Here is a 144,179-nt window from a genome sequence, read left to right as displayed (position 1 = left end):
ATTTGGCTCTAGTGACTTAAGACCATGGTTGTTGTATAGAAAGGGTCTTTTGACTACATTTCCTCTTCATTTTGTGGATTTATATACATGACTGCAGTTGATGTACTTGGAAAGGCGAATAGACCTGTGGAGGCACTCAATGTCTTAAATTCAATGCAGGTATTATACATTTATTTTTATTGCATATAGCATGCTTTTTGCTTGTGCACTACACCTTGCTAAGAGGAAAGAGAAAGCTTTGAGAGTAAATACAATTCTTTTATTTATTTTTGTTTTATTTCTCTCCAGCAACAAATGTCTACATATCTTGAGTAATTGGGAAGTAGGACCTTGAGTTGGAACCAGATATCATGGTTTACGATGCGGTGAGTAATACTTGATTGAATTCAATCTGCAAAAGATAATGGTCTATATTTGCTTCACTGGTGTATACCTGCATGATTGGATAGTTTCTATACTTATTACATGACATACTTTTGAAGATAGAAATTAAAAATTATAATCATTTTAGAAATGGTTAAATCTGTGAGCTGCAACTAAAGTATGACAGAATTCTTGAAATTGTCAGATGGTAATTTTATTTCATTGATTCTACACTTTCTAATGTGTAAGTGATTTTTTTTTTCTTTTTTTTTGGGATAAGTAATCGATTTTGTTGAATCATAATATAAAGGCATAGGCATAGCCAAAGTTTTTTTATTTTTTATTTTTTATTTTTTAATTTTATAGATAAAGTAAATGATAATATATTGAGGCATAGCCCAAGTTTATAGGGTGTATGGTAAAGTTATACCCACAATTAAATTCTAAAAGTGCAATGATCCATTTGATCTAAGAGAGTAGAAAAAGACAACCAGCTTTTGGTATTGTTGTAGGAAGTAGAGATTAGGTAGAGTTTTGAGATAAAGAGCTTTATCTGAAAAGACTTTTGGTATTGTTTGATTTGCTCTTCTTTTATTAGGGAGGAAAAGCTTTTATTTTTGGGGTGGGGATATCCTTGGTCAAGGTTAATATGACATATTTGCATTCTTTTTATTGCACGGATGTTTAAATTTGCCTATATGTATCTTTTCTCTTTTCTTGAGTTTAAAGATTCCTTGATTTTTGAAATTTCCAGTCTAAGGTGGTACTCTCTTCATACTCATGGATCAACCCCTTAGCATTGCCTAAACGAATTTCTTTAGTTATAAAATAGTTTTACCCAAATATCTCACTTATATGATTTATATGTCTCTCCATTACAGGTCCTAAACGCCTGTGTCCAGGAGAAAAAATGGAAGGAGCATTCTGGGTTTTGCAGCAATTAAAGCAACAAGGCCAAAAGCCCTCTTTTGCAACATATGGACTTATCATGGAGGTAATAGTTGCCATTAGTTGCTTTCTTGTGGTCCATTCTTTAACTATTTAAGTAACACTTTAATGGCATGGTACTTAATTTACTTATTTCTTGTGAAAATTGTTTTTTTAAATACGAAGATGATTGTGGTTTTTCAATTGATTTCCTGATATGCATGAATATGTATCCTTCTAGCATGCAATTTTTGCAGTTGCCATGTGGGATATTTTTTTTTCTTGTAGCGTTTAGTTATTATACAAAAGAAATGTGTGGAATTGCTTGCTGTTGGCCCAAAACTATATAAATGTTGTTGAGCTAGCTTTTCCATCCAAATTAAAGTGACCATTTTCACATCCTATACAATCCTATTTTACTTATATAGTTATGTGCTCCATTTGATATCTTATTTTGGAGCTCAAACATAATTTGACACCAGGATAGTTTGTAGACAGGCATTTGCCATTTGCCCAAAAAAAAAAAAAAAAAAAAAACTATAGTCGTGTTTTTAAAACACGGCTATAGCTGTCCCCTATAGCCGCTTTTTATAAACGCGGCTAGAGTATGTCCTATAGCCACGTTTCTAAAAATGCGGCGATTGGTCCTCGCCTATAGAACGGGTTTTAGGCCACAACTGAAAACGCGGCTATAAGGTTCAATCACAACCTGCACCAAAAACTGTGTCTTGGTTTGATGATAAATAACTATCATCAGGAGTGGATGCCATAGGTTGAGACTCTTTCAAAAAAAAAATAAAATCCACACAAAAATTCAAATAAATGTTTTGCTAGTTCATACCGACAATTTCCAAAATTAAATTATATTTAAGTGCCCCAGAAATGAAAAATTACAAGATTATGCCAATGTCAAATAAAATAAAAATATGTTAATTGCTAATGACAATTTCTTGGAAAACTACCAAAAAAATATTTGGATTGTTATTGTCAAACAAAATAACAATCTTCAATTTTCAAAATTTAAGTCTATTTAGGTGTCCTAGAAATGAAAATTTTCAACAGTTTAAAAAGCTAGTTGAGTCTTGACATGTTGAATGATCTCCTCCTCCTTGCGCAACAAGACCAATAGTTGCTGAAAGAACTCTAGCTTTTGGTTAGATTCTTTGTCATTTAACATCTTTGTAAAAATATTAATTTTATCCATTTGTGTTTCCATGCATTTGGATAAGTCTTTCAGCGATTCCCCAATACTCTTATCATCTAACACAGTTGAAGCAGAAGGAATTGAGCGGGTGTCAAGGGTTGGGAAAGAATTTTTCAATTCTTTTCGAATTCTTCTGTTTTTCCAAATGTCAACATCCAGGAAGCCCATCAAATTTTCCAAATAGTTGAGAGTTGAGAGATGTTAGTTTCCATCCCCTTAAATGTGGTGTCCCATGATTTTAACAATTTCATCTCTATTTTTTTTTTCCTTCGTTTTTTAGCCTTAGCCTTACTGGGTTGCCAGTCCACAAGAACATCCTCATTAACATCTCTGTAACTAGAACTTCCACCAGCCCCATTGTCATTAGCATCACGGTCTCTCGGAATCTGAAACATCAAAAAAATGTTATTTATTTATTTATTTTTCAAATAAACATAATTGAGTTCAAAAATAAAGTTCAAATGCAAAGGAAACTTAAAACTATAGATTTACCTGAATTAACTCAATGGATGGTTGTGACTGAGTACCCTCATTAGCCTGTCCATTGGCACTAGGACCCTCATTTATTTGAGTTGATTCTGTGAGTATTTGAGAAAGTCCATTGGCCCTAGGACCCTCATTTATCTGACTTGACTCGATTAGTATTTGAGAAAGTCGATTGGCATTACTAGGACCCTCATTTATCTGAGTTGACTTTCTGAGTATTTGAGAAAGTCCATTGGCACTTGGACCCTCTTTTATTTGTGTTGACTCAATGAGTATTTAAAAATGTTGAGATTGATGGTACTGTTGGTGTTGGTGGGGTTCCTCAATCTCAACATTTTTAAATACTCACTGAGTCAACACAAATAGTGGAAGTTCGAGTCCTCTTCAAGGCATAATAAGAATACTCAATCACTAAATGAGCAATTCAATAAGAGGCGCCTGGGTCCTAGTGCCAATGGACTTTCTCAAATACTCACAAAGTCAACTAAGATAAATGAGGGTCCTAGTAGTGCCAATGGACTTTTTCAAATACTCATCATGTTAACTTAGATAAATGAGGGTCCTAGTGCCAATGGACAGGCAAATGAGGGTACTTAATCACAACCATCCATTGAGTTAATTTAGGTAAATCTATAGTTTCAAGTTTCCTTTGCATTTGAACTTTATTTTTGAACTCAATTGTGTTTATTTGGGTGTTTCAAATTTTGAGAGACCGTGATGCTAATGACAATGGGGTTGGTGGGAGTTCTAGTGATAGAGATGTTAATGAGCAACCCAATAAGGCTAAGGCTAGGAAAAGAAAAGAAAAAAAACGAAAGTTATTTAGATATAAAATTGTTAAAATCATGGGATACCACATTTAAGGGGATGGAAACTAACTTCTCTCAGCTCTCAACTATTTGGAAAATTTGATGGGCTCCCTAGATATTGACATTTCGAAAAATAGACGAATTCGAGAAGAATTGAAAAATTCTTTCCCTGGTCTCGACATCCACTCAATTCCTTCTACTCCAACTGTGTTAGATGATAAGACTCTTGGAGACTCGTTGAAAGACTTATCCAAATGCGTGGAAACCCAAATGGATAAAGTTAATATTCTTACGAAGATGTTAAATGACAAGGAATCTAACCAAAAGCTGGAGTTGTTACTCCAACTATTGATCTTGTTGCGCAAGAAGGAGGAGATCATTCAACATGTCAAGACTCAACTAGCTTTTTTAAATTGTTGGAAATTTTCATTTTTAGGACATCTAAATAGACTTTAATTTGGTAAATTGTCAATTGTTATTTTGTTTGACAATGACAGTCCAGATATTTTTTAAGAAATTGTCGTTAGCAGTTAACAAATTTTTATTTTATTTGACATTGGCATAATAGTGTAGTTTTTATTTTTCGGCACTTAAATATAATTTAATTTTGGAAATTGTCGTTATGAACTAGCAAAATATTTATTTGAATTTTTTTGTGGCTTTTTTTTTTTAAAAGAGTTTTCAACTTATGACATCTGCTCTTAATGATAACTTTTTATTATCAAACTAAGACACCAGTCAGTTTTTGTTATAAGTGGTGATTGAACCCTATAGTCGCTTTTTACAAACATGGTTAGAATATGTCCTATAGCCGCGTTTCTAAAAATATGGCCATTGGTCCTAGCTTTTAGCCGCATTTGTAAAAACGCGGATATAGACCCCTCAGGCCAATAGTCACAGCTAAAAATGCGGCTATAGGCCGAATTGGGTTAGACACGTTTTTGGAAACTACTTATGGAAAATATATTTTCCTAAAAACTATTGTGTCATAACCTTAAATGTCCATTGGCACTAGGACCCTCATTTATTTGAGTTGACTCGATGAGCATTTGAGAAAGTCCATTGGCACTACTAAGACCCTCATTTCTCTAAGTTGACTCTGTGAGTATTTGAGAAAGTCCATTGACAATTGGAGTATTTGAAAAGGTTGAGATTGAGGAACCCCACCAGTACCATTAGTGTCAATATTCTGCATTTAACAACCAAAGAGAAGGTAGAAGAATTAGAAAATGTTATTTATGTATTTTTTGTTATTATTATTATTATTTTGATAAGTGAAACAGAATTTGACAAGCTAAATGAACCCCCACAAAACAAATTTTAGATTACATTGTAGAATAGGATTTAATTCCTTCTTGTGGTTTAAAGCATTCAAAATAGACCTCAAATTCTAATGATAAATGCTCATCTATTATTGAGACTTTGTTATTGATAAGAATTCATAGCTATACAAACCCACACACACATGATGATCATAAGGTCAAAATGTTATTAAAAAACTTTGTTGGTCCATTTTGTATAGTCCAAGCTCAAATAAGCTTCCTTGCTTTTTAAGAGCTTGTTGTGACAATGAGTTGAAATATGAAGTTAAAAAATTTTAGATGCAATGGAAACTTAAGCATAGATTTACTTGAGTGGAATCAGTGTGTACTGCTCTACTCCGCTTAGTAGCCCTATGAACCATACTATCAGTCTCAATATTCTGCCTTTAACAACTAAAAAGAAAGTAGTAGAATTAGAACTCATTATTATTATTATTATTTTTTGTTGGATGGAACTCATGTTACCTCTAATAAAGAGAAACCAAATTTGACAAATCCACAAAACAAGTATTAAACAACATGGTAGAACATGATTTAACTCTTGAGCTAAAACATTCAAAATAAAAATCTGAGTAAAAACCCTCACATATGAGGCTTGTGATAAAAAGTCATAGTTATACAAATACACATATAGGTGATCATAAGGTGATGCTCCATTTTGTTATAAATCAAGTTCAAATAGCACGTTTAATATTAAGTTCAAAATTTTAAATGCAAAGAAAACTCAAAAGTATAATAAAGTTAATATTCTTACGAAGATGTTAAATGACAAGGAATCTAACCAAAAGCTGGAGTTGTTTCAGCAACTATTGATCTTGTTGCGCAAGAAGGAGGAGATCATTCAACATGTCAAGACTCAACTAGCTTTTTTAAATTGTTGGAAATTTTCATTTCTAGGACATCTAAATAGACTTTAATTTGGTAAATTGTCAATTGTTATTTTGTTTGACAATGACAGTCCAGATATTTTTTTAGCAATTTTTTAAGAAATTGTCGTTAGCAGTTAACAAATTTTTATTTTATTTGACATTGGCATAATAGTGTAGTTTTTATTTTTCGGCACTTAAATATAATTTAATTTTGGAAATTGTCGTTATGAACTAGCAAAATATTTATTTGAATTTTTTTGTGACTTTTTTTTTTAAAAGAGTTTTCAACTTATGACATCTGTTCTTGATGATAACTTTTTATTATCAAACTAAGACACCAGGCAGTTTTTGTTATAAGTGGTGATTGAACCCTATAGTTGCTTTTTACAAACATGGTTAGAATATGTCCTATAGCCGCGTTTCTAAAAATATGGCCATTGGTCCTAGCTTTTAGCCGCATTTGTAAAAACGCGGCTATAGACCCCTCAGGCCAATAGTCACAGCTGAAAATGCGGCTATAGGCCGAATTGGGTTAGACACGTTTTTGAAAACTACTTATGGAAACTATATTTTCCTAAAAACTATTGTGTCATAACCTTAAATGTCCATTGGCACTAGGACCCTCATTTATTTGAGTTGACTTGATGAGCATTTGAGAAAGTCCATTGGCACTACTAAGACCCTCATTTCTCTAAGTTGACTCTGTGAGTATTTGAGAAAGTCCATTGACAATTGGAGTATTTGAAAAGGTTGAGATTGAGGAACCCCACCAGTACCATTAGTGTCAATATTCTGCATTTAACAACCAAAGAGAAGGTAGAAGAATTAGAAAATGTTATTTATGTATTTTTTGTTATTATTATTATTATTATTATTATTATTATTATTATTATTTTGATAAGTGAAACAGAATTTGACAAGCTAAATGAACCCCCACAAAACAAATTTTAGATTACATTGTAGAATAGGATTTAATTCCTTCTTGTGGTTTAAAGCATTCAAAATAGACCTCAAATTCTAATGATAAATGCTCATCTATTATTGAGACTTTGTTATTGATAAGAATTCATAGCTATACAAACCCACACACACATGATGATCATAAGGTCAAAATGTTATTAAGAAACTTTGTTGGTCCATTTTGTATAGTCCAAGCTCAAATAAGCTTCCTTGCTTTTTAAGAGCTTGTTGTGACAATGAGTTGAAATATAAAGTTAAAAAATTTTAGATGCAATGGAAACTTAAGCATAGATTTACTTGAGTGGAATCAGTGTGTACTGCTCTACTCCGCTTAGTAGCCCTATGAACCATACTATCAGTCTCAATATTCTGCCTTTAACAACTAAAAAGAAAGTAATAGAATTAGAACTCATTATTATTATTATTATTATTATTATTTTTTGTTGGATGGAACTCATGTTACCTCTAATAAAGAGAAACCAAATTTGACAAATTCACAAAACAAGTATTAAACAACATGGTAGAACATGATTTAACTCTTGAGCTAAAACATTCAAAATAAAAATCTGAGTAAAAACCCTCACATATGAGGCTTGTGATAAAAAGTCATAGTTATACAAATACACATATAGGTTATCATAAGGTGATGCTCCATTTTGTTATAAATCAAGTTCAAATAGCACGTTTAATATTAAGTTCAAAATTTTAAATGCAAAGAAAACTAAAAAGTATAGATTACCTCAGTGTGTGTTTGAGGTGAAGGTAATCGAATTTGCCTAGTAACCCTTCTATTATCAACTCCATCGGCTGATCTAAATAAGTCTAAAGTTTTATCATATTGCCACTCAGTGATATTGGATTCCCTAACCTTGCCTTCAACCTCATTCACTAGTTTTTTGAGACAATCCTCACTATTCTTGCGATTCTTGAAAAATGAATCACTTAGCAATTGTTCGGCCATGGGCTTGGTTTTAGGATTTGTTCTCAAGCAACTCATCACTATTCCACAGAATTCGTCGGACAATCTTTTCGGATTCGTAATATAATTCTCATACCCATATAGTAACCCAATCCTTTCTTTATTTTGTTCTAGCAAAGGCTTTGACTTAGGGAGGGAAGTTAGAGGAGGACCACCATGGAATGATTCTAATGCGCAAATTCCAAAATTCCATATATCATCCGCCTTAACTTTGTCGTTATTACATTCTGGTGGATCACGTTTTGGTGCAATCCAATATGGCATTGAGTCTTTGCCTTTTACGTACTTGGAACTTGAGTTTGAGGTACCAAAGTCAAAGATTTTAACTGATTCATTCGAGTCTATCAAAATATTAGATGGCTTCAAGTTTCCGTGAAATTTATCACGTTCATGAAGAGAGGACAAAGCCGTTAAGAGTTGTTTTCAAAGTAATGGCAATCTGTCGCTCGTTTAACCCATGAGGCAAATAAATATTTATTGATCTTAAAGGATACATGAATGGCAATACCACTCTAATACAATCATTAGATGATTATATCTATAGAAACATTTGGCGGTAAGGACGTTTTCGTGTGAGATTCTCCTTGCAGCATATAAAACACTCCTGAAATTTGAACCCGCTTTTTTTTTTTTTTTTGAAGATTCTTTTTCAAAAACTGCTATATTTTCTTCTTCTCTACCATGGCTGATTGAGAGGTCCGATACCTATCAACTTCTCATTCCTACGAATTGATGGGTAGAATTTCTAGCAATGCTAGTTCTACTGTTTACAAGTCCAAGTATTTGAACACTAAGGTGGCAATCAAAATAATTCATCTTGAAAAACGGGGCTCAGATTTTGAGTGTTTTACGTGCTACAAGGAAGATCTCACACGGAAACATCCTTATTGCCAAATGTTTCTATAGATATAATGATCTAATGATTTTTTTTGGGTGGTATTGTCATTCATGTATTCTTTAAGATCGATAAAATATTATTTGCTTTATGGGTCAAATGAGTGATAGATTGCCATTACTTTGAAACCAACTCTCACGGCATTGTCTTTTCTTCACGAACGTGATAAATTTCACGGAAACTTGAAGCCATCTAATATTTTGATAGACTCGAATGGATCAGTTAAAATCTCTGACTTTGGTACCTTGAACTCAAGTTCTAAGTACGTAAAAGGCAAAAACTCAGTGCCATATTGTATTGCACCAGAACGTGATCCACCAGAATGTAATAATGACAAAGCTAAAGCAGATGATATACGGAATTTTGAAATTTGTGAATTAGAATTATTCCATGGTGGTCCTCCTTTAACTTCATTCCTTAAGTTAGAGCCTTTGCTAGAACAAAATAAAGAAAGGATAGGGTTCCCAGATGGGTATGAGAATTATATTACGAATCTGAAAAGATTGTCCAACGAATTCTGTGAAATGGTGATGAGTTGCTTGAGAACAAATCCTAAAATCAAGCTCACAGCCGAACAATTGCTAAGTGAATCATTTTTCAAGAATCGCAGGAATAGCTCATTGTCTCAAAAAACTGGTGAATAAGGTTGAAGGCAAGGTTAGGGAATCCAATATTACTAAGTGGCAATATGATGAAACATTAGACTTATTTAGATCAGCTGATGGAGTTGATAATAGAAGGGTTACGAAGCAGATTTGAGTACCTTTGTCTCAAACACATTGAGGTAATCTATACTTTTGAGTTTTCTTTGCATTTAAAGTTTTGAACTTAATATTAAACGTGCTATTTGAACTTGATTTATAATACAATGGAGCATGACCTTATGATCACCTGTATGTGTATTTGTATAGCTATGACTTTTTATCACAAGTCTCAAATTATATGTGAGGGTTTTTACTCAGATTTATATTTTGAATGCTTCAGCTCAAGAGTTAAATCCTATTCTATCATGTTGTTTAATACTTCTTTTGTGGGTTTGTCAAATTTGGTTTCTCTTTATTAGAGGTAACATGAATTCCATCCAACAAAAAAGAAAAGAAAATAATAATGATGAGTTCTAATTCTGCTACTTTCTTTTTGGTTGTTAAATGCAGAATATTGAGATTGATAGTATGGTTCACAGGGCTACTAAGTGGAGTAGCAGCACACACTGATTCCACTCAGGTAAATCTATGCTTAAGTTTCCATTGCATCTAAAATTTTTGAACTTCATATATTTGAACTCATTGTCACAACAAGGCAAGAAAGTGTTATTTAAGTTTGGTCTATGACAAAATGGAGTAACGTACTAACATTTTGAGCTTATGACTGTGTGGGTTTGTATCGCTATGAATTTTTATCAGTGACGAAATCTCAATTATATGTAAGGGTATATAGTCAAATTTCGGTGTCTATTTTGAATGCTAATTTAGACCACAAGGAGTTAAATCATTTTCTACATTGTTATTTAATACTTGTTTTGTCATTTATTTAGTTTGTATAATTTGGTTTCACTCAGAACAAGTTCCGTTTATTTAAAAATAAGAAAATAATAATAACAATTTCTAATTTTGCTATGTTCTTTTTGGTTATTAAATGTAGAATATTGAGACTAACCCTACACCTGGTAGGGCTACCAAGCAGACTAGAGCAGGTCGTGGCAGACTCTCTCTATCCTCTTTTCTTTTTTTATTTCATTTTTTTATTTTTTAAATTACTAAACTCAGAGCATAAACTGAACCATTTCATATAATGATTTTGTTGTTGTTGTGTTAATTTTAGCTTGTGCAAATTGAATTTTGCTCTCTCACCATATTGCTAGCTATATATAGTTGAAAAGTGGTGATCAGTCAGGTTTTCTTGAATGTGCTGAAAATGTTAGAAGTTTGTGAGTAGTTATGTGGAAACTGAAAATTGTAAAGTCTCTTGACATTGTCATTATACTAGGAACCTAGGATCATATGCCGCCTTCACCGGGATAAAAAATTGACATATAAAAAAACAAATGTACATTGACATGTATGGACTTTGTATGCCGACATTTTTTTTTTCCAATTTGGATTTTATTTGGTAGAGGTCTGAGTATTTGAGTTAGAGGAATCAGCCACTCCAAAACAAATTGGGAATGAGGCTTATTTGGTGGTAGTTATGGAAAATTGGAGATCTTCCTGTTGCCAGAAGAAGTTTGATGATATATGTTAGGGGTCTATGAGTATATGTTACCGCCTAAGTCGTCATGGTTATGTTATGTGCTTGCAGGTGGGAAGAAAAGCTTCAGACTTCTCACTTGCTAGAGATGGTTTTAGGGAGAGTTGTTTAATTCTTAAACATGTGGATAGTGTCGCTAAAATTCATTTCAATGCATTCGATGCTCTAACTGGTTGGAAGCAGGATGCGTTATGTCCAGTTAAGGTCCCTGCAGCAGCAAATTAATTGGAAATTTAGAAGGTAAGCTAGGTTTCTGTATGTAATTTCTTTGTTGTGGACAACTGGGTCTATAAATTTTTTCAAGTATAAGTCTTGAAGGATTACTACTTTTGTGAACTGTTTTATCACCTACTTTATTAGTTTACATGTGGAACTGTTTTTTTAAACCTGGTGCATCATTTTAATGCGGGTGCTTCAGGCTTTTGTCATGTACATTTATATAGCCAGCTTTCTACAACAATATGTGGCTTTCTCAAGTGATTCATCAATGGAGGTAACTTATATACAGTATCCTAACCTCCCACTCAAGTGTCCTTTGTCCTTATTTCTTTTGTTTCTTCTTCCACATCTTCAATATGTGAGTGTGATTGATGATTGTCTGTCATTTGATCCTGTCCATTTACATACTAACACCAATTCTTGTTTTACTATATTTCACATGCATCAGCACAAGACAAGAAGTGGAGAGTAAATATAGGGTCCCATGTATAAGTGATGTAGTGCTTTTAATCTCAAAGTACATTGAGATACTGCCATGACTGCTTTCATATAGTTTGCATATAGCCTCAAGACTCTTGTGAAAGGTTGGCCTACATCTAAAATAGTAATGGTTTAACTACAGCTTTTGTCTATTTTGGTATTTTAGCTCCAGTGTGCATTCAGGTTTCTCATATCCCTCCAAATTTCTTAAGTACTTTTTTTATCAATAACAAAGTAAGTATATTATTAAACAAAAAGTCAAGGTCCAAATATACTGTAGTATACTACAGAACCGAATTTGTCAGATACTTTGGTGCAAACACATGCTCCAACAGAATACTAATCTTGTTCTCTCTTAACTTTACCCTTTGGTTTAATTTATATAAAAAACAAAAACTTTACTCTTTGGTCTCAGGTTGATGAGTATATCATTTATTGGGCTGAATATTCAAAAACCTGAGGAGAATTGAATACTAAAGCAGGCAAGAATTTAAGAGTGCGTGTTTTTTTTTTTCTAAACTTAGCCTATACAAAGTTTACACAGAAACTAGGAGAAAATAATGATAACTATCTCATTCCTTACCACATTAAATCTTTTGTCATAGGTTTGGCTTCAATTTTTTTTTTTTTTCTGCAATATGATAGGCAACAACAACAAAGCGTTATTCCCAAGTTTTGAGGTTAGCTATGGATCCTCATTTCCTCTCAAAAGTTTTTGCTTTTTTGCAATATGGTAGAAAACTTATTACTTCACTCATTTATCTTTTTTGTTTCTCAAACTTTGGTCTGATAGGTTATCATGGATGAATGCTATAGCTTGGTGTTACCACTCAAGGTATTCCCTGCTTTTAAGGATAGCTTAATTTCATGGTGAATGATTTTTGGACTTCTCGACTAGTAAGACTTCGTTGAACAAGGGTTGCTTGGAGAGTTCCGTCACTTAAAAAAGAAGGCATTTCTTTCATCTTTGGATTAATTTCTTCAGGTTGCTTAGCATACCATGGAGTTATATTAGAGATATGGCACCTGTGAAATATCACATGAATCTAACACCTTGTTGAAATTTTTTGTTTAGTGCTCTGTCTGATAGGTTCAGGCTTGCTGGTGTATTTGTATTGCTGTTGTAAAGTGTCATTCTTTTGTTGTCTTGAGTTGTAATTGTCTTAGTGCTCTGTCTGCCGCTTTAGACTTACTGTTGTATTTGAGTTGTAGGTTTTCGGCTTGGTTTCAAAGAAATTTCTGCATGATGATCCAAAAATAAAATAAAATCTAGCACCCTCTATTCTCAAGAACAGGAGTTCCTAACATTTCTAATGGCAATTAAATTGAATACTAGACAACAACAGCTATCAGACAGGAGAACAAATGATTTTATTCGAGTTCCAAAGTAAAATTATAAGGTCTTACACAAATTGGACCCCTTTTTCTTCAATTTTCATAAATATTTCCAATTATGTTATATAAGTAAATTCTTTTCTGGGCAGAAGTTGGCTTTCAAGGTGAAGGAAAGATTGTTCACCTAAATGAGAAAGATCGATGCTTTTGAACATGAACTTCCTTCTTTGTGGTCATGGGATGTTGGAATGGATACCAAGGCTTATTTGACTGAACTCACTGGAATTTTTCGCATTTCCTTTTTTTACCCTTTATTTGATCTTAAGACTTTTGATCTTTAATTTATGACTTTTGCATATTAATAAAAAACATGCGGCTTTCCCTTCATCATTTTCTTCTTTCTAATAAATTGCATCTTTGTATCTCAAATTGAGTTGATGAAATGATGTATTTGATTTGCTTCAACTATTGTTTAAATAGAGTAAAATTTGGCACAAGGTGATATTGAGGTAATAGTTCAGGGAGAATTAAATCTTGCAACCATGCTGCATGAATTCGCTAATTGTATAGGAATTTTTCTAGTTCAAATCCTCTAAATATGTAAGCACCTAACTTGCTGTTATATCTTTAATTCAAAATCATAATAATAATTATGACTCACAATTTTGTCTAGTAGCTAGGTCTTATTTGAAAACACTGGTCAATTTTTTAAATCATTTGATATATTCCAATAAAATGGGAATGTTCCTATATGTTTTTGAAACAGCAAACTTAACACTAATTTTCATATATTATAAAACTAGAGATCCAAAAATCTGTTAATTATTGTTGTTGCTATGACAGACCAAATAATATAGTTAGTAGTATTTTTTTGTGAAGCAATCCTTTCTACAGCGATATTAGCAACAAAACTTGATGCATCATTTTAATATTTGCGCTTCAAGCTTTGATCATGTACATTTATATTGACAGTTTATCACATCAATCCATAGCTTCCTTTATTGAACCATCCAAGGAGGCAACTCATACAATAGCCTAATTTCTATTTCTACAGTCCTTTTTGTTATTTCCCCCTTGTTTCTTCTTTCACCCCTTTAAGACCCGATTTACTTGTAGATTGTTTGTCATTCCGTATGAGTTCTTGTTGCCAGTTTATGTACTAATATCTATTCTTGATTTACTTATTAATATATATATATATATATTCTTGATTTGTTCCATTTCACGTGCTAATATGATGAGAAGTGTAGAGTAAATGATAGCCCATGCATAAGGTGATGTAGTGCTTCTAATTCCATACTTACATTGAGATACATGGATAATTGTTTTGACAAAGTGTGTAAATAACCTTGTTTCTTCTTTCACCTCTTTAAGACCTGATTTTACTTGTAGATTTTTTGTCATTCCAAATGACTTATTGCACTTCAAGATCTGACTCTTTGGAACTCTGAGGTGATTGATTTATTCATTGATTAGAATGAGATAAAATGGCAAGGACTTAGGACCCTTCTCTCTTTGCAATTCTATCACCTTCCAAAGTTGGTCTCTTTCCCAATGAGACTTCAATATGTCAACTCTCTACAAAATCTCAAATTAAGCTATTCTCGTAGTTTGATGGCTGTACCGGAGTGTATCTCTTCAATTACTTATGATTTTGCGTTGCCCCCAATTGAGATCATTACCTGAAGCAATAGGTGGCCTTACCCCTTTACAAACACTGGAATTTGAAAACTGTCCCATCTTATTGGAAAGATGCAAGAGGGAAACAAGTGAGGATTGGCCCAAAATTTCTCACATTCCCAATTTGAAAGGGAGTCTTTCTTGGCAAGAAGAAGAGCTAGGTATATAAAAAGTTACTATTTTACCCCAACCCTCCATTAAAAATCCAAAAACCCATATTATTTTTCTACGTTGTTCTCTCTCAACATTTCACTGTATTTCATTATGCTGCCTTGTGCTTTTTATTTTTTATTTTTATTTATTTATTTATTTTTTAATTTTAAATATGTGAGGGTATACCATTGTGGCTCTGTAAATTTCAAATCAGAAAGGTTGTGTATACTTTGCTTGGCTGAACTTGGAAATTGATGCTTAAGATATGCCTATATGAGTAACTCCATCTTAGACTTTATTAAGTTTTATGTCTCTCGATAAAAACAATGCTACATCCACAACATAGAGAAAGTTTAGCTACAAAATTGGTTGTAGTCTTAGGTTACAATCTTACTCAAGAAAATAAAATTACTATATATTTTGAAAATCTAACCGTTGTTCTTTACTCTCTTAATACACATGTCAAATTTTGTATTAATTGGATACTATTTATTATATAATTTATAAGCTTATATTTTATGCATAATTTTTAACTACAAAAATTTACAATTTAAAAAATTTATTGATAAAATAACTATTAATCTTTAATTTTCTAGAAATTTTGCAAGCATGGAGGTTATAAGAAAAATACGTAATTTAATGGTAGATTTGTCAAAATTTACCTCCAATAAAAAGATATTGAGTAAGGTTTATAGCTAAACTTTGTCTGCACAATATTTTCACAACAAACCATAGGTGGTAAGTTGTTATTGATTTTAATTTGAACACACAACTTAAATTACCTTTTTGTCCACATGTAACAACCAATGACAATCTTTAATTTAATATTTTTTGTGAAAGTGTTATGAAAATTTTGTGGACATATCATTTCTCTTTGGATAATGAATCAAAGGAACATATTGGACCCATATTTTTGTACGTAATCCTTTTTATATATATTTATTCTAGAGTAAATTTAAATTGTTTATTTTTACAATGGTTAGATTTACAATAACAGCCAAATCACATATATTTATATGAAATTTTCTTGTGTATTACACGGGTTACAAGCTAGTATATTATCAATCCTTTGGTCTATCTTTCCAGATCCAAGTTTCAATTTTTCTTTTTGGTTTTTTAGAAGTAAATTAAATTCGAACCCAAATTTTATTTAGTTTTCTTCTCCCGTTTTCTTGGCTAATCTGTTAAAATTTAAAATTTGCATTTGGCTTACAAGTCCAATGCAAGCAAGGCCCAATTCTCTTTGGCCTTGTCACACATATATTAATTGTAACACACACACACACATATATATATATATATAGATATTTTTTTTTAAAATTCAGTAGGGATGATGCTGAAGTGATATGTCGAATTCCATTAAGCCACAGACATATTATAGACTCGATGATATGGCTTCATAATAGGAGTGGAATGTACACACGGTAAAGTCAGGATATCATGTTGCAAGACAAATTCTTAGAACAGAAAATTGGTCTGAGTGCTCCACAGGCTCAAACATCAATGCACCATGAATTATTTCACTCTTGTTATTGCATGTGATAATAGATTCCAAAAAGCATAAAAATTTATATTTTAAACTTGGCATGCTTCCACAACTTAAAATCCATAACCCAACATTTTTTTTCCCCCAAACTAGCCTAAAAAAAGTTTATAGAAACTAGGAGAAAATAATGGTAACTATCTTGTTCCTTAAGTAATTAAATCTTTCGCTGTATTTTTGGCTTCAAATTTTTTTTTTTTTTTTTTCGCATCATGATGGGCAACACTGTATTTTTGGCTTCAAATTTTTTTTTTTTTTTTCGCATCATGATGGGCAACAACAACAATAAAGCGTTATTCCTAAATATTGAGGTAAGCTATGGCTCCTCATTTCCTCTCAAAAGGTTTTTTCCTTTTTTGCATTGTGGTAGAAAACTTATTATTCACTTTTTTATTTCTCAAACTTTGGTCTGATAGGTTATCATGGATGAAAGTTATAGCTTGGTGGTGTTCCACTCAAAGTATTCCCTGTTTTTCATGGTGAATGATTCTTGGACTTCTCTACAAGGGTTGCTTGGAGAGTTCCATTACTTAAGAAAGACGACATTCCTTTCATCTTTGGATTGATTTCTTAAGGTTGCTTAGCATACCATGGAATTATAATAGAAATGTGGCACCTGTGAAATATCACATGAATCTAGAACCTTGTTCGAATTTTTTGTTTAATGCTTTGTCTGATAGGTTCAGGCTTGCTGGTGTATTTTTATTTCTTCTGCTGGATCAGATTTGCTGCTGTATTTGTGTTGCTGGTTTTCAGCTTGGTTTCAATGAAATTTCTGCTTGATTATCCAAAAATAAAATAAAATAAAATCTAGCACTTTCTATTCTAAAGAACATGAGTTCCTAACTTGCCTAATGGCTTTTAAATTGAATACCGGACAACAACAGCTATTAGACATAAGAGAACAAATGATTTTATTTCCAATGATTTGAGTTCCAAAGCAAAATTATAATATCTCTACACAAACTCGACCCTTTTTCTTTTGAATCAACGTTTTGGCCTTTCTTTTGGGGAATGGTCTTGCTAACATACAAGATGCTAAGCAAATGCAGAAATAGCATTAATCTAGACCATACGTGTATGTGAATGCCACATGGTCCTGCGTTAAGTATTAGCGTTGCAGGAGATATGGGAAGCTTGACACTTAGAAAGCCTTTCCTTGATATACACATTGGATACAACTTCAATTCAAAATCTTAGGCCATTTTGTTTGGGGATTAACTATTACGTCAATCTCTCAAACTCAACACTTACATGTGAGCGCCAACAAGTCTTCCCCTCATGGCTCATGTTCAAGCATCTACCACATCTGACCGAACGGTCCTCTATATCATTCAGGACACTCTTGCCAATTGAACATACTAGCAATAACGCTCTGTTACCAACTATAAGAAATATTTTCGATATCATGTGATACTATTGAATCACAAGCGAGGACAATAATTAAAATAATTTTAATTATTGTCATATTTTTGACCCTCTATATTGTCCAGCATTCCTAGTTCAGAAATTCAGAGCTTTCTATGATCATATTATTGACCCTCTATATTGCCCTACCCTGTATGATCATATGTTTAAGAAAACAAGAAACATCATCCTTTCCTGCTATACGCCCAAAACCAAAGTCATTCACTAGGTCTTCGATTTGCTAACAACCTGGACTTCAATTTTGCTAACAACTCAAATTAGTAAATTTGATAATTGATGTAATGTTGGGCAAGTCTTTTAGCAAATCAAAGAAATTCCCCTGTTGTCCAGCCTAACAGATGAATAACTTTACTTTCTTTTTGCATGATTTATATATAGGGCAGGATTCTTAACTCAAATGCATAATTTTTCACAACACATGAATAATTTAAGAAATGGATCCGTTGACTATTTTAAGTTCCACACAGCGTTGAACCAGATATAGATACAGATACAGAACATATGGACTCCAATTAACTCAACAAAATCTGAAATATCAAATTTAGAAAAATTGAAAACAATAAAGAAGCCATTTCTTTTGAATTTGGTGAACACAAGGTTCTCAAATTTAACAAAGCTTTACTTGTTACATAATGTTTCTCAAATGCGCTAACAGTTTAATTATATCCAGTGAAGAACCTAGGAAACTTTCTGAATAACTTTCATAGTGCTATCAAAGTAACCCCATTCCCTCCAGAGTCCGGACTCTATTGGACAGCCCCAAAAGACAAAAACTTTCTAAGTCTAGTGTTGTTTAAATCCTAACTATGCAACCCTCTAACTCTAAGCCTAATCCAACCCCAATTCAGGAAAAGAAGCATTACCCACATAAATATCCTCATGTAAAATCCAACTGTCTAAAAGCAAAAGAAAAACTGACTGTACCCTTATAACACCCAAAGCGGAAAGCTATTAAATTACAACTTCAACAGCTTAAAAACCAATAATAATGATCAACTAAACATGCCCTTCATCCCTAGCACCAGAAAAAACTATAAAACCCAGATACAAATCGAATTCTACATAACTGGAAAGAAACGAAAAGGGGTCAGAAGGAACATACAAATACAGGAGATAAGCTAAACAGAACCCATCAACGAGAGCCCCTCAAACTTTAGCAGAAAAACCCTTGTTGGTTACCGAAAAAGAGAAACCGATGTTGTTTGTCAACTGTGTGAAATATATTATATAATTGAATCTAAGTAGACCAATAAATATGATACTACTATATTCCTTTTCTGTCATCTAAGCAATCTTGTTTATTTGTTCTCTTCTTCGTAATTAAGGGTCGTCAATGGGCTGGGTAGGGCCAGCTCGGCCCATTTTTACTTGGCCTATGGGCACAATGGGCTAAGCATAATGGGCTATTAACTAGTTAATGGGCCGAGTCGGGCTAGGCCGAAAGAGGAAATCTTAGCCCATGACCCTGCCCATGGGCAATGCCCATTTTGTCTTTAGCGAGTTGAGCTATTAGATTGGGCCTAATGAGTCACCCATGGGCTTGTGTTAGCATATTATTTTATTATTTTTATAAAGAAAGAATCAATTTTTTATAAGAAAATAATCAATCTATTTTTTTAAAGGAAAGAATTAAAGAATTTAATACTTAATTACAAATTTTTTTACAGTCAAATCTATTTAATTTTTTGTTTTGTCGATGAAAACCTATTTAATTTTTTGTTTATTAAGGCTTTAAATAGTTTTTTTTTTTTAATTTTTATCTTTAATAAAAAAATGTCAAATGGTTAATTCAAATTTGATAGACTACTAGAAAAATATATATTTAGTAAACTAAGTTTAGCACAATTACTTTAGATATCTTAGTGATTGAGGGAGTTCTCTTAAGAAATTCCTCTATGATATCTCAAGATCAATCCTTCATACACTTCCTATATATTTTTGTTATGAATTATGAGTTATTAGGCTGGGCTAATGGGTTAGGCCAACGGGCTAGGCTACTGGGCTAGCCCACCGGGTACCCATGGGCATAAAAACTAGCCCATGGCCTAACCTATTGGACTAGTGGGCTACCCATGGGTCTCAATAACAACGGGCCGGGCCGCCCATTAGCCCGGTAGGCCATTGAGTTTCTAGGTCGGGCTGTGGGCCATGGGCTATTTGATGACCCTTATTCATAATTTCTCTCTTTTTTTCTTCTTTCTGTTTTCTGTTTCTTTTTCCTTTGTTTGGGGAATGTGCGGTATCAATGTCACCGACTGTAAGAGTTTGAGTTATGGACTCAAAATAAGAAGTCCAAAGGACACTACTGTCCATGTTTGAACATTTTTTTGATGAAAATATCGGGGGTATGTTTGTCTTTTAGTAGAGGATGATTGATTAAGGAATGGGAGAGGGAGGTGCATTTGGGTGTGCCGTTATATATTCATAGAGAGAGAGAGAGAGAAAGAGAGAGAGAGAGAGAGAGAGAGAGAGAGAGATATATATATATATATATATTGTTGGAATCAAGTGTGGACTGGTAATGAATGAATATGAAAAGATTTTTGCAAAAATACTATTTTTATCCCTATATTTTGGAGTCAAAATTAATTTGATACCTATATTTTAGTAGCAATCAATTTAAAATATTTAAAGATCGTACATTTACCATCAGCTATAATTTTTGGTGCAGTAGATATGTGCTTAGCCCTAACAATTGGTATTGTAAGTGCTTGGTGATAACAAACCAATATTTGACTTAAAGCAAGCAGCTTTTAATTGACACATTGATTAGATCCTTCTATACCATATAGAAACAAACTAACAAAGTTGTGGCTGCGAACAGAAGCAATGTTGGTCCTTTGGTCTTTCTAGTATTGTTGATGAGTTTAGTTTCATTGGATTAACTTATTTTGCTTAAAAATAAAGATATTAAGTAAATAAATCGGAGAATAAACTCAGCACAGCACAATGACTACTCTCATGGATGATGCTTCATAAATAATAATACATATATATATTTTTTAATTAACTCTGCACTCCTATACAAACGGGATCAAATATGCAAACAATAGCTATTAACAAAGATAGAATGCCTTATAGTTTAATTAGTTGACACTCTTTAATGTTTCTAACAAACATATCCAGGATTCAAATTCTCACTCTCCCCAAACTATTAGATTATCAAAAAAATAAGGGTAGAATGTCATTGGGTATTAGCCTATTAGCAAGTTAAGTTGTTAATTTTATTTGTGATATAAATCTCTAATTATATTTTTTGTTCCAAAAGACAAAAGAGGGAGAATGGCTGTCTATACATATTATACATATAAGCAAAGCCAAATTTAGTGCACATATTCATCTTATTTAATATGATAAACTCACGTATAGAACACAAAATGATATGCAAATCTGTGTTAATCCCCTGTTGTCCAGCCTAACAGATGAATAACTTTACTTTCTTTTTGCATGATTTATATATAGGGCAGGATTCTTAACTCAAATGCATAATTTTTCACAACACATGAATAATTTAAGAAATGGATCCGTTGACTATTTTAAGTTCCACACAGCGTTGAACCAGATATAGATACAGATACAGAACATATGGACTCCAATTAACTCAACAAAATCTGAAATATCAAATTTAGAAAAATTGAAAACAATAAAGAAGCCATTTCTTTTGAATTTGGTGAACACAAGGTTCTCAAATTTAACAAGGCTTTACTTGTTACATAATGTTTCTCAAATGCGCTAACAGTTTAATTATATCCAGTGAAGAACCTAGGAAACTTTCTGAATAACTTTCATAGTGCTATCAAAGTAACCCCATTCCCTCCAGAGTCCAGACTCTATTGGACAGCCCCAAAAGACAAAAACTTTCTAAGTATAGTGTTGTTTAAACCCTAACTATGCAACCCTCTAACTTTAAGCCTAATCCAACCCCAATTCAGGAAAAGAAGCATTACCCACATAAATATCCTCATGTAAAATCCAACTGTCTAAAAGCAAAAGAAAAACTGACTGTACCCTTATAACACCCAAAGCGGAAAGCTATTAAATTTACAACTTCAACAGCTTAAAAACCAATAATAATCATCAACTAAACATGCCCTTCATCCCTAGCACCAGAAAAAAACTATAAAACCCAGATACAAATCGAATTCTACATAACTGGAAAGAAACGAAAAGGGGTCAGAAGGAACATACAAATACAAGAGATAAGCTAAACAGAACCCATCAATGAGAGCCCCTCAAACTTTAGCAGAAAAGCCCTTGTTGGTTACCGAAAAAGAGAAACCGATGTTGTTTGTCAACTGTGTGAATATATTATATAATTGAATCTAAGTAGACCAATAAATATGATACTACTATATTCCTTTTCTGTCATCTAAGCAATCTTGTTTATTTGTTCTCTTCTTAATAATTTCCCTCTTTTTTCTTCTTTCTGTTTTCTGTTTCTTTTTCCTTTGTTTGGGGAATGTGCGGTATCAATGTCACCGACTGTGAGAGTCTGAGTTATGGACTCAGAATAAGAAGTCCAAAGGACACTGCTGTCCATGTTTGAACATTTTTTTGATGAAAATATCGGGGGTATGTTTGTCTTTTAGTAGAGGATGATTGATTAAGGACTGGGAGAGGGAGGTGCATTTGGGTGTGCCGTTATATATTCATAGAGAGAGAGAGAGAGAGAGAGAGTGACATATATTGTTGGAATCAAGCGTGGACTGGTAATGAATGAATACGAAAAGATTTTTGCAAAAATACTATTTTTTATCCCTATATTTTGGAGTCACAATTAATTTGATACCTATATTTTAGTAGCAATCAATTTAAAATATTTAAAGATCGTACATTTACCATCAGCTATAATTTTTGGTGCAGTAGATATGTGCTTAGCCCTAACAATTGGTATTGTAAGTGCTTGGTCATAACAAACCAATATTTGACTTAAAGCAAGCAGCTTTTAATTGACACATTGATTAGATCCTTCTATACCATACAGAAACAAACTAACAAAGTTGTGGCTGCGAATAGAAGCAATGTTGGTCCTTTGGTCTTTCTAGTATTGTTGATGAGTTTAGTTTCATTGGATTAACTTATTTTGCTTAAAAATAAAGATATTAAGTAAATAAATCGGAGAATAAACTCAGCACAGCACAATGACTACTCTCATGGATGATGCTTCATAAATAATAATACATAATTTTTTTTAATTAACTCTGCACTCCTATACAAACGGGATCAAATATGCAAACAATAGCTATTAACAAAGATAGAATGCCTTATAGTTTAATTAGTTGACACTTTTTAATGTTTCTAACAAACATATCCAGGATTCAAATTCTCACTCTCCCCAAACTATTAGATTATCAAAAAAATAAGGGTAGAATGTCATTGGGTATTAGCCTATTAGCAAGTTAAGTTGTTAATTTTATTTGTGATATAAATCTCTAATTATATTTTTTGTTCCAAAAGACAAAAGAGGGAGAATGACTGTCTATACATATTATATATATAAGCAAAGCCAAATTTAGTGCACATATTCATCTTATTTAATATGATAAACTCACGTATAGAACACAAAATGATATGCAAATCTGTGTTAAAATGTGAAAACTGCAGAGTCAATTATCTTGGTTCTAACAAAACAAAAGGTGTGGAAAAATCAGGTGCAAACTCTTTCCACAAAGAAGAAAGTGGATAATCTGTGAAAAAGGCCATCTGATCATCCCATAAGCAATTCGGACATAGGCCTTACTTAACTTTAAAAAAGAAAGTTACAGGCCACACTCAAGCCCATCAAGAGAAGTTTTGGACTAAGCTTTTGCCCTTCCTGAACAACTCCAAGTGGGCCTTGTGATTTCGGACTTACCTACTCACTAGTCACTACATCAGCATCACTATTTGTAAAAAAAAAGCTTTTGTGTTTTGTAGCAATTTCCACGTAAAAAAACTGTATATAATTGCTGTGTGAACCCAAAAAGGTTTGAAAGATAGAAGTTAAAAACTACAGTGGTGCGTGCATCATGAGTATATGAAAGGTTGCTTTAATAATGGCGAAGAGTGGAAAGGAAACACTTGTTGTCCACACGGTTTTCTTTTCGGTCCTGAGGTCCAATGGGTGTTTTCCCTTCTTTGAACTATGCTTGTTTTATTCGCATCCTTGTACCCCACAACTACTTGTTCTTACTTTCATCGATCGAAGCACTCAAAAAGCAGGGTCTTTTCTTTTATTCCACCTGAATAGTCCATCCCACTATCACAGATTGTTCTAGTTTTACTCTTACCCTCCAGTTCTCAGTTCTCACAAAGATAGCATTCATTCAATTCTCACTAATTAAGAAAAATGGAATCATCGGGAAAGCGGGCAACCTAGCACTCCAAGAGATCGTGCTCATCTGGAGTGTCAAAGACGAGATTACAAAACTTGGGGAGACAGTTTCCACTATCAAAGCTGTGCTTCTGGATGCAGAGGCGAAGCAACACAACAGTGAAATGAGTGAAGCGATCAAACTGTGGCTGAAAAGGCTTAAGGATGCCATGTGTGATGCGGATGACTTGCTGGATGAAATCTCCACTGAGGCCTTGCGACGGGAAGTGATGACCCGCGACAAGAAGGCAAAAGAGGTACACATCTTCTTTTCCAAATCTAACCAAGAATGGGTCATAAGGTTAAGGCCATGAGGGAGAGGTTTGATGCGATCGCAGCTGATAGGAATAAGTTTCGCTTAGAAGAATGTTCTGAGGAGAGACAAGTTCGGTATAAGACAAGAGAGCAGACTTACTCTCATGTACATGCTGAAGCTGTTATAGGGAGGGAGAATGATAAGAAGGCTATTATTCGATCTCTGTTGGATGCCAATATTAAAGAGAATGTTTCGGTCCAATATATATAATTGAATCTAAGTAGACAAATAAATATGATACTACTACATTCCTTTTCTGTCCTCTAAGAAATCTTATTTGTTTGTTTGTTCTCTCTCTCTTTTTTTTTTTTTTTTTTTTTTTGGAATGTGTGTCATCAATGTCACCGACTGTGAGTGTCTCTGAGTTATGGACTATCAGACTCAGAATAAGAAGAGCAAAAGACAGTGCTGTCCATGTAAGGACATTTTTTCGATGAAAATACTGGGGGTATGTATGTCTTTTAATAGGTGCATTTGGGTGTGCCTTGTTTGTCCGTTATATATTCCTAGAGAGAGAGAGAAAGAGAGAGAGAGAGATATTGTTGGAATCAAGAAGATGCGGCGGTTTTTGAAGCTTCAAATTGAGCCCATCTCTCTCTCCTTATCTTGAACATTGAAGGGTCCCACTACCTTTGATTCCACTCAAGATTCTAAAACAAACTACCATTCCTTGCTCCCATGTCTCAACATTCCAAATTGTGGACCATGTTGAACGGATGAATATGAAAATATTTTTGCAAAAATGCCACGTCAATCTCGTAAAAATCCATGTCAGAGAAAAAAAATTGAATTACTAATTTTAAAGAAAAAAAAATCAACTTACCAATTTTATTTTTCTTTCAATTTCTCATACGTAATAGCCCGACTCCTCTCTCTTGAACCCAAGTCCAAACCAAGAGCCTAAAAAATGAAATTATAAAGAAAAATGAAATTGCTATGTTGATTAATTTATTTGATTCATTTTTATTTTTCTTTAAAATTAGCTATTCACTTTTTTCATACTTGGATTTTTATGAGGTTGACATACCATTTTTAAATAGTAATTAAATCATTTTATTAGCCACTTAAGCTTTAAGTGTGCCAACAGTACAATTTATTAGTTATATAGGCATTTTTTGTTAGTAAGTTAATCGTAAGGACTGAATTGACTATAACCTCAAAATGTATGAACCAAAGTGGTGCTTTTACCAAAAATTAAAGCTGGGTCCGGTATGATATTTTTTCATGATTACAAATTATGATTAGAGAAATATTATTTTTATTTTAGATTATTTTTATAATTGTAAACAATATTTTATGACATGTAAGAGGTCTATTTATCATGCCAAATTTATCAACCTTTGGAAAGAGATAATAACTCTATCTGTCTTTCTCTTTATAAAGTTTAGTTTTGTTATTCATTGAAAAAAATATGCTGATTCTAATAATGATAGATACTCACCTTTTGAATGCAGTTTTGGTTTCTTGTTCATTTTCTGATGTTAAGTGGTTATTAGCCTATTGGCAAGTCAATTTGTTAATTTTATTTGTGATATAATATCTATGAAATTTCCATTAAAAAGTTGTATATATTGTTGTAAGATTTTTGGCTTCCATCGCTATCCTTTTGAAATTATATTTTTTATTCCGAAAGACAAAAGAGGGAGAATGATATATATAAAAGCAAGCCAAATTTAGTGCAAATATTCATCTTATCTAATTTGCTAAACTCATGTATTATTAGTACACAGATTGATAATCAAAACTATGTTAAAATGTGAAAACTGCCAAGTGGATTATCTTGGTACTACCAAAACATAAGTGTAGAAAACTCAGGTGCAAAGTCTTTCAACAAAAACTCTCAAGCCCATTAAGAGATGTTTGGGACTAGGCTTTTGCCCTTCCTGAATCAACCCAACTGGGCCTTGCGACTTCGAACAACCTATACTAGAACCACTGCGTTAACCCAAAAAAAGTTTAAAAGATACTACTGTGTCGGTTGCTTCAATAATGGCGAAGGTTTAAAAGAAACTTTATTTGCACTTAGTGATATTGCTATATAAGCATTGATACCATGATTATATTTCACTTCATTTGATTTTGATTTTGATTAAATCATGCTTCCAAGATATGGCTATGTGTCCATACTCTTCCATTAATATGCCTTGCCCAAATTATGATCTTGATGTAACTTTGCACGTTTCCACTTTGCAGGGGTGTTCGTTTCTTAGTATCCAAGCATTCAAAAAGCAGCCTTATCATCCAAGCATTCAAAAAGCAGAGTCTTATCTTTTGGTAAATCTGCTAGTCCATCCCTTATCACACAGATCACAGATCATTCTGGTCTTACTCTTACCCTCCAGGTCTCAGTTCTCACAAAGATAGCATTCGTTCAATTCTCACTAATTAAGAAATGGCGGAAGGAGTTCTGTTTGACGTTGCTAAGGGAATCATCGGGAAAGCGGGCGACCTTGCACTCCAAGAGATTGCGCTCATCTGGGGTGTCAATGACGAGATCAACAAACTCAAGGAGACAGTTTCCACTATCAAAGCTGTCCTTACGGATGCAGAGGCGAGGCAACACGACAGTGAAGCGATCAAACTGTGGCTGCAAAGGCTTAAGGACGCCATGTTTGATGCGGATGACTTGCTGGATGAAATCTCCACTGAGGCCTTGCGACGGGAAGTGATGACCCGGGACAAGAAGGCCAAAGAGGTACGCATCTTCTTTTCCAAATCTAATCAGCTAGCACATGGTCTTAGAATGGGTCATAAGGTTAAGGCCATGAGGGAGAGGTTTGATGCGATTGCAGCTGATAGGAAGTTCCATTTAGATGAGCGTTCTGAGGAGGAACAAGTCAGGTATAAGGCAAGAGAGACTCATTCTCTTGTACGTGCTGAAGATGTTATTGGGAGGGAGGATGATAAGAAGGCCATTATTGAATCTCTGTTGAATCCCAATGTTAAGGAGAATGTTTCTGTCCTTCCGATAGTTGGTATTGGAGGACTAGGAAAGACAGCAGTTGCTCAACTTGTCTTCAATGATGAAGAAATCAAAAACCATTTTGAGCTAAAATTGTGGGTGTGTGTCTCTGAAAATTTTGATGTAAAGATAATTGTTGAGAAAATCTGGGAATGTATAAAAAATAAGAAACCAGAAGACCTTCAAATGAACACATTAGTCAGTGATCTCGAAAAAGGAATTAATGGAAAGAGATACTTCCTTGTGTTGGATGATGTGTGGAACAAAGATCGCGAAAAATGGAGTAAATTGAAAGAAATTTTAATGGGCGGTACAAGAGGCAGTAGAATCTTAGTGACTACACGTAGTGAAATCATGGCAAGGTTAGTGACTACAGGTAGTGAAATCGTGGCAAAGATTTCACAACCTATTCAACCATATGTGTTAAAAGGGTTTAGATGAACAACAAGCTTAGTCTTTATTTAAGAAGATGGCGTTTGAAGAGGAGGAAGAATTGAAGAATGCAAACTTTGTAGAAATTGGGAAGGAAATTTTAAAAAAGTGTGCGGGAGTTCCGCTTGCAATTAGAACAATAGGTGGTTTATTGTATTTCAAAAAATCCGAAATAGAGTGGAGATCATTCAAAACCAATGAACTTTCAAAAATACATCAGAATGAAAGTGACAGTTTACCGACATTAAAGTTGAGTTACGATCATCTCGTGTCACACTTGAAGCAATGCTTTGCTTATTGTAGTCTATTTCCCAAGGATTACAAGATTGACAAATCAAGTTTGATTAATATGTGGATGGCACAGGGGTTCATCACATTGTGTGACGAAAAGCAATGTCCGGAAGATGTTGGTCATGAGTATTTCATGGATTTGCTATGGAGATCATTCTTTCATGAAGTTCAAAAAGATGAACTTGGCAATATTTCAAAATTCAAGATACATGATCTCATGCATGATTTAGCAATACAAGTAGCAGGATCAGATTGCACCACCATTAATTCAAAAGTGAAAGTCATTAAAGAGAAAAGTCGTCATGTGTCATTTGAAGATAAATTGTACTCATCATCGAAAATTTTGAGCTCATTATGTAAAGCAAGAAGGATAAGAACATTTCTTTTGCCATGTCAATCAAAGTATCTTAATGTAAAATCAAATGATTCAACGTATAGTAAAATTATTGCAAGTTTTAAGTTCATACGCTTGTTGGATATGCATAACATGGGGATTAAAACAATTCCTAGTTCTATAAAAAAGTTGAAGCATCTAAGATATCTTGATCTTTCTGAGAATAGAGGTATTGAGATGCTTCCCAATTCTATTGTCAAGTTGTACAATTTGCAAACACTTAAATTCTTTGGGTGTGGAAACCTTAAAGAATTGCCAAAAGATATTAACAAATTAATCAACCTCAGGTTTCTTGAGTTTGATGGGTATTGGAGTTTGACTCATATGCCAAATGGACTAGGCCAATTGACTAATCTACAAACATTGTCAAGATTTGTGACGAGTGAGGGTAGGATTGATTCAGTGCCTAGGAGTAGTGGTTGATTGACGGAACTTGCCAGGCTAAATGAGCTAAGAGGAAATTTGTCAATTGACTTTCTCAAACACGGAAAAGATGCCGCATTAAAGTATAAGGATGCAAATTTGAAAGAGAAACAACGTCTTGATAGCTTGGACTTAAATTGGAAAGAAGAAGACATTGATGAAGAAGAAGACATTGATGATAGGTTGAACTTAAATTGGGTAGAAGAAGACATTGATGAGACGAGTGCTGGTTATGATGACATGTCATTGGAAGCCTTGCAACCACATATAAATCTCAAAGCATTGAGTCTAAGGTGGAACGGGGGAGTGATATTTCCACGTTGGCTTGTGTCGCTCACAAATCTTGTCCGATTTGAATTAGATTCATGTAAAAATGCCATTATCTTCCACCGTTGGACCAATTGCCTTCTCTCAAAATTATCCATTTGGAGGGATTGGATTCTTTGGAGCACATTAGATTCAGAGAGAGATAACAGTGATTCTTTATTCTACCCATCTTTGGAGAAACTCAATATTTGGTTTTGCCCTAATTTAAAGGGATGGTGGCGGGGAAGGAGGGATTCTCTTCCTTCATTTCCTCGTCTTTCCAACTTATCAATTATGAATAGCCCTTAGCTGACTTCCTTTCCTTTGTTTCCATATCTCGAAAGTTTGAGCCTACATGAGTGTAGCTTGAAGCAGTCATTGGAAAGGATGATGATGAACAACAAGACTTCAGGGAATCTACCATCAATCGATTCTTCTTCTTCTTCTACAATTGTTGCCCCTCTCTCCAAATTAAGTGACATGAGTTTAAGTGAAATGGAAGAAGCTTTTCCAGAGGAGTGCCTACCAAATCTCATTTCTCTCCGTACTCTATCTCTATCTGAATATCCTCTTCCTCAAGGCACATGATATCTTACGGCACTTCAACATTTGGAAGTTTTTTCTAACGTGGTTGATTTATCCAATGATTGGGATGAGATGAAATGCCAAGGACTTAGGACCCTTCTCTCTTTGGAATTCAAACAATCTCCGAACTTGGTCTCTCTCCCAATGGGACTTCAATATGTCAGCTCTCTACAAAATCTCAAAATTTGGTGGTGTCCTAGTTTGATAGCTATACCGGAGTGGATAAGCAAACTTATATCTCTTCAATCACTTGAAATTTGGGATTGCCGTAATTTGGAATCATTGCCAAAAGGAATCGGTGCCGTTACCTCTTTGCAAACACTACATATTTGGGAATGCCCTAAATTGGAATCATTGCCAGAAGAATTCGGTGCCCAATGGAGAAACGTTTCACTACATATTTGGGAATGCCCTAAATTGGAATCATTGCCAGAAGAATTCGGTGCCCTTACCTCTTTGCAAATACTAATTATTATAGGATGTCCCATCTTACTGAAAAGATGCAAGAAGCAAATTGGGGAAGCTTGGCATAAAATTTCTCACATTCCCAATTTGAAAGGAGATTTGTCTCGGCAAGAAGAAAAGCCAGGTATATAAAAGTCATCATTTTACTCCCAACCTTGAATTAAAAACAAATAATCCAAAAGCCCAATTCTTCTTCTACATTGTTCTCTCTCAACGTCTGTATTTCTTGGTGATTAAATTTTAGATGCAGAAGAACCAAATGAAGAAGCGAAGAAACCTGCTCATCAGAATTGGGAGTTAATTAAAGCTTTTGGGTGCTGCAATTGTTCAACTCAGCAACTCACTCACTGGTACTATCTCCTTTCTTTTGTTTATTTGCTAATAATTTTCTCATAGATTAATTTCTTAGATTTTATTAAACTCCATCTTTGGATTTTCAACCAGGCTGATGTGGTGAAGTATTTGATTTCCCATTGTGTAACAGAGTCAAAATTGGCAAAAGGTAATATTGCTAGGAGAATTGAATCAGATAACCATGCCATAGGAATCAGCTCATTGTACAAGTATACTATTGCTTCAATTCCATATTGGTAATATGGTTCTAGGAAGAATCTGAAACTGGACATAAAAACATGGTTGTGTCTACTTTAAGTAAACTTTGACATCTCAGCTTTAAATTTTAAACCATTTAAAAAAAAAAGGTTTTTTACTCACTTTGGTTTCTCTACAATTGATCTAAGAAGGGTTAAGGAGGAAAAAAACACAAAGCTCAAAATTTCATTTTGAAAACACCGCATTTCAAAATATACATCATTTGATAATGATTTTCAATGCAGCAAGCACCATGGCTGTGGAATGTTTAAAAGTTCAAATTTGCAATGACAATGCCATAACATTATAAGTCACAAAATCAACTGAAGGTGTCTAATAATGAAATTCACCAGAGCTAACAGGCTTACGCCCCACTGATCCTTCCTCCATGGTTTTTCTGTAAGTCATTAATTTTCCTTTCCAAACCGATTATCTTGTCCGCAAGCAGCTTCTTCTCTTTCTCACTATCCTCTAACTGCTCTTTGTACTTTAACATATCAGAGTTAGTTGAATCAATCTTTTGAAAATAATTGGTTTTGTAATTTTCTTCTCTCATCCAGCTCATGGCTCTTTACTGAAGCTCCGGTTGGAGTTTACTAGCATTATGTTCAAAATATTCCAATTTGGCCATAAGTAATTCCTTATGTTTTTTTATTCTCTCTCAATAGCTGTAGATTATCTGAAATTTCCAAGGCAAGCCAATCAATCTTTTTGACTAAATTTTCTCTACTACTTTTTGTCTCTTTCTTCTAAGCTCATCTTCGAGCTCATCAACTTTTTCCACAAGGCATTGATGTGACCATGTATCTCTCCAACAGGATGCAGATTTGGACCAGCTAATGTGGCAGATTTTACATTGGAGGGAAAATTTGATGCAATGGGGACACTAAAATAGATGTTTTTCACTTCAGAAGTATCTGAAAGTTTGTTTCCAAATTCTACATATTACCAGGCAATAGACAAAAGTTAAGAAGCAATGAAAGCATTTGATATAATTTGTACACAACATCTATTTTGATACCATGATAAACTACTGGTCTGGAACACCTCATATCAAATGATAAACTGCCACTTGTCCAAAAATTGAAGCCATTATGTAGAATGAATTTAATCATTATACTATAATCGTAAAATAGGCAATTATGAATCTAAGCTGAACCGACCAAATTAGTCTAAGCTGAATTTAATCACACATTAACAAAATTAGTAGATTCAAACAAATTAGGAACTTGTGAAGTGCCAGAAGATCATCAAAAACTTCACCAAACTTATTGCAACTACTTATGATTTACAATTATAGAAATAAAAAAATAAAAAAAAATGTTTTAGACCTCTATTCATTCTAAATGCCCTAATACCAAGTGAAAATCCTGGTTTAGACCCCTATGTTAATTATTCAGAGGAATTATTAATTGGGCTCAATTAAGTAATCCACAAGATTATTATATTTTCACCACAGTTAATCAATCACCAAATGATAATGAAACCAAACATAAAAGAAAATGCAATAGAGACTTACCAGGTGAAGTTATTGAATCCCTTCCTTCTTCTACCTCACTGCTCTTACGTCCATGATTTATAATCAATTCATTAATTGTCAATTTTTAACCAATTATTTTGTCCACAACCAGGTTCTTCTCTTTCCCATACTCCTTCAACTGTTGTTTGTTCTTTGATATTTCAGTGTTATCCCAATCAATTGTTGCCGTAATTGAGCTCCTAATTTTCTTCCTTCCTCAACCTCATGAATCTTTTTCTCAAGAACCTCTCGGAGTCCATGAGCTTTATTTTTGGAATGTTCTGATGCAACTGTAAGTAATTTCTTATCTTTTTTATTATCTTCTAATAGCTTATAAGCATCTGAAAATATTGAGTTAAGCCTTTCACAATAATACAACATTGGAATTTGGCTACAAATTCAGATGCAGAGGCCATGCAAATATAACATAAAACGATTAATTAGGTCTCAATGAACGACAGATAACTTTAAACAGGCAAGTAGATCAAATAAAATTCCATAATAGTTCTCTCCATAGGAGATATTCCAGAGAAAATCCAAAGCCAAACAAAAATATCTTGGAAACAAGAAATATGTGGCCAACATTGGAGCATCCTAACTATGACCTAGGGAAGTAGGCTAGTTCAATCTTCTTCCTCAATGACCTTGGTACCCAATCCCTTTAAGCTCTCTGGAGGGATCTCTGCAACAGTGACTAGTGAGAAAAAATCCTCCTAGCACTTATTCATCATTTCTCTTATGCGCAATATAGACATAAACTCTCCTTGGCCCACTCCGAATCCCACGACTCCAGACATGCTTGTTAAGCTTAACATCCACCCTGACAATAGTTTTTCCCATAGCCTTTTAGGCAAACTTCCTGATTTCCTTTATGACCTTTGGAGCCCTCTTCTTGAAAGTGCTGCACATGGGATTGGAAAATGGAACTGTTACTTGGCAGCGTCCAAACAACAATGCATTAGCTAACTGGGATACATAAAAAAATCAAGAACAAATATAGCCTTGTAGAGTGCATATTTTATAAGATTAGTAATACGGAGAGAGAGCAGTAAGTAGATGGTAAAAACATAAACAATTTTAAGAAACAGATAAAGCCTTGTAGAGTAGCATCTTTTATAAGATTAGAGTTTCTTGGTGGAACTTATAGAAGATCTTAACTTTCAGCCACACAGGGTAGCTGGCTATCTACATGTGTACTAAAATGACATACAACTCTTGGGAATGTGTATACTCGAGAGAAAAGTTAGGATTTCAACAACTGTAAAGTCATACTAAAGCACTGAATATATTGCTTACCATTGTAACCCCAAATAAATAGAGAAACCATACATGTAGAAGTATATACTAGTTCCATTTCTCACCCAATACTTATAAAATTATATATCCATGCATATCTATATATTACTAAAAGCTGAAGCGTAGCAATTAATGTTGCTACGCTCACATTGAGCCACGTCAGCAGCCATGTCATTCCCAACCTCTTTTTTGAATTTTTCATTTAATTTTAAAATAGTTTTTACTAATTTTAAAATACTAATAAAACTAAAATTATTTACAGCCTTATCTCCACTTTAAAGTCCACTTCTTATACATTTAATTCCTCTATAAAGCCCAAGCCCAATCCCTTTGTCAAACCTAATTTTTTTCACGGTTACAACATAAACCCAAGCTTATTGGAGATCATTCTTTCATGAAGTTGAAAAAGATGAACTTGGCAATATTTCAAAATTCAAGATACATGATCTCATGCATGATTTAGCAATACAAGTAACAGGATTAGATTGCACCACCATTAATTCAAAAGTGAAAGTCATTAAAGAGAAAAGTCGTCATGTGTCATTTGAAGATAAATTGTACTCATCATCGGAAATTTTGAGCTCATTATGTAAAGCAAGAAGGATAAGAACATTTCTTTTGCCATGTCAATCAAAGTATCTTAACATAAAATCAAATGATTCAACTTATAGTGAAATTATTGCAAGTTTTAAGTTCATACACTTGTTGGATATGCATAACATGGGGATTAAAACAATTCCAAGTTCTATCAAAAAGTTGAAGCATCTAAGATATCTTGATCTTTCTGAGAATGGAGGTATTGAGATGCTTCCTAATTCTATTGTCAAGTTGTACAATTTGCAAACACTTAAACTCTTTGGGTGTGGAAACCTTAAAGAATTGCCGAAAGATATTAACAAATTAATCAACCTCAGGTTTCTTGAGTTTGATGGGTATTGGAGTTTGACTCATATGCCAAATGGACTAGGCCAATTGACTAATGTACAAACATTGTCAAGATTTGTGACGAGTGAGGGTAGGATTGATTCAGTGCCTAGGAGTAGTGGTTGATTGACGGAACTTGCCAGGCTAAATGAGCTAAGAGGAAATTTGTCAATTGACTTTCTCAAACACGGAAAAGATGCCGCATTAAAGTATAAGGATGCAAATTTGAAAGAGAAACAACGTCTTGATAGCTTGGACTTAAATTGGAAAGAAGAAGACATTGATGAAGAAGAAGACATTGATGATAGGTTGAACTTAAATTGGGTAGAAGAAGACATTGATGAGACGAGTGCTGGTTATGATGACATGTCATTGGAAGCCTTGCAACCACATATAAATCTCAAAGCATTGAGTCTAAGGTGGAACGGGGGAGTGATATTTCCACGTTGGCTTGTGTCGCTCACAAATCTTGTCCGATTTGAATTAGATTCATGTAAAAATGCCATTATCTTCCACCGTTGGACCAATTGCCTTCTCTCAAAATTATCCATTTGGAGGGATTGGATTCTTTGGAGCACATTAGATTCAGAGAGAGATAACAGTGATTCTTTATTCTACCCATCTTTGGAGAAACTCAATATTTGGTTTTGCCCTAATTTAAAGGGATGGTGGCGGGGAAGGAGGGATTCTCTTCCTTCATTTCCTCGTCTTTCCAACTTATCAATTATGAATAGCCCTCAGCTGACTTCCTTTCCTTTGTTTCCATATCTCGAAAGTTTGAGCCTACATGAGTGTAGCTTGAAGCAGTCATTGGAGAGGATGATGATGAACTACAAGACTTCAGGGAATCTACCATCAATAGATTCTTCTTCTTCTTCTACAATTGTTGCCCCTCTCTCCAAATTAAGTGACATGAGTTTAAGTGAAATGGAAGAAGCTTTTCCAGAGGAGTGCCTACCAAATCTCATTTCTCTCCGTACTCTATCTCTATCTGAATATCCTCTTCCTCAAGGCACATGATATCTTACGGCACTTCAACATTTGGAAGTTTTTTCTAACGTGGTTGATTTATCCAATGATTGGGATGAGATGAAATGCCAAGGACTTAGGACCCTTCTCTCTTTGGAATTCAAACAATCTCCGAACTTGGTCTCTCTCCCAATGGGACTTCAATATGTCAGCTCTCTACAAAATCTCAAAATTTGGTGGTGTCCTAGTTTGATAGCTATACCGGAGTGGATAAGCAAACTTATATCTCTTCAATCACTTGAAATTTGGGATTGCCGTAATTTGGAATCATTGCCAAAAGGAATCGGTGCCGTTACCTCTTTGCAAACACTACATATTTGGGAATGCCCTAAATTGGAATCATTGCCAGAAGAATTCGGTGCCCTTACCTCTTTGCAAATACTAAGTATTATAGGATGTCCCATCTTACTGAAAAGATGCAAGAAGCAAATCGGGGAAGATTGGCATAAAATTTCTCACATTCCCAATTTGAAAGGAGATTTGTCTCGGCAAGAAGAAGAGTCAGGTATATAAAAGTCATCATTTTACTCCCAACCTTGAATTAAAAATAAATAATCCAAAAGCCCAATTCTTCTTCTCCATTGTTCTCTCTCAACGTCTGTATTTCTTGGTGATTAAATTTCAGATGTAGAAGAACCAAATGAAGAAGCAAAGAAACCTGCTTGTTAGAATTGGGAGTTAATTAAAACTTTTGGGTGCTGTAATTGTTCAACTCAACAACTCACTCACTGGTACTATCTCCTTTCTTTTGTTTATTTGCTAATAATTTTCTCATAGATTAATTTCTTTGATTTTATTAAACTCCATCTTTGGATTTTCAACTGGGTTGATGTGGTGAAGTATTTGATTTCCCATTGTGTAACAGAGTCAAAATTGGCAAAAGGTAATATTGCTAGGAGAATTGAATCAGATAACTGATATCGCGGAAGCCTGAAGAAAAGCACACATGATGCTCTTTTGATGGAACAGAAACTAAACTATTAATTCCTGGGTAGTAAACCTCGAATCCACGAGGGGTTCCTTGAATCCACAAGGTGATAGGTCTGGAATCCACCAGAGAACACAATAGACACAAGTCTGAATTTTTATTGATAATAAACTATGAAAAACGTTTACAAACTTAGGAGACTATTTAAGGGCTCCTTAAAACTTGACAGACAAGAAAATATAATATAAAATAACTCCTAATTGATACCTAATCATAACAGGAATCAAATTTGACCTTAAAAGCATTAAATGCACCTAAAAACAATGAAATAAATCACCTAAACATAAAATAACGTTTTTTACATAAAAATACCAAAAATAATAAATTATAATAATTAAATAGTAAATTGTGTCCTACATCAGACCCCTCCACTTGAAACAAACTCGTCCTCGAGTTCATCTTTGAAATCTGGAATCTCCCATGCCAAGAGAATAAATACGTTGAATACTTCATCTTCTTTGTCTTCTTGCCAAACTTGAAAGTCATTAATTGGGCAACTTGAACTTCTTCTCCCTTGATCTTCATGTAATTGACAATATTCACCAAATAAGAGTCAATGATCAAATCAAATCTTTCCACCCCAATAAAATCAATAAACTTTGTTTCGGTGTCCCCCAATAAAATATTAGGAGTTTGAATGTTGCAATCATCTAACTTGATTTCATCGAGATCGTTGACAACTTCCTCTATAATTTCTTCTTTAATGGTCTCTACTATCTCAACCTCAAGATCTTTCTCTACAATGGGGTCTTCATTAATCTCCTCCACAATCTTGATTTTAGGTTCTTCTTCTATAACAAGGCCTTCATTAATTTCCTCAGAAATCTCTATATTTTCTTCTATATTCAATTCTTCCTTTAACGGTGGAATATTTGGCTCTTCAAAATAATTCAAGTATGAACTTCTTGGCCAATAATAATCTTGTATTGTATACGACAGGATTTCTTCACAATCCAAAGGATAAAATTTGATAGCAAGCATCTTTTTCATCCTTGGCCATAAATGAATTTTGTCTTTACCTTGTCGAATTCTATCAGATTGTACTCGTTCCCACCAATATAAGGCATACTTACTAAGTTTATACAAAGCAAGTCCAACTTTTCTCTCATAGCAAATATTCTCATAGTCAAATAAATCCTCTAGATCAAGTAACCAATCAAGAAAATCTTCTTTTAAAAAATAACCATTAAAACTTACAATTCTCTTATAAGGTCTATATGAAATTTGCTTACCAATAGGTTGCCCGTGAGTTATGTCTCCGTTGCAGTTATCCCTATTGTTTCCATTCTTCAACGGCGCCATCTTAGCATAGATATTTGTGAGTGCTTGTTGTACGTCACGTAATATTTGCTAAGTTATTCGTCGTTGTTGTGGTGGTGGTTACCGTCTCGCCGGTTAGCAATCAGGCCAGGGTAAGTCAAGGCTCTGATACCAACTGATGTCGCGGAAGTTTGAAGAAAAGCACACACGATGCTCTTTTGATGGAACAGAAACTAAACTGTTCGTTCCTAGGTAGTAAACCTCGAATCCACGAGGGGTTCCTTGAATCCACAAGGTGATAGGTCTGAAATCTACCAGAGAACACAATAGACACAAGTCTGAATTTTTATTGATAATAAACTATGAAAAACGTTTACAAACTTAGGGGCCTATTTAAGGGCTCCTTAAAACTTGACGGACAAGAAAATATAATATAAAATAACTCCTAATTGATACCTAATCATAACAGGAATCAAATTTGACCTAAAAAGTATTAAATGCACCTAAAAACAATGAAATAAATCACCTAAACATAAAATAACGTTTTTTTACATAAAAATACCAAAAATAATAAATTACAATAATTAAATAGTAAATTGTGTCCTACATCAATAACCATGCTATAGGAATCAACTCATTGTACAAGTATACTGTTGCTTCAGTTCCATTTTATATAAAGCTTCCAATTTGTTGTTCCACAGATAATCTCATGTATCACAATTTATTATCTAAGTTAAATCACCATCGGATCATGCTTCATAATAAAATATAATTTTCAAGCACCGTGGTTTTATTTTGAAAAATTGCTTGATATTTAGAAGGAAAATGTTACTATATGTTACCAAAGCAATGAACTATCTAAATTTTCTCACTTTGTTGATTTTAATATTGTTAGTTGGTTTGAGCTTTAAAAAAAAGAAAAAAAGAAAAAGAAATCTTCCACTAACCTGTTTTATAAAACCAAATATACTTTATAGAGATCGGGCTCCTATTAATTATTGTTGTTGTGATTACAGAAATATTGCAATCAAGATGGTTCCTTTTTTTTAAGCTATTTTTTCTACGGATAGTGACAGTAGAACCTGTTGCTAGCGCTTTAGGTTTTTATCATGCGCTTTAGGCTTTCTCAAGTGAATCATCAATGGAGGTAATGTATTCCCTGCTTTTAAGGATAGCTTAATTTCATCTTTGGATTAATTTCTTAAGGTTGCTTTGCATACCATGGAGTTATTTTAGAGATATGGCACCTGTGAAATATCACATAAATCTAGCACCTTGTTGGAATTTTTTGTCTAGTGCTCTGTCCGATAGGTTCAGGCTTGCTGGTGTATTAGTATTGCTGTTGTAAAGTGTCATTTTTTTGTTGTCCTGAGTTGTAACTGTCTTAGTGCTTTGTCTTGTCCTGAGTTGTAACTGTCTTAGTGCTGTGTATGCTGGTTCAGACTTGCTGTTCTATTTGTGCTTCTGGTTTTCAACTTGGTTTCAATGAAATTTCTGCCTGATTATCCAAAAATAAAATAAAATCTAGCACCTTCTATTCTCAAGAACAGGAGTTCCTAACTTGTCTAATGGCTTTTAAATTGAATACTAGACAACAACAGCTATCAGACAGAGTAGAACAAATGATTTTATATCCAATTATTTTAGTTCCAAAGTAAAATTATAAGGTCTTTACACAAATAGCACCCTTTTTCTTCATTTTTCATAAAAAATTTTCAATTATGTTATATGAGTAAATTTTTTTCTAGGTAGAAGTTGACTTTCAAGGTTAAGGCGTGACTGTTCACCTAAATGAGAAAAATTGATGCTTTTAACCGCGAACTTCCTATCTTTGCGGTTGTGGGATGTTGGAATCGATACCAAGGCTTATTAGACTGAACTCATTGGTATTTATCTCATTTCCTTTTTTTACCCTTTATCTGCTCTTAGGATTTTTGATCCTTAATTTATGACTTTTGCATGTTAAGAGAAAAATGTGACTTTTACTTCATCATTTACTTCTTTCTAATAAATTGTATCTTTGTATTTCAAATTGAGCTGGATGAAATGATGTATTTGATGGGCTTCAACTATTGTTTGAAATGAGTAAAATTTGGCTCAAGGTGATATCGAGGTAATATTGCAGGGAGAATTAAATCTTGCAACCATGCTGCTGGAATTAGCTCATTGTATAGGAATTTTTACGGTTCAACTCCTTTTTATATGTAAGCACCCAACTTGCTGTTATATCTTCAAGACAGTTCCTTAAAAAAAGGGATAAATTACATATTTAGCCCTCAACTTTTGACATTTGATTCAAAAAACCTTATTATACTTTAAATTGTTTCACTTTTGTTCTTAGATTTTGAAAATTGCTTTAATAGTATTTTTTATCAATTAGATAACGATAAGACCTTTTGAACCATTTTAAAATATGAAGATGATTTTAGAATATATCTCAAAAGTTGAGGACAAAATATAGAATCTAACCAGGAAAAAAAAAGACCTGGTTTTCTTTGAGTATTTAAGTACTTGATCTCAAATATGTTACTTATAAATGTAACATTGTCCTTATATACAGTCTGAAAATTCTAGTTTTAACTTTATGCCAGCAAAATACATTAATAGAATGCCACACGTTTTTTAAGAGTAAGAAGTACAAGACATGTTATTGTGTCTAGTTGAAATTTGAAAAAGAATTGGAATGTGATATGTTGTAGAATGTAGCTTTAAACAAAGTAGTTCCTAAATAAAAAGCTATAATGATTAATGGTTATGATCATATACCTTTTGATTGTACTACACAATTATGTTATCTGAGATTGCATAATAAAGGACAGTAGCAACAGCATAAGATCATCAATAACTGAAGCTTTGTGACTCTGCATTATTTTGACAATGTAGACCCTTTGTCAGAACAAAGAAGCAGCAGTGTATATGTGCCTAGGGACGAGGAATTCTCAGAGGTAAAGCAGTTGACATTTTCAGCAAAGACCCTAAAATCTGTGATGCATGCACTGCTGCCTCAGCTTGAGATATCACTTCTTGACCCCCACTTGGGATTTCCACACTTCACTGCCATAGACTCACTATTTTGTGAAGGACTCACATTGCCTAAGCCTACAAATGCCGGCTTCTTTCAGTCAATACTACCAAGGCTTGTGAAGGCTGTAACTGATACTGAAGAGAATCTTTTGCTCTTTGAGACCCCCGCATTCATTGATAGTATACATCTCATTCTCTTTGTATGACTTTCACTCTCTCTATCTTTGTCTCTGTCTGGCTCTCATTTGTATACATGAATCTTCTTTTGTAGGAGATAAATTTGCTTGGTTCAGGGATGAAGAATTTTCTAGGCAAATTCTAGCTGGTCTTAACCCATGTAGCATACAACTAGTTACGGTATGCATTTTTCATGGACTTATACAAAGAAGAATTTAAATAATAAAAAAAATTTATTTCCCAATGTCCATCTACGTGTATAAACTTAGTGAAGGTACTTCACTACATAGGCCGTTCATGCTAAACACTAGTTTCATCTTCACGATTTGAATTTTTGTTAGAGAGAGAGAAAGCAAAAGTCATAATTAATGTGGTGTGGCCTAATGGCCTATGCCCACAACAGAAAATCCTTGACGACCACATCTTTGTTATTTGAATTATTGTCCTACAATGAACCCAATGTAAGATACATGGAGTAGATAACACTAGGCTAACCTTAGGGCTGCAGTACTTGTGTGACTATGATTAGTTTGCTTGCAGTAAACTAATTAAATGAGTTTAGGTCTCTAAACTCAAATGAGTTTAGGTATCTAGAGCCATAATATTTTCAACATTCAGAACAAAAGAAATATGTTCGATTTGCAAATTTACTATATATCAAATGGCTAAATATCTGAGTTATTCAGTGGAAAAATTTATTTATAATCTTAAATGGCATTAAAATTTGTGAGTTATGTCATGCAGGATTGGCCCATGAAGAGTAAGCTCGATCCTAAGATCTATGGACCGCTTGAAACTTTGATTACAACAGAACTAGTGGAACGAGAGATCAGAGGCATTATGACTATTAATGAGGTTAAATATGTACACATAATTAGATGTCAATCTCCCTATGTTCCTTTCCTTTTGATGCTAATACTCCACTCAAAGTGTGCCTATAAATTTGCCTCTCTTTGTACAGTTACAATTGTTACATGTCTGAATAGTTATTTTCAACATTTCCATCTCATTTAAGCATATTTAATCTAAATATGCTTTCTATCAAATGCTAAGTGTGCAGATAGGTATACATGTAATAAAAACTAAAAGATAAAATTATTATTATATGGGAAATCTTGAGATGCAAAAAGTGCTTCCATCATTGCATAGCATGTTTTACCTAAAATTTCCAATGATTATCTAACTGAATCATCTTGCACTTACCTCTCTTCAAAGGCAATCCACCTGAATGGTTGATGAATGAGTCCTCTAATTTCCATGGTTGCAGGCCTTGAAAAGTAAGAGGCTATTTGTGTTGGATTATCATGATTTGTTACTACCTTATGTGAACAAAGTAAGAGAGGTAGAAGGGTCTACATTGTATGGTTCAAGCGCATTGTTCTTCCTTACTAAGGATGGCACAATAAAGCCTGTTGTCATTGAACTCACCCGGCCTCCAACTAGTGACAAACCCCAATGGAAGCAAGTTTTTACCCCAACGTGGGATGCCACAGGTTGCTGGCTGTGGAGGCTGGCTAAAGCTCATGTTTGTGCTCATGACATTGGTTATCACCAGCTTGTCATTCACTGGTGAGCACTATGCAAACATGAACTCAAATCATGATAAATTGGCATTGCAATCAACTTCTTTAGTGACTGATTTTGGACAACCCTGAAACTATGGTTAAAGAATTCCCCTTGATATCATGCTAGTTGTCTACTTGGGCTTAGACAAATCACAATTGTTATCATTGATTTTTGGGATTCTTTCTTTGTACTTTTGTAGGCTATGGACTCAATGCTGTATAGAGCCATACATAATTGCAGCTAACCGACAATTAAGTGCAATGCATCGAATTTACAGACTTTAACATCCTCATTTCAGATACAAAATGGAAATCAATGCTCTTGCCCGAGAGAGCCTCATTAATGCAGGTGGGATAATTGAAAGTGCCTTCTCATCGGCTAAATACTCCATTGAACTCAGTTCTGCTGCTTACAACCAGCTCTGGCGATTTGACATGGAAGCTTTGCCAGCAGATTTGATAAGAAGGTATTGCAGATGATCAAAATAATATAAGATTATTCTAGTTTTATTCATGGTTACTACAAGGCATAATCAGATGAAAAGTTATCTGTGGTTATACTTAGGTTGCTACTTTTTCAGTCAGCAGTTTCTCAACTTCTTGATACTTAATGAATTGTCAAGCTTGCAAATTACTTTGCATAACACCCTCAATGAAATTTCAAAATAGTATTGTTGATCAACTTTCAGGGGAATGGTGCCCCTGACTAGAATGGTGAAAAAGAATACACGTGACTAATAATGACTAGACTCTTGAAGTTCCATGGCTGATCCCAATATTTGGGGACTAAGGCTTGGTTTTGTTGTTTTTTTCAGGGGAATGGCAGTTGAGGATCCAACAACTGAGCATGGCCTAAAGTTAACCATCGAAGACTACCCTTTTGCTAATGATGGTCTAATCCTCTGGGATGCCATTAAGCAATGGGTAAGTGATTATGTGAACCACTACTACCCTGAACCATCTCTTGTCCAGTCTAATGGGGAGCTTCAAGCTTGGTGGACAGAAGTTAGAACAAAAGGCCATACTGACAAGAAGGATGAGCCATGGTGGCCTGTCCTGAAAACACCAGAAAATCTAATTCATATTTTAACAACCATAATCTGGGTAACTGCTGGACACCATGCAACTGTGAACTTTAGGCAGTATATGTTTGCTGGTTACTTCCCTAACCGGCCTTCTATAGCTCGAACCAACATGCCAACTGAGAATCCATCTGATGAAGAATTCAAGAACTTTTTGAAAAAACCAAAAGTTGAACTGTTGAAATGCTTCCTTTCACAGATTCAGCAACCAAGGTGATGGCTGTTTTGGATGTCCTATCAAATCACTCACTAGATGAGGAGTATCTTTGTGAGAATATGGAACCATCTTGGGGAGAAAATCCTGTCACAAAAGCTGCATTTGAAATGTTTAGTGGTGAACTGAAGGAGCTTGAGGGAATCATTGATGAGAGGAACACCAATTTGAAACTGAAGAATAGAGTTGGAGCTGGACTTGTACCATATGAGCTCTTGAAGCCATTCTCAAAGCCAGGGGTCACTGGTAGGGGAGTTCCTAATAGCATATCCATCTAATACGATGGTAGTAGCATCAGTTTTTGTGTAAATAAAATTGGGTACATGTACTGAGGAATTTCACAACTCTTCCATCCCATGTGATTTTCTTGGTCTTGGATAGGATGGTTAAAAATTAAAATGCTATTAGTTCAATTCCAATCAGATCTAATTTTTGGTCACCACAATAATTGTAGCCAAAACCACAATAAGCTGAGGAATCAACTTTGAGGTGCATTTTGATGAACTGGGGATTGAAGAGTAAAGGACTACATGACTTGCATTTGCATACACATCTTAATTGAGATGGGGCTTTAGGTAGTATCAGGAGCATGTTGGTGATAATATTGCGGAGAAGCTTTGATGTTGACATCTCATAGATCGGCGGTGAGATTGGTGGAGCCGGTGATGAGTTGTGGAGGGGGAGTGAAGAACCAAGAGATGGAGGGGGGGTGAGTGACTGACTGAGTTGTGGGAGAGAAGAGCTGAGAGCCTGAGAGTGAGAGAGATGGGGAGCAAGCATGTGTAAAATGTGCACATTTATGAAACAGGTAAAGAGAAGGTACAGGCCTAGAGAAGTCACTAAGTGGAGCCCATTACGGAACTTGAGTCAACCCATTGCAATCCACAATTTGCATCCAATTCGTTAGGGTCTTAAAGAATATTAAAACAAAGGCCGGAATAGATACTATCATTATGGCTTGAACAATTAGACATCCAACCAGCAACTACCAATCCAATTTAGCATAACATATTTTTCTCTTACAAATAATAGCATTTCCTCAATTGGGCCCAAAGAAGTCTTTTGTAAGTGTGCTTTTGGCATTGGCTTAAAAAGCCAGTTTTTTTTTTACTATTTACCTTATTTTTGCTACTATTTATGAGTCCCATTATACTTTTTAGTACTTTCATGGGTTACACTGTACTATTTTAACTACCTTTTAGTTTTAATTAGTTTTATCTACAGCAAAAAGTTTTCAATTTCAGCTAAATAAGTTGTTCTCAGACAACTACTAAGTTCACATCCAAATATAAGTATTACCGAAATAAGAATCCAATGAGCTTGCAATCAGGCCAGCCAACAGGCATGAGCAAAATTTGATGGATACCAAGCCCTAGGCCCATTTGCTGTCTATGCATATTCCTAACCATCATTTTCAAGACTTCAACCAATAGAATTAGTAATCTTGTCTTTGCTGAACAAATATCGGAAACAAATAGCATTAAGCTGAAAAATAAGTAATAAATCAACTTTCACTTTGAATTGATAAAATTCACTTACAATGACATTCTGGAAATAGTCTTGCAATTCAAGCATCAAAGATGTATTCTTAAAAAACTTTAGAATTATTTTTAGAATACACATATAGAGAGAATTTTAGCACAAGTTGGCACGAAGAACTTTAAACCAAAGCTAGTTTAGTCTTCTAAATGCTCATAATACCCCATTAAAGAGAGCTCTATCTAGCAATATTGAATTTGAAGTATATCAGAATTTATTTCACAGATATGCTACACTCGAAGTAATAGCATCTGTTTCATAATAAGGTTAAAACTACAACCTTACTCAATATCTTCTATGCCTGTAAAATTTCTAGAAAATAAAAGATCAATTGCTATGCCATCAATAAAATGTTTGTTTTTATAGTTTAAAATTATGCATAAAATATAAGGTTATAGATCATATAGTATATAATATCCGATTAACACAAAATTTAACATGTGTATTAAGAGTGTAAAAAACATACAATTCGATGGTTAGATTTTCAAAATATATAGTAATGTTTATTTTATTGAGTAAGGTTGCCTTACACTACAACCAATTTTATAGCTAAATTTTGTTCTTATTTTTTATCATCAAATCAATTTATATATATATATATATATAAAAGCAAAGACCTCATGCGAAAGTGAATGAGGTCTTGGCAAGTAGCACTCCAATTTTACATTTAATTTTTTTTTTTTTTTTTACATTTTTCATTAAGTATTTTTTTACTGTTATCAAAAAGTTCACATTAACTTATTTTACTGTTATCTCATTAATTTCCTAAACTTATACTACACATTTCTCTATTCTTCATGTCTTTTAGCATATCCATTATTTTAGTATTTTGAAAAAAGCAAAAAATAAAATAAATAAAATAAGTAAGGACTAATAGTAATAGCTAACCAGATAAGACCCTGGAGATAGATAGAGAGACACAAAAATGTTGTGGATTGATAAATAAAACACTCTATTTCATTATATATTACCAAAATAAAGGATCTGAGACTAACAAAACATTTGAAAGAGGGAGAAAGAGGAATCTGATGGATTACCACCTCCATTATACTAACCTCTCACCACTATCAAGACATTGAAACCCTACGGGTAATTTTTTTTTTCTCTTTTCTTTTTAAGTTAGGGGGCTTAAATATGATTTAGGTTTAAGGTAATTTGGTTGGATAGTTTTTGTTTTGGGTATATAAGTAGAGATAATATTTGGTGCGCAATGTCAAGCCATATCCTAATGTCGCACTATCAATGAGTGGAAGACGGTTAGAGAGTTGAGCATTCTTTCATTTCATGGTATGAAATATGTAAACACAACACAAATTAGTTAATTTTCATGGTCCTGTTACTCTTTTGCATTTACTTTTGGTTTCTTGATTTAAAAAAAAAAAAAAAAAAAAATCTTACCTTTAGAAGGCTACAAATATGCAGTGAAGTTACTAAACTAATTTTTAATATCTCAAAATGTATATGTTTCTTTACTCTAATTTACTTTACTTTTTCTTTATAATATATGTACAACATTATCCAAAATTGTCTTATATAAATATTATAAAATTATCCGTGCATCGCATGGCCAACTTACTGGTTAAGATATAAATGAGTTTGATTTGCTTTTTCTTTACGCCATACAAGGTCTATTTTATGCAAGCTTGGACTCACATTATAGATATCTTTTTGTTTCAAAATGTGACTAAACTTTTGCAAGGATTTCTTGAATGTGTAAGCATTTCCTGAAATTTCTTGAATAATTGAGCTTTTGTAATTGACTTTCTGAACTCAAATAATCATATATATGTAACTAACATAATCAACATTAAATGATGGAAATTCAAACATCTATATATTACTAAAAGTTGAAGTGTAGCATTTATTATTACTACGCTCCAGTTGAGCCACGTCATTATTCATGTCATCTTTTTTTTTCTTTTTTTTTTTTTTCCTTTTTTGTTAATTTATTACATTTTTTAAAAGAATGCAAAATATATATATGATGACTTTACATATTCTCATGATTTTACACATTCTAAATAGTCTTAATTCTTTTGCTTTACTACATATTCTCCTGACTTTACAATATATTACAATATATCATGGCTTTACATATTCTCATGACTTTTTTGCATTAAATTATGCTCTTCTCCTATTACTCAAACCTTCTTAAAAAAATAAATAAATAAATAAATAAAAAACCCAACCATCCATTGAATGTTTTCCTATTTTTCAACTTCCTCAATTTATTTTTTTTGGATAGAATATGTAGAATCCTTTCCATAATGACTGAGTGCAACCCACTCATCTTCCCCATTTACTCCATTAAACCCAACCGGCTAACTATTCCAATTCTCAATTAACCGTCCTCCTTGGTCTCTCTCCATCAAAAAAAGGGATAACATCACCCCACTTTTCCACCACCTTATTAAATCCATTTTAACCTCAATTCCGCACTACTTCAATTCTTTGATCTCAACTCCTATTCTCTCTTTATTGATTTATTTTCTTTATATATTGCAGTTGCCCCCTCTTCACTTCTGCAGAAGCTGCCGAAACACCATCGATTAGACTTAGTAATGCTATGGTCTTTTTCGCTCTTCTTTAATCAACCAGGTAACCAATTTGTCTCTCCTAATTTCTGTCTCATGCTCTCAGTTCCTCCTTTCTCCATCTAATATAATCTATTAAGAAAACCAGAGAACTAGACAGTGCAAAAACAAAAGAGACATATTGAAAAAGAAATCAATCTTTAGACTTGATTTTTTGTCAATTATTTTTCTCCGTTTTGTCAATAAAAACATTTTAATTTTCACGCATTCGCTTTTTTATCCCATGTCGAATGTCAATAAATTTTTTTTTTTTTGGTTATTGTTGCATGACATATACTTGATGAAATTTCTTTTAGATATGTGGTAGCAGGTAATCAATGGGGAGAATACTTTTAAACACAATTTCTAAACTTGGACACCCTATTCTCCTTTGAGCTTCAAATGTTTTTGTGGCATTTAATGGTTGGGAGAAGTTTCAAGTTTATGTCCATAAATGCCATCTATATATTGCATGAATTATAGGCTTACAGCTCCTTACGATGAGGGTTTTGATTTTAATATTTTTGTCACTATTGCTTTTGTTTCTATTGGTCACATTTGCATATGCACTTTCTTTTTGTAAGGTTTAGCTTACCTCCAATACTTTTTTAATTGAAGGTCTCCTTTTATTTTAAATACACAATAACAAGTAATTGCAAGAATAAGATTGAAGGTGAAAAAGACCTGCTTTGTTAGTAGTAGAAATAAGATGTTCGATGTGGGTATGTGGGTTTGCAACATTCGATAGTTGTAAAACTATATTTTACACTTTTTGTATAATTCTATTGACATGACTTGAAAAGCTTAAAAACTATAAAAGTTTCTAATTATAAAAATAAAAAATGACCAAACAAAAAAAATGACCAAACTATACAAGTAATTTTTTTTTATTTTTTTATTTTTTTTTATTTTTTTTATGATGAATTGCAAGATTTTATTGAAGGAAAAAAAAAATGCAAAAACAAACACAACAGGGGGACAATTGCCAACATCAAAAGAACCAAAAAAATTGATTTGAAGCAACCAATGTTCCTTTTAAACTAATTTATAAATGTTTTGTTGTTGGAAACAATCAAGCTCAATCAGTTATTGAAGCTTACGAATTTTTGTTGGCACTTATTATTATTCCAATTATCCTTATATCTAGCCCCTTAGATTAATTTTTGGGAGTTCAAGACTTCAAGTGATACCCTACCAATAATGACATCCTTTGTGGTATCCCATTATTTACTTAAATATGTCATATATGCAATGCTTATTTCATTTAACATTTTTGAATTAATATTTTGTTTTTCATTTTCCCATTTTAGTCTCTTTGCAAGTTTTGAAATTGCATAACTTCTATTACAAAATTTAGTTCCAGCTAAAGCATTGCACCACATAAGCTTCTCAATAGTGTTGGTTTCTATGATTAAGTCATTGGTATTTGTAATGCAAGCCTAAGTGGAGAATAAACTTTGAGATTCCATAACTATATACAACACATGGAACAAGAGGTTGAATTTATCTGTGCAAAGTTTTGAATAATAATGCATTAAACAGTTTTGCATAACTACTCTACAATCGTTGTAGTTTGTATATGCCAATGTCATCTTCATTCTAAAAAGCGAGAAACCAAGAAAATTAAAGAGAAAACTCACATGGTTGACAGTGATTAACTATTCCTTAATTAATTCCTCTTGGTTGAACATGTACACTCTAAGAAAAAAAAAATCTTGATCTCAATGTTGAGGGCAGTCTACTAGAATTCTCTATCATATGTTACCTTTTAAAGATCTTATCAACTGTGTAGATGGTACTTTTGGTTTATGAGACAAGATCAACAAAATGGTGGTTTTATATGATTATATTTAGATGACTTTACAATGCCATGTGGATGGGTTGGTCTTATTTTACCATATAATGCAAGTAATCATGTAATTCATTTATGAATTTCAAGGGCAATATATTGTGGGATTTTTTCATATGTTGTAATTTAAAACACAATTTCAAATAACAAATATTGACTTTCTAAATATATACACTCTATATTATATTAATTCAATAATATTCCAATAAAAAGTAATTATATCAAATTTTCCCACGCGTTGCGCGGGTCTGCGACTAGTTTATCTAATATCGTAGCAATTATATATGTAACTGACAAAACTGTATATATATATATATATATATTAATTCAATAATATTCCAATAAAAAGTAATTATATCAAATTTTCCCGCGCGTTGCGTGGGTCTGCGACTAGTTTATCTAATATCGTAGCAATTATATATGTAACTGACAAAACTGTATATATATATATATATATTCTCTCTGGAAGTTGTTCGCCGAATTTGTATTTTCTCCTAGCTTTGGATGGCTTTGAACATTTCAGAAATTGCAAGAAGACAACAGTCCGGATTTTGTGGTTGAGGTTGTCTCTGAATCTCTATGAGTATTTGTTATCTATGTGGTTGATTTTAACAAAAGTAAGTTTATTGATTAGTTTTTTGTTTGTGGATAAAAGGAAATATCTCACTAATAGGTTAAATGTTAACTAATTTCTTTTTCACTTGTGTTAAGAGTAGAAAATTGTGAATTTTAAACTGGTAGGGCCCTATATTCATCAGTTCAAGTGAAGTAGCGCCAGACTGCCAAGCATTTACCAGTTTTCTCCCTTATTCACAACTACTTTTTGCTGCATCATATTGGTAATATGGTTCTAGGAAGAATCTGAAACTGGACATAAAAACATGGTTTTGTCTACTCTAAGTAAACTTTGACATCTCAGCTTTAAATTTTAAACCATTTAAAAAAAAAAGTTTTTTACTCACTTTGGTTTCTCTACAGTTGATCTAAGAAGGGTTAAGGAGGAAAAAAACACAAAGCTCAAAATTTCAAAATATACATCATTTGATAATGATTTTCAATGCAGCAAGCACCATGGCTGTGGAATGTTTAAAAGTTCAAATTTGCAATGACAATGCCATAACATTATAGGTCACAAAATCAACTGAAGGTGTCTAATAATGAAATTCACCAGAGTTGACAGGCTTACGCCCCACTGATCCTTTCTCCATGGTTTTTCTGTAAGTCATTAATTTTCCTTTCCAAACCGATATCTTGTCCGCAAGCAGCTTCTTCTCTTTCTCACTATCCTCTAACTGCTCTTTGTACTTTAACATATCAGAGTTAGTTGAATCAATCTTTTGAAAATAATTGGTTTTGTAATTTTCTTCTCTCATCCAGCTCATGGCTCTTTTACTGAAGCTCCGGTTGGAGTTTACTAGCATTATGTTCAAAACATTCCAATTTGGCCATAAGTAATTCCTTCTGTTTTTTTATTCTCTCTCAATAGTTGTAGATTATCTGAAATTTCCAAGGCAAGCCAATCAATCTTTTTGACTAAATTTTCTCTACTACTTTTTGTCTCTTTCTTCTAAGCTCATCTTCGAGCTCATCAACTTTTTCCACAAGGCATTGACGTGACCATGTATCTCTCCAACAGGATGCAGATTTGGATCAGCTAATGTGGCAGATTTTACATTGGAGGGAAAATTTGATGCAATGGGGACACTAAAATGGATGTTTGTCACTTCAGAAGTATCTGAAAGTTTGTTTCCAAATTCTACATATTACCAGGCAATAGACAAAAGTTAAGAAGCTATGAAAGCATTTGATATAATTTGTACACAACATCTATTTTGATACCATGATAAACTACTGGTCTGGAACACCTCATATCAAATGATAAACTGCCACTTGTCCAAAAATTGAAGCCATTATGTAGAATGAATTTAATCATTATACTATTACTAGTCGCTAACCCGTGCGTTGCATGGGATTGTTTTAGATCAAATGTTAACATGTTCAGGTTTAAACATCTCTCTAATTTCAACTATTAAAAGCTATCATCTCCAATATAAGATGAAAAATGTAATTTGAACATTTCTTGTGATGAAACAGTCAAAATTTTACACACAATATCATTAAAAATGAGATACATACAAATATTATGAAGTAATATATTATAATAATCATAATGTGCTCTTACGTTTGGTTTAATAAATTTTTTTTTTTTTTGAGAGTCAATTTGGTTTAATAAGTATTACAAAAGAATCAATAAATCAAATAAATATACAATTGCACTTACATCTTAATATCAATAAATTTACAATTAAAGATATTAAGATTGAGTCAAACTCAAATTGGCAAAATCCGCCACAAACTTTGTAATTCAACTAATTGGCACCTCTTAGTGTTTCCAATTGTGACATTCAAGATTCAAATCCAATAATCTCCAACTATCAAACAAATTGAAGTTGCATTAAAAAAATAAACATAAAAAATCTATTCCCATAAAAATATTTTATTAAGATCAATCCTATGATATATTTGGCTATGTAAACAAATAGAAAAGACAGAAAAAGAAAATTATTAGAGAAAATGAATGTCACAAATTGAGAGCTAAGGGGAGAGAGAGTGTGACAAGCCTATTAATGTGATCTCTTGACAAAGGGAAGAATCCAAAACATTTTACTATTCTTTAGTGGAAAATCAAATTAGCAATGCATCAAAACCCAATCATCACAAAGATAATAGAACTTCTAGACCATACAATCATCACTGCAAATTACCTATCTAGATAATTTGGACTTCTCACAACAATTGCACCAATAACAAATAGGATTTTGTCATATTTTCCTATTCAAATCATAGTTTCACACATGTTTTATAAGGACAGGCTAGTCAAACAACACTTCACCTCATGAATGTGAAACACAAAATTTATATATTATAAGTTGGAAACTAAATGAAACTTACAAACATTTTACTTTTTGTACTTAAAAAAACCCATACGCATCAACCACTGCAATTGGCTTTGATGCTTTAACAACCATGATAGCCCCTGGACATCATTCTAAATTTAGATGTTAGAGCAAATGGCTAACTACTTGAATGAGGACAATCTCATCAATACACAACAGTACATTAAAAAAAAAAAAAAAAAAGCACCTAACCATTATTATTGATCACAAATCTAGCCTAGAAGGAGAATAGCATCAAATATGTCCACCCCAAACATGCCCAAAATTGTGGAAGTTTGCAAATAATTTGAGCCTAAGTTATTTAAGCATAACCCAACTTCAAATTCTAATGGATATGGCTACAACTTATGACCCACAACCTCTAATTCTCCCTTTCTCATTTTTTTTTATTTTTTGTAATACTACTCTTTGAAGAAGTCAACAATAAGTAAAATTAGACAAAGCAAGGAAAAAATATTTAATCTATTAAATGGTAGGAAGTACAAAGCAACCAAGAAAGAAAATTAAACGGAGACATGTATGGTTCAAATAACTTGACCCCAACTATTGATTTATTTTTAGAAATCCAATATATTAAAAATCTTAATGAAAAATAAGTATTCTATTAGTCTTCATCATGAAATTCAGAAATAAATAACAAAAGTGAGCATACACACAAAACAAATTCAATCTACCCAAGTTATATATAAAACACCAGTACTAACTGTACTAAGGAGGAAAATGGTACTATCTTTTGTCATATTTAAATACAACATGACCTGAGACCTCAAAAGCTTATATGAAACATGTTTAAATGGCACCATATAGTTTTATTCAAACAATAAGAATACAAAAGTCACAAATCCAAATATTTGTGACATTTGTTTCAAGTTTATACCAAACCAAACTAAAACCAAGCCCTAAAAAAACAAACAAAAATATACATTTAAATGCAAATTTGTTAAAAATATATATGGTAAAACTGCTTGGAGTCATTTAAGTACATACCATTAATGAAGCATACAAATAATTACCAGCATAGACAATGCAAAGAAAGCTTTTAAGAACCTAAGACCAAGAACTTAATCTGAATAGAATAACATAGCTTTCACCTAATATGATAGGTAACATAGTTGGCTTCATAGATTGTAAATGGATTTTACATATTGATTGTTTGAAAGACATGGAGCATGTGCTGTCATGTCATGTGTACTTGTTAGACATTGAGCATGCTCCGTCATGTATTCTATAATTGATTAGTAATGTGAGTCAAGCTTGAATTCAAGCCAATAGTATATATATACTAAACAAAAGGGAGAAAAGAAAATTCTTACCAAGACAAAATGATAGAAAATTAAGTGAATCTTAGCTTTTCTCTCTATGTTCCTACTTTCAAATAAGGATTAAAACCAAGAAAGAATTCTACAAAAAGAAGTACACACACATTAAAAAAAAACAAAATCTAAAATAAACCATGTGCTAAATGGCATTATATACTCCAAGACCATGTATATACTTGTAAGAAGAACATCTCCATTTACAATTTTTGGACTTAATTCTAGAGAAGGAACAAAACAATCAGGTATTTTATCAAACAATTTTTGTGCATGAACAGAGAATCTAGTTAATTAAGTCCTCAACTCCACGCCAAAATAATAAAGCAATATTTTTTAGAGGGGTGATTGGCAGAGAGAGAAAACAAATCAAAGCTTCAGAGAAAAAAATAGTCAAACACTAATTAGAAGGTCAAATCAAGTGACCTAATTCTGTTGCTAAACAAAAGATTTGATTGCTTCTATTAAATCAGACTATCAAACATTGACCCAAATCTATGAAAACTATTAGTGGTGAGCAAAGGCTTATAGTTGATTTCGTAGTCCCATACACTAACCAAAAGGAAATTCACAGGTTTTTAGACCCAAAAGTACCACCACCTACCCCATTGGAAATGGAGGCACTGGCATTTGTTGTGTCCCTAGCATTGGATTGTGTAAGTGAAAGTGTACTTCGCCCCTTAATGACTAAGGTTGCAAACAGCTTACAAAGTGCCTTGGAAGGGATTTTGAAAGGGCAAGGTGATTGCTGGGGGCAAAAGGATGGTATATAACACTACAATGTGTGCAGCTAAGGTAAAAGGAATTGGATGGGCAGTTTTATTGAGCCAAGAACTAAATTTTAGGAAAGTAGTAACTAAAGGAGACTTAAAAGATTTGTATCAATGCTATTAACAAAACTTTGAAAGGGAAAGGCCTATCTCTGTTCCTTGGCAAGCTATATGCATTGTAGAAGACACTTGTGATATGGCTAAAAAGTTGAATCCAATGGCATTCTCTTGGATAAATTGTGAAGCTAATCTAGTAACTCATTACTTAGCCAAATGAGTTCTCAATAATAGGTGGCAGGGGTTTGTTAATGAATAGTCCTTACCCTGATCAGTTTGTGAATGTGATCAAGAATGATACTTTGAATGAATAGTCTTTACCCTAATCAATTTGTATTTATCTATTGAAGCTTGCCTGGCATTTCAAAAAAAAAATAGAAAAATAGAAAAAAGCCTTGGATTCGTGTGTGGATGTAGATCATAAAGAGTGTTCATTTAAAGATTAATTAGGTTAATTATGGTTAAACCAACTGAACTTTAATTTGTTTGTAGCATTTCTCACGGCATGAATAATAGCTTGGTGTTAATAGTTTTCATTTGTCTTTGATAATCCTAATGTAGTCTTTAGGTTGTTCCTTTGAAACATTTGACCACAAATATACAATAAAACTTGGAGGATGCTTAATGTCAACACTATCTTTATAAGCCATGCCTCGCAGCCCAAGCCCCCTTTTTTTTCAGTTTGGCTCAGGCATTTTGTTGAACATTTTGAGGGTGAGGGGTTGGCCTCTCATGCATAAAGAACTATCATAGCCTATTGGTTTCCGTTATTTATTTCAAGAATTCCACCATTAAAAAAAACATATCTAGTAAAGTAGAAAAAAATTACAAAACAGAAAGTCTTTATTTGTAGACTTCTCAACCTAGTCTAAAACAAAGACATCAAAAACTGATATCATAGAACACACTGGTGTTGCAACCAAATAGACAGCCAAACTAAATCTCTGCGTGCATAATGAACATGCCCAATTTTTGGGTTTTCCCAACCTAGAAAATACCCAAAAGAACTCAGAATGGACATACCCAAAAGAAGCAGTGCTCCAATTAAATAACCCACCAGTAACAAATTCAACAACCCAACAAAAATGATTTAGAAAGTAAATGTAACGTGACAACCATCCACACCACAGCACAAAAAAGGCAGAAACAAACGTAGAAAGGAAAAAAAAAACCATCAAGCAAAAGAATAGAGCACAAAAGAAATTAGGATGTAGGGATACCTCAACTAAATCACCAGGCTTATGTCAGTATTTATATGGATGTGAGGAGAGGAAGGAAGACAGAGAGGCTGCCGTTAGAAGCGAAAATAGAAGCTGAAACTGTAGAATAGGAAGATGAAACCGTGAGTGAAATAGTAGAACAGAATCTAAAACCGTGATATATAGTGTGGATGAAACAAAACATGAAACAATAGAATAGAAGCTGAAACAGGTGGGGAAGAGGAAGAAACTAAACCTGAAAAGGAAAGGCATAAGTTGTAACCGTGAAAAGCATTTAGGTTTGACAAAAGGAGTTAGCTGAAAAGGCTTTGGGTGTGGGTTGGAATTTAAAGTAGAGATAGGGCTCTATGGAACATAAAGAAAGGGAATAGTATTTAGGTTTGACAAAGAGAGTTAGCTAAAAAGGCTTTGGGTGTAGGCTTGAGCTTTATAGTGAATTTAAATGTATAAGAAGTGGACTTTAAAGTAGAGAGAGGGTTGGAAATTGAATTAAAAATTGGCAAAAACTATTTTCAAATTGAATTAAAAATTTAGAAAATGGGATGAAAATGACATGGCTGCTGACGTGACTCAATGTGAGTGTAGCAAAATTAAATGCTACGCTTCAGCTTTTAGTAATATATAGATGATTACAAAAGCTTATATACAATGATCAAAAACAAGCTAACCACCTAATTGCTACTAACAGAAAAGAAAAACTAACTATACACGCGTGTCTACAAGAATAACTAACTTTCTCACACGCCATCACTTAAAGAAACTAATTCAACTACTAAACTACAAGTCGTATCTACAGGGTTCTAACTATCCTCTGTCGTTTGTGCTCTGGTTTGTTCTAAGCACAAGCTTTGCTACTCTGGTTACTCTGTTCTTGCTACTTCCTTATGCTTGTTACTATCCATATTCTGATAGGCATGTCTGTTTGGTACTCTCTCCAGTTATCACTAGTTCCTAAAATCAAACATTCAAACTGTATTGCTGATTTTGTGCCAAAATTTTCTCATTATAGTTAGTTTACATTAAAAAAAAAAAAAAATAGAAACCTTCACTCATTTTTCTCAACAACCAAATAGTGTCTTATGTGCAAGCAATTTTGTGTACCTTTTTAACCTTTCTGATGATATGATTTTTCTCTATCCAGAATTCTTTTGAGCTAAAAATGCTTCTCATAGTATACCACTCCAATTTTCCCATCAAGATGAGTGGCAGATAATAGGATATATACTTGCTTCATGATTTTCATCAAGATAAGCAAATCCCTACCATTAGTTGGTAAAACTACATTTGCTCATAAATCATATTGTTTTGAGCAATTTTAATGATTCTTTGCGATTACAAAATATAAATACAGTGTGATATGCCTTGCTTGTGTATACATTCATCTTCCTTTAATTATCGACAATTGAACCGGTTGATCAATTCTTTGTAACTTATTCAGGGGAAGTACAAACTATTGCAGCGTATAGGAGGACGTAGCAGATCATGGCAGACTTGGAAATTTGCTTGAAACTTATTCCCATGTGATGAGGTCAATAGTTCCAATAAGTTTGAACCCTTTCTTCCCAAAATTCCCAAACACTTTGTGTATGAGAATTATTTCATGTAATTATATTTAATGAGAACATATAATAAGTAATATTATTGATACAAAAAATTATTTAATTTTTTATATAACTTGCAGAAGTAGTTATGATTTATTAATATCATTTCTCACCGGTAGGAGCGGAACCACAATTTTATATTTATTTGTTTTCCAAAATATTTTAAAATATCCAAAAACAAAAGTTACCCCACCCCAAAAAAATTAGGTGGTTCTAAATAATAAACAGTTGTCCAAATAACCCTCTGAAAAAAAAAATGGAATTTTTAACAAATACAAACTTTCGCATTCCTAACCAAATAATAATAATAATAATAATAATAATAATGCTAAAATAGTGTTTCTATTTTTGAGTAGCTTCATATCTTACCTTGCTTGTTGAGTCTAAGTAAAGAGTTTTTAATAAAAACAATTTCCTCTTACTTCTTTTAACTTTAAATCATTCGTTTCTTTAGGATTCGATTAGATCCATTATAATTTTCTTTTATTTGCTTTGACTTATGAATAAAAAGTAATATTTATTCGTGAAAATATTAGATAAAATTGAATAAATATTTTTTATTTGTAAAAAGTTTTTTTTTTTTTAATGCTTGATTGAGACTCAAAATGTTAAATACTTAAATTCAGTATAATGCTTAAAGAAATAATTAAACATGAGATATTTAGTGTATGTTTGGATAATGTTAAAAAGCACTTTTCAGTTGCATCCCATGTTTTTCAGTGAGTTCCGTGCATTGTTCACAGGACTTGCAAGTACTTTTTTAAGCAAAAACAACTTTAAAATTGGGTCCTATGACACTATTCACACATTTAAAAATTATTTTGCTACAATGTTTTCAGTTTTCAGCAATAAGCGGTATTCAAATACACCCTTAATGTTACAAATGATACTTGAAAAAAAAAATTAAATTACAATAAAATAGTTGTTTATTGTTACATATCTGTAACAAACTAAGCAACTTGTTTATATAATTTTTTTTTTTTTAATGGGAAGATTGTAAAATCAGTAGAAGAAAAATTCAATACATCTTGCGCCATATTTCCACTGACCATGATACAAAATGAGTAGAAGAAAAATATTTCCATTGACCGTGATACAAAACCAAAAATCCCTTTGGCATACTAAGCCAAAATATGTGTTAATTTGTTCCCTTGCCTCCTTACATGTGAGAGCTTAACATATCTGAAACATTGCAATTTATGGCAAATCCTCTGGATCATATTAGAAATGGCAACTGGAGTCTGGTGGGTTGTTTGAACTTATGTGTACTTATTTAAGTTTATAAAGATGATAAATTATCTTAAAAAAATATTTTATATGTTAGACAATTATTAGAGTAATTACTTTATTATTAGTAAATTAAAATCTTTGTCCTTTTCATACACACATGTATATGTGTGTCTTTTTTGAATTTCTTTTAATGTTATATCAATATCATAAGTCTAGCCTCCAAATAAAAAGTCACAACTCCGTCCCTACTCACAAACCAATTATTGAAACTATTTTATTAAGGTAAATTTTACATAGAGTTCTTTAAATATTATACTTTAGATTCCCAATTAAATTCAACTATGTTCTATATTAATTAATGCAACTCAAGCAACTTTATCTTTCTTCAATCACAATTATTAAGGTAAATTTTACATATAGTGCTTTACAAATTATAAATAAGATCCACAATTAAATTCAACTATGTGACTATATTAGTTAATGCAACTCAAGTAACTTTATCTTTCTTTAATCACAATTAATTTAATCTTGCGATGATGAATACAATTACATGGCTAAGCCTAAACTTAGAACCTAAAATATTGTGCTTAATTTTTTTTTTCTTTTTTTCTTTTTTCATTTTGTGTTTCACTCTTTGACGATTGTTTTTTATCATTAAATTAAGACTCCATTCAATTTTTGGCTTAAGCAAGGATCTCAAATCTCTTATACGAATAATAGATTTTATTAGTTATCCTATTTGAAACTGGCATAGTTGATTAGTATTTTTTTTTTTTTTTTAACTTGACTTAACTCCAGTACTTTTTAATTAGAATCTCATTTTGTTTTAATAAGATATTACTACATCACCTACTAACTAAATAAAAAAGTAGAGATTAAAACTCATTACTATTTGCCATTTTTTTTTTCTGAGAGAGAGTTTCAACTTATGGTGCCCGTTCTTGATAATAGCTATTTATCATCAGACTAAGACACCAATCAATTTTTGGTATAGACGGGGATTGAATCCCGGATCTCTTATACAATCCTTAAAGACTTTATCAACTGAACTAACTAAAACTCACATTTACCATTGTTATTTAAAACAAAAAGAAATGTCCAATTAAAAAAAAAAAAAAAACTGAAAGTAAGGTAAACTATTTTTTTTTTTAAATATCATAAATGATAAAAACGGTAATCTCTCAATAATCATGAAAAAAGTCGTAAGATATTTGTTTTCACCAACATTATTGATATGGATATATATTATATATAACTCTCTCACACGCTACATAGTACAAATGTTTTTTTTTTTTTTTTTTAATCAAGCTACATACATTGTTATTCGTTGCACAACAATTTTCACGGTCAAAGCTAAGAACAACAAAATAGATCATGTTCCTGATTCCCAAAACAAAAAATGATCATGTTCCCGAAAACCCCATAATGACCAACTTCCATGATTTTCTCGCCGCTTTCTCGTTCTTCCCTCATTGTCCTCCCAAGGGAATGGACTGACCATGTGGTGGCATGTCTGTCTGGTACTCTCTAATTTCACTTGTTCCTAAAATCAAACATTCAAACTGCATTGCTGATTTTGTGCCAAAATTTTCTCATTTCTGTTAACGACCATCAAAAATAGGAACTTTCTCTCATTTTTCTCAACAACCAAACAGTGTCCTATCCTATGTGCATGCAATTTTGTGCACCTTTTTAACCTTTCTAATGATATGATTGTTCTTTATCCAGAATTCTTTTGAGCCATCTTTGACACTGTTTTCTTGTAATATTGAGCCATAAGGTACATTACTTTGATACCCAGATGCTATTTTTCTTTAATTTTTGTCTGTTTAATGTTTTGATGCATGAATTGATGGTTTAGGGCATCTCTGGTTCTAGATTTTGGAATACTTATGTGTTTCACTAGTAAAGTTGGTTAATTTCTGGCTTTTTTATGGCTTTATCTGATTGTATTTTGGTGCATTTGATTGTTACATGGCATTGTTTGCATGGACTGTTGAGCTAGCACAGATACTTTTATACCCATATGTTATTTTCTCTGTTTTATTAGGTTTTGATTCATGAATGTGTTGTCTTGAGCCTTTTTGGGCTTATTGGGAAATAAAACGTAAAAATGCTTGGACCTTTTTGGTTTTGTGTTTCTGTTCTGCTGTTTGGTTTTACTGATAGCTTTGGTTTACTTTTTCCTTTCTCACTTTTCACTGATTGCATGTATTTTACATTTGATTGTTACGTTAATTTAATCACCATTGATATTTTTTTCTTCAATTGCCATTTGATATCTGCTCTTGCGTTCTTTGTTTTCTTTTGTCTTTTTTTAATATTAATGGGCAATGTAAGTGCTTCTAATTGAATTGTATACTTGTTTTGCCTTTTCTCAACAAATTTGTTGCTTGAACGAAAAGAATTAGAGAAATACCTAAAATGATACTTGCTAAAGTAGTATTAACAGAGGACATGTTAGCGAAGAATGCAATGGAGAATGTGATTTTTGAGAAGAATACATGTGGCATATCAAACATTGTCTGATATCTGGTTCTTAACACTATTTGTTTGGTGACCAACAGATGTTTTAAGAGATAAAGATCAGTTGTGGTTTAATTGAATTGGTTTTAAGGGCTTGTACATGGCTTTTGAGAACTTGCATTGGTTTATTTCGGGTGCCGTGTTTTGGGATGTATCTAAACATTTGTTTTGTCTTCTTTATTTCATTCTGTTGGTTAAAGGAAGTTGCATTCTATTTTTTTCATTTTCCCCTAGTAATGTCTTTGTATGGCTAGATGATTAGGAGCAAAAGGATCGTGGAGAATGTCTACAATTTAATCTCTTAGTATCATCTGCATATCTTGGTTCCTTCTAATCAGCTTATGCCTTATGCACATAGATTTTTTGTCTAATTGAGGATTTATGGAGTGATAGTGATATGCTATGCATTCTAGTGTTTATGTATTTATTCTGGTGTTAATATAACCTGCATCTGCTTTTGCAACTGCTAGCAAACATGCCCAGCATGTATCCACAAATGTGAAGTGGAAATTTGAGCTAAAATGCTTCTGAATGTACCACTCCAATTTTCCCATCATGATAAGTGGTAGGAAAACAGATGCATACCTAGTTCATGATTTTCATAAAGTTAAGCAAGTCCCTACCATTAGGTGGTAGAACTACATTTGCTCATAAATCATACAGTTTTAAGCAATTTTAATGATTCTTACCATTTACAAAATATAAATACAATGTGATACATAATATAAATACGGTGTGATATGCCTTGCTTGTGTATATGTTCATCTTTCTTTAATTATTGACAGTTGAACTGGTTGATCAATTCTTTGCAACTTATTCAGGGGAAGTACAAATTATTGCAGCTTATAGGAAGACGTAGCAGATCATGGCAGACTTGGAAAATTTGCTACTGGAGGCAGCAGGAAGAACCAGTTTAGCCGGAAGAAACCGGAAACAACTTCCACCATCTAGAAAGCGTCATGAGGGTTCATATTCTGATGGTGGAAGTGACTCTAGGGATGAAGACTCAGATGATGAACGTAATTATGCACGCCAGAAGCCCTCTAGGTCTCAAGTTCCATTGAAGAAGAGGTTTGACCTTTCTGAAAGAGACAATGAACATGAAAGTCATGAAGAAAGGAATCATGATAGTGGTTTTGACCTTGAGGGCAACATCAGTGATGAATCTGATGTAGGCAGTGATCTTTACAAGGATGACAATGACCGGCAAAGGCTTGCAGAGATGACTGAACTTGAAAGAGAAATGATCTTGTCAGAACGAGCATCTAAAAAAAATGATAAGGTCTTGAAGGAAAAGTTGAGATCAAAGGGAAACAGTGTGACTTCAGCCCTATCTAGAAAAGGTACTTCACCTCTTCCTTCAGTTGGCAGAGTCCGTGCATCTGCTAGGTCTGCTGAGAGGACAGCTGCCAAACATGATGCACTGAGTGAGTTGCGAGCAAAACGGTTGAAACAACAGGACTCAGAGGCTCATCATAAATCAAGGGATGCATCAAGAGGAAGTTCAGGTAGCCAGGGTATTTCACCTATCAAACAGAAAGCCTTGATTGCAGCAAATTCCAGCAGTTCCAGCCAGAGTGAGAGTGTTAGTAGATCTGACAGTGAAGATGAAGAATCTACTGGGGAAGGCTTTGTTGACAGTGATGAGGATGGGAACATGCCTGGTTCTGAGGTTCCAACATTTGAGGATATAAAGGAAATTACCATTCGGAGGTCAAATCTTGCAAAATGGTTTATGGAACCATTCTTTGAGGAGTTAATCGTAGGTTGTTTTGTGAGGATTGGAATTGGAAGGTCGAATGTTGAGTCTATTTACAGGCTCTGCTTGGTCCAGGGTGTTGATGCCACATGCCCTGACCAACAATACAAACTAGAGGGCAAAATCACTCATAAGTATCTGAATTGTGTTTGGGGCAGTGATAGCTCTGCTGCTAGGTGGCAGATGGCTATGGTTTCGGATTCAGCACCACGTGAGGAGGAGTTTAAACAATGGGTTAGGGAGATGGAGCGAAGTGGTTGTAGGATGCCAAGAAAACAGGCTGTCTTGAAAAAGAGGGAGAGCATTCTAAAACCCTACACATATGTTTACTCAGCTGCCACAGTGAAGCAAATGTTGCAGGAGAAGAAAAGCACCGCATCACGGCCACTAAACGTTGCAGTTGAGAAGGACCGCTTGAGGAGGCAGTTGGAAGTAGCAGTAAGTAAGCATGATGAGGTGGAGGTGGAGAGGATCAAGACTAAGCTGCAGGAATTGGAAGCAACCCGGCTACCCCTGGAGAAAGATGCTAAGGCTATTAGGCTATCTGAAATGAACAGAAAGAACAGGTTTGAGAATTTCAAAAATGCATCAACAATGAAATCAGTATATACAAGTCTAAAAGCTGGGGAGGACGGGTATGATCCCTTTTCAAGGAGATGGACAAGGTCAAGGAATTACTACGATCCAAAGCCTGGTGAAGACAATGAGGATAAAGCAGCAAACAGTGGTACTACTAGTGCTGACAAAAATGGGACAGGATCAAAGGTAACAACAGAGGCTGGCATGGAAGCTACAGAAGCAGCCTTAGAAGCTGCAGCTGGTGCAGGGAAATTGGTTGACACTAGTGCTCCTGTGGATCATGGAACAGTTTCAAATATAATGCACAATTTTGAGCTGCCTATCTCATTGGCTGCTCTTCAGAGTTTTGGTGGACCCCAGGGTGCTCAACTTGGATTCTTGGCTAGGAAACAAAAAATAGAGGCTACTGTTGGATACCGAGTCCCAGAGAATGATGGAAAGAGACATGCTCTGACATTAACCATTAGTGACTACAAGAGAAGGAGAGGGCTGCTTGAATGTGATGATAAAAGATGAGTTTTTACCCAGTTATGATAATTTTGGTTTGATAGGCTGTGCTTTTCTATTAGGGATAGCTTAATGTAGGGGGTTCAATCTGTTAAACTTTTTGATGTCCTAGAACAAAAGTTAGTTTTTAGACATGCTATGTATACTGTCTATGGTTTTGTTATGTGTAATTTTGCTCCACATGGTGTACAAAATCTTATTATCTAGTCTTGATTGGCATCAATGAAAGATTTTGTTCTTGTTTTGGTGGAATGGAAGAGCAGGGCAAATGCAGCTGTTTAGGTTGAATAATGAATATGTTGGAAAAGATATCACTTCTACTGATTTCCCTAGAAAGGTCCACTAGAAGAATACTGAAATAGCATATAAGCCGGTTATCAGTTATTGGTTTTCTGAAAAAGGTCTCTGCTTCATTTGTTTCATCAATATTGGCAGGCTAGAGGGACTCAAGTCACCAAATTAGATACAGGAAGGTTCTTTGGTATTTCCTTCGCCTCAACATTTTCTTTAAATTTGCCATGGCAATAAGCTTTATTGGGAAAACAGCTTCTTGTTCCCACAGCCTTTAGCTATGATAAAGAATTGAAGGGCTTGAATCAAATTTCTTCAACGTTTCTAAATCAGTTTTTGTCAACGTTTTTAGAGTTAGTCTAAGGGGCTAAGAGATAACAAGTTCCAAATGAAACCAATGAGTGCAATGCGCCAACTACCATGCCCATTAAGGCAGGAATGACAAAAGTAAAAGATCAAGATATCACAAGAGTATTATTTGACTGACCCTACTAATCCAATGTAGATCCAATTCGATCCCAAAAATTTTGAAATTAAGGCCTAGTAGTTGTTGTATTGACATTGACAACAGTTAATGATCAAGAAAGTGCTGATGAAATGGACATGCTTGGCTCTTTGAGGCTCTATGGTTGAAAGAAGGATAAGATACAGTGTGTACACGTTACAGATTTTGTTATTGATGAATGATAAACAATGCCATACAAACAGCATTACAAGAAGCAAAAGCCAAAAAAAAAACTTGTTAGAGAAAATGGATGCAGTATGATTGCATATATTTTTTAAAGAAATAGCAATATATTCATGCATCTTTTCAGCCAAAATACAATATAAAAATGATGTAAAATGGCTATAAAAGAATCGCCTTTTTATATCTCACCCACTGCCTTGTATTGGGTAAATGAATTGGTAAACATGTTGTACTTGTTAGAATTTACATATAGATGACCAAAGCAAGGCGCCATGAAATAAGGCACCTTAACAGTCATTTTATCCTCTAAAGCCGATCAACCATATCAATTAATCGGATGACAAATGACATAATTATTGTACAGCAACTCGTAAAACGAACTCTTTATGTTGCACTTTGAGGTTGATATCTTTTTTCTTTATCTTAAACTCTATCCTATACTTGTGGCTGTACAGTAAAAAGGTGTTGTCTCCCTGCCTTCCGGAAAATGAAGTCTCGTTATACAAGTATCTGAGACTTTGCAGCAAAGCGAGAGCATTTCTTCCGACCACTCTTGCTAAGTGCACAAACACAGATCTCAAGAAGCTCATAATCCTCCTCCCAGAATAACATGGAAGCCATCTCTGGATTCTGCAAGAGCAATTTAGATGCAAGAAACCCAGCAACAGTCCACGTTTGGAAATTTCGGGCTTGCTTTCCAATAAACCTCCCTGTCCGGGTATCATAATATTCAGGCCAATGGTCAACTGGAAGCCTCTTCTCAGCCAAATCAACAGCTTTTTGGGCTAGTTCAAATCTGCCCATCTTCATGCATGCCAATGTGAACTGAAAATAGTAGAAGACAATAATTTAGAAACTACAGATAAATTTTGCTGATACACAAGAAAGACGCATGTTGTGTCAAAATTAGTTTGTATATCTTAAAAATTTCTCCCCCAACTTGCCCCAAATTCTGCCATTGCACGGAGAACAAAGCAACTTCTTTCTTCTTTCTTCTTTCTTCTTTTTTATTTTTATGGCCACCAATTTATTCAAATTTATCCACTTTTTATGTCAATAACCAAGTACATAAATTGGCCAGCTAGGCAGCTACCAAATGAAGCAGCACATGACACCATTTGACCTACACACTTATCATGCATAAGGGGTTAGGAGTGCCACCTTGACCGGCTGCCTAACATTATCAATGGTTCCTAGTGGATCCTGCCCATTACTTGCAGACCTCCCAATGTAAACCAAAGGCTGAATTAGGACATGCATTTTTTTTTTATAAGTGAATTAGGACATGTATAGTGACATTCAATTCCAGAAAACATCCAAATTTGTTGAGCATTCCTCAATAATAATATAATGCAACCAGATCCAGGCTTACCTGCCACAGGAGTGTTGGCCAGGATCCACCATTATGATATGACCATGGGCTGCAAGAATAAAACAAGCATTTCAGTTTGATGGAAATTTTTGAAAGAACACTAAACAACTAGCCATAGGTATAATCTGCACATGCACACATGTACAATAGTCCACACAAACAGAAAAAGAGAGAGCGAGTATAAGAAGAAAAATCACGTATTCTTAGGGTCACTGCCAGTGATTATTCGCCATTCCTCAAACTCAAAGGCAGGGTAGCATATCTTAAGTGGCATATGGCCCACAAGATCATCCCATTTGGCTTCAATGAGATTTAACATAGCTGTATTTTGTCTTGGAGTGCCCAAAGATGAAACAATAGACCAAAGATTTCCAAGCGTGAAAAACCTAAAATCCATATGAGCAGGCTGTAGATTACCCATCATATACCCGCCTTCCTCTGGAATCCAATCCATCAGCCAAGAAGGAATTTGTTCAGGATAGATATTGAATTTGTTGGTGGCATCCATGGAATATTCCTCCGTTTTATATCGGTAAATCTCATTTATTTTTTTCATGTCCACCCAATAGTATTCTCTGATGTGGAAAGACAGTGCACTGAGCCTATTGTTGATGGCTCTCACCAGATTCTTGGATCCATCATTTACAGCAAGCATTTCACGGGAGCAGCGAAGAGCTGAGTAAAACAGGGCCTGTAAAATCAAATTTCCGAGGAATGAGCTACACCAAGCATGAGGTAACATAAATAAAGTTGGCAACTTGGCATAAGAAAAATGTTATATATATATATATTAGAAACAAAAGCATCAGATCAGGGGGGCATGGGCAGTCAAGCAGTAACCAATGACTTCCAGAAATCTTAGCTTCAAAGATCTTCAGGATATTTTTTTATACATCAAGTCATCAATAACAGCAATGTGGGGTTAAATCCTTCACCATGCACCTTTCTACACATTCTAGAGAGTTTTAAAACAATCCAAGTTTTCAAAAATGCTAAAGAAGATTCAAAATCCCTAGTTAATATCTCCAGGACACAATTCATCAGACTTTTGGTCAGAGGGTTGAGATTATCACATGCTACGCCTAGAGGTGACCTTCAAAAGATCAAGCCAACTTAACTTTTCATGTTACCAATGCCAGTGTTAGAAAACACTCAATAATGAGCATTTTTGTGATAGGACAATAAAATTAGAAAAGCACCCTTCATTTATTATCTAAAGTTAGCTGAAATATAGTGGCAACATAAGAGTGCGTTTGGGAAGAGATGAAAGTTGAAGCTTATTAGAGTTTTGAGCTTATTTTTGCTATTATTCATGGAGGCCATTGCACTTTTTGGTACCATTCACAAGTCCCACTGTGCTATCTAGCTAGCTTTTAGCTTTTTTCTGTAATACTTTTAACAAAAAAATTTCAGTTTCAGCTAAATAAGTTGTTCTCAAATGAATCCTAGTGCCTAAGCCAATTAATCAAAACACACACAACAACACTATGAAGCAATTAAGAAATTATCAAATAAATTGAACTCACTTGGATCTCGAGGGGGTGACCATGAATACCCATCCGCCGGTCTATCATGCAGGAGCCATCAGTGACCAACAGAGAAGGAAACATATCAAACCCATCGGTTAAACACAAGTTCAGTATCATTTTTAAGCCAGTCTGAACATCCACCCTTTCTTGTAATGCATAGTCACCAGTGAGTTTTCCATAAGCCCTCAATAGGATAATCCACCACAACCCTACCAAAATAAGCAAAATACAACAACAAACACCAAGTCATTTTATGCTATAAGAAAAGCATTCTTTCAGCATCAATTATTGAGTACATAAGTTAGACAATAAAATCCTACTGTGAAAAATGTAGAGGCCAATAATGGTGGATTCTACAACATTCTTAATTCAAAATAATTGCAAATTCTAGCATGCATTATCTACAACATTCCACTATAGTATTACACTGACCAGAATCCACAGGTGCAACACGACCAATAGCTGATTCACCAAAATCTGGATCTAGAACTTCTTCATACTTATTTTCATCGAGAGGCACAGTTCTAACTTTAAAGCTTGCAGGCATCAAGCCCTGCCCTGGGCTGTAGCAGTCCACTGTTTTCTCCCAACTCTACATGATAAACAAGAAAACAATCATGGATTCTAGTAATCTCAAACATTAAATCATTAATGTATCTAAAATTTGCAGGCACTGTTCTTAGATTAAAGTTAGCCAAGACCCAGTCACCTACGCATTTGTAAAAGCAGTAACATCATAAGCTACACAAGGGAAGAGCAACATATTTCCCCCTGAAAACATGACAAACTAATGAAAGGCCACAACTCTATCAGGGCAGCATTGAAAACACTAGAATATGACATCACCTAAAAGGTTTCCCTCACAACAAAATAAATCAAAATCACCTAAATTAGTTATTGGTTACACCAAAAGTACGTTTTAAGACATTTAGATTTTAAGACTCATAAATGAAATGAGGTTTCCACCATTTATTATTCATGTACCAAAACAAAGACATACATTTAACAATAAAACAGTACTTACTATATACAAAAAAACAACACCAATCAATAAACCAATTAAGGAACAAGAATTCGAATAGTTTGTTGTTGCTATTATTTACCTGCAATTGCAAGGTATGAAGGAGAAAGTTCCTAACAATCTCCCCTTCTCCTTTAAGCAAGAATGCAAGTGCTGAGGGGACGAAATCCCTGATAAACACCTGATCATAATTCAATGGTTGCTTATCCCCGGGGTCATTCGCCGCCACCGTCCCCACAGGACTCCCGCAATAATACACAACAGCCTCTCTCAACAACCTCCATGCTTCTTTCTCCACCTTACTCTCCTCCACCACCTTGGGTTCAATCAAACCCTCCAAATTCCTTAAATTCACATCACCACCACCACCACCACCACCATCAACCTCTATCCTAGAGCCTTCTTCCGCAACCATATTCTCATCTTTGTCAATTCTCTCTACCACCAATGGCTTCACATTCAAGCCACCATTGTTACCTTGCACATAGATTCTCTCAAAGCTGTTCTCATTCACACGTGTCTCCACAGAAGTGGAGAGCACCCTAGAAACAATATAGCTACCCCTACCATTGGAAAACCCACCAATACCATTAGGCTTAGATTGGTAAAAACCTGAGCTTGGGAATCGAAAAGCCATGTGGGTATTGTGAATAAAGCGAGGAGAGGCCAAAACACGAAAAGGGTGTGCTTTGGTCTGCGAGTTTGGATTGAAAAACTGTGAGTTTCGACATGAGGAGAGGATTTTGGAAGGGGGTTTCATGGCTGGTTTGATGAGGAATCTGATTGTGTTCATCTGGACGAAGTTTTGGGATTGAACAAGTTGAGAAAATCTATGTGGTGGAAACAAAGGTTATGCATACAGAGAATTTGGGATTTTTTTTTTTTTTTTTCTATAAGATTTTGGTGTCAAATAGAGAAAAAAAAAAAAAAAAAAAAACTATAAGATTTTGGTGTCAAAAAAAAAAAAAAAAAAAAAAAAAAAATGGTGGCTTTGAGAATTGAGAGAGTTGGAAATGGAAGAAAACTATGGGAATGAAAGTAAAAAAAAGTGGGAGGTGATGGTTTTTATGTTAGGCGGCGAAGAGGAAAGTCTTGCCTTGGATAAGAAGATTTTTATTTTATTGCTTTTTATTTTTATTTTTCTCAGATTTAAGAAGATTTTATTAATTAATATCTGGTTTCATTTTTTTTGGGATATTTTTAAGTGATTATAAAAAATTTTAAAAAAATGTACTTAATTGTTTTCATAAAATGGTTTAAATTTTAATGACCATTAAAATAAAAAATGATAAATATCTATTTGAGAATGGTTTATTTTCAAAAATTTATTTGCATAATATGAAACAAAAATTTAAAAAACTAGCTTATTTTAAGATTGTAGTCAAAGCAAAATGCTAAGTTACCAAATATACACTAATAATTTAGGAGAGAAAAACTAGAAGTCAACTACTATTTGACGTATTTCACATCAACGACCCAAAAACAAACATGTGCGAACTCCAATATAACTTCTTCTTGTCTTTCTCTTTTTTCTTTTTTCTTTTTTCTTTTTTTTATGTGAGACATGGAGGTATATGTTTGTTGAATAAATTACCATACTTATAAAATGATAGAAAGTGGCTTCATTGTCACCATTAATTAGTTGAATTTAAGGAGAGGAAAAAATGGTATAAAGTGGCTTCATCGTCACCATTAATTAGTTGAATTTAAGTAGAAGAAAAATAGATGTTTGAGGTATAGTTCATTCAATTTTTTGCGGCATCTTCCATAATAAAAAGAAAATTTCTACACACTATTATAACAAATCAAAGGTAGTAAGTTGTTTAATTTAAATTTATTATTGAAATTACAATTTTGTCAATTAATAACAACTTACCACTTAAAATTGATTGCAAAAATAATGTAAAAATAACATTTTTCTAATAATAAAAAAAGTTGAATTTAACAAAAACTAGTAGAATAAATTTGTATGGTAGAATCTCTATTTTTTTTTTTTTGGAGAAGATTGTATAGTAGAATCTGATTGTGTTATATATTGATGTTGAATGGTACTCATGGAGAAAGTTATGGGGGTGGTACTCCTTAACTAGTGAAAGTTTATATGCATGATCTGCATTCTTTATTACTTTGGAAATTTAATGAAACAATTATTAAACTAAATATTCAGCTAAAGTGCTCAAAGTTTTTTTTTTTTTTTTTTTTTTTGGGGGGGGAAGAAATAAGTGCTCAAAGCTATATGAAACAAAACATCCTTTAGCATCCAAATATTTTATACTCCCTCCATCTCATATATTAATGTTTTGTTTAAAAGATTCTAGTTTTTTAGGGAATGTCACGATTTTATTTCAAATAAAAAGGGATAGATTTTCAACACTACCATTTTTCAATTTTCTTTTGATGAATATCGTTCTCAAAATAAATGTCTTGTTTACTTTAAACACAAAAAAATTGAGTATTCCTTTTATATAATAACTTAGAAAACTATTAACATTATGTCTATAGAGTATTGACTTTTCAAAAATACTATGATTTAAGACATCTCAAAATAGAATAAATAACAATAAAATGAGAAATTTGTGTATTTTATTTTAACCCCAAAAAAATACAGATAAGTGCCAAAATGTCTCCAACTGTGAACTTTGTTTATATCCAAGAGATTTTTTTTTTTTTTTGGGTAGAATTATCCAAGAGAAATATAAAGATACTTACTATAAAGAAACTAGAGATAGATTTTATAGATGTGCAAGTTAGATTGTTTTATCTTATCCCAAAACCAACGATATTAATAGAAGTTTCCCCTTATTAAACGGGTTGCCTATTAGCTTGAGAATTTAAATAAATCTATTTTATGATTTTGAATCTGCAAAAATAAAAAAAGAATTTTCTGTTGAGCAATGATATATTTGGAAAGTTCGGTTATTGCTGTTTATTTCGAGGATGATAATAGCATGTGAAAAATGAAATAATATATATATCGCAAGCATAAGTGCATGACATGTGAGAGGAGAGAGAAAGATAAGCATTGGTGAGTGGTGACGTGTAAGGAGATTGTCCAACCCTACATTTATAATTTGTGATGGTAACGTGAAAAAGGTCATGTTAATAAGTGTTCTTAAGACAATGACTAACAATTTATTTTAAGAAAATTTTGACACATTTTTTATGAGAAATAGAAAAAGCCGTTAAAACATTATTTTTTTTTTCATAAGAACTTTTTAAAAAATGGTTTGTTAACCATTATTTTAAGGGTGCTGGTTAAAATTTCCTGCGTGAAAAAACTTTTTGTGGAAAATTTGGGTCTTGTCTTTTTCTTCACAATTTGGTCTATACTCTCTCTCTCTCTCTCTCTCTCTCTCTCTCTCTCTCTCTCTCTCTCTCTTTTTATAACAAAATTTTATTTGTTGACAAAGTGCGCAAGACTGCAAAGATGTGCAAGTGCCATGTGGAAAAGTGCACAAAGAATTGACAGCCAATGATATTAAAGTTCTTATTATCCACAACAGAAATACAGGTCATATAGTGAAAATGATATCTGAATCACATCCACTTAAACGAAAATGGACATGGTGTTTGACAAGGAATAGTTGTTCATTTCAATGTGGGTTATATGATTATTGATTGGTCCTTTGTTTCTCTCTTTTCTTTTTAGTGTTGGGATTGGGATGAGCCAAGTGGATCTTTGACACTGAATCTAAAATTATGGCAGTAAGAATAGCAATCAAATAGATTCTGATATAATTTGTTAAGCATGTGGTAGCTTGAGTGAATTTATAACCATGCAAAATACTAGTAAAATTGTTGGTTCTATTTGTGGTGTAAGGATTTTCATAATTTTACTTCACTTATTAGCAAGCACTATTAAGTACTTGCATGAAATATTGATATGTAATTATATGCAGTAGTCTAGAGGTTCTTTAGATAAAGTGTGATTACTAATAAATTCTTATTAACAAGTGTTAAAGTGCATTCGTAAAGGAAGAATCTAATAGGTCTCATTACATTGGAAAGTAACAAAAATTAATACTAAACAACTATCCTTATAACAAAAAGTAGCTCGATTCCCTTAAAAAAAAAATCAATCAATGTAATGAACAATGTACTTCAACACCTATTAACCAAACCCTTGACAAAATTGCAAAATCTACTCATCATATAGGGTAAAAAAAAAGTGAAAATTTAGTGTCTATGCCATGGCTCTCTTCGTATATACATGTGGGTCAGCCCAACCAGTTATCTCCAAAATATGGGTGGACAATGGACACAGGCCCATGTTCAAGCCCAGCTATAATTCCAACCAAAGTCTAGCACGTCCTCTGTTTTAGAGTGATCTCCATCCATGGTCTCCATTCTCCACCTCACTTCATTCTTCCTTTCCATTTTTTCTCTCTCTGAGTCTGAAATGACCACCACCATTATCTTGAACTCGCTCCTTCCTCTTCCTCCTCCTCTGACTCACTCACCCTCCTGGTTAACTCGTTACACGACGTCTTTCCCTCTCCGCTACTCAACTACTATTTCTTGCAATGTCCAAACGGTAATTCTTCCAACCTTCAAAACACCCCAACCCCACAAGAAATATAGTCCTTTTTTTCTTCTTTGTTATTTTCTATACAAAGTAAAAAGACAGCGAGATCGATTTTTTATGTTTTATTTTCTTATGGGTGTTTAAGATTGTCTGCTGTGACATTAAAATTTTACTAACTTTGTAACATAGTTGCTATGGGCTACGCAATCCAATGCATGTTAGTTAAATGCATACATATGTGTAGTTAGAACAATGTTGAGCTTAAATGATTGTATAGTCATACTGGGATTAGTGACTGCAAAAAAAGGCTAGAAGAGTGGAAGTCAATTCTATTTTGTCTATTGGAGAGACTATGGAGTTCTTTCAACCTATTTAATTTAAGAAAGAAGTGCAAGTGCCATGTGGAAAAGTGCACAAAGAATTGACAACCAATGATATTAAAGTTCTTATTATCCACAAAAGAAATACAGGTCATACGGTGAAAATGATATCTGAATCACATCCACTTAAACAAAAATGGACATGGTGTTTGACAAGGAATAGTTGTTCATTTCAACGTGGGTTATATGATTGGCCCTTTATTTGTCTCTTTTCTTTTTTAGTGTTGGGATTGGGATGTGCCAAGTGGATTTTTGACACTGAATCTGAAATTATGGCAGCAAGAATAGCAATCAAATAGATTCTGATATAATTTGGTAAGATGAAGAATGCTATAAAATATAGCATTTAGTATTTTAAAAAGTTATTTTATTCATTTTAACAACTAACTTTAAAATATACCTATCATCAAAAGTTCTATTATTTTACCACTTTATTTAAATTTTTTTTCTTTATTCTTTCTTTATGTTTTCAATTAATTACCTTGTACCTCTTTTATTAAACAAATAATTTTTTTTTTTAACATTTTGCTAAATGGGCTGCTATCTCTAGCAGCCCACTGTAGCTAGATGTCAAAATTTATAGCATATAGCACCTTTAATTTAGTGTGCTTTTTTAGAATTAGACATTTGAAACCTTTGATGAGAATGCTCTAAGCATATGGTAGCTTGGGTGAATTTATAACCATGCAAAATACTGGTAAAATTGTTGGTTCTATTTGTGGTGTAAGAGAGGTTAAAATTACCAGGCAAAGGATAATATTAACTTTTCTTTTCTTATTTTTGGTAAGGATGATGCTTAATACTTTACTTGATGAGTGATTAAATTGAATTTTACCAATAATTCAACCAACAATATTAGAAAAGTCTTTTTATCATTTTTTTTAATGGAGAAATGAGAGCAAAAGCTATAGCAAGAATTTTCATAATTTCACTTCACTTATTAGCAAGTATTTGTATGAAAATATTGACATGTAATTACATGCAGTAATCTAGAGGTTCTTTAGACGAAGTGTAATTATTAATAGACTCTTATTAACAAGTGTCAAAGTGCACTCGTTAAGGAGGAATCTAACTGATCTCACTACATTGAAAAGTAACAAAAGTTAATATTAAACAACTAACCTTATAACAAAAAGTAACTCGATTCCCTTAAAAAAATAATCAATCAATGTAACAAACAATGTACTTCAAGACCCATTAGCCAAAACCTTTGACAAAATTGCAAAATCTACTCATCATATAGTTAAATCAATATTATTTTGTTAGGCCTAAATGTAAGTAGATAAATTTATATATATTTCTTAAATATATGACAAAATTTAGATACGGTACTTTAGGTGTTATTATTTACGTTTCTCTCTTAAAATTCAACCATGTGGCTACTTAACTAAAACATATATTTTCATTCCATGAGAAAAAATTTATATGGTAAAATTTTAAGAAGGAAAATTAATAAACAACACCTAACTATTATACTTAAGTCCTGCTCCTTAAATATAATACCTTAAATTCTCCAATTGAATTAAGATGATTTAAACTCATAATTCTAGTAAATAATTAATAAAATTTACACAATTTAAATATATGGTAGATTGCGTCACTCATCACAAATATGAAGGACAAAACAATTATTTTAAGAGGTCGCTTCAAGTTCAAAGTAAACATTGCAAGTCGAGCCCCAGAGCAAGTAAAAACAAGCTGCAGCTGATCTCACCTAAGCCCTTTTCCTTAACACAAACCCATCACCATTCATCTAATCACATGGTAGAATCTAGACCATTAAATCATTAAAATGTAATTAGAATTTAAAGAAATCTACTAATAGAGTACTTTAGAAAATCTAGAGAATCTAAATCAAAAGTTTATAACTTATACTAAAAAAAAAGAACTCTATAATCAAATTCGGAATTAACAAAGACCAACAAAATGCACAACAGAACAATTTTCTGGTTTTTAAAACTTTGATAAATTGTAAATTATAATTTAGTTTAAAAAAAGTGAATTATAATAAGAAAGGGAAGGACTAACGTACATTTATTTATTTATTTAATAAAGACTAACGTACATCTTTATCATATTATGAAGATTTTGTTTCTGTTGTCTACCATCTAGAGTCTAGACCACTTATTAGAATCTTTAACAAAATCTAAAGATTATAACAACTAACCTTATAACAAAAAGTAGCCCGACTCCCTAAAAAAAAATAATCAATCAATATAACAAACAATGTACTTCAAGACCCATTAACCAAAACCCTTGACAAAATTGCAAAATCTACTCATCATAAAGGGGGAAAAAAGTAAAAAAATTAGTGCCTATGCCATGCTCACTTCATATACATGTGGGTCAGCCCAACCTGTTATCTCCAAAATATGGGTGGACGGTGGATACCGGCCCATGTTCATGCCCAACTATAATTCCAACCAAACTCTTAGCACATCCTCTGTTTTAGAGTGATCTCCATCCATAGTCTCTATTCTCCACCTCACTTCATTCCTCCTTCCCTTTTTTTTTTTCTCTCTCTGAGTCTGAAATGACCACCACCATTATCTTGAACTCGCTTCTTCCTCCTCCTCCTCCTCAGACTCACTCACCCTCCGGGTTAACTCGTCACACGACTTCGTTTCCTCTACGCTACTCAACTACTATTTCTTGCAGTGTCCAAACGGTAATTCTTCCAACCTTCAAAACAGCCCAACTTTTTTTTTTCTTCTTCTTAATTTTCTATACTAAGTAAAAAGACAGCAAGTTTGATTTTTTATGTTTTATTTTCCTATGGGTGTTTAAGATTGTCTGCTGTGACATTAAAACTTTACTTTGTAACATAGATGTTATGGGCTATGCAATTCAATGCATGTTAGTTAAAAGCATATATATGTATAGTTAGAACAATGTTGAGCTTAAATGATTGTATAGTCATACTGAGATTAGTGACTGCAAAAGAAGGCTTGAAGAGTGGAAGTCAATTCTATTTTGTCTATTGGAGAGACTATGGAGTTCTTTCAACCTATTTGATTTAAGAAAGAAATGTTTTTTTTTTTTTTTTTTTAAGTTTAATTTTTGGGGTGCTTTTAACTTCAAATGATAAGATTTAATCCATGGCATATGTGTTGTTAGGAATATGAAATAATTGTTGTAATCTCTTTAGCTAGGTAATTAGTTAGTTGAGATTAGGATTAGTTAGTTAGGATTTGAGCACATGTAGCTCATTTAACATATGGCTTAATTCATAGAGCATATGTTGAATTAACTAACAAATTATCTTGAGCCGTGTGGGCCAATGAGATTAGAGATAGTCTCCTCTAAATACATAATTGTAATTCAACATTACATATCATTGAAGAATAAACCAATTTATTGCTTAGTGCATTTCTTCTCTTTCTCTTAATATTTCTCTATGGTAGGTGACTACCTTGAATTAAGTCTATTTTCCAATAATTCTCATACATTCCCCTACAATTCCTATCCATCTCCATTAAGAACCTCTAAGTTCCTAACATGTGTCATATTGCTGTAATTCTGTAAATCACCACTTGGCTGAGATACTTTGTGGTTCAATGGTTTGATGGGACTGAGAAAACTTTCATCCTGACCTCATATATGCTGCTGAATTAGAATATATCACAGTGCAGTCAAGTAGGAGCCAGGAGGTTGTTTGCATTTGGCAGGTACAAAAGTTTTCATTATCAAATGGACAAGGTTAAGCATTTGTCAGTAAGGCATTGTCAATTCCCCAAAGAAGTGAAAAAATCTAACAATTTAAATTTTTTTCTAGTTCTTTTTGATAAATTAAAAGAGAAAAAGGGGTTGTAGGAAAGTTTGGAAAAACAAATGAATTGGTAACGACAGGATTTGTTTCTAACTGTTAGTTCCCCTGATACTTTCTGAGAACTACTAATTGGGTTAGGCTATATTTGTTTTGAGAAATGCCTGCTTATGAGGTCTTTTCATATTGAGCATCCTGTTTGGTAATAAACACCACTTGTGTTTACAATATGATGTATGTTTCATCAAATAGTATTCTAGCTTTAGTTTTTATGTTCCATAACAATGTCTTTTAATTATACATTTTCTAATATATAATCAGACTAAAGCTTTTGCAGTTCCTAGGAGGAATGCAGTGGCCTTGATTTTGTCAAGTTATTTCTTCTCAGGAGTTGGTTTGCATGATGTTGCATTTGCTCAACCATCCATTGGACTCAGAGAATACATAGATACTTTTGACGGTTATTCATTCAGGTACCCTCAGAACTGGATTCCAGTCCGGGGTGCTGGGGCTGACATATTTTTCAGGGACCCTTATGTTCTTGATGAAAATATTTCTGTGGAGTTGTCCTCTCCCTCATCCTCCAGGTACAAGAGTGTTGAAGACTTGGGTCCACCTCAAGAAGCTGGAGAGAAAGTACTTAAGCAGTACTTGACAGAGTTCATGTCTACCAGGCTTGGCGTCAAGCGTGAATCAAATATTCTATCCACATCTTCCAGAGTTGCTGACGATGGGAGAATTTACTATCAAGTTGAGGTAAGATATTTCTAGTGTTGAAAATCTCAATTGCTTGCATTGAGCTTAGTAGTGATAACGGTTATCCAGTCAATATTAGATTGGTCACCACAGGAGGTCCGTTAAATTGGCTTGTGTTGATTTTCACTTGTCAAGATTAGCCATGGCAATTCATATTTGACAGAATCAGCCAAGCAGCTGTTAAATTCTTTTGTTACATAGAGTAATGCACTAGAAGAAGAGTGTGTATTGAGTGGCACTAGATGAGGAATGTGCCACTTGTATGTACTTCTATTATTGAACAAATACATAATGTGAAATGATTTGTACCTAGGGGCCTATGTCTCAAAAATTGTCTTTCACGTGAATTTTGGGTCATTTCATTCTACAAGAATAATAATGTAGGATTCCATTCCCCCGCCCTTATTTTTTTCAGCTTTTGATTTAATTACAAATATTTGGATTTTAAATCATGTATATTGGCTTGCACTTGCTATTAGGTAAACATAAAGTCATATGCAAGCAACAATGAGCTGGCTGTGATGCCTCAAGACCGTGTGGTTAGTTTGGAATGGGACCGGCGCTACCTTTCAGTTCTTGGAGTTGAAAACAACCGGCTGTATGAACTGAGACTGCAAACGCCTGAAAATGTATTCTTGGAAGAGGAAAATGATCTTCGCCAAGTCATGGATTCCTTTAGGGTAAACAAGGTGGTTGGTTAACCGATGCTACCTTTAAAAATTTTTGTTCCCCCCATGCATTGTGCTGAGTTTGTATTGAGCAGTAATGATAAAGAGGAGAATATCAAAACTCTTGGTAGGAAAAGCTTGTCCTACATGCTAGCTTCTTTCATATGAATTTAATTGAGTGGAAACTGAAGACAGATTAACTCAACATGACCAATTTGGGTTTCTTCAAATGTAACTAGGCTTGTGCAGGAACAAAATTTGAAAGGAGAGATTAATTCACCAGATAATGATAAATCTTGGTGCTCTGTAGGAGTAACTCAACATGACCAATTTCATTTCCCTTTAAACTCTTGGTGCTTTAACAGTGCTCCCTCTGCTAATGATAAATCTCTCTGTCTCTTCCCTCATCAATAAGACTAATATGATTGGATTCCTTAAAAATCCTATAAATTGTCCCATGGGTTTATATATTCAAACAGATGGAACCCAATGCATAAAGGAATTTCAAGAAGTAACATTCTTATGACTTTTTCCTCATTGTCCTGATTTATTACTGAATCACTGACCACATGCGAAAGAGTAAATTTTGATAGAACGCTAAATAAAAAGAAGAAATGCTCTCTCAGTCTTTATAAAAAACTCTACATTACCTGAGGGCTTTATTTTTATTTTCCCCAAGACCTCCTTTCAAATCGAAGTGATGAGTAAAATGCTCCATGCAAGATATGTCAATGCTAAAATCTCAATGAATTTGACTTCGAAGTTTAAGTGAGAACCTCAAATAGGTACAGTTTATGTAAGAACCCCAAATAGGTACTTTTGTCGATTACATCACAATAGGGCAAGTCACTGCCTGATAGTTGGTCAGAAAATGGAGCTAGCTTCATACTCTCCAGCAACTAATAGTCGTGGAGGTAAATATAAAAATCACAGTACATATGTGATGACTTCCACTATAATATGTTAACTTATATGAATCTTGGCATCTAGAAAGATCTCATTGCCTTTTTGTAGACAACATTGAGGAAATACTCTTTTGGCACTCCACTTTTTGAACAAGTAAGAAAATAATTAAACATAAACCCTTCCAACCTTGATACCCTGTGGAAACTCAAACCAAGCAAAGTAATGATAATTTAAGCAAAATAGCACAATCCTCAAACACAGCCACCAAAAAGGATCAATGTTTTCCATAGTAGGTAAAGCTGCCTTTTATAACCCAATCTAAAAGAGAGATAAGCTCCACAAATCAATCAGACAGATTAGTAGAAAAAGAAAGAGTGAATTTCTTCATAATTCACCATTCAACTATTGATGTGTGTGTTCAGCAACACAAAAAAGGTACAAATTCAACAAGAAACAATATCGTAACAGAGGATCTCTACAATTCTCCAACTATGGCTGCATGATTCAATATTCCTAGACTTATGCTCCAAAAATAAGTGAAAGAAGAGTGACTAAAACCTCTCTCTAATGCCACTTCAAATATTATTTTTCACTGTCTTTTAACCATTCTGTACTAGCAGCACCTTGAGAAAAAAACTTAGCTGAAATAGACCTCTGATCCTTGAAACTTAAGCATAGGTTTGATTTCGTCCCTCAAATTTAAAACTTTTTTATTTTGTCCCTGAATAATGTAAATGATAACAATATTGTCCTTCTATCCATCAACTGTGAACTGAATTGGACATTTGGCCAACGGAAGGCTGATGTGATGGTTAATATCTGATGCTGCATTCACAGCCAATGACAAAAGGAAACATTGCTGCCTTTTAAATTTCTCAAGGGTGAAATTAGAAAGTTTTAAATTTGATGGACAGTAACTGAACCTAGGTCCAATTTCTGAGATGAAAGTGTATTTCAGCCAAACAAAAAATATACACCTACCTAAAGAAAAAATTGGATTAAATTTTACAACAACAGAACATCCACCACATGGGTCTAATAATGTCGTTTCCTATTATTGGCAGCCACCTCCTGTGCAATTGTGCAGCAGTCACCATGGCATCAAATTTGTCAGGCTTCGCAGCAGAATCAAAATCTAAGGGCCAAGGAAAATAGATCAGCTACCCAAAAAGAAAGAGATCATGAGAAATGGTTAGAGTAGAACATTATCAAGCAAACTGGTAAACATTTGACAACCTCAATTAAAATCAAAGCCAACTTGGCCTTCTAAAGCAGACAAACTCTATGTCATCTTTTGGACCAATTCTACATGTCAAAATTGTGTACCATACACTAAACAAAAATTATCTAATAATCAATTTCCATCACAAGTTTAGAAGTTTATTAAGCATTTTGTGAATAGCAAGGCCATTGTTCATGAATCTCTCAGCAATTATGACAATTGTAGTGGTTTGTTCACTGTAAAGAGATTTTTTTTTTTTTTTTTCCTTTGATAAGTAAAAGAAATATCTTCTTTAGATACATGACCACAACTTGATAAATTTCACTGCATAATCGTCCCATGACTAATTAAGTAAATGGAGAACTGAGTAATAGTTGGCACTTGGCAATGCTAGTATTATATCATGTGTTTGTTACCATCATAAACTTTCTTCAAATTAAGTCACATGGTGCCTTTGCTAATCAATGGACTCCATATTCTTAAACTATTTGAGGATAATCTCTTAAAAAGAAGTCAAATTTAGACATAAAACTCAACAATCTTTACAAGCATGTGTGAAACATGTTTTCACCCCAATGTAGCTAAATAAATTTTGGTAAGTGTACATAAAGCATAACGAATAGGCATAGAACAGACCAAATCAACAACATGGTAGACATTGCAAATGGATTACAGCTGAAATGTGTGAACAAAATTTGCTCACTTAAATTGATATTGCTAACTGCACAACAGCACACACACACACCCATGCGCGCACAGCACACACACACAAAGAGAGAGAGAAGACGGGGGGGGGGGGGGTTGTTTTACCTCTATAATATTTTTCAATAAGATCATCTTGAACTTATTCTCGCCCTTTAATTTACCATAAAAAAAAAAACGAGGCAATCAAGTGAGCCCCTTCAAATGGATCATACCTTCAAATAATGGAGCTATAAACCTGGAAGGGCAAACTGATGATGCACCTGATACTGGAAGTTGAAATGTTCTAGTCAGGGTGCTGAAAAGTTGTCGTCTTCGTCAGAGTCCTCTTCTTGCAACTCAGCCTCCTTGCAACTAAAAAGGTCCCTTGGCTTATTTTCATCATTAAACAAACCATGACGTCCCAAGACAACAAGATCAAGAAGCTTTCTTCTAGCATCATAAACTGGATTTGGCTCTATCAAACATCCCCTCTCATATGCTTCTCTCAAAAAGATGGTATGCCTCTTCCCCTTGGTGGACAAATAAAATATTCCTGGGTGATCCAAGAACAAATCCCTTATATTTAGGTCAATCCCAAACCATTTCCTAAAATGGCTGATCTTCTCTACTTCCACCATCTTCTCCACTGTCAAGCTCAAGAATTCATGAATGATTGCAACAGCCCGTTTCTCCATTGCCATCATTCCAAACTTGGACCTCTTCTTCTTCTCTCTCATCTCCTCGTATGGTCCCACATATGGCAAACTTTGCCATTCCTTAACCTTGGCCCTAAAACTCTTACTAAGTTTCATGCATGGAGGATACCCATGTTTAAAACTATATCTCATTTCCATCCTATCAACACTACAATCCTGCTTACAACACTCCAAAAGCCTCCAATTCTCCACTGCTGCCGTAAAATGATTGATACAACTCCCATCAACCAGTTTCAAAAAATGAGTATTGGGTTCATGAGCATCACAAAGTTGAAAAAGATCAGAGTTTCGAGCAATTACTGATTCCTCAAAATCATCAGGGAGCCCGAGTTCCCTCCAAACTTTGAAAATGCCACGAAGGGGCAGCATTTTGGATGAGGACAATGACAGAAGCCGTACCAAACGGTCAACAACAAGTGGCAATGAAGCATTGATAGCCTCTGCTTCTTGGCAAGAAATCTCAATAGCAGCGTCAGTTAATCTGCAGAAGGGCTGAGACTTGTTGGGGTCGTAGTAAATGTGGAAAATGTGAGGATACTTGCGTAGAAAGGAAGTGGCGCCGCGGTTGAGGTGCAGCTTTTGGGAGAGCCTAGAGAGGAATTCAAGGGATACATATGGGTTCTTTGGGTTTGCAAGGATGAGGTCTTGAATGGCAATGACTTTGACAAGGTGCTTGTACTTGTCCATAAGTTTCTCAAACACAGGGTCTCTAGCTCTAGCTGCAACATACTGGGAAGATGTTGTTTTCAACCGAATAGCCATAAAAGGCTGGTGTGGGTGTTTGATTATGAATTTGACAATGTGGGTTCTCATCTTATGCCTAAAAGTAGCTATGATTTTTCACCTATCTAATCTTATGCCCAGCTAGGACTTTTGTCAAACATATCACATGCACTTTTTGGCACAGTGCAATGTGAAGTTTTTCCTAAGCTGAGAGAGACACTAACCTAGAAAGATCATGGGCTTTAGTTTATGATCAAAGGTTGAGTTTCAGGTGGTAGTATTAGTAACACTATTACCGTTTTTGTTTTTGTTTTTTGAGAGAAAAAAATACTTTACCGTTTTTGGCACTTTTGGGGAAGAGCGACCATCGAAAGGGATGAAAATAGTCTCCCATATATATAGAGTAACGTAAAGTTTGAAAAATTAAAATTAAAAAGGATAAACTTGCCCATAAAATTAAAAATTATGGGCAGTTGCAAATTTCCCTTTATTTTTATTTTTTCAAAAGAGTACCAATTTTTGCTACAATTGTTCAAGTGCAGGTTGTGAGTGATGGAGAAAAAATAGTGGTTTATATGAAATTAACAAGCAGCCAATCACAACATGCAATGTAGAATTATTGTAACAAAAGTTGTGATTATTTATGTGATACTAAGATTACTTTTTAAAGGAAAAATTTTAGATGCAACTTCCCTATATTTAAAACCTAATAACTTTGCTTTATCTTTTATCCTTTGTTATAAGCATTTTATTAACCAATAATTTTGTTACTCAATTAGTACCTCAAAATATTTTTAATTAAATTTTTTAAAAAGGAATGTGTCTAAACTCACATTTTAATAATCTTAATACTCTACCATATCAAACAAATAACATACATTGACACAATACATGAACAATTTGAAAGATCGTCATTATGCATGTGATGTGTTTGTTATTAGAAGGTATGAATATCATTAGCAAAAAATTATGGGCAGTTGCAAATTTCCCTTTATTTTTAATTTTTAAAAAGAGTACCAATTTTTGCTACAATTGTTCAAGTGCAGGTTGTGAGTGATGGAGAAAAAATAGTGGTTTATATGAAATTAACAAGCAGCCAATCACAACATGCAATGTAGAATTATTGTAACAAAAGTTGTGATTATTTATGTGATACTAAGATTACTTTTTAAAGGAAAAATTTTAGATGCAACTTCCCTATATTTAAAACCTAATAACTTTGCTTTATCTTTTATCCTTTGTTATAAGCATTTTATTAACCAATAATTTTGTTACTCAATTAGTACCTCAAAATATTTTTAATTAAATTTTTTAGAAAGGAATGTGTCTAAACTCACATTTTAATAATCTTAATACTCTACCATATCAAACAAATAACATACATTGACACAATACATGAACAATTTGAAAGATCGTCATTATGCATGTGATGTGTTTGTTATTAGAAGGTATGAATATCATTAGCCTATGAAGGATAAAGTGCTTGTTACGAAAAGATAGGGGTAGCATCGTTATGTTTTAAAGTAAAGGGGATATTGCAATTGCTCTCCTGCTCTCCCTATACTTAGAAAGAGGAAAGTGAAAATTACCTTTTTAATTTTTCAAATTTTGGCTTTACTTCCAACCCTCCAATCTTTTATCATTTCACTTATATCCACGAATACTATAAAATAACAAAACCCAATCAATTACGTAGAAGATATATTCTTTTAAAAATGGTTTGCCCAAATCAAGCCTACAACTCATTTTTCAATTGTTTTCAAAATAATAATAATAATAATAATAATAATAACAACCATAGGTCTCCCTTAAAAAAGAGGATTTTTTTTTTAAATGATTTGTAAGAGAATGCATCTCATGCATTAGATATATGTCTTCTCTCTCATAATATGTGCATTTCACATAGTTATGGTGACCTTTATACTATGAAAAAGAAGATACATATATTTGATGCATAACATAATTATTGATAATCATGACATTTTAATCAAATCACTAAGAAAAATAGCGATGAAATCATATTGGTTTTAACTCTCTCTCTCTCTCTCTCTCTCTCTCATAAGGAATGGTGCAATACAAGGATCTAATTGTAATTATGAAATTGCTTAAATATTAACATACGGTGAAAGAGGAGATTAGGTGTTCTAATTTGTTATCTTGGGTGAAGTTATCACGTTCTAATTTGATTGACATAGGTCTCCCTTAAAAAAGAGGATTTTTTTTTTAAATGATTTGTAAGAGAATGCATCTCATGCATTAGATATATGTCTTCTCTCTCATAATATGTGCATTTCACATAGTTATGGTGACCTTTATACTATGAAAAAGAAGATACATATATTTGATGCATAACATAATTATTGATAATCATGACATTTTAATCAAATCACTAAGAAAAATAGCGATGAAATCATATTGGTTTTAACTCTCTCTCTCTCTCTCTCTCTCTCTCATAAGGAATGGTGCAATACAAGGATCTAATTGTAATTATGAAATTGCTTAAATATTAACATACGGTGAAAGAGGAGATTAGGTGTTCTAATTTGTTATCTTGGGTGAAGTTATCACGTTCTAATTTGATTGAACGTAAACAGAGAATCGAAATGACAACTAAATTCAAAGGAAAGGAAAGAAGTAAAATTGCCAAGCACGAAGCTTGCTGTGACTTGCATGATGTCTTTCATGTTCATGTGGCTAGGTCCAAAATGACTACCAGATGTCCCTTTCATCATTGTATTGTGAACTAGAACACATTGCAGATATTCAAATTCTAAAACCAGTACACGAAAACAGAACACTATTTTGGAACTCAATGTTTAAGAAACATTCTTTAAGTGAGGACTTTGAGCATGAAAGACCAAACAAAATAGGACCTAGTCGTATGAAATAACTATTTGATGAAAGTCACTCAACAATTTGAACAAACTACCTGCTGGACCTTTTCTAAATGGTCTTTGATCATAGGAAATAAAAAAATGGAATACACCCTATTAACAGTTGTAGACTTGTAGTAGCTTCAACAATGTGTAGTTATTTGAGCAATCTGAATTAGCAATTGCAGGGGATTGTGATTGCATATTGATTCCCAAGCCTTTCCCTCCACAAAAGACCTGGTAACACTTATCCTCAACCCTTCAGGCCACTTACAAAACCAGCAAATATCCAAGGAGAAGTTCACATTAACGTCAACTCTACTAGTAGAATCTATTTGAAGCATGAGGAACAAGCTGCTCTTCCAAGTTAAGAAAATCAATTTGATGGTCCAAAATACTGAGATTCAGAGGAAGTTCACAGAAGTGCAGAACTGTCAGGGATATGGTAAGATAGCCCATCTTCCTGTTCGGCAAAAACAATGGCAACAAAGAGACCGCACAAAAACTCTCTCACTCACACAAAGAGACTGCACAGACCCCAAGCTTTCGAAGACCATGTATAGTTGTATTCAGCTCCTTAATTTTCTCTTCATATCACTTTCATAGTACAAAAAAATACATCTCAAGTTTAAATCTTTCCTAACCACCAAATGCTAGCTTAACAACTCAGTCATAAATGAAGTTATTGCTCGAAATTACAATGCCACCGCAACATTCTATACATGACAACTACTATCTTGCTAAAAAATACAACTTAAAATTGCTCTTGATGTGTCAATTTTAAATCATGACCTTCAAATTCCCCTAAATTTTTGAGAGCTCAAAAACCTTTGTAGGTAGATTCTTCAGATCCAGTTTATCTATTTGCAAGCCAGAGAGCGCAACACTAATAATTCTAAAAGATGCTTGAACTGTTGGAAATACATGAAGGCGTTCTAACCCCAACTAAAATAAATGAAGGCAATCTAACTCCACCTGGCTGATCACGAGCAGGTCTGCAGAAACGCACCAATGATACATAATCAATTTCCAATAAGAGAAAAAGCATACAACATGCATCTTTGGGTCTGCAGATTATCGCTGCTACTGGGTTTTAGAGTTCTGTAATACATAGTTGACCTGTATATATCTTGTTTCTGTTTAGTACAAATCTTCATTCATAGACGTTTCCCTAAAAAAAAACCTTCATTCATTGAAAACAAAATATGAATTTTATGGCTGCAAACAGCCAATATTATTTATCAAAAATCTAGCTAGTCATCTAAGCAGCAGTGCTGATTTTCTAGACAAGTGACCTCATGACTCACATAACCTACAACAATGACAGCAGTACCATCTCTTTCCTCTAGAAATAGTAAATGAACAGGCATGTTTACAACACAGAATACTACAAGTATCACTGTATCACAATGAAAACATATGGTTATCTTGTTAGTGAGGATATTTACCTTCCCATGATTTGAAGTCAGATCAATTGATATAATGTCAGGAGGCAGTTGAAATTGCATGGTTCCCAGGATCATTTTATATTCCAACCATCACATTGCCAATTTGGCATGACATGTCCTTGCATCTGATGTAAGTTGTGGTTTTACATAAATAGGACTCTTCAACTTTTAGACCTGTATAAAGATAAAACCAAAATTTTAAACTAAAATACACATATACAGGAACTCAGTAATGAAGTGTAATCGTCCATACATCCCCTATGCCCGTATATATATTCTGTCTCATTCTCGTGGTACACAACTGTTAGAAATTGGCCTGGGTTTGACCCAACGCATAACTCATGACCCATAGATCATCCAAATGGGTTATTTGATAAGTGAGTTTAAATTTAAACTGATGATCAACTCTTGTAAATAAAAGCAAAAAACTATAGCAGAGTTCCACTGCAGTGATAAATAAATTTTGAAAATGAGAAGATTGATTTTTCTGATCTTAAAATCACTAGGCAGAGAGTGTTGAGTTTACTCATGGAAGAAACCACAACTAAATCTTCCCAGAACCACTTTTAGCCAAACCAAACTAGATCAATACCACATTATATAAACAAATAAAACCATTAATCCCACAAAAAATAAAAAAATAAAATCAATTTCCCAGAACCGTTTCCATCTCCACCAAAAAAGAGAGAGAGAGAGAGAGAGAGAGAGAGAGGGAGAGAAAGAACTCAAACCAATGCAAAACAAACTGAACACAAAAACACAAACCATCACCTTAAACCCATACTTAAGCCTTCCCACAACCAGTTTCAGCAAAACCCATTCAAACCACAACCACTATCCACAAAAAAATAATAATAATAAAATAAAAAATCTAGAACCATTTCCATTCAATTAAAACAAAAACAAATTTTGTTTTGTTTAAGCTGATAGGTGTATCGCTCAATGGGATGAAATCAATGGGATGAAATGTCATTAGCACCTTCAAAATACAATAAAGTATACCAACCATCTCTTTGACTTCCATTGCCATAATGAATGAATCCATCAATGGTCTAATTGTAGCATTACCCCCCCCCCCCCCCCCCCCCCCCCCCCCCCAAGTAGTCATTTTTATAGAGCATAATTAAGGGCCTTACCATCATCCATGTCTCATGGTAGGTCTTAACCTCACAGATAGCCCTACAAGGCATAAGCACAGCCTTCCTTCAAGTCTCATGAGGGAGGCGTTGTATCAATAGTCACCACTGAAGTATTATTTCTTAGTGCTTCAGTAGCATGCATTTTGGAACTGTAAAGCCATCAAGCACTGGTGAAGCAAAATGTTTGGTATAGTCATAATTCGTAACTAGAAAAGCTCTTAAGGAACAATCTCAGCAACAACGTAACATCGAAGTCAATCAGCTTATGTAAAATATATTGCTACCAGTAGTCCATGCATGAACAAGAACCCTGCTTAAAGTGGTGAAAACGATGCCGATCCCTCACTACAATTTCGCGACCAAAAGCTCTAGAGACGAATTTAGCTGCTGAATGACAATCATTACATATTCGCAAATTCTTCATAATCCTTATTGGTGTTGGTGGAATGATAGAAATAAGCCCGAAGGCAATTGCAAGCTTCTCACTGTGCCTAAACAGAGAGGTTTCCTTCTCTTCTTGATCAATGTCAAGGGAAACCTCATTTGTATCTGGTACATAACCTTCCATTTTCAATTTCTTATTCATTTCATCCAACTTATCCTCAATCTCATTAATTAAAGGATGTGTCTTATCTCCTGCTAGAAATTCATGGACTACTCCATTTGCTTCAATAATGCTACACCCTGGGGTCTTCACCACCCTATGCTGTATCATCGTCCCCCTAACTTGAAGAACATCATCCCAGTGACCTTTTGAAGCATATATATTGGACAATAGCACATGGAAACCATCATGGTCAGGTTGAAGCTCAATGAGCTTTCTTCCTACTCTCTCCCCCATTTCATTCTCACCATGTTTCTTGCAAGCTCCAAGCAAGGCACCCCAGGTAGCAACATCCGGTGCCATAGGCATACTCTCAAGGATTTCCTCTGCTTCTTTGAGCATTCCTGCACGTCCTAGAAGATCAACCATGCATCCATAGTGCTTAACATTGGGTTCTATCTGATGTTCTTGAATCATTGAATTGAAGTGGTGACGCCCCTCATCAACTAAGCCCATGTGTCGACAAGCCCCAAGAACTCCCATAAATGTTATCTCATTAGGCACTACACCACATTTCTTCATGTCAAAGAACATGTCTAGTGACTTATCCACTAAACCATTTATTGCCAAACCAAGAATGAGAGCATTCCAAGTAGAAACCCCCCTTTCCTCCATGCCATGAAAAACTTCCAATGCATTTTCCACACACCCACATTTCATGTACATGTCTATAAGGGTTGTACCCAAAATGACGTTGACTTTTAGACCATTCTTCTTTATATAAGCATGAATCCATTTACCTAAGTCAAGGGCAGCCAGGTGAGTGCAAGCTGATATTACACTAACCAAAGTGGTCTCATCAGGCCTAATTCCCTCAAGCTGCATTTCCTGGAACAGTGCCAAAGTCTCTGAGAAATGGTCATGCTGAGCATAACCTGATATCATTGCACTCCAAGACACAATATCCTTACTAGGCATGGAATCAAATAATTTCTTAGCAATTTCAACTGATCCGCATTTCAAGTACCCAGAGATCATGGAGTTCCAAGATATCTGGTCCAATTGGCAGCCTGCATTGAATAGTTTTTCGGCTGCCATTATGTCACCGCATGTTGAGTACAAGTGAATAAAAGCATTTTGAAGGTTAACATAAGATTCAATTCCAATTTTGACAACCAAGCCATGGATCATTTTTCCTATGTTGACAGCTAACAAATGCGCACATGCAGACAAAACACTAACCACCACAACCTCATCAACCATAATTCCATTAGTTTTCATTTGCATAAACATAACCAAAGCCTCCTCATACATTTCATTTTGCTCATAACAAGAAATCAACGCACTCCACGATACCATATCTTTCTCAGGCATCTCATTAAATAACTGACAAGCCTCAACGACATGACCTGTCCTACCCAACAACACAATCATAGAATTCAAGGCAATCGTATTCCTTTCTGGCATCAACTCATAAATACACTTGGCATTCTCCACATCCCCTATCTGAACATACCCTGCCAAAATTGAATTCCATGAAACCGAATCCAAAACAGGACTTTCATCAAACAACTGGCGCGCATCACCCATACTCCCACAAACTGCATACATGTTAATCAATGTGTTCTGAACATAAACATCTGAATCAAAACCCAATTTCAAAACATGGTTGTGCATCTGTTTCCCTTCAAAATCTAATAACCGGATAGCACAAGCTTGAATTAGAATTGGATGTGTGTAATTATCACTACCACCCACATTGTTATCCACCATCAATTTGTACAAAAAGATAGCCTTTTCAGGATAGTTTCTTTGTACATAAGCTCTCATCATGGTGTTCCAAATGAACCCATTTGGGTTCTCAATGTGGGTGAAGATTTGGAAGGATTGATGAATGTGGATAAAGGGTGAGTCAGTAGAGTGCTTGAGGATTCTGCTGGCAGCAAAGGTGTCTCTGATAAACCCAGTGAGGATCATCTGGGAGAGTATTTGGTTGAAAAGCTTGAGATTTTGGCATTTGGGCAAGTGGGTCTCTAGGATTGAGAGGTTTATGGTTGGTTTTAGAGTGAGTTTTTCATACAAAGTTAATTTTTTTATGGTTGACGAAAAAGGATTCACTTTGATAAAATTCATAGGAAGAAACAGGAAAGGTTCGCTTCATGTACAACAGAGTTTGCCAACAACATTAACAGAAAACAGCAAACTTTTTAGTTTTAACCAAATTTTTTTTTATGTAGGAGTGTACGAAAAAGTACACTTCGCTAAGTGTACCGTCGTTGTAACCCAAAAATGAAAGAAACCTAAAGCCGCGGGAGTTTAGATCTGGTGTAATATTGTATCATACAATAACTTTTAATAGTTTCAAAAATTTAAAAGTTAACTTTTGATATTAATTAATGGATCAATAAAGTTAAAAAAATGTTAATAACTTTGATAAAGTGAAAATGATGTAATAGGAATTATATGGTACATTCAGCGAAAAATAAAAGGAATTATATGGTACAATAGTTAGCAAGATGACCCGGATTTTAATCCAAAGCGGCCTTCCAAGAAGTAGAGGCCTGGTGGCGCTGCTCCATTGCTCAACACTGGTCCTTGACTTCAACGAGAAGTTTGTTTTGATTTTTTTTGTTTTGTTTTGTTTTTTTTTGTTTTTTTTTTTGAAATGGTACTTTCACTAGTTGACTCATTATTTTTCAATAAAAATATAGAAAATTAGAAATGGCAGGAGTATAAATAATTCCATAATTGTGGGTGAGGAAATCATTTGTAGAGTAGAGGTTGTACCAAGAAGGCGGTATATCATGCATTGGATGAACTCATGTATTTGATGCCTATTTTTTGAGATTGAGTTACAAAGCGTGTAACTCAATCTCAAAAATAACAATCACTCAATAAGGTTTATGTAATGAACAAAAATGTCTTATGACCTTTTCAGGAAAATTATATAGTATTATGCCCTTCTTTCCAAACTAATTAAGGAAATGTTTCTCTTTTAAAACTCAATTTTTGATAAATCGAGTTAAGCCTTATAGTGGCGTTTTTAAGATGTTTATAATGACGTTTTAAGAACTTATAGTGACGTTTTTTAACTCAACTTCAATTAAATTGAGTTATAGATAATGAAATCGACCTATAGTGGCCTTTTTTTTTTTACCTAAAACTCGATTTCATTGAAGTCGAGTTAAAAAAAGGTCACTATAAGTCCTTAAAACGTCAGTATAGGCTCTTTTAGAAAGGTCACTATAGGGCCTAACTCGATTTATCAAAAATCGATTTTTAAAAAAGGGGCATTTTCCTATTTAGTTTGGGAAGGAGGGGCATAATACTATATAATTTGCCCGAAAAGGGAAAAAACCCATTTTGTCCTTTATGTAATAAAGTACCTCATATTCAATGACAAAGTTATCCTTTATCACATCTTCATTCAAAACTCCAAGATTATTTAAGAGTACATCAGCTACTCTGCTGGGAAACTAAAAACAAATGGTTGAAAGTGAAGTTGAAGGAGCTCTAATTTATTCAATGCACACAAAAAGAAAATATTTGTTGAAAACTTTATACGGCTAGAAAATCTAGCTCAATGCCTCAATGGCCATCAAAGGCAGCATCTCAACTTGCATGCAAGCCAAAAATGTGATCCCTTCGCGAACAACTTGGAATAGAATATGAGTTCGTGATGCAATTACTGGTTGTAGCTATATACAAACAGAAAATAAAGTTCAAAAAGAGGGACAGTAAACACAAACTATTATAATGAGAAGTTGAGAAACAGAATTCACACATCTCAAATAAAGCACAAAGCTAAGAGTTCATAAAAAAAAAAAATTAAAAAATTATTACAAAAACAACACATTGTAAATGACATGACTAACATACACAAAAGGCAACCATGTCAACTTGAATTATTAATTATATGCAAAACTAAAACCAATTGGACTCCAAGTAATCACAATGTTAATATAAAGAAAAAGTTTCATAAAACAAGCATAAATTCTAATATCAAACTCCAAAATAAATTAAAGAAACACAATCACACACAAAATATGTACACACCACCTAAACTTTTTTCTTTTTTATATAAATTTTTTATGACATGGAACCTCGCCAAGGCTTAGGCCCTTTGAATCCACCCTTAGGGAGTAAACCACAGATATATGACCCCACCCGCCAAAACCGTGTATCAGGAAATCTAGGGGAACTCCTAGTAGGGATTAAAGCCAGGATTTTTAGTTCTGTAGCTCATCCCAAGTCTCCAACCACTAGGCTACACCCTAGCATGTAATGCATGTTACACACCAGCTAAACTTACAAATAAACAATAATTAATTGAAGCAACTTTGTCCAGAAACTTTGAATTAAAAGATATCAGAAAACCAAACAGGCAAACACAAAAATATAAGGAAAAGGAATGGTGCAATACAAGGATCTAATTGCAATTATGAAATTCCTTCAATGTTAAATTTGTTATCTTCGGCGAAGTTATTGTGCTCCAATTTAATTGAACATAAACAGAGAAGTGAAATGGTAAATAAATTGAAAATAAAAGAAAGAAGTAAGATTGCCATTCACAATGCTTGCTCTGACATGCATGAGTACTTCATGTTCATGGGGCTCGGTCCAAGATGACTACAATATGTCCAGTGAATTTCATGAAAACAGTACACTCTTTTGAAAACGTTTAAGAAAACTTCTTTAGTAAGGACTTTGAGCAGCATGAAAGAAAAAAGAACAAATAGGACCCAAAGGTTGTAAGAAATATTTATCGAAATTGGTCTTTTAATTATCACTAATGGTTGTTTTACACTAGTTGGCTTACACTACTTTACATAATGTCCAAATTTTGTAATGCCAGATATTCACTTTTTTATTTCTAAGGATGTCCACATTTTAGACTGTGTATTAAGTAGTGTGCAATAATCATTGCTCTTAAATAATAGGAAATCAAAATGGAACACGCTCTGTTTAACAGTTGTAGCTGTTTCAACTAGAGCAATCTGGATCTGGTTTAACAGTTGCTGGGGATTGCATATCCATTCTCAAGCCCTTCACTCTACAATAGACCTGGAAATACTTATCATCAACCTTTCAGGCGACTTACGAGACCAGCACATATCCAAGGAGAAGTTCAAATTAATGTCAACTACAATAGTAGAATCTGTTTGAAGCATGAGGAACAAGCTGCTCTTCCAAGGGGAGAAAGTCAATTTGATGGTCCAAAATGCTGGGATCCAGAGGAACATGGGTGGCTTGATGCATTTAGAGCCCTAAGGCGAAAAATGAATAGAGACATTTTATATATTTAAAAAAAATTTAATATTGCTTAAACTCTTTTTTTTCTTTTTTTTTAATGCAAAATTACTAATTAACACGAACCACCAAATTTTTTTTTGAGAAAGTCTATAGACACAAAAAATTTGACAAAACTTTTCACACCTATTGATGTGACAGATTAATAGAGATAAGTAAAAAAGTAATGTTAGTGAGAGACCTAGACGAGAATTAGTAAAAATTTGCCAACTCAAACTATTGTGAAAAATGTTGTGAAATTTTTTTTGTATTGCCTTTTTTTTTTTAGAAGTGCTAAATTCATAACATTTCCACAATAAATCTTAACTGTTAAGTTGTTACTAGTTCTAATTTGAACTCACATTTTAACCACCAATAACAACTAGTGACAACATACTAATTAGAATTTATTGTGAAAAATGTTACGAACGTAAAATTTCTCTTTTGATAAAAAATATTATTTTATTTATTGGCTAATATTTGAGCTTAATTGATACTATTACAATAAAAGAAATAGCTATATTGGTTAAAATTAGGGGACCTCTTTTTACTTGGGACCTTAGGGGACTGCCTCTCTTTGCTTATATGATAGAGCCAGTTGTGTAGAGGAAGTTCGTGGAAGTGTGGAACACTCAACGACATGGCAAGATAGCCCATCTTCCTCTTCAGTGAAAACCATGGAAAATTTTATTCTGCATCAAAAAATAATAAATACTCTCTCTCTCTCTCTCTCTCTCTCTCTCTCTCTCTCACACACACACACACACATACAAAGAGACTGCACACACCTCCTAGCTTTCAACGACTCGGATCTTTTAATTTCCTCTTCAAATCACTTTTACCTAAAATATCTTTATAACAATGTATAGCTGGTAGTATACAAACAAATTGCATTTGAACATGGATTGCAATAGCTATCAAGGGTTGAAATTAAGAGTATGAGTGGGGGAGAGAGAATGGAAGCCAAGTACTGCAATGAACCACCAAGATCAAGTGAGGAAGAAGATGAGTTAGGACGCAATGTTAAGAAATTCAAAGAGAGCAGGGGTGTTAAGCAGCCAAACGCAACTCGAAATGTTATCAGTTATAAAGATAGTCTTGTGGGAGACATTCCTGGAGCATATGAACAAGCATTTAAGTTGGATAATGTTTGGGATGATGGAGAGGAGTTAGATACAGAAGTGGAGCCTCTCATAGAAGGAATGGCAGAAGTGAAGCTGTCCAAGGAGATTAAGGCCTGTATAAGGGCTCTATGGTCAAAGGCTTTAATAGTGAAAGTGTTTGGTAGAACTGTTGGATTCAGCTATCTCACTTTCAAGCTAAATGCATTATGGAAACCTACAACTAGGATGGACTGTGTGAATCTTGGGAAGGATTACTTCTTGATTAAGTTCTATTGTAGGGATGATTATGATAAAGTGCTTCGTGGAGGCCCTTGGTTTATTGGTGAGCACTTCTTGGCCATCAAGCCTTGGGAACCTTACTTCAGAGCTTCAGGGGATAATCTAAAGTCTGTTGTTGTGTGGGTGAGGTTTCCTGAATTACCTATTGAGTTTTATGACATGGAAGTATTGAAGGAAATAGGTAGTGCTATTGGCCCAGTGCTTCGTATTGATTCATATATGGCCATTGGATCACGTGGAAGCTATGGAAGGCTCTGTATACAAATAGACTTGGACAAGCCCTTAATCAATTCCATCAGGATAGGGAGGCTGGTGCAACAAGTAAAATATGAAGGTATTTCTTCCCTTTGCTTTTGTTGTGGGAGGCTTGGGCATAAGTAGGAGAACTACTATTATCAGGTTAAGGAAAAAGAAAAAAATGGGTGTGTAGAAGAGAAGAGTTTGAATCAGAGAAGGAAGGAAGATAAGCTAGATGATAGTGTAGCAGAGAAAAGCTCGAACCAAATTAGTGAGGAGGAAAAATCGGATCCTAACTTTGGTCCGTGGATGTTGGTTACAAGGAAAAGGAGTTTGGTTAAAAATGGACAGTCCAGATCTCCCTTTGGGAGTGATTCAAAGGGTGATGTCAGTCCTTAGGGCATGAACGTCCAAAGAGGGGAAAACTTAGAGGGTAGTTCAGTCATACCCATTAAAGAAGGAGTGTTGTCTACTCAGTATGATCATATACGTGCTATGAGAAACAATTAAGTCCAAGGATTTGCGCTGAATGAAGATTTGGGTAATCTGGAGATCAGGTTTAGTGCGTCAAGTCTGAAACAGGGAGAGGGGGTGACACAGATTGATGGGAAGCTTTAGATGGGTTTCTCGGGCTCAGGCACAAGAAGCAATAGATTTTATGGTAAGAAGAGCTCTAAGTCGCTGGAGAGACAGCACCCATCTTCTTCTGCGTCTTCACAGAGAGCTGGTTCTCCCAAAAATCTATAGAAAAGAGAGAATGGAGGGATTCCGTGTGGGTCGAAGCAGTTCGATGCGCAATCCAAAAGGGAATGGCTAGGCGATTTGGCATCGGAGTAGGTTAGTGGAGGTTCTAGACGAAGTCATTCTTCAGATAAGGGCATCTCTGACGAAGGATTTGGAGTGGTGCGAAGTGGAGTAGGGCCCAGTGTGGAAGAATATCTTCCCAATCACTCCGGAGAGTCGCAGAACAGGGACAATTCCATTGGATCATCCAACATGGGGACTAACCGCCAATCCTTGGTGGAACTTCATAACGGACGTGCCTTTAATTTCTTAGGAGGAGTCCGAAGCCTTAAGCAAGCAGAGAAAGCCATCGGTGGTGCCTCACTTCAACGAATCCGAATGGTTGATTCAGGGAAGGAAGTTAGTGGACCAAAGGGGTATGGCTACGACAATAATGGGGAACCACCCAATGCTGTTGCTAATTCAGATTCTCATTCCGGTGGAGAAGTGTGATGTGTTGATAAGTTGCAAGGAAGAAGTGATGGGAATTTTGAAGTACATGATTATATGGAAACTGGAGTGGAAGCACTCGAAGGATTTGTTGAGGAGGTTGGGATGGAGCATGGTGAAAGGTGCAGCTATGAATCCTAGTCGTGTTGAGGTTCCAATGGGTCAGTTCGTGAAGATGAACATTCTAATATGGAATTGCAGAGGTGCATTGAATCCAGATTTTAAGAGGAGGGTGTTTGAGATGGTTGTGAACCACTGTCCTTCGATAACGGTTATAACAGAGACTAGAGTGGGGGGCAGCAGAGCTGAGAAGATCATTGAGGCGCTTCCATTTGATGGTTTCATCACCACGGAAACTATTGGGTATGCGGGTGGATTATGGATTTTATGGAGAAGTGAAGATGCGGAAGTTAATTTGTTATCAGCAATAGAACAGGAAATACATGCTACAATTAAGGTATGTGCATCAAACCTTTCTTGGTTATTTACAGTAATATATGCTAGTCCTCGTTTGGCTGAGTGGGGAATTTTGTGGTCTAATATAGAAAAGGTAGGGCAATTGCATAACCTTCCTTGGTTGATGATTGGGGATTTCAATGAAATACTTGGTGGGGAGGATAAATTTGGGAGGAACCAAATTAATTTAAACAAGGCTCTTGAGTTCAAAGAATGTCTGGATTCGTGCAATTTTGTTGATCTTGGGTTTGCTGGCCCTAAATATACTTGGTCTAATAAAATGCAGATTTCGGAGAGATTGGATAGATGCTTTTCTAATCCAATTTGGAGAATTTTGTATCCTGAGGCGGTTGTTACTCATCTTCCTAGAACTTTCTCTGATCACCATCCTGTTTTGATTGAATTATGGAAACCTAATGCTAATAGTTTAGACTGACCTTTTCGATTTTAGACTATGTGGCTTCTCCATCCGGACTTCTATAGGATTATTAGAGAAGCTTGGCCTGAAGGTGCTAATTTAACAGTGGCTACTACAGAGTTTACGAGGAAGGCCAAGAAGTGGAATTATGAGGTTTTTGGCAATCTTTTTGCGAAGAAGAAGAGGGTGTTAGCAAGGTTGAATGGTACTTAAAAGGCGTTGGCTAATAATCCTTTTGAGTCTCTTTTGAGGCTTGAGAATCAACTTATTGAAGAGTACTCCTCTATTTTACTTCAAGAAGAGGAGTTTTGGGCTCTCAAGTCCAGGATTAATGTTGCTGCCTTTGGGGACCGGAACACCTCTTATTTTTATATGAATACGATGGTAAGGAGGCAAAGGAATAAAATTAGGTGTTTGAAGGATGGCATAGGCGAATGGATAGTGGAGGAAGAGGCAGTGAAGGAGCACATTTTAAATGGGTTTATAAAGCTTTATTCTACGGGTTTGAAGATGTCCTACAGGGATTTCGCTGTTTCTGAATTCTCTGGTATTGTTCTCTCTGAAGCAGATAGGAACTGGATGGGAAGTGTTCGATGAAGATGTGAGGAGTGGTTTGTGGGCTTTGAAGCCTTTTAAAGCTCCAGGGCCAGATGGTCTACATGCTGGTTTTTATCAGTATTTTTGGCATGAGGTGGGGAACTCAGTTTGTGAAGAGGTGAAGAATATTTTCAAGGATGGTATAGTTCCTAACCACCTTAATGATACGCTTGTGACATTAATTCCGAAATGTAAAAGCCCTGAGTCTCTGAATAATTATAGACCGATTAACCTTTGCAATTCAGTTTATAAATTTGTTTCTAAGATTCTAGTAGAGAGGATCAGACCCTATCTTAACAAGCTTATATCTCCTGTCCAAATAGCCTTTGTGCCTGGGAGGAAAGGATTAGATAATGTATTAGTTGCTCAAGAGCTTTTCCATGTTTTGGATAAGAAAAAAGGCAAGGAGGGGTATATGGCCATAAAAGTTGATTTGGAGAAAGCGTATGATAGAATGGAATGGTGTTTTATACATAAAGTTCTTCATGCTTTCTATTTTCCTCAGAATCTTATTAGGGTGATAATGAGTTGTGTCACTTCCACCAAGGTGTCTATTTTGTTTAATGGAGAGAAGTTGGAGGCTTTTAATCCTTCAAGAGGTTTTTGACAAGGAGATCCTTTATCACCGTACCTTTTCATTCTGTGCATGGAGTACTTAGGCTACTTAATTGAGAAGAAGTGTATGGAGGGAGTATGGAAACCGTTGAAAGCCTCGAGAGAGAATATAGGTATATCCCATCTCTTTTTTGCGGATGATTTAATCCTTTTTGCCAAAGTAGATGAGGATGCTTGTGTAGCTATCACGGAAGTGTTGGATGAATTTTGTGAGGAGTCAGGTCAAAAGGTGAGTATGGAGAAGTCAAGAATTTACTTTTCCCAGAATGTGCAAGTTGAAATTAAGAGTGGAGTCTGCTCAAGGTTGGGAATTCAAGCCACGGGGAATATTGGGAATTATCTTGGCTTTCCAATCAAACATAAAGGGGTTCTAAGAAACAGAATAAACTTTATAGTTGAGAGAGTTATGAGTAAGTTGGCTGGTTGGAAGACTAATTTTCTTTCCTTTGCAGGCAGATCGGTATAGGTGAAATCTTTCATGTCTACTATTCCGAATTATGTTATGCAGGCCGTTGCCCTTCCTACTCACCTGTGTGATAAATTGGATAAAATTAATAGGGATTTCTTGTGGGGTTCAATGGGTGAAAAGCGAAGACTTCATTTGGTTGGGTGGAGTAAGATTATTAGGCCGAAGGAAGAGGAAGGCCTTGGAATTCAAGCTGCTAAATTTAAGAACTTGGCTCTATTAGCAAAGCTAAATTGGAGGTTGAACCAGGAAAAAGAAAGTCTATGGGCTAAGGTAATACTAAAGAAGTATTGTTCAATGGAAAGAATGAGAGCTAGAGACCCGGATAAGTTGCCATGTTCTCCAAATTGGAGAGCTATTAAGGCTGGGTTTTCAAACCTTTGCGGATGGTATTTGTTGGGGGGTTGGGAATGGAAAAAGAATTAGTCTTTGGTTGGATAGTTGGATAAGGGGATGCTCATTAAGAGAATTGATTGAAGGCCCTTTGACTCAAAGGAAGATTGATATGAAGTTGTCAAAGCTGTTTCTTGATTTAGAGCAAAGGTGGAAGTGGGAAGCGTTATCCTTTGAGTTTCTGGTTAATATTAAAGATAGGATTAAAGCTATTCCAAGGCAGCTAGTTGGAAGAGGAGAAGATGTGATTATGTGGAAGCTTTCTAAGGATGGAGAGTTTACTACTAATTCTGCCTATACTTGGCTGAATGGATCCTAGCAAGAGGAAGTAAATTTCCAAGGGCAGTGGATATGGAAGATAGACATATTGCCAAAGATTATTAATTTCCTTTGGCTGTGTATGCATAACAGTCTACTTGTTAAATCTGTTTTGGCTATGAGGGGTATAATACAGGAGAGTTGCTACCCTTTGTGTAAAAATTCTTCAAAAACTATTAGTCATTTGTTGAAAGAATGGGTGGTGGCAAAAGATTTGTAGTTTAAACTTAAGGTTCCCCACGAAATGGTTAGTTCCTTTGCTGATATGAATTTGTTTGATTGGTTGAAAGCTAATTGCCAAAGCAAGGCGTTACATTTTTCTTCTGTGCCGTGGTCATATGTTTTTTCCTTTGCAATTTGGAATTTGTGGAAACATAGAAATGGCATGGTGTTTTATAATAGTATCTTGAATGGAAGCTTACATAGTGTTAGTAAAAATCAAGCTTTGGAATATTACTACTGTGTGGGTAAGATTAGGAGTCAAAAGAATAAGGTGGTTTATAATATTAGGTGGGAAAAACCTCCCTTATGATGGTGTAAATTAAATACTGATGGGTCTTCCTTTGGTAATCCGGGAAGGGTAGGAGGAGGGGGGGTTATAAGAGATAGTGAGAGTAGATGGTTGAGAGGTTTGGTCAGTCTATCGGCTTCACAACCAGCATCATTGCTGAGTTTTGGGCTTTAAGGGATGGTTTGATGCAGGCTGTGCATATAGGGGTGCAGAATCTTGTGGTTGAGTTAGATGCTAAGGTGGTTGTTGAGCTGGTGCAGTCTTACTTTCCTTCTAATGGGTATTATTCCTCCTTGTTGGCTGATTGTAGGTCGCTCCTGGGAAGGTTTTAGCAATATAGAGTGCAACTTGTTTTTAGGGAAGCGAATAGAGTTGCTGATGCTATGGCTAAGTTAGGATGTGTGATACAAGACCATTTTGTATTTTGGGATAATCCCCTATCTGATGTAATTTCAGCTTTTGTGTATTCTGATTCTATTGGGGAAACTGTATGTAGGCTTGCTGCCTCTAACTTAGCCAATTTGGCTTAATTGTTTAATAAGATTTCCTGTTAACCAAAAAAAAAAAAAAAAAAAGCTGGTAGTATAACATATACAACTCAAGTTTAAACCTCTCCTAAGTCCTAACCACGAAATACTATCTTAACAATTGTATACATGGCAAGTTGCAACTACATTATAAATGAGGCTAGTGCTTGAAATTCAAAATACCACCACAACATTGTATACATAGCAACTACTATCACACTCAAAAACACAATTTAAACGTACGTTCTTATTTCCAAAACATCCTCCATAACTTGAAAATTATTTAACTAAAATTGAAAATATAAATGTCCTAAGAGCCAAAAGTCGAAAGAGTGGGAAATTCCAAGAGATTTGAAAACAAAATCTTGTTTTCAAATGATGCATTTTAGGAAAGCTAGTTTTTCTTAGGACGAGAAACCATTTTTAAGAATTGCAGAAAATTCCATATCTTATGAATTTTTTAGGAAGTAGTTTTCAAGAGGAAAAATCCTATGATTTTTCTTAAAATCATTTCCAAGGATGAAATTTTTAGTAAGTAGTTTTCAGTAGAAAAATTCCATGGGTTGGAAAATCATTTTCATGGATGAAAATTCATGGGATTTTAGTAAGTAGATTTCAAGAGGAATATTCCATGTGTTTTGAAAAACCATTTTCAAGGGAAGAATCCTATGGGTTTTTATAAATGGTAATTTTCAAAGGAAAATTTCATTTGTTTTCAGAGAAGCATTTTTCTAAGAGAGAATCCCACGAAGTTTTATAAAATTATTTGTTTTGAAAATAATGGGTTTCATTGGTTTTCTTTGTAAAAACAACTCAGTTTTTGAAAGCAATTTAAGGAAAAAGAAAAAACCAAAACAAAACAAAAACACAATTTTGGTTTCTACATTTTGGAGCACAATCAATTTGGTTCTTACGTTTTGGGAGTGGTCAATTTGGTCCCTACTATTTTCAAGTCACAGTCAACTTAACCCTTACTGTTAGATGACTAACATAATCTACTTAGGTGACAGACGAAATGCACACGTTGCATAAATTAAATTAAGATATAAGTAGTCCTTCCATGTCAACCCTTCCACATCAGCTTCCACTACTATTAATCCCATGTAACTCTCACATGACCCAATTATCATCAACACTCTCATTCACTATCAAACACGATTGAATTCAAAATACCCAAATTAGAATTGCAAATCCCTAACTCACGATGAACACAAACTCCTTCTTCTTCATAGCCACCTCTCTTCTTGCCTAATCCCCACAATCAAAATCTCTTCTCACTAAATCCCCACATCTCTTCTTGCCTAATCTATTTTAGGCATGAAGATTCATTCTTATCTTTTTAAAGTATACTAATATTAGAAAATTGCTACAAAAAGGCCCAAAAAAATTCTTTTAGTTTTTTAAAAATTTGGATACTTAAATTTAGGAATGTTCAATATAGAATTATTTGTTACGTGAACAAATAACAACAATCCAATGGAGTTAGTTTGGAATTTAGTAAAAAACCATGACAATACATTCCAATGGAAAAGTAAAAACAAGGCACTTACAAAATTATCAATAATTGGAAAATTGTTTAATTAAAATTCAAAATATAAATGCACTAAGAACTAATAACAAGAGTCTTGTAACTTAACTAGTTAACACATTCTCATGTTTCCAAAACACCCTGGGTTCAAATCCCCCACCGTTAATGGCATTTGGGTTTTGTAAACCCTTGGACTTTGAGTGCTTTTAAACCTTGGGCTCCAAGCAAACGTGTGTTCTTATTTTCAAAAAATTTATAAAATTATCCATATTTTGAAAATTATTTAACTAAAATTGAAAATATAAATGCCTTGAGAGCCAAAAGTCTAAAGAGTGGGAAATTCCAAGAGATTTGAAAACAAAATCTTTTTTTTTCAAATGATGTTTTTTTGGAAAGCCAATTTTTGTAATGATGGGAAACCATTTTTAAGAAACGCAGAAAATTCTGCATCTTATGGAGATTTTAGAAAGTAACTTCAAGAGGAAAAATCCCATGTTTTTTTCTTAAAATCATACTTTAAGGATGAAAATTGCATAGGTTTTTACAAAGTAGTTTTCAATAGAAAAATTCCATGGGTTTTTTTGGAAAATCATTTTCAAGGATGAAAATTTCATAGGTTTTTAGAAACTAGTTATCAAGAGGAATATTCCATGTGTTTTGGAAACCCATTTTCAAGAGGAAGACTCCTACGGGATTTTAAAAAAGGTGTTTTTCAAAGGGAAATTCCATATGTTTTTGGAGAAGCATTTTTCTAAGAATGGAAAATCCCACAAAGTTTTAGAAAATTATTTATTTTGAAAATAATGGGTTTCATTGGTTTTCTTTGGAAAAACTACTCACTTTTTGAAAGCACTTTTAGGAAAAAAATATATGGAAGTGTGGTTTATCCTGAAAACAATTTAGAAAACAAGCTTAAAAGTATGAATTATTTTGAAAATAAGGTTTATTTTGGGAAACAACTTAAAAATATTTTCTCCAAGTCTTATTGGATCAAGCCTTATTAATACGTGCTAGTAGGAATTCACATCACTAACTAAAATATATTACAAGTTTATATTACAATGAAAGTAAATTCAATTCAAGCAATTAAGGTCATAGGGTAAAATTAACTACACACGTATCCTCACAAGTTTATATAACTAATCTCATCATCCACGCAAACACTGGTGGCTCTGCTCCTTGAATTTGAGGGTGGTCACTTAAAAAAATTTTAAACATGCAAAAGAAAAAAAAAAATTAATATAAATAATTGTTTTAAACTAATATGTTCTGTGACCTCCCTAACTTGAAAAAAAAATGTATATATATACTTTTAAAAAATATATTATATACTAAATTAACCTTTTTAACCAACTTAATAAAAATATTGAACACCTTTACTTGAGAAGCATAAGAATTTAAGTTCAATAAATATAAAAATAATACATCCACAACATATTTACAATAATTTCACAATAAACCATATGTGGTAAGCTGTTATTTGTTAAATTATGTTATTAGCAACGCGATGTGTTATATCATGTTGTGTATGCTAGAGTGGATACGGAAGGTGAAGCATAAAATAGGAACACTAAGAACACGAGAATTATGTCAAAGCCAACAAAAGTCAACGGATTTGGCAAAGTCAATGGTTAGTGCTCACGGGTCAGATTCGAGTGGTTCAGGTCGGGTCGGTCTGAGTCAACGTCAGCTAGGTGACGTGGTGCTGACGAGGCAACACTGCTGACGTGGCCTTTTGCTGATGTCATGGATGATGTCATCACATATTTTGGCACGTGGCTGGTGCGTGGGACGTCCACTGGCGCGTGGAGGAGAAGCCAGTTACCCAGGCGGTGCGTGGAGGCGCGTGCTTAAGCGGTTGAAAGCCAAATTTCTTTCATAGGCAGATCGGTGGTCTACATGGCCGATAGGGCGGCACGTGTGACCGATGGATGAGCTACACATGGGGAAATCGTGGTAGTACGTGGAAGGAGGAGTTGTAGCCGTTGTCCGCACGTGGCAGCGAGTGCATTGTCTAAAGGTGACCAGAGTTCTGGGATTTCCACACGGAAGGCCGAGGAGCATGGCTGTGTAGTTGGTTTCTCGAAAGGAAGTCTTGTTTTGCACAAATTTGAGATTGATGTCATGGGTTTGCTTGAGTTTGTGGACCTTGGACATAGCATTGAGCCATAGTGGCTGCAAGATGCTGTGGAGTCCAGATCCAGCAGAGAAGCATGTGTGACTTCTGATGGTGGTGTGCATGTGATATTCTTCTTTGCTTGCTAGAGATGTTCTATTTGATGCCAAGAACGAAACTTGGCTTTAATACCATGTTAAATTATGTTATTAGTAACGCGATGCATTATATCATGTTGTGTATGCTAGAGTGGATATGGAAGGTGAAACATAAAATAGGAACACTAAGAACACGAAGGTTACGTGGTTCAGCCTTGACGACTTACATCCACGCGTGGAAGAATCCCTTAAGGGCTATATCTTTATTATGTAAGAGTGTAGTACAATAACTTGTGTTATAATAAACCCTAACATGAGTATATATAGGCGACTAAACCCTAGACTACTAGTACAAGCAGGAATGGGTTTGGGCCTATTATATTGGGCTAATATGTCTAATATATATCTCTAATATTATTAATTCTAATTCGGGTTCAATATTGACATATTTTACCCAACAATAATAGACTAACAACTTGCTGCATAAAATTTGTTATGAAATTGTTGTGACTAGTTTATTATTCTCATATCAGTATTTTCAATTTGTACTTTACTTTTTATTAGTCTTTTTTTTTTTTTTTCTTATTCTCTTTGGTAGTACAAAAGAATTGTAATATTTCATGTATTTGCGTTTTTTTTTTTTGTGACGTTAATATATTCATATTGTCTTTTTATTAAATTTTAAATAATTTAAGTTTCTTAGTGACCACCCTAAAAAAAATTCATAGAGCTGTCACTTCATGCAAACCCATTAATTCCATTATATATGTCCATTTATATATATATATATAATCTATAAATTTATGTTGAGAGATTTTTTTTTTTTAATTTTTAAAATCACAATAAACTTATAAAATTAGCAACACTTCATTTTTTAATCAAGAACCACATATATTATGTAGTTAACTTCAATAAACACTTTAATATAACCTTTAACAACCATTTAATTGTTATCACCTTTGATGCAAGCTTTAATAGCTACAATATTTTTGTAAAGTGTGAAATGCTTTTATTATTATTATTATTAGATTCTCAAAATAAATTTATTATTCTTATTATTATTATTCTTATTGCTGCTACTACTACTACTTTTATTATGTAATGCCTCAACTACATTATCTATTAGGTGCTTGCTTTTTTACTTTTATCAATTCTCATGAGAAATTTTTATTTCTCTTTCTAACCTACCAAATAAATGTTTATACATATTTTTTATATAAAGATAAATAACATATGTTATACTTATGTACAAATAAATAATGTGTAATTAGCTTTTTAGTCCCTACATTTTTGGATACTTTTAATCTAGTCCTCAGGTTTATATAACTTCATTTAATCCTTATATTTATAAATTTACTATTATTTGGGTCCTTAAGTGATTGTATGATAAGAATTAAAATGAAAATTAATTTAAAAATATATTGACCAAATTGAAAATATCGCCAAAATATAGGGACCAAAAGGTAATTTATCCCCAAATAATAGTCATTGCCTTTTTGGTTGGCTTCACGGCTGATTTGTTCCTGAAAAAATGACTTGCTCGGAAAACAATCATGACGAATTTCATTGTGTTATTTTCATTTTTAGTTGTTCACCCTCCATTAAAGAATAAAGACAACTTACACAATTTGTAATATTAAGAATGTATGACATGGCTTATACTCTAGGAATGAAAAATGCTAATTGGTTAAATAATTCTTAACTATATCCCTTCAAACTATAACAAGTGCCATTAATGTCAACATGTGCAACAAGACCAGAAGCAGAATAACACTGGACAACTAAACATATCTTAAATTCCTTTCTGAACTTTCTCTTCAATGCATTGTAAAAGTGGCTCATCCTTTTTGATTTATTTTGTAATAGGGGAAGACCTAGATATTTAGGTTGTACAGATGAGCAATGGTTGCCTTTATTACATGGAAATTAAAATTTATAAAAATACAATTATAATTTATAAAACAAACAATCAACTCAGTAAAACATTAGCAAAATACAAATACAATAATTACACATTAAATACTCCACAACTCTCTCGTATCCTCATAAACAAATAATCCAACACATTTGATAGTGTAATTTTAATTTTTTCTTCATCTGTCTATCGTGTTCACCCAATGGCAACATTATTTCTGTGGAAGAAGTTCTTTCCAAATTTTGAGAAAAATAGTTGAAGTACTGCAGGTCATCAGCACCTACCAATTAGCAAGATGCTCACTAAAAAAGATAAAAGGCCCTCAGGCCAGCACCCCTAGAAGCCGAGAAGTTTCAAAATAGACAATGATAGCTGCTCCTGAATCTGGGTCACAATGGGAGGAAGTCCTCTCCAAGGTTCCCAAGTGATCTCCACATTTGATATACACATTTTTCCATTGAATTTTCACGATTTGGTATGTTTTACGATTTTGGATTGAAATTTTATGATTTTGTACATTGAACGAATTCAAATTTTTCAAAAAATCCAAATGATTTGTACATCTATTGTACACAAATTTCCATTTAATTTTCATAATTTTGTACGTTATCTTCAATAATTTATTATCTGTTTCACAAATAGTTGGACCATTGGTGATGTCTCTATATTAGGTATTTTCAATCATCAAAATCATAGAAATATACCTATATTTACCAAGAGATGCTAAAAGCAAAATAAAAATATGAAAATATTAACTAAGATATTCTGGGGACAGGAAGAGGTTGAACGTAGACATGGGTTATTACGTAAAATTTCAAAATAAATTAAATTATAGAAATTTAGATTTATTAATCATTTTACCATATTCAATTACTTTAAGTGCAAGTTCTATAAACATATGTTTCATTATATGTTTGTTTTCTATGTTTATTCATATTTTGTTGTATATTACACAAATGTTTTGCAATGACTATTGATAATATAAAAATTGCATATTCATCTCATAAAAATATATTTTCCCTTAAAAAAAATACATGTATTGTTAATAAAAGCCAAAGTTTAGCAAATTTTCAATATATACAAAGGGTGTCAATTTCATATATGAGACATTACTAGTTTGGTCTAGGGAACGATATATTTTAGGTACTAACTAATACTGATGTACCATTTCGAAATTACCGCTATATATAAATATATATATATATATATAATTTGGATTTGGTCTAAACTTAAACTTTTTTTTTTTTTCAACTTGTACAATTTGATTTTTTATGCAATTATATAATTTCTTTCAACTGTTTCTATTTTCAACTCAGACCTAATTTCTTCCAAATTTTGACTTCCATTTTTTTTTTTTGGGTCCTCAAGTTTAGCAAATTGATTCCAAATATGTCTAATTAATTAATATATTTCGTCAATTTTTTCTTATTTTGCAAGGAATCAATAAATGCTTGGACGAAGATTAGATTCAGTACATGCAATCTTACCATAAATCCTACTTTTAGCCAATAGGATTATGACGTACACATCACCTAATTTAAATTGGACTGAAAATAGGCCAATCAGAATTAAGAGATCATAACAACCTATGGTCAGAATCTGATTTATGCAAATAAACCTTATCGTTAAAACTTGTTTATTTGATATCTTTTAATATGGTGGTTCGATTAATGTTCATGAGTTGTTGGTTTGATCGTTATGACTTCAAGATTTGTTTTATGAAAAGTATTTGGGGGATTAAATGGCCAAAATTATAGTCCTGCCTCAAAGACATGCAATGGTGATGACAAGCAATGCAAATCAAGTTAGGTCAAATGAGAGTTGCAAAATGGGCATCTATAGTAGTTTGGTTGATTTTTTGGGGGTTGAAAGATTACTTATGGTTATGCGTTGAAAGTTTGCTTGAGTTTGTGAGTGTGAGAGAGTTACTGGGTGTATTGGGACTTTGGGTTTGTGAGTTCATATTGGTGAGTTTTGTGAGTGTTGTTTATATAAGTTACAAGTGTTTATTAATGTCATTGTAATCCATATCGTTGATGTTGGATATTTTTGTTGGCATTGTTTATGGACATAGGCATGGAGTTGGCCGAACCACATTAAATATAGTTATCTCGTGTAAATATTTTATTTTCTTGTCCACGTAAATTGCTTTTGGTAGCCCTAAATCACAAAAATTGATGTTAGACCTTCTAATGTTGGTTTGATTGTTATGACCTCAAGATTTGTTTTATGAAAAGTATTTGGGATATTAAATGGCCAAAATTATAGTCCTGCCTCAGAGACATGCAATGGTGATGACAAGAAATGCAAATCGAGTTAGGTCAAATGATTGTTGCAAAATGGGCGTCTACGGTAGTTTGGTTGATTTTTTGGGGGTTGAAAGATTACTTGTGGTTATGTGTGGAAAGTTTGCTTGAGTTTGTGAGTGTGAGAGAGTTAATGGATGTATTGGGACTTTGGGTTTGTGGGTTCATATTGGTGAGTTTTGTGAGTGTTGTTTATATAAGTTATAAGTGTTTATTAATGTCGTTATAATTCATATCGTTGATGTTGGATATTTTTGTTGCCGTTGTCTATGGACGTAGGCATGGAGTTGGCCGAACCACATTAAATATAGTTATCTCATGTAAATGTTTTATTTTCTTGTCCATGTGAATGTGCTTTTGGTAGCCCTAAATCACAAAAATTGATGTTAGACCTTCTAATGTTGCATAACAATTGGTATCAAAGCTCAAGGTCAAATCTTGGTATAGTTCAAGAGAAGATTATGCCTAGTGCACTTTTGACATTGGTTTAATGTAGACCTTAGCACAAGTTTGGCCTTCGATGTAAAATTGTGAGTGTGAGGGATTTATTGGGTGTATTGGGGTTTTGGATTTTTGAGTTTATGTTTGTGAGTGTTTTTGGTGTGAATTGTGAGTATTAATTAATATCGTTGTAATCCATATCATTGATAGAGTATATTTTGGTTGGCATTGTTTGTGGACATAGGCATGGAGTTAGCCGAACCACGTTAAATATTGTTGCCTTGCGTGGTTGTTTTATTTTCTTGTCCATATGAATGCGCTTCCACTACCCCCAAATCACAATAATTGATGCTAGAACTTCTGCTGTTCCACAACAAAACAGAGGCTTAAAAGTATGAATGATTTTGAAAACAAGGTTTATTTTAGGAAACAACTTGAAAATATTTTCTTTAACTGCCATTAGATCTAGCCTTTGGTAATTGAATAGATATGGACATTGAGGTATGAAAAAAATTGTATTTGTGAAAAGGGGGGCTGGATTTCTCTTTTAAAGTGTGCTCTTTGGTGTTTGCCAACCTACTTTACTCCTCTCTTTGATATTATTTTGACTTATTGTTGCCCACTCTCATTGAAACGTTTAGGCATACTGAGTGAAGATGTTACCCTCCCAAAAAGTATTATCAGATTCAACAGATTACTTTGGCTTGAATTTCAAAATTCCTATTTCCTTCAGGAAATTTCAAAGATTCCAAAAACTATAAGAGGAGTAAATGCATCAAATTGCTTTTCTTTGAATTCAGAATCATTAACCAAAATATTGCTTCAGGTATCTTTTTCTTAAATTTATGAATAACAATTTTGGTTACCTTCTCAAATTTGTTGCTACATTTGTCGAACTTTAATTTTTAAAATTCTAATTGCATGCAGTTTGGAAGAATTTTAGGGCTTCCACAAATTATGGCATGTTTAGGTGTGAGAGACGATATATTATTGGATTCACAGTCATCTAGCAAACTATGGAAACAAACTGATCTTTCTTCCTGGGTCCCCTGCCACAAGTTCTTTGAATTTAAATTAGAGTTTTGTAAAAGTCAATATTGGTTACGAGATTATTATGATGATGACACTCCGTGTGATTGTCACATTATAATACCAAGAAATAAGATACCAAAATGGTTCAACCATGAAAGCGTTGAAAGTTCCATATCATTGTGGGTTGGTTTAGAATTGCCAACATTTACTCTTTGTGTTGCTTTTTGTCTAGCGGATGAAGATGAATATGTTCTTGTAGTGTATTGTTGACATTTTCATCAATGGTCATAAACAAATGCTCGAAAAGAAATTCTTTTTTGAAATGCATTGTGATCATCAGTGGTTTTATGGTGCATCTCATAGGCTGTTGCAAGAGGACGTTGGAAACTTGATTCAAGGAGATCGGAATCATATTTAAATTTCATGTAAAATATCTTGTTGGACTAGTGAAACAGGTAGAGAAATAGCTCCTACCATTGCAAGCATGGGCGTCCATGTGAAATGTATTTGTGGTATTCATAATTCTGTTATCAGCCATGAAAACCATGATGAACTAGTCCAACAAAGAGGCAATCGAATTTCAAAGAGAGTTGTGCACCAGCAGCTCAAACCATTTCTTCCTCGACCTTGCCGTTTTATCCTGCGCAGATTTTACCATTCTCGATGCCCATCCCGGAGTACTTCTAGTCAACCATTACTAAAAGAACGAAGAATCAGCAACAAGAGAAAGAGGCCCTTAGTCGCAAGGAGTAGCAATTGTTTGTATGGAGCTCAAGACCAAAGTGACTACTGAAAAGAGAACAAGAACGAAGAAAATGAGAACCTCTTGATAAAAATTTTGAATTAAGAAATATCCCAAGGTAAAATTATGAGTACTCCCAAGCATTCACATTTACATTAGAGGTTCTATTTTAGCAAATTAAAAAATTATTTTAGTTTTCAAACAAAATAACATCTATAGGCTATAGCTTTATCCGGATTGCTATACTTAAAATTTTTTAGCAACCCACTACAGTATACTGTTATAGATAGCAGCTATTGTCGAAACTACTTAAAAATAAACTTCAATTTTTTTATCCAACTCCCTCTCTCTCATCCATCAATAAAATATTCACTCATTTCTCACAAAGAATAAAAATAAATAAATAAATAATATTTAAATGAAATAATAAAATAATATAGTATGAGATGTAAAGTATATTGTAAAGTGTAGGGATGAAGCAGGACTTAGAGTTAGGGCTTGGGGGCAGAAGTATAAATAAATAAAAAAATTATTATGAAATTTTAAATAAGTATCCATTCAGTATTAACAAATCTTTAACAAAAACAAAGACACCAATTATTGTTTCTTAATATATTACAATGCAATCATTTATGAAAAAGGAACTCAGAGTGCGTCTTGGATGTGTTTCTATTGTTGGGTAAAGGTAAATTAATTGACTGGACTTTTTTTTTTTTTTTTTTTGGCTTTGCCATTGGTAATTTTTGTTGTTGTGCTAATTTTAGGCTTGTTAATTTTGTTTTAAATATTAGATCCATAGGTGTTTTTATGGCCTTTAAAGAGATCAATGATATTGTTAAGGGGGAGGGAAATGTAATTTAATTTATCTAAATTGCTAAAATTAGTACCTATATATCCTAGTTTTTTTTTTTGAAAAAAGTTGGGGGGTCCATGAATAGCTACATCCATGGTAAAATAAGTTGTTAATAAAAATAAAGTAACTTTTAGAGTTACTAAAACCTAAATATTTAGCACCACCAATGTGAACATATTCAAAATTTCATCAAAAACTTTTGCAAGTTGTTGAAAATATTGGCAATTCAAAATACTGGAGCAACAACTATGAGCCTATCACTAGAGCTGGATGAGTGTAATTTCAATAGACTATTTTATAATTTCAACTAGGACAAAGTTTAGTTTCAAACTGGTTTGAAGTTTTCTTTNGTTCACTAGGGAACCGAACAATGTTGAAATCCCCTATGTAACACCATGGAACTTCCCAAAGTTGCTGAATTCCAATCAACTCATCCCACAACTGCCCCCTCAAGTTATTATCATTCGGGCCATAAACCCCAGAGCAAGCCCAAATAAAACCATCCCCCAAACCCTGCCATCGAACTGATACAGAAAAATCACCCACCATTATCTCCAGCTTTTCTAAATATTCTATCACACCCCTTCAAGTGTAGACCAAGACTAACCCTTAATAAGTGGGACTCGACACATGAGATTTTTAAATTTTTAAATGGGAGGTAGAGCAAAGACACAATTCAAACTTTTCAAAACCACTTTGCTCTAATACCATGATTTTTTTTTTTTTAATATATAAGTAATAAAGATTTATTGATATATAAAAAAATATAATAAAAAAAAAAAAAAAAAAAAAAAAAAAAAAAAAAAAAAAAAAAAAAAAAAAAAAAAAAAAAAAAAAAACCTTTCTGCTTAGGGTTGTTTGCAACTTCGCATTAGAGCTCGTTCCTAGGCCCTTTCTTCCTTTTATAACTTTTCAGATATTGAACTAACAATTTTCCCCCCTTTGTTTTGATGTCTATTCTCTCTTCATGTGCAAACTTGCAGCGCAATACTTTCTTGTTCACATCCATTTCTGCGAAAAATTCTACATGTCTAGTGCAAGCAAAGCCCAATTATTTTTGGGCCAATTACTTATATTTTGTAATTTTTTTTTGGACAAATTACAATCTACTCCCCTATGGTTTAGCTGAGATTTAAGTTGCCAACCTGTGATTTGAAATTTGACACTTTACCTATCTAAAATTAGTTTAATTAAATTTTTATAACCCACCTCTGTTAAAAACAGAGCTACATATGTAATTTTGCTCTATTTTTATGTCTCTCTTCTCCAAACACACAAAAACTATAAAAATGCAAAATCAAATAAGATCAAAAACTATCCATCAAACACTTGCATAATGAAATTTCAAACTACATGCAATTTAAATTTTAGTTAAATCTCATGTAGATAAAATGTCAAATTTTTAACAACAATAAACAATTTCAATTTCAGTCAAATTACATGCAAGTAAATTGTAATTTACTCTATTTTTTATCTTTTATACATGGCTCAAGCCCATGTAACCTTGACGGGCATTTGAGGGAGTGTGGTTAGTGTGGTTTGGAGGATAGAATTGAGCAAATCAGAATTGAGCTAAGTGGGCTGGGCCACTTGCAAAATCTAAAGGTCCATAAAGGAAGTCATGTGCTGTTTACTTTCATACAAATGGAACTCCGTCACTCCGTTCTATGTTGCTGAAGTCATGGCTGGACCCATTTTCAGCCCACAAAAGCAAGTCGTTGCATTTATTGACTTCTTACGAGCTCCTTTCTTTACCTAAGCTAAAAACAAACATGAAGCTTACCTCTTCTTTTACAACATAGCAGAAAATTGCTTCAATCCTATTTCAAATTTGGACCCTAGGAATGTCCCAAAGCTGATATAAAGCCTCTTCATCAAGTCTAGAATTAAGAATTTTCATTATTCCTTCAACTACCATACTTATTTCACTCAAACTTCCTTACTTAAGAGCAACATATATTAAGGGTTTGGTGTGAACGTAGCAGCACAATAGAGTCCTCTCTCTTTCCCTTACTACATCTCTTAAATTCCCCATCATGTTGTATGTACAAAAATATTTAGATATAATGCATTATTCATGTTTTTCCATCATTTTGTTGTCTAGCACTTTTAGGCTTTCTTTGTGATGCACCATTAGCCTTTACTCCAAGAGTATTGTGAATTTTGGGCTTGACCGTCCTTAAAGTTTTTACATTTATTGAACCCAATGGGCATTTGGGATAACTTTCCTTTTGTTTGTCCCTTCACAAATCGACCCCAACATAGGCATTTATACTATCTTCTTTCTGTTGAGTTTTAATGTTAAAGTTTCTATCTTTGCAGGCTAGGGACTTGGAATCTTTTTCTAAAGGGCTCACTGGAAGGCAGTTTTATTGGCTTGATTCAATCAATGAAGATACAAAAAGAGGGAAAGAGACAAACATTTGTGCAGTTTGTGATTCTTCTTCTATCCACTCAATATTTATGTTTGTACATCTTATTAATGTTGAGAAATTAAAGTTGCTATTAACCATGTGTATTGAGACTCTAAATTACATAGCAGAAGATAGTTATTATTGTTTATTTAAGTTCTGTACGTATGATTTTTTATGATGAAATTCATTTGAGGGGCATCAAATTATGTTTGGTTCTTTCATGTTCATTTTTATCTCTAAAGAACCCCTCATCACACCAGACCACCACTTCATGACTATTAGACTCCCACAAGATCCACAGCATCAAACAAGTCGTTTACTCCATAATTCTCATTCAAAGAGAATTTCAAGGTGAGCTTTCATCTCTCTTGATTTCATATATTCTTGCCTAGCACTTGTTTAAAACTTTATTCCATGACTGACAGAAAATTAGAACCTCTTGATCAAAAACTAAAGAAGGTCCGATTATGATATTGAAACAATTTTCTTTCGAGTCATTGGAGAAGGATTGGCAAGTCTTCTAGGCTGTAAGATAGAATCTCTTTCTGCCATATTAAATTTGTAGATGCTATTAGGATCTTTATCTTGGCAATTTGGAATTTGGTGATTTTACAAATGTGGACATTGAGGTATGAAAAAATTGTATTTGTCAAAAGGGGGGCAGGATTTCTCTTTTAAAGAGTGCTCTTTGGTGTTTGCCAACCTATTTTACGCCTCTCTTTGATATGCTGACATAAGCTTGGAAGAGGAAATGCACTATCTCGGATGCACTTTTTGTCTTCCCAAACAATACCCTTTGAAATGTTATTATTATTATATTAAGGTATTTTAAATGTTATTGTTAGGAAGCTTTAGTTATTTTTTTGTGCACATGTTTTTGTAATCATGTTAGCTACTCAGTGATAAGAGTTTTTTTTTTTTTTGGTTTAGTTCATAATTATCTAGAAAGATGCTTGTCAGAAATTTTGGGTTGGTTACTTGATGACAAAGGCGGTGGAAGGCTTGTATATGAAAAAATATGTGCTTAAGTTCCATGCATTAAATCAAGATGTAGTTGTTTTGCTTCTTCTGGAAGTTGAATATTAATCTAGATCTTTTGCAATCTCAATGTGAGTTGCTCTTCTTTCTTAGTCCTTGTAGTTTGATATTAGGCTATACAAAATATAAATTAAAGGTGGGTATTTTTGGATGCTAATGACCTTTGTTTATCTGCATCCAGATTGACTGGAATTTACATTTTGACTAAGTTATTGTGGGTTTTGTGCAGTTCTCATTATCATGGTGTTTATGAAACATCAAGAATGTGTCAGATTTTGCTGCAGGGCAGGCAAGGCTTATTAGCAGACCACTTATCATAAAGCGAAAAGACAAAATGGCTTGTTTTCACATGATGAGATCATAAGAGGTACCTATGAAATAATGTTGGTGCTCCTTGCATCACGGCAGCAATGAAAAGGTCTAGAAAAGTAATTACACCAATTTGTGGACTTAATTCAAGGATGTAAAGAGTCTTCTTGGTCAAAATGGATTTTCTTGGGATGATACTAAACAAATGGTTGTGGCAAGTGATAAATACACTAGTTTTTTGTTCACTTTTTGATTTGATCTCTTCCTTTGGGGTGATAGTGAACTGACATAATATACATGCAGGATCACCTGGAGGTGCAGTTGTACAGGAATAAAGACTCGATGAACTTCGACGAATTGTACTTGATACATGCACTTACAACATCAGATGGAAGATACTGCTGAACAAGTCATGATATAGACTTTGATGTTGACATTCAAGGAGTGAAAATGGGTGAGTTTTTATATCTTCTCATGGATCTTCAGAGATGTTGCATTTGTCATTTGCATTTTAATGTATGCTACTGGTACTGTGCTTATATTGAGCCTGTTTTCAGTAGTGATCATTTTGTTGACACCACAACATTGTATACATGGCAACTGTCTTTACCCTAAAACAAGTCAGAATTTAAAAATGATCTTGATGTGTCAATTTGAAATCATGACCTAACTTCAAATTCCCCTGCAGGTGTGAGAGCTCGAAATCCTTTGTAGGGACGATTAGGTAGATTCTTTAGATCCAGTTTATCTATTTACAGGCCAGAGAGGCAACACCCATAATTGTAAACGACCATTGAAATGTGTGAAATAATACATGGAAGCGCTCTAACCCCATCACAAGCACAAAAGTTCCAAACATATATGGAGGGGGCTTTGTCTCTTGGAATCTGTCCAATTGACCATGAGCAGGTCTGCAGAAACACACTAACTATACATAATCAAATTCCAACAAAAGAAACATCATAAAAAAAAAATGCATCTTCAATCCTTAGCCTAGGATTTTTTATGCAAGAATTTTAAAAATTCAATTATGAACAGGGTTTTCTGCTCAATAGTTGTTTGTGAATCCCTTTTTCTGCTCTTCTGAGTGTAAGGGTTGCTGGTGTATCTTTGGGCCTGCAGCTCATTGCAGCTAGTGAGTTTTTGGGTTGTATGTTGTGTAAATGAGCTGTTTGTGTCTTGTTTCTGTCTAATAAAAATTCTCATTCATATAATAATAATAATAAGAAGAAGAAGAAGAAGAAACTGGGAATTTTATGGATGCAAACAGACGATACCATTTATTAGAAATGTAACTAGTCATCTAAGCAGCATCATTTACTCAGAGTATTGAGTTTTCAAAATCACACCCCCAGCTCCGGTTTGGAATGATTCTCAAAAAAAGGGGGAAAAAAAAGCTCCCATTGGGAAAGCGCACTTTTCTTTTTATACCATTTTTTGAAAGCGCACTTAATTCAGCTGGCTAATAAAAGAACCGCGTTTTGAGAAGCTTATCAAACGCACAGTGATATTTGGTACAAAAGCACTTAAAATAAGAGTGACCAATGGGCTCTTCATCCTTAGTCAAACACCACAAAAGAAGACCAAGACCAAGACCAAGACCAAGACAGGAAACAAGCAATAACACAAGTAACAAGAAGACTAGACACACACAGTGAAGACTACCAGAACCAGCAAAAGGAGCAACCTCGAAAACCACCAACATCAAGCACAGCAACAACGGAGACCAGCATCAACAATTAAAAAAACCCCCCACAGCAACAAGAGAATCAAAACAAAAATCTCAGAGGAACAAAGGTAACAGAACACTACCCAAAACATTTTCCATTTTCTTGCTCCAATCCATTGGATACACAGTATATTCGTATAAAGGTAGAACCGAGAGAGTTTTGTTTTGTTTTTGTTTTTTTGTTTTTTGTTTTTTGTTTTTTATTTTATTTTGTTTTATTTTTATGAAGAGAGAGAGTTTTGTTTGTTAAAATATGAATAAACCGAGAGAGTTCAAGAAGGGTACCGGGTACGGGCATAAATAAGTTTTTTTTTTTTTTTTTAGAAAAAAATAATATGGACATACATAATTATTAAAACACTGATTGTATCGTGAATATTTTTTTTTTTTTAATTTTTATATGCTACTTGGAAGAAGACCTGAACCTAGGTGTAATTCTCAAGCCCAGTGAGATTCAAATGATGGAGGCAACTCTCTTAATAGCAGTCCCAATAAAGTTAGATACTTTAAACCATCCATTTCATGGGAATATCAGGGAACTTTCAAGCCTTTTGCACATATAAAATTTAAATGTTTAAGAGATTTCATCATGAGGAGCTTGGAAGAATTCGAAGTTAGTGCAGTAAAGTCCCACTTTTCAAGCTTATCAAGACATCCAACAGAGTCATGAACTTCAACTAAATTTCTACATTCCATGAGATTCAATTGCTTTATGTTTGGGGTTGAATGGATAAGTCGATAATTTCTTATGTATTGACAGAATGAAAATTCATATATTCAAGTTTCTGAACTGTCCCATCTGTAAGGGGGAAAAAAAATTAATTTAGCTTCAACAAAGTTTAAAATAGTTTAATGAAGAAAAATAATAATAAATAAAAATGATATACCTCAAGAAGTTGTCCAATATAACTTGACTTTTGGCATGTTGAGTGCAATAAGTTTTTGAGGACGAAAATTGAATGGTAAGGAAGAGAAATGGAAATTCGGGCCAATCAAGTAACCTTAATTCATTGGAAGATATTCAATACCCCCACAAATATCTACATTAAACTATAAGGAACTTGAGTTTTTCATCTTTTCAAGACTTTAGCTTCTAATTGCAACTTTGCTCTTTCAGGTGGCATATCATCACCTCGAATTTTTCCCGATCCCTATTAGCAAAACATTTAGGAATACATCATGCAAAAGAATTCACAAAATTATATAACTATTAATTTGTAACCATATAGGGGATTGAATTTCTTCCATAACAAAAGGAAAAATATATATATCAGAAAAACATTAAGAATTCTTAAATTTTCCCTATATAGAAAAGGAAAAGGGGAAGAAACCAAGTTATACCGTATTTTTCGTAAGTACTTCAAAGAATCCTCATAACACCATAGCCTCTACGATTCAGGTATTGGCGATTCTTGTCGAACAATTTCCCTACCCATTTGTTTACCAAGTCATGCATCCATAATTTATCATGTCGATCAAAGTTATGAGACACTTCTCAGAAGTCTTGAATACCAATAATTGGGTATAAATTGCAAGAATTTAGTATTCTACAACATAACTCTTGCAAAATCCCTTGAAAAACATGCAATATCAAGAAAAATATCTCTTTCAGTTTCATCCAATCCTTCATAACTCTTTTGAGTATTTTTTGAATTTCTTTGTCTAGGATTTTTCATACTTATTTAATGCACTTTTCCATTCCATTTTATTTCTTCCATACAAATAGCACCTATATTGCTAGAGCTATGGAATGCCTTTAGCATAGCATATAAATTGGTTTGAAGTTCTGAATAATCTTCTTGGGTTTGTTTCTTTGGAACGCATGCAAACAAATAATTCATGAGCTTCATGATCATCAATTCCTTAACCTTATAGGTTAAAAGACCTTTTCCAAGAGAGCTAGCAAGTTTTTTCTCTTGTGGTTATAATGATTCTACTTCCAGAAGCAAAAAATCACATTCCAATAATGTTTCTATTTGGTCTAATTATCCACATCATCAAGAATTAAAAGAATCCTTTTATTGGAAAGTCTTTCCTTTATCAAATTGATTCCTCTGCATGCATTGTGAACCTCCAAATTTATACCCCCTAAAATATCATAAAGAAGTGTCTCTTGTAATTTGATTACACCATCAAATGTCCCAAACTTGTCTTTAACATTTTCTAGAAAGCTGCTTCCTTCAAAATGAACATAAATCATGTTATAAACGGCTTTAGCCGTGGTAGTCTTGCCCACTCCACCAAGGCCATACACCTTTATCACACGAACATCATTTGACCCGATATCTAAAAGTAATTTTATGGCTTCTACCTGATGACTTATTCCAACTGGATATTTAGCAACAAATAATGGCATGCGGTTTAATTTAAAATTTGAGATCTCTTTGACAATTTCTTGGATAAATTTGGACTCACTGCAGCTATCATTCACAAAGCATATAAACATGAGGTGAGTTAGAGTATAAATAGAAATATCAACATGAACTAAATTCTACCTTAGTATAAATAGGATGAGAAAAAAATGCTTTCATAGTTTTCAAAACTAGTGGGGCGGGGGGGGGGGGGGGGGGGGGAGAGGAGAGAGGGGAATCAAACAGTTAGGGGTTGTTGTTGTTTAACAATGGAATCTAGTGGTCATCACAAAACCATTAAAACTAGTAAAAATACAACAATAATCATTAAATACATACTTGTTCTTGTAATGCCAACCATGTATATTGGATGCTTCACATAGAGCTTCCCTCCACCTTTGTACCTTCTCGTTATCTTTGAATTTTTCTTCATGTTTAGCTAGTTCTTCCTCAAACTTTCCTTTTTTAACTTCCAATGGATCCATGTTGTAAAAAATCGGTCGCACCAACTGATCATTCTTCTTACACTCAATAATCTTAACAAGCTCATCTAAGCACCAAGTCGAGGATGCATAATTTTTAGAGAATATGATTATTGAAACCATTGAGCTCTCAATGGTTTTGAGATGTTGTGCAGAAATTTGTTCTTCTCTTAGGAGATTATCATCGATGAAGGTGTGAATACCTTGACGACGTAAAGTGTTACACAAATGGCCCGCGAAACCAAGGTGGATATCTTCACCTTCAAAACTCAAGAAGACATTAAAGTTCTTGTATCGGTGGGTGAAAGAGGTTGATGATGCTCCTTTGTTGGCCATAAGAGCCATTGGGTTTTATGAGGAGATGTTAGAAGATCTAAAAGGAGGAGAAAGAAATCATAAAGGGATTGTGGATGTAATGTAACAAAGGAAAGTGAATGAAAAATTAGGATGAAGGTGAAAGCATTCAAGAGGAGCCTTTCATATAGACGCTTTTTATTACTTTGGGTGTGACCAATAACTTTTTAACTTTCCAAATGTCATACTGATTCGTAAAATTATCGAATACACTTGGAGTACAATAAATACCTACTCCTTCCTTTTACATGAATAATTGATTTCACATAAATTTAATTATTAGGACCTACATTTATATGAGAATAAGGAGTATACATTAATTTTACACTCGTAGCATTCTAAAAATACTTGATTGACTCATTGCAATATCATGGAAGTTTCTTGCACAAAACCGATCATTAGAGCACATAAAATAGTAAATAATTTCTTATCAGAAGTCAATCGAAGGTTAGTTGTTTGTTGTTGTTGTTATTTTTATTATTAGCTTCATCCCACATGCACACTTTTCAAAAAGAAAATTTTGATGAAAAAAATAATTTTGATAATGAAAAAATAATTTTGCAAAATGATGAACATGATGAAAACATTGACTTAGATGTAATGGATTAGGCAAGATTATGATGAAAAGAAATTATTATTTTAGCTAATATAAGAAATTATTATTTTGGCTAATATGTTATAGATTATATATAATATGTTACATATTTTGGCTAATATGTTAGTTTAATTAATTTGAAGTTATATATATATATATGTGTGTGTGTGTGTGTTAATTTGATTTATTTAGTTAGTTTTGTTAAATATTATTATAAAATTATTATTATATTAGTCATTAGTTTAAATATTTTTTGAATTTATAATGGGTTTTTGTCTTCTATTTATATTTTTATAAATTTTATTATATATCTTATAATGCACATACAAAAAATTAAAAAAAAAAAAATATTCANAAGTTTTGCTCCAAACTAATTTAGATAACTATTTTCCTTCAACTCACTATGTGGCGGTTATAAGAACATCCATGCATGACTTTTTTTAATAAATCATGTGATTTGTTAAATAATGCACATAAATAATCTTTTAAATCGACTCATAAGGGTTGAAGAAAGACAACTCCAAATCAGTTTGGAGCCAATCTTTGTTCCAACTGAAATCATAACATAGTCAATTGAAATTACACTCATCCAGCTGCAGTGATAGGCTCATTGTTGGAGATCCAGTATTTTGAATTGCCAATATTTTCCGCAGCTTGCAAAAATTTTAAACGAAATTGTGAATATGCTTTGTAAGGGATGGAGCAAAAATGTCATAATAGTACCTTGGCATATTTCTTCATTCAAATTTTTTATCAAGAAGCCTTATTCTTTTTTTGGTTAAGTCGCTTTGCTTTTTTATTTTCGGTTCACCATGGCCCGCATCTCTCTAACCAGACTGTTGGAGCACCGGCAGTGGTCTTGACTCTTGAGCTCCCTACAAACAATTGCTACTCCTTGCTACTAAGGGTATCTTTCTCTTGTTGCTGATTTTTCGTGCTTTTAGTAAAGGTCGACCAAAAGTACTCCGGGTTGGGCACCGAGTATGGTACAGTCTGCGCAGGATAAAACGGCAACCTGGATGAAGAAATGGTTTGAGCCGTTGGTGGACAATTCTCTTTGAAATTCGATTGCCTTGTGGTTGGACCAGTTCATCATGGCTTTCATGGCTGATAACGGAATTATGAAGACCACAAATACATTTCACATGGACCCCTAACTTTGCAATAGTAGGAGCAATTTGTCCGCCAGTTGTACTTGTCCAAAAAGAAATTTTACATGAAATTTCAACATGATTCCGATCTCCTTCAATCAAGTTTCCGAATTCTTGCTGCAGCAACCTATGAGATACACCGTAAAACCACCGATGATCACAACTCAAATTATCAAAGAATTTCTCTACGAGCGTTCGTTTATGACCATTGGTGAAAATGTCAACAGCACAAACAAAGCTGTGTTCATCTACATCCGCCAGACAAAAGACAAGACAAAGAGCAACTGTTGGAAATTCTGTACCAACCCACAATGATATGGAACTTTCAACGCTTTGATGGTTGAACCACCTTGGAATCTCATTTCCTGGTACTCTAATGTTACATTCACATCCAGTGTCATCTTCATAATAATTAAGTAACTTATATTTATTAGCACCAAACTTTTCTTTAAATTTACGGAGCTCGGAGGGATGGAACCAGGAAGAGAGATCAGTCTGATGCGATAATCTGTTAGATGACTGTAAATCCAATAATATGTCGTCTCTCACACCAGACATGCCATATTTTGGGCAAGCCCCAAAATTCTTGCAAACTACATGCAATTAGGAAATTCAAGAAATTAAGGTTTAGGAAATCTAGTTAAAGCATTTGAGAAAGGTAACCAAAATTGTTCTTCATAAGTTGGAGAGAGAGGTACCTGAAAGAATATTTTGCTTAATGATTTTGAATTCAACGAGAAGCATTTGCTGCATCCACTCCTCTTATATTTCTGGAAGCTCTGGAATTTCTTGAAGGGAAAAGGAATTGCCAAATTTGAAGCCAACGTAATTTTTGAATCTGGTAATGCTTTCTGGGAGGGTAACAGCTTTATTTGTACAATGATAAATTTGCATGAGAGTGGCAACAAGAATTCAGAATAAAATCTATTTCTGAACTATTTTAGAAAAATAAAGAATAGAATGCCAATCTCAAAACCCCATATTTGGAATAGCTATCTAATTCTTGCACAACGCTTGTCTATCAATCTCCAAGTCCTTTGAAAATTTAATATTGCCCCAAATTTGGAGTTGAGAAAGATGTTGCAAATTATAATGCACTCTGGAAGAAGACCTGAACTAGGTGTAATCTCAAGCCCAGTGAGATTCCCAAATGATGGAGGCAACTCTCTAATAGCAGTTCCATTAAAGTTAGATACTTTAAACCATCCATTTCATGTGGAATATCAGGGAACTTTTCAAGCCTTTGCACATATAAATATCTAAATGTTTAAGAGATTTCATCATGAGGAAGCTGGAAGAATTCGAAGTTTAGTGCAGTTATAAAGCTCCAACTTTTCAAGCTTATCAAGACATCCAACAGAGTCATGAACTTCGACTAAATTTCTACATTCCATGAGATTCAATTGCTTTATGTTTGGGGTTGTGATGGATTATTCCTTTCAATTACCTTAAAATGTAGAGGAATTGGATGTGTAAATTTAAGTCCTTAATGTTATGTCTATTGTTTGTGTAAAGTGGACTAGTAGTTGTTTTATGTTGGTTGTTTTTTCAAAAGTACAATTTGTCAAAAACATAATACCGATTATATTTCACAATCTGTTTGAAGAATTATGCTTTTGCATTTACTTGATAAATATAATGCCGTAGATTGTGGCTTTGACAGTTATGGACATTGGGGCTGGCGACCGATCACTCCTAATTGCTGGCCCCCAACCTGATTTTAAAATAAACTTGTATGATGTTTCTGCCTAGGGAGGAATCATTTGCATGGGTCAGTTGTTTGCTGGTCAAACATGTTTTTAATATACTTTCTGCTTTAGTTTGCATTTTAGAGCTCATTCCTAGGCCATTTCTTCCTATTATAACTTTTCAGACAACGAACTATAAATTCTTTCCCCCTTTGTTTTGATGTCTATTCTTTCTTCTTGTGCAAACTTGCAGCCCCATATTTTCCTTATCGGTTGTTCATGGCCATTTCTACGAAAATTTCTACAGGTCCAGTGCTTGCAAGGCTAATTATTTTTGGGCCCATTACTTATATTTTGTAATATTTTAATTCTTTTTTGCATGACCCAAACTCATGCTTATTGGAAATTCAAGGGTGTGTGGTTTAGAGGGTAGGATTAGGCTTATTTTGGTTTTTTCATGGGCCCAAACACATGGATTTTGCTAAGTGGGCTGGTGCCACTTGCAAAATCTGAGGCTCCATGAAGGAAGTCACATGCTGGCCACTTTCATACAAACAGAACTTTATCCTCTCTGAGTCCAAATCTTCTGTCCCACTTTTCCTGCTCCACTCTATACTCCACCAATAAATACTTACCACATGTTCACCTAATTAATTAAATATTATCATTATTGACTTATTAATCCTACAGTTATTAATTAATAGTATCACGTGGCAAGTATTTATTGGTGGAGTATAGAGTGGAACAGGAAAAGTGGGACAGAAGATTTGGACTCATCCTCTCTACTCTATGTGTTGAAGTCACAACTGAACCCATTTTTAGCCCACAAAAGCAAGCTATTGCATTTATTGACTTCTGGCAAGATTTGTCACATTTAGCAGCTTTCCTAGGTGTCGATTTAGCTCATAAAGCTCAGTCAATCAGGTTTAGTCAACAAATTTCCCTAACCGTGACTAAACCAGCTTCTTCCTTACCTCTTCTCTTCTATAGCAACAAAGCAGTCAATAACTTCAATTCTTATTCAAATTCGGACTCTAGGGATGTCCCAAAGCAAATATAAAGGCTCTTCACCAAGTCTTACATTAAATTTTCATTACTCCTTCAACTGCCATACTTAGAGTCCATTTAGAAACAACTTATTTAGCTGAAACTGAAATTTTTTTGCTAAAAATTATAGACAAAGCTAAAATAGCTGAAATAGTACAGTAAGACTTATAAATAGTATCAAAAAGTGCAATGAAACTCATGAATAATAACAAAAATAACTAAATAGTAAAAAAAATGCTGTCTTTTTCAGCCAATGTCATACGCAACCAAATTCCGCTCAAACTTCCTAAGTCACTTAAAAGCAATAGAATATGAAGGGTTTGGTGTTAACGTGGCCGAACAATAGATTAGAGACCTCTCTCTCTTCTTTATCACCTCCCTTAAATTCCTCATCTTGCTGTGTATACAAAAAGATTTAGATATAAAGTATCTTTCATGCCTTTTTTTTTTTTTTTTCTTCTGTTGTCTAGCACTTTTGGGCTTTCTTTCTGGTGCACCACTAGCCTTTACTTCAAGAGTATTGGGAATTTTGGGCTTGACTGTCTTTAGTTTTACTTCTATTAAACCTAATGGGTATTTGGGCTCACTTTCCTTTTGTTCGGCCCTTCACAAAATCGACCCCAACATAAACATTTATTGTAAAAAGTTTCTATCTTTGCAGGCTTAGGACTTGGAAGTTGGAATCCTTTTTTTGAGGCTCACTGGAAAGGAGTTTTATTGGCTTGATTCAGTCAATGAAGATAACAAAGAGGGAAAAATACAAACATTTTTGCAGTTTGTGATTCTTCTTCTATCCATTCAATATTTATGTTTGTACTTCTTATTAATGTTGAGAAACTAAAAGTTGCTATTTACCTTGTGTATTGAGACTCTAAATTACATAGCAGAAGATAGTTATATTGTTTATTTAAGTTCTGCACGTATGGTTGTTTATGATGAAATTCATTTGTGGAGCATCAATTTAATTTTGGTTCTTTCATCTCCTCCCATTCAACCCCTCTTCATTTGTATCTCCTAAAGAGCCCCTCTCACACCAGACCACCACTTCATGAGTATCAGACTCCCACAAGATCCACAGCATAAAACAAGTTGTTTTACTCCATAAATCTCATTCAAAGAGAATTTCAAGGTGACCTTTCATCTTTCTTGATATCATATATTCTTGCTTAGCACTTGTTTAAAACTTGATTCCATGATTGACAGAAAATGAGAACCTCTTGATCAAAATTTGAAGAAGGTACTATTATGATATCGAAACAATCTTCTTTTGAGTAACTGGAGAAGGATTGGCAAGTCTTCTAGGCTGTAAGATAGAACCTCTTTCTGCCATATTAAATTTGTGGATGCTGCTAGGATCTTTATCTTGGCAATTTTGGAATTTGGTGATTGAACAGATGTGGACATTGAGGTATGAAAAAAAATTGTATTTTTCAAAAGGGGGGCAGGATTTCTCTTTTAAAGAGTGCTCTTTTAAAGAGTGCTCTTAGTTATGTTTTTTGTGCACATGATTTTGTTATCATATTAGCTACTCAGTGATAAGAGTTTTTTTTTTTTTTGGTTTAGTCCATAATTATCTAGAAAGATGCTTGTCAGAAATTTTGAGTTGGTTACTTGATGACAAAGGCGGTGGAAGGCTTGTATATGAAAAAATATGTGCTTAAGTTCCATGCATTAAATCAAGATGTAGTTGTTTTGCTTCTTCTGGAAGTTGAATATAAATCTAGATCTTTTGCAATCTCAATGTGAGTTGCTCTTCTTTCTTAGTCCTTGTAGTTTGATATTAGGCTATACAAAATATAAATTAAAGGTGGGGATTTTTGGATGCTAATGACCTTTGATTATCTGCATCCAGATTGACTGGAATTTACATTTTGACCAAGTTATTGTGGATTTTGTGCAGTTCTCATTATCATGGTGTTTATGAAACATCAAGAATGTGTCAGATTTTGCTGCAGGGCAGGCAAGGCTTATTAGCAGACCACTTATCATAAAGCGAAAAGACAAAATGACTTGTTTTCACATGATGAGATCATAAGAGGTACCTATGAAATAATGTTGGTGCTCCTTGCATCACGGCAGCAATAAAAAGGTCTAGAAAAGTAATTACACCAATTTGTGGACTTAATTCAAGGATGTAAAGAGTCTTCTTGGTCAAAATGGATTTTCTTGGGATGATACTAAACAAATGGTTGTGGCAAGTGATAAATACACTAGTTTTTTGTTCACTTTTTGATTTGATCTCTTCCTTTGGGGTGATAGTGAACTGACATAATATACATGCAGGATCACCTGGAGGTGCAGTTGTACAGNTGTTTGTACTACTTATTAATGTTGAGAAATTAAAGTTGCTATTAACCATGTGTATTGAGACTCGAAATTACATAGCAGAAGATAGTTATTATTGTTTATTTAGGTTCTGTAAGTATGATTGTTTATGATGAAATTTATTTGAGGGGCATCAAATTATGTTTGGTTCTTTCATGTTCATTTTTATCTCTAAAGAACCCCTCATCACACCAGACCACCACTTCATGACTATTAGACTCCCACAAGATCCACAGCATCAAACAAGTCGTTTACTCCATAATTCTCATTCAAAGAGAATTTCAAGGTGAGCTTTCATCTCTCTTGATTTCGTATATTCTTGCCTAGCACTTGTTTAAAAATTTATTCCATGACTGACAGAAAATTAGAACCTCTTGATGAAAAATTAAAGAAGGTCCGATTATGATATCAAAACAATTTTCTTTCGAGTCATTGGAGAAGGATTGGCAAGTCTTCTAGGCTGTAAGATATAATCTCTTTCTGCCATATTAAATTTGTAGATGCTATTAGGATCTTTATCTTGGCAATTTGGAATTTGGTGATTTTACAAATGTGGACATTGAGGTATGAAAAAATTGTATTCGTCAAAAGGGGGGCAGGATCTCTCTTTTAAAGAGTGCTCTTTGGTGTTTGCCAACCTATTTTACTCCTCTCTTTGATATGCTGACATAAGCTTGGAAGAGGAAATGCACTATCTCGGATGCACTTTTTTGTCTTCCCTAACAATACCCTTTGAAATGTTATTATTATTATATTTTTTGGAAGGTATTTTAAATGTTATTGTTAGGAAGTTTTAGTTATTTTTTTGTGCACATGTTTTTGTAACCATGTTAGCTACTCAGTGATAAGAGTTTTTTTTTGGGTTTAGTTCATAATTATCTAGAAAGATGCTTGTCAGAAATTTTGAGTTGGTTACTTGATGACAAAGGCGGTGGAAGGCTTGTATTTGAAAAAATATGTAGTTGTTTTGCTTCTACTGGAAGTTGAATATAAATCTAGATCTTTTGCAGTCTCAATGTGAGTTGCTCTTCTTTCTTAGTCCTTGTAGTTTGATATTAGGTTATACAAAATATAAATTAAAGGTGGGGATTTTTGGATGCTAATGACCTTTGATTATCTGCATCCAGATTGACTGGAATTTACATTTTGACTGTTAATTGTGGGTTTTGTGCAGTTCTCATTATCATGGTGTTTATGAAACATCAAGAATGTGTCAGATTTTGCTTCAGGGCAGGCAAGGCTTATTAGCAGACCACTTATCATAAAGCGAAAAGACAAAATGGCTTGTTTTAACATGATGAGATCATAAGAGGTACCTATGAAATAATGTTGGTGCTCCTTGCATCAAGGCAGCAATAAAATGGTCTAGAAAAGTAATTACACCAATTTGTGGACTTAATTCAAGGATGGAAAGACTCTTCTTGGTCAAAATGGATTTTCTTGGGATGATACTAAACAAATGGTTGTGGCAAGTGATAAATACACTAGTTCTTTGTTCACTTTTTGATTTGATCTCTACCTTTGGGGTGATAGTGAACTGACATAATATACATGCAGGATCACCTGGAGGTGCAGTTGTACAGAAATAAAGCCTCGATGAACTTCAACGAATTGTACTTGATACATGCACGTACAACATCAGGTGGAAGATACTGCTGAACAAGTCATGATATAGACTTTGATGATGACATTCAAGGAGTGAAAATGGGTGAGTTTTTATATCTCATCATGGATTTGCAGAAATGTTGCATTTGTCATTTGCATTTTAATGTATGCTACTGGTACTGTGCATATATTAAGCCTGATTTCACTGATTTTTATTTTTATTTTTTATTTTTATATGCAAAGATCTAATTACATATTTATTATTCTGGGGAGTGCATAAAACAAGAGAGTCATCATAGACAACCAAACTCCCCTCCCCTTTCCTTCTTATTAGTCTATGCAGAGGTATCTGGAACTCCCCACTAGAATTTCAAAAAATTTGAAGGAAAATGGACTTTTAACATCTCCAACATTTATATATCCCAATCTTGCTTTCGGCCACTCTTTGGGTTGTCAACAATGGCCTGCTTTCTACATGAATCAGTGATATGCTTTCACCTTATTGTATGCAAAGCCCTAAGTAGCACCTAATGTCAAGATTTGTTTGCAAACTTGTCTATATTAGAGGAGAACTAAGAAGCTTTAACCCCCACACAATAGACACAAACATAAAAAACAATAAAATAGTGTGGCAGAGAAATGAGCACATGCTACATGGCCTTGTGAATACTTGATTGGATTGGGCCTGATGGTTTATTTTTCTTTATTTAATTGATATGGCCCTAATGTTCCCTTTAAATTTCATTTGCAGATCTCAAGAATAGGTCATAGGTGCTTCCTCTTTAAAAAGAGGGCTCCAAAAACTGAGCAGATGCCTGCACAGCACAAGTGCTTGTGGCATTTTTTTATTATTGTGTTCTGGATATCCAGTACTGCTAGGGAAATGCTTAAGGCACTTCTGGAATTTCTACTAGCACTTTTGGGCCCAACCCAAAGTACTTGTATGAGGAAATTCAGTGGGGGATCTGGTTTCTGATTTGGTCAACTACTATGTTGGGTCAATGTTTAACATGCTTGTTGGGCTAGGTTGGAACAGTTTTTGTCATACAATTTTTATCCAAATGCTTATGAACTCCATTTCCATGTGAGAATTGTGACTGCATTCATCTTCCTTTTATTGAATTTGATGAGGGTCTCTCACAGTGATTAGTTCATACAGATTCCAGGTGCCCAAGGTTCTGGTGCTTGTCTTGTTGGTCTGTATGTTATTTTATGACCATAGGCTTAGTAATTGCCAAGTTTTCAGGCTTATTCCAATTATTCGAGGTATATGTTGATTAAGGCTCTACAACATGACACTTTTGCTCCCCCAGGTCCATTAAATTGATCACTTCAAATATTAAGCTAGTTTTGGATTCTATCTCTTGATGGGATTTTGGGTTTGTTCGTAAAGAAACAAATTTTTGACTCACAATTTGACACGTTTGATGGCAGTTTGTAATTCTGATGGGTCAAAATGGATTTTTCTCTAATTTTTTTGAGGTTAGAGATGGCCGGGCCCTCTCTCTCCCTTACTCTAGATACGGTATATTTACTCATTAAAAAAATATAAGGTAAATTATAAATTACACCCCCTGTTATTTAAGATTGCTTAAATTTTACACCCGAACTTCTAAAATCCCAAACCAGAACTCACCATGCTAACATATTTTATTTTTGCCAAATCAACCTCAAAAACTACTGCACAGTTTCAATGAAAAATAAAAACTGCCCTGGCATGCACAAAGCAAAAGACTAAAACTAAACCGTTTCAGCCTAACTTCTAAAATCCCAAACCAAAACTCACGGACCCACCTCGCACAGTAGAGACCCATCGTGAGCAGCTCCACAGCAGCAGCCACAGTGGTGGTCACGGTAGCAGCCACAACGGCGGCCATAGCGGCAGCCACAATGAGTATCATTGCAACAAATTTACAAAGAAAACAATTCAGGTTAAACTTCTTCAGTGAAACCCATTAGATTTGAACAATCAAGTCAAGGGAACTAAAGGGTATGAAGGTCTAATAGAAAGAAAAGTGAATGATAATAATACAAAAATTACCATGCTTCTAAAGAAGCAAGAGTTTACGGTTTACCACTAAGTAAATCACTAACAAATAAGTAAGCTTTGGCAATTGGCAAAGTGCTTTGATGCCAACAGATCTGCTGAGTGTTCACAATGGGTCTTTCCGTGGAAGGTGGGAGGGAGCTGCCTTCGTGGGTTTTGGTTTGGGATTTTAGAGGTTAGGCTGAAACTCTGTAGTTTTAGGCTTTTAGTTTTGTGTATGCCAGGTCAGTTTTTATTTTTCACTGAAGCTGCATAGTTTTGAGGTTGATTTGGCAAAAATAAAACATGTTAGCATGGTGATGTCTTAGTTAATAGCAAAAACTAACCGTAGGGGGTGAATTACTAACAGAACCAAACTTCAAGATGTAAAATCTAAATTTTAAATCGTTGGGGTGTAAAATCTAAACAACTTTAAACGTTTGGGTATAATTTGCAATTTACCCAAAAATATATATCAAGGATATATGGTCTTTCACTCTTGTTTCATGTTGCATGTTGCAAGCTGTGCCTTGCTTGTGTGCTTGGTACTTAGTGATAGACTTTCTAGATTATATTAATCGCGTAATCTTCACTTAGTAATAGACTTTGCAAATTGTATTTAGGCTATAATTATCTTTCAATTGTAACTTGTAGTTGTAACTTATGTATATTTTCTGCAAATTTGAATATAAATACAAAATGTGGACAACAGTAGAATGTAAGCTGCCACTTCCAATTTTACAACATTTTCTTTCAAAAACTAGCGAATTAATTTGGAGGAAACCCTAAATATGACTAGCATTTACATTAAACTAAAAAAAATTATACATAAAGATTAAAAAAAATTATACATAACAAAAGACTTTTCTATATACATAAAAAATAATACTAGAGAAACAAACTATTTTATAAAATTTTTTACAAACTACTAATGTGATGAGTGATTATTGGTAAATGAAAAGTGATATTAATAGTAGGCCTAGATGAAAACCAATAAGAGGTTGGCTACATCAATATTTTGTAAAAATGTTAATCCTATAAAATAGTCTATGTCTATAATATTACTCATATATAAATCAATCGTAAACACAACAAAATAAACATTAACATCATAGAAGTATTGTTAAGAACATATCAAAGGTAGGTTGGATTTCACCCTTTACCTTAGCAAGTCATTACACCAAAGAAAATTCTAAAACTTGAAAAGGAATTCAAAGAAAACTTAATTTCATTATGAGGCTAGCATTCTTGAAGTTGGACCTAAATAGCCTTTAAATAGGCCAATAAATTTTATTACAATTAAATTTCCCTTCTTTTTATGGGGAGAATTGATTTTTGGGCTTCATTTTTTTTTTTTTGGCTAAATGATTTTCATACTTCATTTAACCAACTATTTTGGCCCATTAGCATAGAATTTGGACTTTCCATAATCTTAAAGTTGTAGTCTTTTGAGTTATCTTTTTAACCCAACTTGAATCATCACAATTCAATATTTGAGCAGAAAGTTATGCTCAAAATACTAAAACTATGTGGGTTGTATTCTTAGGTGAATATTTCTAATAAAATCCTAAGGTGAATTGGACTTAGAGTTAGTGTGAACCTTTGCTTTCTTACTCCATTTGGGCTCAAATTTAATTGGGTTGAGATTTTTTAACCTCATTATGACCCTCGTCAAAATTTAGGTTATTAGTCTTCTTCTAATATGCTCGTTTCATTCTAGATAAATATTGCTTGAATCAATTTTATTCTCCTACAAATCAAAGACATATTCATGCATTGAAATTCATTTTAAGTACAAAATTAATTATTCAACATTACTCCAAAATTAAATATAAAATTCATGAATTAAGACAATATAAATAAGGTAATACTCCCTAATAATAGTATAAATATGCAAAATTAAGATATTATCAATCAACCCCAAGATTCTCAATCTCAGTCATATACACAAATTAAAATTTTAATAAAATGAGTAAAATTATATCCATTAAAATTAAAATAATTTTTTTTATAAATTCATGTTGAGAGATTTAAAAAAAAAAATCACAATGAAATTATAAAATTCACAACACTTCAAAATACTATTTTGTAAAGTTGTGATTTATAACTATGTTTTATGTTGGTTTTATTCCATGACAAAAAGTATTGTAATTGCATTAATTTTATTCCTTGTATTTTGTGGGATTTTATTGTATTGGGTTTAATATTAAGTTGGAGAAGAATCGAGCATGAAATGAAGAATCAATGTAATTTCATGACTAACTCGCAAGAAGCTCGTAAGTAAAGGTTCCAGCGAAAAGGGCACATAAGAAGCACATGCTAGAAGCTAAAGAGTCATGTCTAGCTGTCAATTTCGTGAGTGTATCATGAGAAGGGCCAACTCACGAGGTACCCGCAAAACATTCGACCTAGAGGATTTTAAGTGTGACTTTCTTACCATTTACCCATACTATATATACCCTCATTACCCGCAAAAGTAATAGAGTCTATTTAGGAAGAAAAACCTTAGATAGGTTTTTACAACACAACACACCCATCTTTTAGAGAGAGAGCTACTCATCCTTAGTGAGAAATTATTGTAGCCTTTTCTCCTTCCCTCTCTCATTGTCATACCTTGAGAGAAGATTTACACCCAAACATAACCCACACATTTTCAGAGTATAGAGAGTGTTTTGGAATGTGGGAAGTTTTAGGAATTTGCCAAAAGAAGTCAGTGGGGTTTCACGGATGCAATCGGGCGTATTATGGGATTCGGAAAGCTAGAGAAGACATGACTTCGAGAAGTCCATTGGTAGTAGGAGCTTGGAGAGATCAAGTACATTGTGTAGACTAGGCTTGGAGGGTTTTTTGTTATTTGTGCACTTTAACTTTATTCTCTAGTGGATCGATTTCGACCTGGAGGGTCGTAGAGAGATTTTTCATCGAGTTCTTCGGTTTCCTTTTCAATAACACATCTTGGTGTTATCTTGTGTTTGCATCTCTCTTTCCTTACTCTTGTACTTTGTTGAAGACAAATTTTTCACACCACAAGGCTTCATTTCATTGGTAAACCGCACCATGTCAACACTATCATGGATTTTGGAAAAATCTCTTCTAAAGCCCAAAAGATCCTATATTTACACAAAAAAGGCGTCAAAGCCTATGGTTCAAGCTCATAGCACATCATCTTATTTTTTGCTCATGATCCAAGCTCATGAGTCTCATCGGGAGAATTTTGGAAGTCGTGGTTTGGAGGGCCAAGAAGTATGTTTAGTAAAGCTCCAGTCGTTCAAAGTTGATAAAGGAAAGCATGTTGCTTGGCATGTCTTCTCCAATTTCCTGAACTTTGACAGGTTAGTGTGCAATAGGTAACACTTAATAAGCCTCTCATATTACATAATACTTAAAATGATAAAACTCTTCATGCTCTTTACATAAAAATTAATGTTCATCATATAATATAAGTTTAAAAATGTAATTATAGTAATTCATATAAATTATATTATTATCATCTAAATCAATTCTAAGCACATGGGTAAATATATATTGGTATCTCATATCTAACATTAAATGCTCTCTTTACTCTCCAAGATTTGGTTAAAATACAAAAAAACCATAATTATATCTCTAAAATTTCATCAAATATCAACCAACTAGTCTAGTACTTACCAAAATTATATATGGACTAAACATATAATTTTTCCAAGAGAGGAAACTTAGCCGAAAATACCAAAAAAAGCTCCAGCAGAAGCAGAAACAGCTCCAGCGAAAGCTGAAACAACTCCAACGGAAGTTGCAAACAACTTCTACAGAAGCTGTAACAGCTCTAGCAGAAGCTGCAGAAGCTCTAGCAAGTTGACACATGTCCTAAAATGATGTCATTTTCCCATTAATGCCCAATCCCAACAGCTTGCTGTCATACCCAAATAAACAAGAGGATCTCATAAAGATTATCTTGTCATTTTTAGCCAAATCTTGAATTTAAAGCCAAATATTTTTTCCTCCAAGCAAGATGTCATTTGAATGATATCATTTAGTTGTGACAACTGTGATTGACAGCTGTTATAGCTATAACATCATCCTTGAAGTCTCTAGCTTTCTTCTTTTGGCTAAAAAACAAAATCCCTCTAATTAAACCACTTACCTTGTCAAGGACTTTTCCTTATTTGCTAATTTTCCCTTCAACTAAGTTCTGATCTAGTTACATAGCTTGACTCTATATACAGAGAACCAAGTTACACATTAAAGAGGACCGATCCATCCCTCTCTCACCCCATTATTCTGAAACTTCACTTTGCTGCTACATACATATTTTCATTCTTCCCCATCTCTTGTGCGAAATCCCTATTCATAGATAACAACACAACACACATATTACAACACACCATTATCCATTACCCATTTTTCCCACACTCCATTATTCTGAAACTTCATCATCTTGCTGCCCAAAAACATCTCCATCTCATGCTTCATTTCTCATTCAAAATTTCTCTTCTTAGAAAGAAACATAACCCATAACATAACACAAAAAACCATTCTAGCAACAGCTCTAATCTCATGTATTTACTACATTTGACCTTCATATCATCTATCTCACACTGCCATATATTTCACAAACGCATTGCTCACAAAATACCCATACATACTCCTCATATATCTTTAAACTCCATGTCTCACATAGTATACATATATAAGATCCATGTCCAACAAAGTATCTACATATGATTCCTATACATATTACAAACACCACATCTCACAATATATATATATATATATATATATGTATGTATGTATGTATGTATATATGTATTTCTTACCATTTCCACACATCTTAAAAATATCAAACACTCTTCCAAGAACTTATTACTAAAAGCCCTTTCTCAAGGAAGATATATATTTACAATGCCAAAAGCCCTTCTTATGAAAGATAAAATACTAGAAGTCATTCTCATGGAAGGCAACATCACTCAAACTTGGCTAAAAACTAAAAGAGCATTACATGGGGTAAGTTATTTAAGTGCATGGTTAAGGGGACAAACTTAACCAACTGATGCACACGGCTAGACATGCTCTCTCTCCCTCCAGTTGTACCCATTTTTCCCTTTCAAATATGAAGGTTGCTGAAATGTCTAAGTCCACTGCTGTTCTACGACTGAAGCCCCAAACTATGAAGATAAGTCATTACATTTTACCTTCAAACTTGTATTATTAAGTATATTTTATTCATTATCATTATACCACTCAACTAATGTTATTATACTGCTAGAATGTTATCAGCTCATTACTGTTATATAACTAGAGCCACAAATCATACAAAGAACAAAGTGATGCTACACAGTTGGAGTCAGAAACACATAAGATAAGTCAATATTTCTCTATTTTCAAGATTACATTATTAAGTACATGCTAATTCATTATTATTGTATCGCTGGATGCAAGTTACTTTAATATTATCTCATTATTTAATGAAATATGATCACACTAATGCTTCATTAATGAACATATATATATATATATATATTAATAAATTTATCTACCATAGTTGGACATGTTATTCGGACATATACCACCAATGGACATATATTACTTGGACATAAACCATTGTTAGATATATATTACTTGGACATAAATCATTGTTGGATATTTATTACTTGGACATGGACCATTGCTAGACATACCTTATTATGTTGAACATGAACTATGAACTGCAACTAGACATTGACTATTGGACTCATCCCATTGTTGGACATTTGACACCTAATTAATTATTTTCTAACATTGGACATCACTTAATATACATAATAATAACGTATCAACTCACCATCTAATCAAAGCTATCATGTTAAGCATATTATTTATTTATTTCAACCATTATCATGATTCTAAGACCTTGGGTTTCATCTATTTTGTAGACTTAAAAATACATTGGAAGTCATTAGTCTATGCGGCCCAATGTTGAGTTCTGGGTTGAACTCCCCAAAACAAATCCGAGCCTAGCAAAATCACGCCTCCAGTGAAAGACACGTGGCTACGTGCAAAAACCGCCCTTGACTTCTGGCGACTCCACTGGGCAGTCATAAAGTATAGCCTTATCATAACTCCAAAAGTCTAGAATCACATATCATGAAGGAGATCTCAACTCCAACATACACATGCTTAATATCCCTTGATCCAACATCTCATGGAGCTGAGTCAACATTATTATGTTCAAGATATTTCATGAGATACCAAGCTACCTATCTCTCAACTATTTGAGCTACTCCAACTAAGTCTTGCAACATACTAATTTCAAGATTATAGCCCCCATATAAAAAATAATAATTAAAAAAAAAAAAACTTTTATGCCTAAAAGGAAAAGGTTTATCTAGCAGTAGCAACAAAGGAAAAAAAAAATAATAATAATAATAGAGGGCTGCATTAGTAGAAACCTCTCTTACTACTAGACATATTTATCTCTCCAACAGCAAATGGCCTCATCAGTGAAAAGCCCTTATGTTGCTTGACAAACACATTGTTATCCATCACTTTAGCATAAAAAGGGGGACCTTATCAATAGAAACCATTCATATCGCTGAACAGTTAATTTCCTTCTCCAGCGGTTCAATCGAATAAGTTTCCAACAAAAACATTTAAATTCCTTTGCAAATCATTCCTATCCAATAGCATAAAAATATACACATGCCTATTTGACCCTATTTATGCACTCACCAAAATACTCAAATAGCCCCCATGAATATTTCTCATCCCATCATCAAATTAGTCCATAAGTATTTACTATCTCATTACCAAATTGGGTCACGATATAAACCATTACCATAAAGCCCCAAAACCACATATTTGGCCCTATTTTTTACCTTTAACGTTTGGCAAAACCCAAAATTGGCCCTATGAGCCCACTGCACATATCTCATTCCCCAATTTTTTATTGGCAACATCAAAGCCCAATTTTTCATTGGCTACATCAAAACCCAATTTCTCATTGGCAATATCAAAAGCCCATTTCTCATTGGCAACATCAAAAACCCATTTTTTGCTAGCAACATCAAAAAGCCCAGTTCTTATTAGCAACATCAAAAACCCATTTTTCACTGGCAACATCAAAAAGCCCAATTCTTATTAGCAACATCAAAGCCCAATTCTTCATTGGCAACATCAAAACCTAATTCTCATTGGCAACATTCAAAGCCTAGTTCTCACTGGCAATATAAAAAGGCCCAATTTTTATTGGCAACATCAAAAACCCAAGCTAACTACTGGGCATTATTTCATCAAAACCCAAGCTAACTACTTGGCATTATTTTGTCAAAAAACCGAAGCTAACTACTTAGCACTATTTTATCAAAAGCCCAAGGTTATTAATACTTGGCAAAAAATCATATTATAAATATTTTACTAAGAGCCCAAGTACTATTTTTTTTTTTTTGGCAAACAATCATTTAAAAAAAAAAAAAAAAAAATCCAAAATCACTTTACAAAAATATTATATCTTGCTCAAAAGCCCAAAGTTAATAATCTTTGGCAAAACATATTTATTTATTTATTTATTTATTTATTTTTACAAACGCATTATACTTGAAGCCCAAAGCCAATAACCTTTGGAAAATTAATTTTCCTAAACAAGTATATAAGCTAATGAATCATGGCAAATATTTATACCATATTATCTATCTTATGAAATAACACCATTCATTTTTCCAAAACCCATGGCAAACATATGTCAAGCCCATGGAGAAATGTGAGTGTGTGTCATTAATAATTAAGCCCATAGAAATTATATTCAAGACCTATGGCAATTTTATTTATCTTGCAAACCCATGGAAAATATTCATAAAAATCCATGGAAAATTATATTATCAAAGTAATTACTTATTCGATGATTATAAAGCCCATGGTAATTATCTTAAACCCCATGGCAATTATTATTTACCTTGCTATTTCACAAAAACACATAAAAGATTCAAATAAAATTATATTATGATAATTACTTATCTTATATTACTAACATTTAAAGCCCAAGACTAATAATACTTGGCAATGTCTTAATCTCAAGGTTAATAATACTTGGCAAATTCTATATTACAAATATTTGAAACCCAATAATGAACTTTTTTTTTAAGCTCTTAAACGCATAGCTATAATTTATGCCATATTCTAAACCCATTAAATCTATTTTGTAAAACCCATGGTAACTATGTATGTTACGTAACACTATCCATTTTTCCAAAACCCATGGAGAATTATGAATTTGTGTTACTAACATTTAAGCCCATGGAAATTATATTTAAAACCTATGGCGATTAATTTTAACTATTTATTTTATTTAACACTATTCGTCCTTCCAAAATCCATGGCAAACATATATCAAGCCCATGGAGAATTATGAAAATGTGTTATAAATATCTAAGACCATAAAAGTTTTTACCTTAAAATCTATAGCAATTATATTAAAAATTTATGACACTTATTTACTTCATACTTTATTATAAATCCATGGAACTTACCTTAATAAAACCTATGGTAATCATTTATCTTATTTCACATTATTTATCTTTCTACCATTCAAAAGCCCATGAAAATTATTTTAAACCCCGTGGCAATTAATATTTACCTTACTATTTTACAAAACCCATGGAAATCATGATAAAATATATATATATATATATATTATCACGAAAATTATAATTATTTATCTTATGTTATATTATTTATCCCATTAACATTCAAAGCCCAAGACCAATAATACTTGGCACCATTTTATCAGAAGCCCAATACTACTTGGCAATATTTTGAAAGCACAATATCATTTAGTAAAAATTATTGTAAAGTCTTAAAATTCCAAGACTAATGATACTGGGCAAATAAATTATTTCAAATATCTTACTAAAAGGGCGAAACTAACAATATTTGGCAACATAAATTTCTTAACATATATATGTACTTATCTATACCACAAGATTTATATAAAAACATAGTAACTATTTATCTTATGCAACACTATTCATCTTTCCAAAACCCATGGCTAACATACATCAAGCCCATGGAGAAATATGAACTTGTGTTACTAATATTCAAAACTCATAGAAGTCATATTTGAAACCTACAACAATTACGTTTATTTTACAAACCCATGGCACACATTTGTCAAAAGCCCATGAAAAACTATATTACTAGATAATTATTTATTCTATAATTACACTAAATAATAAAAACCCATGATTCAAGTCCATGGCAAAACTATTTTATCAATAGAATTCAATCCCATAATCAAAACCCATAGTTCAAGCCCGTGGCAAATTATTTATCAAACCCAAGCCCAATAATGCTTGGCAATATCTTATCAAAAGCCCAATACAACTTGGCAATATTTTAAAAGCTCATGATTCAAGTCCATGGCAAAGTTATTTTATCAATGGAATTCAATCTCATAATCAAAGCTCACGGTTTAAGCTCATGGCAAATTAATTAACAAAGCTCATGTAATTAAGAAGAAAGAGTCAACGGTTCAGCTATGATACCTGCAACAAATCTATGCTCATCCAACACCTTTCTACACTTGGGGGCTTGATTCACTAATCCAAAGGATTTCATTTCTGGGGGCTACAATTGGGTATTGATCAAAAAAGTATCAAATATGTCAATAGAGGCACTTCCACAACAAAACTCTATTGATCTAGCAATGGCCATTCTCTTTCAAGAAACATCTTCACTCACGCATGCCCTTGCAAGACAAGCCCTTGCAAAGCAAACTTATGCACTCGGGGGGTTAAAAGTTGAGGACAAATTTTTCACACCACGTGGCTTCATTTTATTGGCGACCCACACCATATCAACACTATCATGGATTTTGGGAAAATCTCTTCTGAAGCCCAAAATAGCCCATATTTACACACAAAAATGCGTCAAAGCCCATTGTTCAAGCTCATAGTACATTATCTCATTTTTTGCTCATGATCCAAGCTCATGAGTTTCATCGGGGGAATTTTGGGAGTCGTGGTTTAGAGGGCCAAGAAATATGTTCAGTAAAACTCCAGTCGTTCAAAGTTGATAAAGGAAAGTATATTGCTTGGCATGTCTTCCCCAATTCCCTGAACTCTGACAAGTTAGTGTGCAATAGGTAACATTTGGTAAGCCTTTCATATCACATAACACTTAAAATGATAAAACTCCTCATGCTCTTTACATAAAAATTAATGTTTATCATATAATATAAGTTTAAAAATGTAATTATAATATTTCATATGAATTACATTATTATAATCTAAATCAATTCCAAACACATGGCTAAATATATATTAGTATCTCATACCTAGCATTAAATGCTCTCTTTACTCTCTAAGATTTGGTTAAAATACAAAAAAAAAAAAAAAAAAAAAAAAAAAAAAAAAAACAAAATTACATCTCTAAAATTTCATCAAATATCAACGAACTAGTCTATTACTTACTAAAATTATATATGGACTAAACATATAATTTTTCCAAGAGAAGAAACTTAACCAAAAATACCAAAAAAAGCTCCAACAGAAGCTAAAATAGCTCCAGCAGAAGTTGCAAACAGCTTCTGAGGAGGTTGACACATGTCCTAAAATGATGCCATTTGCCCATTAATGCCCAATCCCAGCAGCTTGCTGTCATACCCAAATAAACAAGAGGATCCCATAAAGATTATCTTGCAATTTTTAGCCAAATCTTAAATTTAATGCCAAATATTTTTTCCTCCAAGCAAGATATCATTTGGATAATATCATTTAGCTATGACAGCTATGATTGATAGCTATTATAGCTATAACATCAGCCTTGAAGTTTATAGCTTTCTTATTTTGGCTAAAAAACAAAATCCCTCTAATTAAACCACTTACCTTGTCAAGGACTTTTCTTTATTTGCTAATTTTCCCTTCAACTAAGTTCTGATCTAGTTACATAGCTTGACTCTATATAAAGAAGACCAAGCTACACACTAAAGGGGACTGATCCATCCCTCTCTCACCTCATTATTTTGAAACTTCACTTTGTTGCTACATACACATTTTCATACTTCCCCATCTCTTTTGCAAAATCCCTCTTAATAGATAACACCACAACACATATATTACAACACACCATTATCCATTACCCATTTTTCCCATACTCCATTATTCTGAAACTTCATCATCTTGCTGCCTAAAAACATCTCTATCTCATGCTTCATTTCTCATACAAAATCTCTCTTCTTAGAAAACAACATAACCAATAACATAACACAAAAAACCACTCCAGCAGCAGCTCTAATCTCATGTATTTACTACATTTAACTTTCATATAATCTATCTTACACTTCCATATATTTCAGAAACACATTCTTCACAAAATACCCATACATACTCCTCATATATCTTTAAACTCCATGTCTTACAAAGTATAAATATACAAGATCCATGTCCAACAAAGTATCTACATATAATTCATATACATATTACAAACACCACATCTCAAAATATATATATATATATGTATGTATTTCTTACCATCTCCACACATCTTAAAACATATCAAACACTCTTCCAAGAACTTATTACTAAAAGCCCTTTCTCATGGAATATATATATATATATATATTTACAATGCCAAAAACCCTTCTTATGAAAGGCAAAATACTAAAAGTCATTCTCATGGAAGGCAACATTACTCAAACTTGGCTAAAAACTAAAAGAGTATTACATGGGGAAAATCATTTAAGTGCATGATTAAGAGGACAAACTTAACCAACCGATGCACACGACTGGACATGCTC

General features: G+C 33.8%; 8 protein-coding genes, 3 long non-coding RNA genes and 2 pseudogenes across 22 annotated transcripts; 9 read left to right on the top strand and 4 right to left on the bottom strand.

The window, feature by feature from the left end:
* The first annotated feature begins 23,981 nt into the window (after positions 1-23,981).
* On the top strand, positions 23,982-29,674 carry LOC111989889 (putative disease resistance protein RGA3; annotated as a pseudogene).
* Positions 29,675-34,218: 4,544 nt separating this feature from the next.
* Positions 34,219-37,040, top strand: LOC112009533 (uncharacterized). The gene is made up of 3 exons (XR_010628212.1): positions 34,219-36,289; positions 36,410-36,515; positions 36,650-37,040. It is a non-coding gene; the product is annotated as an uncharacterized LOC112009533 (long non-coding RNA).
* A 1,621-nt stretch (positions 37,041-38,661) lies between these two features.
* Positions 38,662-44,516, top strand: LOC112037842 (linoleate 13S-lipoxygenase 2-1, chloroplastic-like; annotated as a pseudogene).
* A 16,025-nt stretch (positions 44,517-60,541) lies between these two features.
* On the top strand, positions 60,542-64,812 carry LOC136061003 (protein RTF1 homolog). Of its 3 annotated transcripts, none has more exons than XM_024070666.2 (3): positions 60,542-60,723; positions 60,932-60,983; positions 62,572-64,812. In XM_024070666.2, exon 3 carries the CDS (start codon positions 62,595-62,597, stop codon positions 64,581-64,583), a length of 1,989 nt encoding a protein of 662 aa, XP_023926434.2. In that variant the 5' UTR covers positions 60,542-60,723; positions 60,932-60,983; positions 62,572-62,594; the 3' UTR covers positions 64,584-64,812. The 3 variants fall into 3 exon arrangements, with proteins under 3 accessions (XP_023926434.2, XP_065627090.1, XP_065627094.1); XM_065771018.1 differs by having other exon boundaries at positions 62,551-64,812; XM_065771022.1 differs by lacking the exon at positions 60,932-60,983 and having other exon boundaries at positions 62,551-64,812.
* An 887-nt stretch (positions 64,813-65,699) lies between these two features.
* LOC112037839 (alkaline/neutral invertase A, mitochondrial) lies at positions 65,700-70,377 on the bottom strand. The gene is made up of 6 exons (XM_024070667.2): positions 69,558-70,377; positions 68,887-69,046; positions 68,452-68,663; positions 67,123-67,616; positions 66,926-66,974; positions 65,700-66,378 (listed from the first exon to the last, which is right to left on the bottom strand). Exons 1-6 carry the CDS (start codon positions 70,266-70,268, stop codon positions 66,052-66,054), a joined length of 1,953 nt encoding a protein of 650 aa, XP_023926435.2. The 5' UTR covers positions 70,269-70,377; the 3' UTR covers positions 65,700-66,051.
* Positions 70,378-76,808: 6,431 nt separating this feature from the next.
* Positions 76,809-79,934, top strand: LOC112037841 (psbP domain-containing protein 1, chloroplastic). The gene is made up of 3 exons (XM_024070669.2): positions 76,809-77,048; positions 78,468-78,902; positions 79,382-79,934. The coding sequence occupies exons 1-3, from the start codon at positions 76,914-76,916 to the stop codon at positions 79,601-79,603; spliced, it is 792 nt and encodes a 263-aa protein (XP_023926437.1). The 5' UTR covers positions 76,809-76,913; the 3' UTR covers positions 79,604-79,934.
* Positions 79,935-80,836: 902 nt separating this feature from the next.
* Positions 80,837-84,235, bottom strand: LOC112037843 (protein ROOT PRIMORDIUM DEFECTIVE 1). Of its 4 annotated transcripts, none has more exons than XR_010628034.1 (2): positions 82,509-84,235; positions 80,837-81,611 (listed from the first exon to the last, which is right to left on the bottom strand). XR_010628034.1 is itself a non-coding variant. In XM_065771000.1 (2 exons), the coding sequence occupies exon 1, from the start codon at positions 83,909-83,911 to the stop codon at positions 82,691-82,693; it is 1,221 nt and encodes a 406-aa protein (XP_065627072.1). In that variant the 5' UTR covers positions 83,912-84,235; the 3' UTR covers positions 80,837-81,611; positions 82,664-82,690. The 4 variants fall into 4 exon arrangements, 1 of the variants encoding a protein (XP_065627072.1); XR_010628035.1 differs by having other exon boundaries at positions 82,616-84,235; XR_010628036.1 differs by having other exon boundaries at positions 82,639-84,235.
* A 2,281-nt stretch (positions 84,236-86,516) lies between these two features.
* Positions 86,517-92,179, bottom strand: LOC112037840 (pentatricopeptide repeat-containing protein At3g62890). The gene is made up of 3 exons (XM_024070668.2): positions 89,279-92,179; positions 88,143-88,316; positions 86,517-87,689 (listed from the first exon to the last, which is right to left on the bottom strand). Exon 1 carries the CDS (start codon positions 91,956-91,958, stop codon positions 89,562-89,564), a length of 2,397 nt encoding a protein of 798 aa, XP_023926436.2. The 5' UTR covers positions 91,959-92,179; the 3' UTR covers positions 86,517-87,689; positions 88,143-88,316; positions 89,279-89,561.
* A 5,839-nt stretch (positions 92,180-98,018) lies between these two features.
* LOC112037832 (uncharacterized) lies at positions 98,019-98,879 on the top strand. Its single transcript, XM_024070660.1, has one exon. The coding sequence runs from the start codon at positions 98,019-98,021 to the stop codon at positions 98,877-98,879; it is 861 nt and encodes a 286-aa protein (XP_023926428.1).
* An 18-nt stretch (positions 98,880-98,897) lies between these two features.
* Positions 98,898-101,251, top strand: LOC112037833 (uncharacterized). The gene is made up of 6 exons (XM_024070661.1): positions 98,898-99,066; positions 99,136-99,245; positions 99,430-100,057; positions 100,238-100,302; positions 100,582-100,928; positions 101,035-101,251. The coding sequence occupies exons 1-6, from the start codon at positions 98,898-98,900 to the stop codon at positions 101,249-101,251; spliced, it is 1,536 nt and encodes a 511-aa protein (XP_023926429.1).
* A 13,846-nt stretch (positions 101,252-115,097) lies between these two features.
* On the top strand, positions 115,098-119,180 carry LOC136066533 (uncharacterized). 3 transcript variants are annotated; one of them, XR_010628032.1, is made up of 5 exons: positions 115,098-115,360; positions 115,642-115,682; positions 115,735-116,084; positions 117,001-117,138; positions 117,384-119,180. It is a non-coding gene; the product is annotated as an uncharacterized LOC136066533 (long non-coding RNA). The 3 variants fall into 3 exon arrangements; XR_010628031.1 differs by having other exon boundaries at positions 115,735-117,138; positions 117,384-117,534; positions 117,769-119,180; XR_010628030.1 differs by having other exon boundaries at positions 115,735-117,138.
* Positions 119,181-120,780: 1,600 nt separating this feature from the next.
* LOC112037834 (disease resistance protein RUN1) lies at positions 120,781-122,718 on the bottom strand. The gene is made up of 2 exons (XM_024070662.2): positions 121,500-122,718; positions 120,781-121,229 (listed from the first exon to the last, which is right to left on the bottom strand). The coding sequence occupies exons 1-2, from the start codon at positions 121,985-121,987 to the stop codon at positions 120,791-120,793; spliced, it is 927 nt and encodes a 308-aa protein (XP_023926430.2). The 5' UTR covers positions 121,988-122,718; the 3' UTR covers positions 120,781-120,790.
* Positions 122,719-128,793: 6,075 nt separating this feature from the next.
* LOC112037825 (uncharacterized) lies at positions 128,794-131,699 on the top strand. 5 transcript variants are annotated; one of them, XR_010628028.1, is made up of 4 exons: positions 128,794-129,088; positions 129,163-130,270; positions 130,360-130,510; positions 131,159-131,699. It is a non-coding gene; the product is annotated as an uncharacterized LOC112037825 (long non-coding RNA). The 5 variants fall into 5 exon arrangements; XR_010628027.1 differs by having other exon boundaries at positions 128,794-129,264; positions 129,671-130,270; positions 131,159-131,697; XR_010628026.1 differs by having other exon boundaries at positions 128,794-129,819; positions 129,977-130,270; positions 131,159-131,694.
* The last annotated feature ends 12,480 nt before the right edge of the window (positions 131,700-144,179 follow it).

The sequence above is a fragment of the Quercus suber genome, unplaced genomic scaffold (genome assembly GCF_002906115.3).
Source record: "Quercus suber isolate HL8 unplaced genomic scaffold, Cork oak 2.0 scaffold_4, whole genome shotgun sequence".
Lineage (NCBI taxonomy): Eukaryota > Viridiplantae > Streptophyta > Magnoliopsida > Fagales > Fagaceae > Quercus > Quercus suber.
Note: the sequence above shows the minus strand (reverse complement) of the source record. Positions and strands in the feature narration are given on the sequence as shown.

Bases quoted from the DNA above. Each gene is read 5' to 3' on its own strand.
- LOC112037839 (XM_024070667.2), bottom strand. From the start codon at position 70,268: ATGAACACAATCAGATTCCTCATCAAACCAGCCATGAAACCCCCTTCC. The intron at 69,047-69,557 runs GTAAATAATAGC...TTTATCATGTAG, and splicing joins TTCATACCTTGCAATTGCAG to AGTTGGGAGAAAACAGTGGA. The intron at 66,379-66,925 runs GTAAGCCTGGAT...TACTATTTTCAG, and splicing joins GGCCAACACTCCTGTGGCAG to TTCACATTGGCATGCATGAA.
- LOC112037843 (XM_065771000.1), bottom strand. From the start codon at position 83,911: ATGAGAACCCACATTGTCAAATTCATAATCAAACACCCACACCAGCCT.
- LOC112037832 (XM_024070660.1), top strand. From the start codon at position 98,019: ATGGGAATTTTGAAGTACATGATTATATGGAAACTGGAGTGGAAGCAC.
- LOC112037834 (XM_024070662.2), bottom strand. From the start codon at position 121,987: ATGGCTCTTATGGCCAACAAAGGAGCATCATCAACCTCTTTCACCCAC. The intron at 121,230-121,499 runs GTATGTATTTAA...TGTGAATGATAG, and splicing joins GGTTGGCATTACAAGAACAA to CTGCAGTGAGTCCAAATTTA.
- LOC112037833 (XM_024070661.1), top strand. From the start codon at position 98,898: ATGTGGCTTCTCCATCCGGACTTCTATAGGATTATTAGAGAAGCTTGG. The intron at 99,067-99,135 runs GTACTTAAAAGG...AACTTATTGAAG, and splicing joins GGTGTTAGCAAGGTTGAATG to AGTACTCCTCTATTTTACTT. The intron at 100,058-100,237 runs GTTTTTGACAAG...TTGCCAAAGTAG, and splicing joins GGCTTTTAATCCTTCAAGAG to ATGAGGATGCTTGTGTAGCT.
- LOC112037841 (XM_024070669.2), top strand. From the start codon at position 76,914: ATGACCACCACCATTATCTTGAACTCGCTTCTTCCTCCTCCTCCTCCT. The intron at 77,049-78,467 runs GTAATTCTTCCA...ATATATAATCAG, and splicing joins TTTCTTGCAGTGTCCAAACG to ACTAAAGCTTTTGCAGTTCC. The intron at 78,903-79,381 runs GTAAGATATTTC...ACTTGCTATTAG, and splicing joins GAATTTACTATCAAGTTGAG to GTAAACATAAAGTCATATGC.
- LOC136061003 (XM_065771022.1), top strand. From the start codon at position 62,595: ATGGCAGACTTGGAAAATTTGCTACTGGAGGCAGCAGGAAGAACCAGT.
- LOC112037840 (XM_024070668.2), bottom strand. From the start codon at position 91,958: ATGAATTTTATCAAAGTGAATCCTTTTTCGTCAACCATAAAAAAATTA.